Source organism: Ahaetulla prasina, chromosome 2 (genome assembly GCF_028640845.1).
Source record: "Ahaetulla prasina isolate Xishuangbanna chromosome 2, ASM2864084v1, whole genome shotgun sequence".
In the NCBI taxonomy this organism is placed as follows: domain Eukaryota; kingdom Metazoa; phylum Chordata; class Lepidosauria; order Squamata; family Colubridae; genus Ahaetulla; species Ahaetulla prasina.
Genome location: NC_080540.1, coordinates 18,113,260 through 18,224,402, shown reverse-complemented (window position 1 = coordinate 18,224,402; position 111,143 = coordinate 18,113,260). Strand labels below are relative to the sequence as shown.

At 42.8% G+C, this 111,143-nt stretch overlaps 3 protein-coding genes across 8 annotated transcripts; all 3 read left to right on the top strand.

Moving 5' to 3' along the window:
* The first annotated feature begins 14,518 nt into the window (after positions 1–14,518).
* On the top strand, positions 14,519–29,348 carry LOC131191696 (C-type lectin domain family 2 member D-like). The gene is made up of 6 exons (XM_058170109.1): positions 14,519–14,538; positions 14,931–15,051; positions 22,938–23,049; positions 23,609–23,781; positions 24,280–24,377; positions 25,584–29,348. Exons 3-6 carry the CDS (start codon positions 22,941–22,943, stop codon positions 25,690–25,692), a joined length of 489 nt encoding a protein of 162 aa, XP_058026092.1. The 5' UTR covers positions 14,519–14,538; positions 14,931–15,051; positions 22,938–22,940; the 3' UTR covers positions 25,693–29,348.
* Positions 29,349–36,288: 6,940 nt separating this feature from the next.
* LOC131191686 (C-type lectin domain family 2 member D-like) lies at positions 36,289–51,309 on the top strand. Of its 4 annotated transcripts, XM_058170083.1 has the most exons (7): positions 36,289–37,825; positions 37,947–38,059; positions 40,234–40,384; positions 42,220–42,345; positions 45,265–45,452; positions 46,295–46,392; positions 49,540–51,309. In XM_058170083.1, exons 2-7 carry the CDS (start codon positions 38,054–38,056, stop codon positions 49,661–49,663), a joined length of 693 nt encoding a protein of 230 aa, XP_058026066.1. In that variant the 5' UTR covers positions 36,289–37,825; positions 37,947–38,053; the 3' UTR covers positions 49,664–51,309. The 4 variants fall into 4 exon arrangements, with proteins under 4 accessions (XP_058026066.1, XP_058026064.1, XP_058026067.1 ...); XM_058170081.1 differs by lacking the exon at positions 37,947–38,059 and having other exon boundaries at positions 40,281–40,384; XM_058170084.1 differs by lacking the exon at positions 37,947–38,059.
* Positions 51,310–56,640: 5,331 nt separating this feature from the next.
* On the top strand, positions 56,641–108,362 carry LOC131191689 (early activation antigen CD69-like). 3 transcript variants are annotated; one of them, XM_058170096.1, is made up of 7 exons: positions 56,641–56,785; positions 90,675–90,788; positions 96,539–96,631; positions 98,863–99,030; positions 101,880–102,031; positions 103,465–103,562; positions 105,929–108,362. In XM_058170096.1, the coding sequence occupies exons 2-7, from the start codon at positions 90,695–90,697 to the stop codon at positions 106,044–106,046; spliced, it is 723 nt and encodes a 240-aa protein (XP_058026079.1). In that variant the 5' UTR covers positions 56,641–56,785; positions 90,675–90,694; the 3' UTR covers positions 106,047–108,362. The 3 variants fall into 3 exon arrangements, with proteins under 3 accessions (XP_058026079.1, XP_058026081.1, XP_058026080.1); XM_058170097.1 differs by lacking the exon at positions 56,641–56,785 and adding an exon at positions 81,245–81,321; XM_058170098.1 differs by lacking the exon at positions 90,675–90,788 and having other exon boundaries at positions 56,700–56,785.
* Positions 108,363–111,143: the final 2,781 nt, after the last annotated feature.

The window sequence follows — 111,143 nt, the reverse complement described above, 5'->3', positions numbered from 1 at the left end:
CTGGCTCTATAGGCAAAAGGGGAAATCCAAATCTTAGGTGCTTGTCTGAGCTAATTTTGTCAACCTTTTGTTTGTTACTCATCTGAGTTTCTATGTGACCCAGTCTTTCTGAGCGGATTACCAAATCTGCATTTCTAAGAGCTGGCCTCCTCAGTTTCTGCTTGGGCCAGAAGATTCCCTTAAGATTTTTTCACTTCTCTTAGGGGAAATATTTTATCCAGCCTTTTTTAATATTTCCCAAAATATTTCAGTCTTCTGGGGTGGGTGTGGGGGCTTCCCACACAGCAATCTGGGTTCAGATTTTGAAAAGATTTTGAAAAGATTTTGAAAAGATTTTGAAAAGATTTTGAAAAGCAGAGCCCTGAGCTTCAAATCATCGGAGAGATCTGTGTTATCGCCAGGGTGAGTCACCTTAGTTGCCTCCATCCTCCCACCACTTCCTCCTCTCTTACCTACAATGTCCGCCATTACCATCCTCATTGCTCTTTGCTCTTCGCCCACCCTCATCTCCCCACCACTTCCTTCTCTACTACCTCCAACATCCGACATCACTATCAAACCACGCTACCATCATCATCAACATCCTCATCATCGGGGCGTGGCCATGACCGTGGTGGGGTGAGGACCTTTCCTTCACTTCACAGGGCTTATTATTGAAGATTATGAAGATTTACGTGTTTGGAATGCACCGTTATGGACTAAAAAGTTAATAAATCGTGGAGTGAAAGTGTTAACAGCCCAGCAGACTGAATTTAAAACCAGTAGGTCATCTGAAACTGTTTGAATTATGGAGTTTTTACAGCATGGGGGTGACAAGCCGGTCGGCAGACACGAATGAGGAATAAATTGCTGTCTTTTGCTTTTGCTTTTATAAACATCGTGTTCTGTGTTTTACTGCTGAGGCCAAGGTGTGAATATTAAAGACTGAATTTGCTAATGAGAAGAGTTTAATTGAAGATTAAATTGATTTTTTGTGTGGGAAAACTTGACCGGAGCAGCAGGATTTTACTGGGCGTTGCCTTTCAACGGACTATTTTTTTTAAAGAGGAAATTAACAGCTTGTTAATGCATTTTTATGATCACAGATAACAAAGGGAAAGAATTTTTCTCCGGAGTTTAAGTTGGAATGAAGCAGTAAATTTTTTTTTCCTTTGCTGACGAGGAGAAAAAACAGTGCTGATTATTGTTTGAAAGCTGTGAAGTTATCTGTGTTCTCTGTGGAATGACTATGAATTACAAGCTGTTGAGAAATAAATTTTCGAGTGCAAAATAAGCCGCTTCGGCTTCAATTAAAAAATTGCTGTCCCTTGATCTTTATTAAGACCCTCTGCAAAAGTGGTTTGAAATACTAGTTTGAAAACTTTTTTAAATGACTCAACAACCTTCAGAAATGCAGCAAGTTGCTGCGGCTTTAAACAAAATTGGGGAAAAAATAGCAGGATTATTGGAGCGCATGGATAATTTGACATTGGAAATGAAAAAAATGAAACAAGAAATGAATGAAAATTTTGCAAAGCAAACAATGGAAATGACAATTATTAAAGAACTTGAGCAGATTCATGTACATGATGCAAAAGTGGATCGGCAAATTGGTGAAATATTTTACAAAAATGAGCAGCAAGACAAGAGAATTTGTTTCCTGGAAGAAGAAATGAGGAAATACAATTTGGTTATTCGAGGAATTCAAGAAGAAAAGGTAGATAATTTGAAACAGCGGATTTTAAAATGGATTAATGATCTTGACACGCAAATTACGTTTTCAATAACAGATCTGGCAAGTGTTTTTAGAATTGGATATAGAAGGCAAAATGGTTCCAACAGGAATGTGCTTGTCAGGTTTGCAAATCTTAGTGATAAGCTGGAAGTTATGGCCAAGGTGAGAGAGATGGGAGATGCTTTAAAGTTTGAAGGGAAGACTATTCAAGTCTTCCCGGATATATCAAGAGAAGAAAGGGCATGGAGATTTTTTAAAACCAATTACAAAGGTTTTGAGAGATAATGGAATTAAATATAATTGGAGGCCACCACAACAATTGAAATTTTTTTATAAAGGAAGGATGCATACAATTACCCCAGACATAGATGCATTATTATATTTACAGGAGCTTGGACTGATCAAGGAGGAGGATTTAATGGAGATAAAAGATCAAATGCTTAAGATGGGTGGAATACATGTGGAAACATCAACTCCAGAAGAAGAAAAAGGGGCTATTGGGGCAAGACACTAAAGGGTTAAAGAGGAAAGAAATATCACCTGTGTTGGTTGAACAGAAGAAAAGTCATGAGGATACAGTAGGAGAAGAAGCAGATAAGAGTCTTGGAAAATATGAAGCTGAATGCGGAGAGAGCTACCACTTTTTTTTTAAAGAGGAAATTAACAGCTTGTTTATGCATTTTATGATCACAGATAACAAAAGGAAAGAATTTTTCTCCGAAGTTTAAGTTGGAATGGAGCAGTAATTTTTTTTTTCCTTTGTTGTCGAGGAGAAAAAATGGTGCTGATTATTGTTTGAAAGCTGTGAAGTTATCTGTGTTCTCTGTGGAGTGACTATGAATTACAAGCTGTTGAGAAATAAATTTTTGAGTGCAAAATAAGCCGCTTCGGCTTCAATTAAAAAATTGCTGTCCCTTGATCTTCATTAAGACCCTCTGCAAAAGCGGTTTGAAATATTAGTTTGAAAACTTTTTAAAATGACTCAACAACCTTCAGAAATGCAGCAAGTTGCTGCGGCTTTAAACAAAATTGGGGAAAAAATAGCAGGATTATCGGAGCGTATGGATAATTTGACATTTAAACTGACATTGGAAATGAAAAAAATGAAACAAGAAATGAATGAAAATTTTGCAAAGCAAACAGTGGAAATGACAATGATTAAAGATGAAATGGAGCAGATTCATGTACATGAGGCAAAAGTGGATCGGCAAATTGGTGAAATATTTTATAAAATGAGCAGCAAGATAAGAGAATTTGTCTTTGGAAGAAGAGATGAGGAAATATAATTTGGTTATTCGAGGAATTCAAGAAGAAAAGGTAGATAATTTGAAACAGCGGGTTTTGAAATGGATTAATGATTTGGATACGCAAATTACGCTCACAATAGCAGACCTGGCAAGTGTTTTAGAATTGGATATAGAAGGCAAAATGGTTCTAACAGGAATGTGCTTGTCAGGTTCGCAAATCTTGGTGATAAGTTGGAAGTTATGGCCAAGGTGAGAGAGTTGGGAGATGCTTTGAGTTTGAAGGAAGACTATTCAAGTCTTCCCGGATATATCAAGAGAAGAAAGGGCATGGAGATTTTTTAAAACCAATTACAAAAGTTTTGAGAGATAATGGAATTAAATACAATTGAGGCCACCACAACAATTGAAATTTTTTATAAAGGAAGGATGCATACAATTACCCCAGATATAGATGCATTATTATATTTACGGAGCTTGGACTGATTGAGATGGAGGATTTAATGGAGATAAAAGATCAAATGCTTAAGATGGGTGGAATACATGTGGAAACATCAACTCAGAAGAAGAAAAAGGGGCTATTGAGGCAAGACTAAAGGGTTAAAGAGGAAAGAAATATCACCTGTGTGGGTTGAACAGAAGAAAAGTCGTGAGGGTACAGTAGGAGAAGAAGCAGATAAGAGTCTTGGAAAATATGAAGCTGAATGCGGGTCATCGCTATCTTTTTCTTGAGTGATGAATTTAAATAGATAGCCCGAAAGGAGTGACCCGGACATTGGCACGTCCCCTCTCCCCCATTCTCTTTATAGAGGCGAAACCGATGAGGATGTGGGGGAAGAAGATTGTTTGTTTTTTATTGTTTGTTTTGTCTTTTGTCTTTTTTTGGTTTTTTTTATTGTTTTTTTATGTTAAACGTCTGTTATATGGGAGTTTAATGTTGGGTTTTGGGCACAGAAAGGAAGAGGCGGGGATAGGATTGAAAAATTTACAGTTTAAATGGGAGTCATAAAAATAATGTCATGGAATGTAAAGGGTACAGGGAATCAGATCAAAAGAAGAAGATTGGAATTTAAGATTAAAAGAGATTTACCAGATATTTTATTTTTACAAGAAACCCATCAGAAATCTGAAGATTCAAACAGAATGTATATAAAAGGTATGCAAATATATGAAAAAGCATTTGGAACTTCAAAAGCCAGAGGGCCCAAGTTTAATTTTTTATTTGAGATGCTACCGTTAAATTTGACAGAGAAAGATATTGAAGGATATCAGAAAAAATTGGACAAATTTTGCAATGGTGGGAAAAGACCTAGATTAGTGAAGAAAATGTGGTATCAAAATCAAAAGGAAGGTGGATTAGGAATCCCCAAATCATTTAATTATTACTGTGCATATGGTATCCGGATAGTGGTAAAAATACTTAAAGGTGAAGATAATCATTGGAGAGATTTAGAGTTAAGGGATATAGAGAAATTTGGATCAAGGTGGTTTTTAGATAAAGCAAACTCAAAATGTGTAATTAGAAGTTATTGGTTAAAGGGATTAAGTAAAATGTGGAATAAATTTGTTAAAATTTTAATTCCGGATATAATCTTTTTGGGGAAGACAATTGGAAATTGGCCGATTAAAAATAATATAAGACGTAATGAAGAGATTAAAGATGAAAATATAGAAACTATTATAGATTGGTTAAAAGTTTTAGAAAATGAAAGGAGGAATAAAGAAATTATTGAAAAATTAGGGTTAAGGTGGTTTGAAAAAATACAGATAGAAAAATGGACAAAAAAATTAAGGGAAAACTATTCAACAAATAGATGTGAAACTGAATTTGAATATCTAGTATCTCGGATTATGAAAGATGAAATTGGGCTAAAGGGACTCGTTAGCAGGGTTTATAAGATTATAAACTCTGATGAAAAACTACAAAAAGTGATGAGGATAAATTGGAGAAAAGATCTTAATATTGAAATACCAGAGTCAGATTGGAATGTGAATTGGAATAGTAGAATTATGAGAACTTTATCTATAAAGAGCATAATTATAAAGTTGTTTGGAAATGGTATTTGACTCCAGTAAGATTGTCATAAATGGATAAAAAAATTAGTAAAAAATGTTGGAGATGTGATATGGAATTGGGGATTTATGAACATATGTGGTATAAATGTGATAAGTTAAAAAGTTTTGGCAACAATTGGAGAAGATGATATTTGAAATGATGGGGAAAGTAATAACATTGAGAGTGGAAATTATATTATTGTTGGTAATTAAGGAAATAGAATTAACAAAATATGAAAAAGAATTGATTAGAATTATGATTATAATAGGTAGAATTATAATAGCTAGATATTGGAAACTAGATGTGATTTTTAGAATAGAAGAGTGAAATTCTGAAATGTGGAAATTAGCTTTAAATGATAAATTGACATGTGATATTAAAATTAGAAGTGGTGTGTATAAAGAAGATATTTTCTGGAAGATTTGGAAACCATTCGTGGACTATGCGCTTGGAAAATTGGATGCCTCGGTACCTGTACCTTGAGAACGTGGATTTTGGCAATCATGAGGACATATCCGAAGACCCAAATCTTCCTTTTTTATGTATAGCACAAGGGTGGAATAATGTATTTTCTTTTTTGTTTGTTAGAAAAAAGCAATAAAAAAATTAATAAAAAAAAAAACATCCTCATCATCAATATCCCCACGCTACCTCCATCATCAATATCTCCATGAAATCAAACATTACAGCCTTAAAAAACGTTTTATCTTAGAGTAAAACGTGCGAAAGTGAAAAAATTAAAGTAGTGAAAGTATTAGAGAGTTACTACTTCATTGAATTTGATCCATCCTATATCAATCCATTCTCCATCTTTACAACACTGCCATCTTGTGGAAAGATCTATTAACTTTAGTATAATTACAGCAAATTAACTGAAAAAATACTAACAGAATATCAATCATGCCAGGCAGAAATTCCAACAAAAATACAAAACTCTCTCGATCAATAGATGCATCTGCAAATAATGACCAATACGAATCAAATTTATGTCATAACTGTAAAAATCCTATAACGGATAATACACCAGACTTAAATACATTCATAAAATCTCAACAAAATATCACTGAAACTATTCAAGCTAATATAGAAAAAACTATCACTAACTCTATTATACCTAACATTGAAAACACTATCACTAAAAACATTCAATCAAACTTAGAAAAAAAATTACTAGCACACCTAGATGCATAACTTGATGCTCATTTTACAAACCTTGAAAATAAAACTATAGCAAACCTTGAAAATAAAATTATAGCAATAATAAATGGAAACAAAACTGATCAAAAACATCTCCCAACTCAACAAACATTACCTTGTATACAAACTAAACTGCAAACACCTACCAATCAACCAAACAATGTAGAAATACTAGTAAAAGATACATTTGAGAGAGAAAAAAAACGTAAAATTCTATATTATTTGGTCTAGATATTACAAATGAACCAGATATTGATAAAATACATAACATAATTTCAAATTACAAATTATCATCCTTCGACCCTAGTGAAATAACTGAAGTCTCCAGAGATGGACCTGAATTCAAATACAGCGATGGTTCAGTAGCACCTAAATTCTGTAGAATCATATGCAAAAACGAAACCAGCAAAAAGAAATCTCATTTATACTATAAACAGAATTGCCAGAAACAACCTTAGCTACAACAAACTTAGAGCTAGACCAGACTTATCATTCCTACAACGTATTAGATCCCGTGAACTTCATTCAGAGCTCAAACGACGGCAAGAAAATGGAGAAACTAACCTTTACATTGACTACCGTGCTGACTGCATAAAAACAAAATCCTTCAATCAAAACCCTAAAACACACTTTAATCAAAACATTCAACCATCCATCAAACAAGGCAACCATCCATCTATAAATCAAAACACCCATTCACCCATTGATCAACCTACTAACCTTCAATCACCCATACAAAACCTCCAATCATCCAATGATCAACTACTCATTGCTCAACCAACCTTTCTTCTACCACCTGATACAAAAAACCCTCAATCAACTACCAATCAAAACTAGGTATGCACACCCCTTACCTCTTCTACAACAAATACTACAGGTCTCAAATGTAAATTAATAAATGCAAGAAGTATTGTAAACAAATTACCTGAATTTATCCTCTTATTAAACAACGGTACATTTGATATCATATTTGTTTGTGAAACATGGCTGAACTCACAGCTCACTGACTCCATTATTTCAAACAAAGAATATCAAGTCCTTTGATCAGATCGTGAACATCGCAGAGGTGGTGGAGTAGCTATCTTTTACAAAAAATCACTAAACTTAAAAAATATTCAAATTGCACAGAAACTCTCTCTTCCTGAAACTATTATATGTGACCTATCCACCAACACCACACTTAGATTCATACTATGCTACAGAGCCCCTGATTACAACATCGCTCATGCAAATACGTTAACCTCAATACTAACATGGGCTACCTCTTGCCCATATCCTCTTATATTCCTGGGAGACCTAAATCTACCTTCTATAAACTGGATAACAAATGAATGTACAACTGAACCAATTCATACTACACTATACAACGCAGTTACAAACCTAGGTCTTGAGCAACTAGTAACTAACAATACCAGACTCAAAAACTGCCTCGACCTCATCTTTTGCAATAATACTAACACAATTTATGGACTACAAATAAAAGAACCCTTTTCCAACAGTGACCACTGCATGATAGACTTTTGTCTAAACATACACCCTCACATAAATCGTCATAACAATAGTGCTCCAAACTACAATTTTAAAAAAGCTAACTATGACCTTATAAACAATGATCTCTCATTTCTTGACTGGCAAAATCTATTCTCAACCTGTATCACTGCAGAAGACCACTATAAAGTATTTCTTCTTGAAATCAATAAAATCATCAAATTATACGTTCCACAAATCACCACTAAAATAAAAAAAAAGAAACAAATTACCCATATCAATAAAAAAGCTTCAATCCAAAAAAAAATCCCTTTGGAGAAGAAACAAAAAGGGCCATGTAGCAAACTTCAAAAACCGCTACAGAAATATTTGCCACCAAATTAAAACTGAATGTAACATTTACCACACCAAGCAAGAAGAAGACCTTCTACGCACAAATTCCAATCGTGCTTTCTATAATTTTGTGAACAATAAACTTAAAGAAACAAGATCCATCCCACCACTAAAAGAACCTAACAGAAAAGAATGTACGGACGAAACAGTTAAAGCAAACCTCTTTAACACATTCTTCGGCACAGTCTTTGTAAACAGCGATGGCTCATATCTGACATTCTCAATCGTACCAAAAACGATAACAGTGACTTAACTCTTATAGACTTCACAGAAGATAATGTTGAAAAAGCTCTTCGCAACCTGAAACCATCTTTATCAATTGGTCCTGACGGGCTATGTGCATACTTCTTAAAAAAACTTTCAATAAATATAGCAGAACCCCTAAGCTTAATCTTTAATAAAGCTTTCACGACTAGTTCCCTTCCAAAACTCTGGTCTATAGCCACAGTCATCCCTATCTTCAAAAAAGGAGACCCCGGGGAACTTCCGGGTTGGCTCCATTGGCAATGGAAGTGATCTGTTTTATCACCAACCTCTGGATCGTGTTGGACCGCTAAGACAGCGACAATCAGCTGCCCAGTGGTTTGAAATTCCCCCTCTTCGGGCGAAGAAGAGGAGGTGAGTGAAAGAGGCAGAGGTAGAGCTTCCCTAGAACCCCTGGAAGACACCAGGGGGCTCGAAGGGTTAAGCCCCCTCAGAACTTCAAAGCGCTCCAGATCTGAGGCTTTTTTTCTGCTTTGGCAGACCTAATTGTCACGACCAACTGCCGGGACTGATTTTAGCTTAAAGAAGAAAATACTGGACTGAACAGAAACGGGAGAGCTCTAACTATAAAAGCAAGTAATTAAATCAATTCCCTGTTGTTATTTTTTTTTTAAGTTTTGGAGTTGACTTTAAAGCGAAAATGGAGGCTCTTCTTTAATGAGTTAATCAGTTGAAAACGAAAGTGTTACAATTCTCACTGTTTGCTGTTTATTGCTGAAGAACTGCTGGAGATTTTTTAAAACATTGTAACGAGAGGGGGGAAGAGACATTGAGACTGTTTCTTTAAAAGACTTAGAAGATTTATATGTAACATTAAGTTAAAGAGAAATTTTAAGAGATGGCAGCAAAACAATTAAAGACAACTGTAACAAAAACCCCAGGAACATTAACACCGGAAGTTTCTCCAGCACATACAGCAGATACAAAATCATTAAATTTGGAAGCACTTCAGGATAATTTGAAAGATTTTATGAAAGAATCTCTTAATGATGCTATGAATTTGCAAACCTCTCAGATAGAAGATAAGTTTAAATTAATTACAGAAGAAATGTCAGAGATGAAAAAACAGATGTTAGAAATTCAAATTGGAAATAAAGAAGTCAAGGAAGGTTTGGTGTCAGCAGTACAGGGTTTGGCATCAAATGTGATTTTATTGGAGCAGGAAGTAGAAGAAATAAAGAAAGTTAATTTAAAATTGGAAAATAAGACTGAGGTAGCGCAAAGTAAAATGGATAAAGCTGATGATGAAATTGTTTTGGTACAATATAGAGCTATGGAATTTGCTTTAAGAATACGCGGTCTAAAAGAGAATAGACAAGAGAATTAGAAGCAAATTTTTTCTGAGGCCTTTGCGGAGTTTTTGGCAGTTCGGCCAGCAGATGTGGCTTTTTATATTGACAAAATTTATCGTGTGAATTCCTGGATAGCAAGACAAAGAAATCTTCCGAGAGACATTGTCATTTATTTTACTACTAGAAGAGTGAGAAATGAGATTTTACAAGCTTCTTTTAAAGGAGACAAGATTCAAGCGGCTGGCCAAGATATTTTAACACTAAAAGAAATTCCCCCCAAAATGTTGAGAGGTAGGAAGGAATTTGCTTTTTTTGGTGAATGAACTTAAAAAACGTCAGATTGAGTACAGATGGGACATCCCAACTGGTATAATAGTTTACTATGAAGGGAAAGCACATCGTCTTAATACAGTCAATAAAGCACGAGAGTTTTATGCTTATGTGCTTAAAGCTGGAAGTCCACCATCTCCGGATGGTAGGAGAAAGATCATGAAATTAAAGAAAAAGAAGTGATAGTAATGGAAGAAGACCTTTTACAAGTGTTGGATGTGTCTAAGATGGGATCAGAGATTCCAAAAGAGCCAAGGATGACAAGAGCGGCTGTCAAACGCAAGGAACAAGAAGAAAAGGCTCAACAGGCTCAATCTGCTACTACCAAGATGGAAACAGTGGGAGGAGCAAGGCCCAAAGAAAGATATGATTTGCGGCTGGTGCTTCAAAAGTTTCCGATCGCTGATAATGGCAATTAGACTTTTATCTTGGAATGTTAATGGATTAAACTCACCACAAAAGAGAAGAAAGATATTTCATTATTTGAAGCAATTTAAAAATGACATTGTATGCTTACAAGAAACACATATTAGAACATTAGACCAGAAATATTTGATAAATTCAAAATTGGGAATACATTTTGTTGCATCTGCTACAGAAAAGAAGAATGGACTAGTTGTTCATATAAAGAGTAATTTATCTGCAACATTAATTGAAGCGGATAATCAAGGAAGATATATTGCTATTGAACTTTTATTGGAGGGGAGAAAAATACTTTTAATAGGAGTTTATGCACCAAATCAACAACAAGAAAAATTTTATAAGTTTTTACATAAAAGAATAATATCTTGGGATTATAAAACTCATATATTAATGGGTGATTGGAATGGAGTGATGGATATCCAGAAAGATAAAAGAAATCTTAGAAATATTTCCAATCGAGTAAAATTGCCAAAGGCCTTCTTTGATTTGATGGAAGATTTAGAACTGAGAGATGTATGGTGAGAACGCAATGAAAAAGAGAGAGATTTTACATTTTTTTCTGATAGACATCAATCATTTTCTAGGATCGATTTTATTTTAATTACTAATGATTTGTTTTTCAGAGTGAAGAAGACAAAAATTTGTTCTAGAACTTTGTCTGATCATAGCCCGGTTTGGATTGAGCTAGATCGGGAAAAGGAGGCTAGGAGGTCGTGGAGGATGAATGAGAATTTGTTTAAATATGAACAAAATGTAAATGAATGTAAAACTCAAATGAAGGATTTTTTTTCTTTGAATATGGATAAGGGGACACCTATAGAGATAGTTTGGGACACCAGCAAGGCTTATATGAGGGGAATTTTATTAGATATGAATAATAAATATAGAAATAGGTTGCAGAAAAAGCGAAAAGAATTAGAAGAGGAAATTAAAAGGAAGGAGCAGTTATTGGTATGTAATCCAGGAGATAGTAAAATAAAAGAGTCAATAAATATATTAAGAGGTCAATTTAATATGGTAATGGCAGATCAGGTGGCAACTAATTTACAATATGCAAAGCATAATTTGTTTAATAATACTAATAAACCTGGAAGGTGGTTAGCATATTTATTAAGAAAGAAACAGAAACGACGTATAATTGATAAAATAGAATATAGAGGTAAGGAAGTATATCAGCAAAACTTGATTAAAAAAGCTTTTTTAGAATATTATACTAAGTTATATTCTAGAGATGTGATTAATGATAAAGATATAGATAGATATTTACAGCAGTATCTTAGAAATTACAGTAGATCAAAGGGAGGAGTTGAATCAATTAATTTCTTCAGAGGAAATAGTGTTTGCAATTAAGCAGCTTAAAGCGAATAAAGCACCAGGTACAGATGGTTTGACAACTACTTATTATAAAAATTTACAAAATGAGATGATTGTACCACTTAAGGAGTTATTTAACAGAATATAAAGGGGAGGAGTCCCTTGGGAGATAGGGCGGTATATAAATACGATTAAATAAATAAATAAATAAATAAATAAATAAGGAGAAGCTCCTCTCTCATGGAGGACAGCTTTTATTTCATTAATACCTAAAGAAGATTGAGATGGTGTTAAACCAGAGAATTACAGGCCTTAGAGGAATATTACTTAAGACAGTGAATGTCTTTGGTAACTTCTTCGTCCCAGGATATTTCCACGAGTGTAGGGCCTGCTTTTTGGATCAATGAACGCCACTTTGCATGGTCAGCTGTGACTTTATCAGCTGTGCCATGATGCCCTAGGGGCTTCAATACATTTGTTGCGACAAAATTTCCAAGCAGCCTGCACCTGGGCCTGACGCTGGGGTTCATGATTGGTTGAGCACCACCCAAAAATCGGTGGGAGGTATCCAGCATCATCACGAGGAGGAATGGACCAACATTGCTAGGGAATGCCTTTAGTATGCCAATCTAAAAGGCAAATACCACTCATTCATCAGAACCGTAAAGCCTACAAACTTGAAATTTTACATGTATGTTCTTCTTGGCTTCTAGGTGCTTGCTAAGAAAGGATTTTTCAAAATTACCATCAGATCATTAGTAATTCTTATACAGTAAATAACATCCTCTGATACTAAGGAGTTCTACTCCCCCTCCCCACCTGAAAACTGCTAGTTGCCTTATATCCTGTTACCTCAGTTCCAACTGACAGACATTCCACTCCTTCACTCAGGAGCGGCCTGGGGCTCCTTACAGTACTAAACGTTGGTATCTCACCAAAATGTCTATGCCTTCCACCTATGGAACTGCTTCCGGACTCAAGGCGGCGGGAGTGATATTCCCTTATAATTTCAATCACTGACCACCACTTAGCCAACGGATTGTGAACTGAATTTCTCCTGCATAGCGTGATCACATAGTTTCCTTGCGAAGCACGGGTATCCAGCTAGTAGAAAATAATATTTTATTTATTTATTTATTTATTTATTTTGTCACAAGGGTATATATTAGCATAAGCATGAAATAACTATACGACATATAAGCATATATATAGGTATAAGCATGAAATAATTATACAAGTTGGATACAATCAAGGGGAACATTAGGACAGGAACGGTAGGCACGTTGGTGCTCTTATGCACGCCCCTTACAGACCTCTTAGGAATGGAGTGAGGTCAATAGTAGATAGTCTTTGGTTAAAGCTTTGGGGATTTTGGGAAGAGACCACGGACTCAGGTAGTGCATTCCAGGCATTAACAACTCTGTTACTGAAGTCATATTTTCTGCAATCTAGATTAGAGCGGTTCACATTAAGCTTAAATCTATTGTGTGCTCGTGTATTGCTGCGATTGAAGATGAAATTGTCTTCAACAGGAAGAACATTGTAACAAATAATTCTATGAGTTAAGCTCAGGTCATGCCGAAGGCAGCGGACTTCTAAATTTTCTAAGCCCAGGATTTCAAGTCTGGTGGCATAAGGTATTTTGTTGCATTCAGAGGAGTGGAGAACTCTTCTTGTAAAATATTTCTGGACACGCTCAATTGTATTAATGTCCGAAATGAGGTGTGGGTTCCAGACAGGCGGGCTGTAGGATTTTAGTTTTAGAAGAAGTTTGTCATGTACCACTGAGTCAAAAGCTTTACAGAAGTCTATGTAAATTGCATCTATTGCTTTGCCCTGATCAAGATTTGTATTTTTATTTATTTATTTATTTATTTAATCATATTTATATACCGCCCTATCTCCCGAAGGACTCAGGGCGGTTTACAGGCACTTAAAAAACACATAAATACAATATAAAAACAATTAAAAAACAATTAAAAAACTTATTCTAAAAGCCCAATAATTAAAAATATAGAAATAAAACCCAATTTAAAACCCATAAATTTAAAATCTAGTCCATATGTTTTTGCAGTGAAGAAGTTGTAAATTACAGGATAAATTTTTTCTGAAACCAAATTGTTTATTAGAGAGTAGATTGTTTGTTTCTAGGTGGAGGGTGATGGATTGGTTGATGATTGATTCCATTACTTTGCAGGTGACACAGCATAAAGAAATTGGTCTGTAATTTTCAACTAGGCTATGGTCTCCTTTTTTGAAGAAAGGGATGACTGGGGCTAGTGACCATAGTTTGGGAAGGGAGCTGATCCTGAAAGATTTTTCAAAGATGTTGAACTGTGGGATCCTTGAGGCTCGCTGATCTTCTGATATGGTGGTTCTTCTTCTAAATCCCTATTCTTGTTCATAGTAAAAGAAAGAGGAAAAAAAAACACCTTGGTGCACATTCTTACTGGGAAGTAATTTCTCTGCTTGAAGCCATAGCTCTGCCACTGAAGCAAATCTCCGATAGGATTTGTGTGCTTGGTGGTTTTAAGCCACAAAAGTAAAACCAAAGCTTTTTAAAACTATCGACCCAGCCTGGCCCTTTAAATCCTAGTCTGGTCCTTTGCCAAGAAACAGCAGAGAATGGTCAAGGGTTTTTTTCCTTCACCACGAGGGGGAGGGATAAAAAAGGAGCGTTTCAAGCAGCAGCTGATGATATTCAGTTTCTCTTGCTTGGCTCCCTGCCATACAATTGGTAATTGTAGACGTAAGAACAAGAAAGACAAACAGTTAGCACGAAGCCAACAGTACACTCCTGAGCTCCGGAGATCTAGGGAAAAGGTAAGCGGGAATTTGGAGACTGGGTGGGTGGGTGGCCGGCCAAGGGGCTGCGGGGTGGGGGAGGCCGGAGGGAAGGGCACTTCTCTCTGAACTAGGGTCTCCCCCAGCCCTGAGGCACCGCAAGTTCCTCTTTGGCTTCTTCTTCCTTCTCTCTCGGGGAAAAGCTGGAGGAGGGGAAGGGAGGGCAGGAGTTGGCCGAGAACAGACTGGAACTGGGAGTGGTGGAGAAGTAAGAAGAAAAATGGAGACTTTCAAGAGAAGAGGAAAGAAAGAAACTTTCCACTGGGGCTTTACCCTGAGATAAACTGGTTGATTTTCCTATCTAAATCTCCACAAATGTACATAGGAAAGTTTTTTTGTTTTTTGTCGCTTGTCTTTGCTGGGGATGGAAGACTAACAAGGCAAGTTTGCCAGAGACTTAAGCAAAAACCTGGAGCTTCTGCCACGCAGTCCAGCAGTGCAGGGGACGCTCCTTGGGTATGGGACCTCCTGAGCTCTGGAGCTCTTGGAAAGGTAAGGGAGCAACCAGTGGTGGGAGCAATCGGTGGGTGCACGGGGTGGGCTTGCAGATGGCCCAAACAATGGGAAGAGAAACCTGGGGCATTTCAGTGAGTGGGGGGGGGCTTGGCTGGAGCACGTGCAAGCACTAGCCCCCCCAACTCTTGAAGCACCCCCATATTCCACTTCAGGCTCTTCTCTTCTTCCCTCTCTCAGGGAAAAACTGGAGGGGAAGGGAAGAAGGGCAGGAGTTGGTGGAGAACAGACTAGAGTGGGGGCAGTGGTAGAGAAGTAAGAGAAAAATGGAGACTTTCAAGAGAAGAGGAAAGAAAGTGGGGCACCCTGAGAGGAAAGAGGAAAGAAAGTGGGGCACCCTGAGATAAACAGTGGTTGGTTTTCCTATCTAAATAGGAAAGCTGTCTAAAATCTCCTACCCTCAAAACGATGCTATAGAGCACTGCACACCAAGACAACTAGATACAAGAAGAGTTTTTTCCCAGACACCATCATTCTGCTAAACAAATAATTCCTTCAACACTGTCAAACTATTCATGTGGTGTCTGCATTACAATTGCTATTGGTCTTCTCATCATTCCTGTCGCCCATCTCCTCCCACTTGTGACTGCATGCCTGTAACTTTGTTGCTTGTATCCTTGCGATTTATATTGATATTGATTGTTTCTTGGTATGATTTGATTGCTTATTGTACCATATGACTGTCACTGGGTGTTGTGCCTTGTGATTCTGGACGAATGTATCTTGTCTTTTTATGTACACTGAGAGCATATGCACCAAAGACAAATTCCTTGTGTGTCCAATCACACTTGGCCAATAAAGAATTCTAATTCTAATTCATATTAGAATTATACTTCTACATAGAAAAGAAAACAAAGGCAGGGCATAAGAGAGCCATCTACTGGAGAAAGAGAAGTACTATAACACTATAGCTGCAGTATACTTAATGAAAACTAAAGTCTAATACACAGAACAGAAGTGTTCTGTGAATGGCCAGACCTTGACTCTATTGTTAGAAGACGATTGGAAATATTCCAGAACATTCAATAGTGATTTTTTTCTTTCCTTTTGAAGAGTTACAAAAGGAACTAATTTGCAAATAACTAAATCTTACTAAAATTTACTATTGGATTATGGATTGGAAAGACTGGAAGAATTTAGTGGGGAATTGTTTAAAGATACAGAAATGACTGTAGAAGCTACTCAACAATTGGGGGAAAAAGAGGAACATGATATTCAAGAAGTAGAGGAGAAACTAGAAAAAGCAGGGGAAGGGGAGAATAAAAATGAGAAGCAAGAAGTTAGGAACAAAGAGGAGAAGAGACTAATAAGTAAAAGACAAATATATAACATTATAATTTATAGGAGTAGAGAGAGACGAGAGAAAAACGCCTTTAAAAAACAAAAACAAAAGGAAGTTTTGTGGATGGGTGTTCAAAAAACTCAGCAGAAAGAGGCAAAAGGCACCCAGAAGGCAAAGTTTAGTAGACACAAAAAAATTAAAAAGAGATACAAGATTCCAAAAGAGAGAGAGATAAAAGACTAACCAAAAAATCAATAAACAATGGAATTTTACAAAGACTAAGAGATGGTGGATAATGAGAAAATATATTAATAAAACGGAAAAACATTAAAACCCCAATAGGGTTTTATCTACCATTAGTAGATGGTAATTTAAGACTAGATAATTTAACTGATGTACTAATATTAAAAGTGTGTTAAAAGATATTGTGAATTTAAAATATTAAGGATTAGAAATGGTGGGGACCTTGAGATATACTCCCGTGATAGACTGAATATTGTTAATAACTGGTGTTATTTGTAATCCTATAGATTTGGATTGATGTTCCAAATATATATATTTAATGTTATGGTGGAAAAATGAATGATTTTTAAAATATTGAATGACAACATTTACTAAGGAATAATAAACACAGGGTGCGAAGAAATGGTATTAATGATTAAATGAATTAAAGGGAAAATGTAAAAGGAATATGAAATGAGATTAGTATTGTTTGAAGTTGGAAGATTAGAATTCTACATACTATTTGTATTATTATTGTTAACGTTGTCTAAAAAAGACCTGACCCAATCAATGTACTCTCCACAAAACATGTATGTTTATATTGAAAAAGATAAAAAACTTAATAGAAAGAAAAAGGAAAGAAAAAAAAGCCAGGGTCTAGCATCTAGTCAGGAAAGGAAAACGGCTTCCTCAGAAAAACGACGTACTCTGTCACATTTTCTCTCCCCGGTCATACAGGTACAGAAGAAAGAGTGGCGTTGACGAAGGCATCCAGAAGGAGGCAGTAGAGTGGCTGAAAGCATCCGAAATAGTGTTGTGAAAGGTTGCTGCTTCTTGTTGCCTTGTCTTCTCCACCATGAATTTGGATCCAGAGCTCCAGTCCCTGCCGGGAACAAGAGAAAAAATGCATTTTAAGTGGCAGCAGATGAGCGACTGGAAAGTCAGAGATTTTTCTTACTCGGCTGCTTCCCTCCCACAATATCAGCAAGGGCTGATCAGCGAGGGAAAAAAAGGATTAGCCAGGCTTGGAAGATTTTTCTTGCTTGCCTCTTGCCTTTGCTGGAGGAGCTGAAGAAGCTTCTTGGATGAGGAACAAAACATCTTTAAAGAAAAACCGGAACCTCCAGTTGCCTCTTGAAAAAATAAAAAGCGGCTTCCGGTGGCTTCAGTCTTCCCCGGAGGACGCCTGGAAAGGCGCCCTGAACTGAGACCCCGTAAAAAGCCGGCGAAACAGCGAAGAACAGCTGTTTGCCGGCTTTAAAGCTTTCCCTGGGTGAAAGGAAATAGCAAAGAGTGGCTGGAGAGCAGAAGATCTCCCCAGGGGCTCTGCTTTGTTTAGCGGAGCCTTGGAGGGGAGCCTGCCTAATCCAGCCCAGCTCCGGACTCGGCGTGATCCTGCTTTTGGCAGGATGAGAGGAAGATGTCCACCTCTGCTCAATTGATTCCGTTTTGAATACTGGATGCAGACGGGACAAATACAAGTGATCAATCACTAGGGAAGCAAGAAGAGAGCTGACTTCTACTCTTTAAAAAAAAAAGAAAAAAACTTTTTCTCACTTTAAATTAGTGAAGGGAAAAATATGGCGTCTGAGAGGAAGTGGATTGGAGGCTGCTTGTGAGAGAAAGTGAAGTGCGTCTTTGTGGATTCCAGCTGAATTGAAGCTCTCCATAGGAAGCAAGGTGAAAGTTTTTATTTTACAACCTTAATTTGAGACTTCATTTAAATCAGAATGGTTTCTAAGCCACCTAAAGTCTCTATAATGAGGAGGGGGTCTGAATCTAACCTGGAAGATATGTTAAAGGAACAGAACAGAGTTTCTGAAGAAAGATTTAAGGAACTTATGAATAATATTTATGAGGTGAAGGACCAGCTTAGAGAGGAAATTAAAGAGAATAATAAACAAATTAGAGAAGATTTATTGATGGTTTTCAAGGTTTGGCAAAAATTTGGAAGTAATGGAGGATAAAGTGGAAGTAATTAGTCAAGCAAATCAGTATTTGGATAATAAAGTTGAGAACTGCAAAATAAAGTGGATAAAATGAGGATCATGTGGTGGTGTTACAATACAGAGAAGGCTTTGAGAATTAGGGGTCTTCAAGACCAGAAGGAAGAAGATCTTAAAAAGTTATATCAGAAGCCTTAGCTGAAATGTTAGGATTGGACCCTCGAGATGTTGATTTTCAAATTGATAAGGCATATAGGGTTAATTCTTGGGTAGCGAGGCAGAAAAAGCTCCCAAGAGACATTGTAATTTATTTTTGACTACCACAATGAGAAATCAGATTTTGCAAGCTACATACCAAAAGAAATTGCAAATAGCAGAACAGGAGGTGTTGGTTTTGAAAGAGATCCCTGCTAAAATGTTAAAGGATAGAAGGGATTTTAGATTTTTACACAAGAGCTTAAGAAGCATCAGATTCAATATAGATGGGAGGTTCCAATTGGCTTAACAGTATTTTTTCAAGGCAGGAGATATCGAATTGATATTGAGTTGAAAGCAAAAGATTTTCTTTTTAATGTATTGAAAGTGGATGTAGAAACAGTGGATAAAAGTCTTCAAGAGAAACAGAGTGGGGAAGCTGAAACTGCACCTGTGATGTCAGTACCTCAACAACAACCTCAAGAATAAAGAGTGACAAGGGGAGCTATTAGGCGTAAGGAGATAGAGGAACGACTTCAAAGACAGGAACAGGATTCTACTACTGAAGCTGTGGGAGGAGCTAAGCCGAAGAGTGAGAGTCTTCAGCTAATTGCTCAGAAGCTTCAAGAAAAATAAATTTTTGACATGGAATGTTAATGGTTTAAATTCAGCACAGAAAAGAAGAAAAATATTCCATTATTTGAAACAATTTAAAAATGATGTGATATGTTTGCAAGAGACACATATAAAATTATCAGATCAGAAATATTTGATTAATTCGAAATTAGGTAAACATTTTGTTTCTTCTGCTCCGAATAAGAAAAATGGTATAGTTATATATTTGAAGAAAAATATATCAGCTAAATTAATTGAAACGGACATTCAAGGAAGATATATTGCTATTGAATTGATTTTAGAAGGAAAAAAGACACTTGTGATTGGTATTTATGCACCTAATCAACAACAAGAAAATTTTTATAAATTGTTACATGAAAAATTGACTTCTTGGGATTATAAAATGTTTATTATATTAGGAGACTTGAATGGTGTAATGGATATTAAAAAAGACAAAAAAACTTTCTAAGAAAATTCCTACGTATGCAAAATTGCCCAAATCTTGGTTTGAGATGATGGAAGATCTTGAGTTGAGAGACATTTGGGATAGACATCAATCTTTTTCACATATTGGTTTTATATTAATTACTAGTGACCTGCTTTCTAGGGTTAAGAAAACGAAGATATTTCCAAGGTGTTTAACTGATCATAGTCCAGTATGGATGGAATTGCAACAAGAAGAAGGCAGAAGATCATGGAGAATAAATGAGAATTTGTTTAAGTATGAGTATAATGTAAATCAATGTAAAAAACAAATGAAAGAATTTTTTGATTATAATTTGAATAGGGGAACTTCGATAGAAATGGTTTGGGACGTTAGCAAGGCCTTTATGAGAGGTATTTTAATATATATGAACAATAGACAGAGGAGAAAACTACAAAAACAGCGTAGGTATTTAGAAGAGGAAATTCAGAGGAAACAACAATTATTGGTATATAATCCACATGATTTAAAAATTAATGAGGCGATAAAGATATTACAGAGTCAATTTAATATGTTAATGGCAGATCAGGTGGCAACCAATATACAATATGCTAAACATAATACTTTTGTAATGCCAATAAATCAGGAGGTGGTTGGCTTATATGTTAAGGAAAAGACAGAAAGCACGTACTATTGAAAGAATTGAATACAAGGGTAAAGTGAGATTTCAACAGGATAAAATTAAAAAAGCTTTCCTGGAATATTATACAAATCTATACGCTAGAGATACAATATTGAATATGGATATTGATAAATATTTGAAAGAATATAAGGTTAAAGGTTTAACTAATGAACAAAGGGAAGAGTTGAATCGGCCTATAACTTCTGAGGAAATTATTTTGGTGATAAAGCAATTAAAAATAGGGAAATCCCTGGGCACAGATGGACTTACAGCAATATATTATAAAAATTTACAGGATGAGATAGTTGGTCCACTTAAGGAGTTATTTAATCAGATACAGATGGGAGGAGGAGTGCCACCACCATGGAGAACTACTTTTATTTCATTGATACCAAAAGAGGATCAGGATTGTACTAAGCCTGGGAATTATAGACCGATTTCACCCTTGAATAATGATTATAAGATTTTTGCGAAAATAATGGCAAATAGGTTAATGGAAATTGTACAACAAAGGATTCATACTGACCAGTCTGGTTTTATAAAAGGGAGACAAATGAGGAATAATGTTAGGCAGATAGTGAACTTATTGGAATATTTGGAAAAGAAAAATCAGATTCTGGCAGCGTTTCTTTTTTTGGATGCAGAGAAAGCTTTTGATCGTTTGCTTTGGGAATTTTTATTTAAATTAACAGACAAAATGCAATTTGGAAATGGTTTTATACGAATACTTAGGGCAATTTATGGAGAGCAAACAGCTCAAATAATAATTAATGATAGTTTGACAGATAGTTTTTAAATTGCGAAAGGAATGAGGCAGTTTATTTTGTCTTTGGAACCTTTATTGGGTAAGATAAGAGAGTTAAGGGAGATAGAGGGTATTAGAATTAGAAGACATGAATACAAAGTCAGAGCATTTGCAGACGATTTGGTCGTTATGTTGACTCAGCCTATAAATTCAAGTGTATATTTGTTGGAAGTAATTAATCAATATGGAAAGGTCTCAGGGTTTATAGTGAATCAAAATAAAACAAAAGTGATAACCAAAAATATGACTAAGAACCAGAGAGAAAAATTAGAGGAAATAACAGGATTTGAAATTATAAAAAAGGTTAAATATTTAGGAGTTTTTCTTACTTCATCAAATGTAAAATTGTATAAGAATAATTAGAATAGAATAGAATAGAATAGAATTTTTATTGGCCAAGTGTGATTGGACACACAAGGAATTTGTCTTGGTGCATATGCTCTCAGTGTACATAAAAGAAAAGATACGTTCATCAAGGTACAACATTTACAACACAATTGATGGTCAATATATCAATATAAATCATAAGGATTGCCAGCAACAAGTTATAGTCATACAGTCATAAGTGGAAAGAGATTGGTGATGGGAACTATGAAACGATTAATAGTAGTGCAGATTCAGTAAATAGTCTGACAGTGTTGAGGGAATTATTTGTTTAGCAGAGTGATGGCCTTCGGGAAAAAACTGTTCTTGTGTCTAGTTGTTCTGGTGTGCAGTGCTCTATAGCGTCGTTTTGAGGGTAGGAGTTGAAACAGTTTATGTCCAGGATGCGAGGGTCTGTAAATATTTTCACGGCCCTCTTCTTGATTCGTGCAGTATACAGGTCCTCAATGGAAGGCAGGTTGGTAGCAATTATTTTTTCTGCAGTTCTAATTATCCTCTGAAGTCTGTGTTTTTCTTGTTGGGTTGCAGAACCGAACCAGACAGTTATAGAGGTGCAAATGACAGACTCAATAATTCCTCTGTAGAACTGGATCAGCAGCTCCTTGGGCAGTTTGAGCTTACTGAGTTGGCAGAAAGAACATTCTTTGTTGTCCTTTTTTAATGATGTTTTTGATGTTAGCTGTCCATTTGAGATCTTGCGATATGATAGAACCTAGAAATTTGAAGGTTTCTACTGTTGATACTGTGTTGTCAAGTATTGTGAGAGGTGGAAGTATGGAAGGGTTTCTCCTAAAGTCTACCACCATTTCTACGGTTTTGAGTGTGTTCAGTTCCAGATTGTTTTGGTTGCACCACAAGGCTAGTCGTTCGACCTCTTGTCTATATGCGGATTCGTCATTGTCTCGAATGAGACCAATCACTGTTGTGTCATCTGCGAACTTCAATAGCTTAACAGATGGATCATTGGCGATGCAGTCATTGGTATACAGAGAGAAGAGAAGTGGGGAGAGCACACAGCCTTGGGGGGCCCCTGTGCTAATTGTACAGGTATTTGATGTGATCTTGCTTAGCTTCACCTGCTGCTTCCTGTTTGTTAGGAAGCTTGTGATCCACTTACAAGTCTGTTCCGGGTTTTTTGGGTTTTAAAGTTAAAAAACAAAAACCTTTCCAGATTAGAAATATATATAATATTTTATTTAGGGATTACAATTTAAGGAGAACCATCAGTATCCAGATTTCTCTGTACCTTCCTTTGGTGTAGCAGATGAGTGCTGATGAATCTTATTTCTCATCTTTTTTTTCCTGTGCAGCTCATGTCAACTCAATCAAACAAACAGAGATTTTTGCCAGCTCACTGTAAACCTAAAAAGGCAATAATTGTCATTTCTCTCCTCATCTTCGGCACTGCTCTCTTTTTCCTGGGTAAGGAATATGGACCCTAATACTTTTCTCTTGAAAACTTTCTTCTAACGTGACTTCATGAAGCTGAAGGACCTCTGCAGTTAGATCAGAAACATAGAATTGACCTTGCCAGCTCTACTTCATCCAGTCCAGGAAACTTCAGTTCCTATGTTTGGGAGAAATATTGGTGTTTGAGAAATAAAATAAATAAACATGCATTTCTTTATTTAGTGATTTCCTGCCAGAAGCATTAAAAGTGAAGTGGGTGGATCAAATGTGAGACGGATTGACCAAATTAATGGAAAATCCCACAAAAAAAGGCTGAATAAGTGGATTTGCACCTGCTTTCTTGGATTCAAATCCAGCATGCAAATCACTGCTCAGGTTTATTGTCTCTATCAATCTGAGGGTTACAGGACGGATGCCATTACAATTGCAAGAACATGGGGCTTTTTTTAACCAGATTGGGTTTTCTTAGAACTCACTAACATGTTCTAATTCAGTAGGAAGGTCACATCCTATTCATAAGAATAGGACTGGATAAGTTGGTGTCTATTCTTTCCATCTTTCTCTGTTCTAGGAACATTAGTGCCATTAAGGCACCAAGAGGATGCCATTAAATGTCCATCTGATTGGATTGGACATCAGGGACACTGCTACAAACTTTCAGGAGAGGAAAAGAATTGGAAGGAAAGCCAGAATTTCTGTATTTCACATACTGCTTCCCTAGCCAAAATTACACAGGAGGAAATGGTGAGCAACGTAACTGGTTTTGGCCAGCATAAATCAGTTCCTAGAAATAATGTTAATTCATTGATGGTGCATGTTCTTCTACAACATGAAAAAGATAAAAGATTTTCTCCTGATATTAGTAAAACAAATCTCCATAGATGCCTTTCTGAACAAAAGCTTCACGATCCTTTGAATCTTCTTCAGGTTCCAAAATCTGCCAGTTTCACACAGCAAGATCTGTTGACATAGAATCAGGAACCCAAAAATAAAACCGTAGACAATGCCAACAACCATTCTAGGATAATCAGACTTTTACCTTCTACGAAAGGTTTAATATTTACTTTGAAAAAGCATAAGGGTCTGCCATTTTGCCCCTCGCTAAAGGAACTACTAGCTATGCTCATTAGAGTTAGATTACTGTTTTAAAGATAGTTTGTGTCCTTTCAGCCTATGTGTAAATTCAGAAATTCAGCTGGGAATCTAACAATGCAACGTTCTAACATGCACCATTTTTAAAAGGCTATTGTGAAGATGTTCACCAGAGAAAACGTCTTTTGGATCGGCCTCAGGAGAGAACCAGATCAGCCCTGGAAGTGGCTAGATGGAGAAAATTCAACGTGAGTCTTCCTCTTTTCCTTTCAGTGCCAAGAGCTGAAAGTAAAATGCCTCCTTTGAGGCTCTGTGCAGCTCAGGATTGATCTTAAAAAGAGCCTCCCAGCTTCCAGCATTCAGGAGTTGCCCTCTAAAAAGGTTTGGCCCTATTAATGTGGTTAAAAATGTATTACAAGGGATCCTCGACTTATAGCCATTCATTTAAAGTTCAGAGTTACAGTGGAAGTGAAAAAAATGACTTATGATTGATCCTTGCAGTTAAAACCATCATGGCATCCCCATAATCACCTGATGAAAAATTTGGGTGCTTGGCAATCGGCATGTATTTAATTATTTAGAAAAATTATGTGAATCTGGGCAATTTACAGAAATTAAACAAAAATACTAAACCCAATAAACCTCTACATCAAAGATAAAACCAATCAGCTGATGGCTTCTGTATCACCCTGTGGTCCCCATATCTGCTGGCAAAATAGTTACAATCTGCAGACTCCTGGGGTCATGGGGTTGCCATTTGCAACCTTCCCAAGTAGCAAAGTCAGCAAAGAAAGCTGGGTACACTTAAAATCATTTGATTCGTATAAAGCTTCAGTAATTCACTTAACCATGGCAAAAAAAAAAAAAAAGGTTATAAAATTGGGCACAACTTGCTTAACAACTCCTTTGGTTAGCAATGGAAATTCCAGTCCAAATTTTGATTCCAAGTCAAGGACTGCCTGTACAACTGAGATGGGTTTCAGCAGGTTCTGACCAGTTCTGGAGAACCAGTAGCGGACATTTTGAGTAGTTCAGAGAACCGATAGTAAAAATTCTGACTGGCCCCGCCCCCATCTATTCTCTGCCTCCCAAGTCCCAGCTGATTGGAAGGAAATGGAGATTTTACAGTATCCTTCCCCTGCCACGCCAACCAAGCCATGCCATGCCCACCAAGCCACACCCACAGAACCGGCAGTAAAATTTTTTTGAAACTCACCACTGTTGTACAAGTAGCATGGTCAGAATTCCACTTGGAATTGAGTCCAGAATGCTGAGCTGCTGGGATGTAGATTTACTATGTAATCAACACTTCCAAATAGGTGAATTGGGGAACAATCTGCAGAATCATCCTTGAGAAGGCAAGGCTCAGCTAGATGAACTGTAAACTCAGGACCCCTTTGGTGCTGCTAGGTGGGAGATGACTCCCCACTACCTAATTTCTGCCTCTGTTGCAGGTTGGAAGTCATGGGAAATGGAGGCGACTGTGCATATTTGGATGAAGATGTCACAGCCAACTCAGGGAGATGCACCACTGAACACCGCTACATCTGCAAAAAAAATTGATCCAAGCACATTCTATTAGAGAATCATATATTCCCCATCTCCCCTTCCCCTCCCCCCATCCACACTTCAGCTGTATTCTATAACCACTGAACATTGATTGATTGACTGCTATTAACATATTGATTGCTATTAACATATTCTGTGTACTTCTAAGTACACAAAATAATAATAATAATAATAAAAATAAAATAATAAGGGATGTGGTGGCTCAGTGGCTAAGATGCTGAGCTTGTCGATCAGAAGGTCGGCAGTTCAGCGGTTTGAATCCCTAGCGCCATGTAACGGGGTGAGCTCTCATAACTTGTCCCAGCTTCTGCCAACCTACCAGTTTGAAAGCACGTAAAAAATGCAAGTAGAAAAATAGGGACCACCTTTGGTGGGAAGATAACAGCTTTCTGTGCACCTTTGGCATTGAGTCATGCCAGCTACATGGCCACAGAGACGTCTTTGGACAGCGCTGGCTCTTCGGCTTTGAAACAGAGATGAGCACCACCCCCTAGAATTGGGAACGACTAGCACATATGTGCGAGGGGAACCTTTACCGTTACCTTTTTAAGTAACCTCTGGGACTGCCGTAGGAGAGTAAGAGAGAGGATGTAGTGACAACGCAGAAGAACTACTGGTGTTATTTTGAGGAGTTAGGAACATATGTTGATTTCTCTTTCATATTAAGAAAAGTCTAGGAGTTTAGAGCTCAATCTGAGGTGGCCTGCTAGTTTTTCATGCTCGCTTTCTGAAGGAGGAAAAGGAGGGATTTTCATATAGTTTCAAAGTTGAGAAAGTTTCAGACTTCCTATTCACATTCTGAGTCATGTACCAGTCAGTCACAGTCAGGTCTTGTCATCTTCTGACCATAGAAAGGCCATGAAATTACATTGCCAGGTTTTGGTGGAAACAATGGAGTTATAGAGCCATGTGTTGTGGTGGTGCAGTGGTTAGAATGCAATAATACTACATTCTTACTGCATTCTTACTTACACGTCTTACTTACTGCATTCTTACTTACACGTCTGCTTACTGCCTGTAGTTTGGCAGTTCGATTCTCACCGGCTCAAGGTTGACTCAGCCTTCTATCCTTCCAAGGTTGGTAAAATGGGGACCCAGATTGTGGGGGGCAATAGGCTGACTCAGTAAATAGCTTAGAGAGGGCAGTAAGCACTATGAAGCGGTATATAGGTCTAAGTGCTATTGCTATGTGTTGCATGTGGGGAGCGTCTACACAGAACCTCACATTGGATAGTTATTACTCTCTTAGGAAAGGATTGATTGCTTCTCTTGAGGTGACCTAGGTCGAACCAGTAGTTAAAAAAAGCTAATATCTGACGATCAGCTGCGCCGCCCGGTTTAGTTTTGCTAGAAAGCAGGAAATCCTGCTTTCTAGCAAAGCTAAACTGTGCGACACAGCTGATCCCCTCTGCTGTTCTACGTACCTTCCCAAGCCTCCTTTTTGTGTATACTGCGCACTTGAGCGTGTGCAGCACACACCAAAAGGAGGCTTGGGAAGGTAAGTAGAACAGCGGGGGGGGGGGGGGGATCAGCTGTGCCGCACGGTTTAGCTTTGCGAAATCTTTGCGAAATCTTCCTAGCAAAGCTAATGTCAACGTTCCAGAAACGCTGGACAGCTAAACCATGCGACACAGCTGATCGTTGGATTGTAGCATTTTTAAACTACCGGTTCGACCTAGGTCTCCTCAAGAGAAGCAATCAAACTTTTCCTAAGAGACTTAACAGCTATCTAATCTAATCATCAAATGCAGCATGCATTTGGTGTGTGCATGCGTGGCCAGTGAACCAGTCGCAAACCGGTTCAGATTTTACCACTGGAGGGGAGGCTTGAGCCTAGAAGAAAGAAAATTGAAGTTGGAGGCTCTTCTGCTTATGGCAGCAATAAGAGGGAATCAGGAAAGGTAAGAATACTGAGCAGGATGAAAAAAAGTCCCAAATGATGAGCAAGAAAGTTGAATGTGTTTTGAAGGGAAGAGAGAGGAACATTCTTATTGATGATGATAAATATAAGTAAGTCAGAAAGAAAGGACAGGTGGTACCTTCATGTGTTCTAGTTTTTAAACTCTATGTGGATTATAGAAATTTATTGGGTTTCATTTGTCTCAGTATGGCAGACGATGAATAAAAGGGAAAATAAAATATGTTTAAGACAATATGTAACACAACCTCCATGGACTGGCATGGTCTATCTGAGAAATCTTAAAACAGTTTTTGTCTGTGGAAGCAGGTCAAGCAATAAATATACATAAATTTTCTTCTTCCCAACTTTCAGGTTTTGATTTTGGGAAGTTATTGTGGAAATAAATAGTATAAATTCTTCACAGTTGAATTTATCACCTTTAAAGCCCTACATGGGTTATTTGAAGAACTGTCTCTCCCCTGTTCTTTTAACCCAATCCACCATGGCAGGAAGGCAATGCAAGGTCACACGGCTTAGGGATTGTTGCTGGGTGGGGGGGATGGTTTTTTAAAAATGTTTTATGTTATAAGCCGCCCAGAATCACCTATGTGTGAGTTTGGCAACTATATAAATTTGTTCAGTAAATAAGAAATGATTCAGTTGGCAGGTATATTGATCCAGTGGGAAATATCTCTTCAGCTGATTCCCTGTTCATTGTGTTTCATCTGAGAAAATCAAATTCTGCATCTTGGCCTTTACTCAAACAAGACGCGCCCTCACCAAAGCTCAGTAGCTACGCAGCCAAAATAATCTCCAAAAAGAAAAAGGCCGACAAAGGATTTCACCTCCCCTCCATTTTCTCCACTTGCAACTTTCCCTGCCAGCTTCTCTCTGATTTTCTGAGGAAGCTGGCAGAGAAGATTACAATGGCAATCACATGATCACAGGGCATTTGGCAACCCTTGGAAATGCAAGCTGCTGTCATTATTGTGTGTCGGGGCAGAATGTTTTTACAATGGCCATAAGTGACTTTAGATTTATATCAGTGACCATGATCAGATATTAGTCAGAGCAATCATGATCAGATCTTAAGCAGAGCAATCCTTGTCTTTCCTTTCAAAATACAAAAGGTTTGGTTATGGGTTTCCCGTTAACTCTGTTTCTTATGACTATGTTATGTTCCTCTCCTCAAATGTCAAGAATTTATACATCAGTGTTTCCCTGCTTTTAAAACAGAGCTTCTAGCTACTCCAAATGTGACTTTTGAAGTGCTTTACAACTTTGAATTCTGTGATTCAGAATTCTGCTTTCTGAGACTTTAGATGAGAGACGCTGCCAACATAACTATTTGCAAACCATTAACCTGGCAGAGAAATCTCACTGAGATCTCACTAATGTGCCTCTGCAAAATCCTGACTTTGGACTCTTTGGATGGGTCCTCTTTTCTGGGAGATGGAATCATTTAACAAGGGCTACTTTTTTATTTTATTTTAATCTGCTGGGTGAAACCCTTGCCATCTTCTTTGGGAACCCAAGCAGTTGAATTCACTGTCTTAATTCATGTTTGATGTATTGCCAGAGACAAAACTGTTAATATTGTTATGTATTTGAATTTTCGGAGGGAAATTTGGGCGGGAAAAAGCACGTTTCTGATTGTCTGGTGCCTCAGCCAAAAGACTATATAAAGAAGGTTGTTTGCCAGTTGCTTTTGCTGGGTTCTCACAATAAACTTAAGAGCTGTTGTCACCAATGACTGTCTCCTGCCTCCTCATTGCCCGAACTTAACAAATATCTTCACTGACTCTATTAATGTTTTTCTTTACTTTGCTACAGGTACCTTATGGAAGCTGAGAAGATTCTTCTCCTCAGGCTGTTTCACTTTGGATGCTCTTCTTTTATTACTAGAGGCCCATTCACTTTTCTGAACAACCTGTAAATGGGCTGTTCCATAACCTTTGCGCTTGTGTTTTTATTTCCTTCTGCTGTGGCTCATGAGGCTATGTTTAGCTTGGCCTCTTTTGAATAGGGCATCTTTTATAATGTTACAATAAAAATATATAAAACAAGGGAAGTTTGTTATTTATATACACTAAGTATATTATATATTTTATATTTGATCCAAGGCAATTTGTCTTCATTCACTGTGCCCAGAGAAGCCAAAAATTTAGACACTCATGGTTTAGATCAACCAAAGTACCACCAAAGATGGTGGCTTTCTATTTACAAACTTGTCAGGTAAACAAAAGACATACTCTAAAGATACAGTAGAACCTCTGATCATAACCATAATTAGTTTCATAACTTCGGCCGCAACCCGATTTGGCTGTGACCCAAACCTAACCAATATTAATGCAAAATTAATGCAGCGGTCACACGTGGGTCGCTGTTCTTTGTAAACAAACATCAGGAAATTTGGTGCTTACAAAAAACCCTGATTTAGTCATCAGAAGTGTTCCTGACCAGAGGTTCTACTGTAATTTGCCAATAAACACATAGATTTACTCAACATCAAATCAATTTTCCTCCATTTCAATTCTTCTTCTTAATCACTTAATCAAAAGTCAGTTTTCCCAGCGCACAGCCCACCAAGAACCAGAATTTCTACATCAAGCAAATACCTGCAATATTTCCCCTCAATAATAATAATAATAATAATAATAATAATAATAATAATAATAATAATAATAAGAATAATAATAATAATAATAATAATAATAATCATTATCATTATCATTATCATTATTATTATTTATTAGATTTCTATACCGCCCTTCTCCCGAAGGACTCAGGGCGGTGTACAGCCAGAATAAAAACCCAAACAATACAATATACAATTAAAACAAAATTAAAAAACTTATTATACAATTGGCCGAAAACTTTAAAACATTTAAAATTCTAAAAACCCATTAAAATTTATTTATTTATTTATTTATTTATTTATTTATTTATTTATTTATTTATTTATTTATTTATTTATTATTTAAATTTCTATACCGCCCTTCTCCCGAAGGACTCAGGGCGGTTCACAGCCAAATAAAATACACAATAATGTTACAATATAAACACAATTAAAATACAATTAAAAAACTTATTCAATTGGGCCGAAATTAAAAATTTAGAATAAATAATAAAAACCCAATTAAAACCCATAAATTTAAAAAACTAACCCAGTCCTGCGCAGATGAATAAATGCGTTTTAAGCTCGCGACGAAAGGTTCGGAGGTCCGGAAGTTGACGGAGTCCCGGGGGGAGTTCGTTCCAAAGGGCGGGAGCCCCCACAGAGAAGGCCCTTCCCCTGGGCGTCGCCAGACGACACTGACGCACCGACGGCACCCTGAGGAGTCCCTCTCTGTGAGAGCGCACGGGTCGGTGGGAGGTATTCGGTAGCAGTAGGCGGTCCCGTAAATAGCCCGGCCCTATGCCATGGAGCGCTTTGAAGACGTTCACCAAAACCTTGAAGCGCACCCGGAAGGCCACAGGTAGCCAGTGCAGTCTGCGCAGGATAGGTGTCACGCGGGAGCCACGAGGGGCTCCCTCTATCACCCAGCCGCATTCTGGACTAACTGAAGCCTCCGGATGCCCCTCAAGGGGAGCCCCATGTAGAGAGCATTGCAGTAATCCAGACGAGACGTCACGAGGGCGTGAGTGACTGTGCACAAGGCATCCCGGTCTAGAAAGGGGCGCAGCTGGCGCACCAGGCGAACCTGGTGGAAAGCTCTCCTGGAGACGGCCGTCAGGTGGTCTTCAAAAGACAGCCGTTCATCCAGGAGAACGCCCAAGTTGCGCACCCTCTCCATCGGGGCCAATGACTCGCTCCCAACAGTCAGCCGTGGACTCAGCTGACTGTACCGGGATGCCGGCATCCACAGCCACTCCGTCTTGGAGGGATTGAGCTTGAGCCTGTTTCTCCCCATCCAGACCCGTACGGCTTCCAAACACCGGGACAGCACTTCGATAGCTTCATTGGGGTGGCCCGGTGTGGAAAAGTACAGCTGGGTGTCATCAGCGTACAGCTGGTACCTCACACCGAAGCCACTGATGATCTCACCCAGCGGCTTCATATAGATGTTGAACAGAAGGCGAGAGATCGACCCCGCGCCACCCCACAAGTGAGGCGCCGCGGAGCCGACCTCTGCCCCCCCGTCAACACCGTCTGCGACCGGTCGGAGAGATAGGAGGAGAACCACCGATAAACGGTGCCTCTCACTCCCAGTCCCTCCAACCGGCGCAGCAGGATACCATGGTCGATGGTATCAAAAGCCGCTGAGAGGTCTAATAGGACCAGGGCAGAGGAACAACCCCATCCCTGGCCCTCCAGAGATCATCCACCAACGCGACCAAAGCCGTCTCAGTGCTGTAACCGGGCCGGAAGCCGGACTGGAACGGGTCTAGATAGACAGTTTCCTCCAGGTGGAGGGGAAACTGATATGCCACCATACTCTCTACAACCTTCGCCGCGAAGCGAAGGTTGGAGACCGGACGATAATTACCTAAAATAGCCGGGTCCAGGGAAGGCTTCTTGAGGAGGGCCTCACCACCGCCTCTTTCAAGGCGGCGGGAAAGACTCCCTCCAACAAGGAAGCGCCAGAATCGCCTGAGCCAGCCTCGTGTCACCTCCTGAGTGGCCAGCACCAGCCAGGAGGGGCACGGGTCCAGTAAACACGTGGTGGCATTCAGTCTACCCAGCAACCTGTCCATGTCCTCGGGAGCCACAGGGTCAAACTCATCCCAGACAATATCACCAAGACCGCCCTCAGACGCCCCGTCCGAATCGCCACAATTTTGGTCCAGACCGTCCCGAAGCTGAACGATTTTATCGTATAGATAACCGTTAAACTCCTCAGCACGTCCCTGCAACGGGTCATCCCGCTCCCCCTGGTGAAGGAGGGAGCGGGTCACCCGAAACAGGGCAGCTGGGCGGTTATCTGCCGACGCAATGGGGGAGGAGGCGAGCAACGCCTGCTTCCTCAGTGCCACTAGGTAGGTCCTAGTATAGGATCTAACTAGTGTCCGATCAGCCTCTGAGCGGCTGGACCTCCAAGAACTCTCTAGGCGTCTTCTCCGGCGTTTCATCCCCCTCAGCTCCTCGGAGGACCAAGGAGCCGGTTGGGGTCTGCGCCGGGGCAGGGGCCGCAGGGGCACGGCACGGTCTAGCCCCAGCCGCAGCCGGCTCCCGGGCGGCGTCTAGTTCCTCTGCCGTGCCGTGAGCCAGACCCTCAGGAAGTGGCCCAAGCTCCATCCGGAACCTCTCCGGGTCCATCAGGCGCCTGGGACGGTACCAACGTAATGGTTCCGTCTCCCTGCGGTGTTGGGTAGCGGTCAGAAAGTCTAGGCGAAGGAGCGAGTGATCTGACCATGACAAAGGTTCTGTGACTATATCTCTCAAGTCCAGATCCTTCAACCACCGACCAGAGATGAAAATCAGGTCCAGTGTGCCTCCCCCGATGTGAGTGGGGCCATCCACTACTTGAGTCAGGTCCAGGGCCGTCATGGAAGCCATGAACTCCCGAGCTACTGTCGATGACGAGCCGGCAGATGGCAGTTAAAGTCCCCATGACTAAAAGTCTGGGGTCTCCACTGCCACCCCAGCAAGCACCTCCAGGAGCTCGGGCAGGCGGCTGTCACGCAGCAAGGAGCCAGGTACGTGACCAGCAAGCCCATCTGACACCTATGACCCCACCTCACAAAGAGGGATTCACACCCGCAATCTGAGGTACAGTGGTCTCCTCGGCTCTAGACTCTCTTTAATAACAACCGCCACCCCCACCCCTACCCTGGGCCTCGGCTGATGGAATGCATGGAAACCCGTGGGCACATCTCGACCAGGGCACGCCTTCAGTGCCCAACCAGGTCTCCGTAACGCCTATAATATCCGCGGCACCCCCCTGAATCAGATCATGTATTAGGGGGGCCTTATTGGCCACGGACCGTGCGTTGCATAACATCAGACAAGGCCCAGGCTCTGAGGGTCTTGACCATCCGGGAACGGGAGAAGGAGGGGATCGCGCGATCGCCTGCAGACATCGAGCGCCCCCAGAACGATACGGTCCCCCTTCCGCCATATCTGCCCCTCCCACTTACCGTGCAAATGGAACCACCTCACCAAAAGGAACGCAATCCCCCATAACCTCCGAACCCATTACAGAACCGCCACGAGCACGCGCAAGGACTGGCTCCCACCCGCGGGCTACTCCCAATACCCGCCCTAACCTCCCACCCCTCCCCGACGGGTTCTCTCCCCACCACGAATCCCTCCCTCCCAACCCTTAAAATCCCCATTAAAACTCCCCTTAAAAAATCTCTTAAAACAGCTAATTAAAAAGCCCCTAAGCCTCCTATTTTTAGCATGCCACCTCTCGGGGCTCCAAAGCCTGTCCTCAAGGTGGGCCTCGATAGTATGGAGGCCAAACCCGAGAGAGGGGCATCTCGCAGGGCAAGAAGGTCAGCCGCCAGAACGCTCGCATCACCAAGAAAGTCCGGCAGGAGGCCCATCCTGGGCCGGTCAAGATGGTAACAGATGATACAGTGACCACAACCAGTCTGTCAGTCAGTCCTGATGGGAAGCAGTCAATAGTGATCCTCGTGGGGTAGAAAACAAAACCACTCATTCAGTCAGTTCACCACCCCCTATAAATAGTCAGGGGTGGACTAAGGAAGAAGGAGGGGGGGACGGACCGATGGTAGAGATGTTAAACAGGCCGTCCGCCGCCTTGAAGCGCCGAGGCAGGCCGCCGCCACCGCCGCCGCCACCGCCGCCGCCGCCGCCACCAAAAGCGCCCCACCCCCGCCGCATGAGGCCACCGACATCCCCCCCATCTAGGAAGGGACGCCAGTCACTCCACCGACGCCAGCGCCAGACGAAGAAGCCAGGCCGCCACCGCCGCCAGAAAGCCAACAAGGCCGACGGGGGCCCGGTAGGCCCTCCAGATCTCCACTGGGCGCAACTCCTCCGGGGCTCCTCCCCTCGCCCCCGAAGTCGCCCGTCATCCATCTTCCTCCACGACTGAAGCCTCCTCCATCAGGGTGGGGATCTAAGAGGGCCCAAGGTGTCAGAGGCCCCTGCCGCCACCGCCGCCGCCGCCAGAATGCCAAAAAGGGCCGGCAGCAGCCCGGCAAGCTGCAGGCCGCCCAGTAAGCCGCCCGGCTAGCTGCCAGGGCCGCCACTGCTTCCTCCCACGGGCGGGGTCCAAGGGGGCCCTGAACATCAGAGACCCCCTGTCGCCGCCGCCGCCGCCGCCGCCGCCACCAGACCGCCGAAAAGGCCGGCGGCAAGCCGCGGCCGCCCGGCAAGCCGGCAAGCCGCCCGGCAAGCCACCAGGATCACCGCTGCAGCAGGACGCTCCGGGGCTCCTCCCAACGCCCCCCGAAGTCGTCCTGCGCCAAGTCACCCCTCCTCCGGGTGACTGGATGTTCTTCCATCAGGGCGGGGGCCCAAGATGTCACCAAGGCCCCCCCCAGAACCGGACAAGGCCCGAAAAGGCCCACCGCCGCTCCCCCGATCAGCAGGGCGGCGCCATCTTGGACATCATATAATTCATATAAAAATTATATGAATACAAAATTCATATAAAATTTAGAAATATATAATATAAATTTAAAAATACAACAAAATTTAAGCCAGCCCCGCACGAGTAAATAAATACGTTTTCAATGCGCGGCGAAAGGTCCGAAGGTTAGATATTTGGCGTAAACCAGGGGGAAGTTCGTTCCAGAGGGTTATAATGTAACATAAGGCTCACCTCTATCGGAATATTCTAGGTGAAATTCTAGCTTCATTAACCAGGTGTTTTCTTTCTCATATACTCATCTAGTTAACAAGAAAATGATGCTTTAATGGGGCTCGTGGTAGAAAAATGAAGTTCCAATTAATTTGTTAAATCTGCCCTAAAAACATCTATAACCACTGGAAACAAACTTGTAAATTTGCGATAATGGCAAATATCTGTAGCTTGGTGTGTGAATTTGATCCCAGTGAATTTGTTATTTAAGTAGGTGGTGTGTTTCTTCAGTTTGAGAATGTTTGATGATGACGAAGGTGTCATCGATGTAGCATGTCCAGAATGTTGGTTGGATTGTGGGTGAACTATGGATTCGAGTTGTTGCATGACTGCTTCTTCTATTAGGCCTGATATGGGTGATCTCAATGGGGTAGCTTGTATTTGCTTATCTATTTGCTTATAGATTATAGATCTATAAGCAAATACAAGATATCCCAATCGGATCTCCCATATCGGGCCTAATAGCAGAAGAAGTCATGCAACGACTCGAATCCATAGTTCGATGTCAATAGATTCAATAGATTCAATCTGCACAAACACCAACAGAGGGCGCCCTAACATCCCTAACTGGAATGAGCTTCCCCCAGGACTTCGACAACTTCCTGACCTCCGGACCTTTCGCCGCGAGCTTAAAACGTATCTATTCTTCCGAGCAGGACTGGCTTAATAGGGTTTTTAAACATGGATTTTATTGGGGTTTATTTTATATTTTGTATTGTATTTTAAATTTAGGCTTTATTGAATAAGTTTTTTAAATAGTGTTTTTATTGTAATATATTGTATTATTTTATCTGCCTGTTCACCGCCCTGAGTCCTTCGGGAGAAGGGCGGTATAAAAATTATAAAAATTAAATTATTATTATTATTATTATTATTATTATTATTATTATTATTATTATTATTATTATTGACAATGTAACAAAATAACGCCCCCATATTCCTGCCTCCTTTACACAATCTATCACAGCTCTGCTGGGACACCGATTTTTCTCACAGTGGGCAGAAGCAGATGGCCCTCATGTACAGGCAGGAACGTTAACTATTCAATTATTTATACTGTATATTTTTGTAGTCCTCACATTCTTAAAATAAGATTATTGTAATGACATGGTAGAACTGTAGCGGTACTTAGATAACAAATCGGTGGTTTCAAATTACAGTCTTGCAATTGTTTCCAACTGACTTATTACTCCACCTTGAGCGATATTTAAGGAAGGACAATGCAAATATCAGTGGTAAATTTATTCACAAAAAGAAAATGCTTTAGCTTTAAGGTCTCTTTCATTCCTAGTATTGAGCTGTGCATTCTTTAAAATTCTTCCAGTGCTTGGTGTAAAATGCATCAGGAGTTTCATCAGAACTGTGAACAATGATGCGTCTTCCTTAATAGGCTAATTTTGCTTCTTGGAAAGATTTCCAGGAAAAGGTCTCAAGGTCATGTTACACTTGGCAAAATCTCTGCCAGTTTCTATAGTTAAACAAGCAACAGTTGCTTTCTTACCCATTCCAAGTTGAACTGAAAGATTTCTGCATTCTGAGCCTGCAAGAAATTTTTTTAAAATAAGCTTGTGCTAAGGAGTCAAGGAAGAAACAGCCCCACTGCTCCTATGATGGAGACCGCCAGCTATTTCTGCAGCTTAGTTAATTTTCTCACGAAGTGAGGAGCCCCTGAGGCTCCCCAATGCTCATAAACACCCTAATGCCTGACCTGGCCCATCTGAGCTGATTATAGCTCCTCCTCCAATGGGAGATGTTACTGGTGGAAGAACCTGTGGGATTGAGAGTCTCGCACTCCCACTCTGCTCTCCTATGGCTCCCCCCTCCCAAAGGACACAAGACTGGAGTCAGGTCATCCTCGTCCCTTCAGAAGCAGATGGGCCCCACAGATGAAGGGGCAAAGATGGTCTTTTGAATCATCATCAGAGTGACTTGTGCCTCAGCCCATCAACTCACAGGACATAAAAACCCATAGTGTGGCACTAGTTCCATTTAGTTTTCACGCAGACTGTCCCCAGAAGCCTTGAGTCAAAACTGTTAGCCAGAGTCTCAGCTGGGTTCTGTTTTCCTGAAAGGCCAATAGGTCACACTGGAACGAGGGAGGCAACTTTCAGCTGTTTATTTTGGCAAAAATAGAAAGCCGCACACTTGGGACAGAGGTCCAAATCAAGTGCCCGGAATAATAGGTAGTTCAGAACTTTATACAAAATGCTTGTTGCCTCCAACATGTCAATCTATGTGATTTCTTTCGCAAGGTCAGAGTTTATATTTGGTTGATTACATTTGTCCTTTTTGATATAAGATGACATTCGCTGCATTTAGTACAAGACAGTGAAACCTTTATAATGCTATCGTTGCCAGGGATTTTCTGCTGCATGTCTGTACAGGCAGTCCTCGAGTTACGACGACAATGGAGCCCAAAATTTCTGTTGCTAAGTGAAACACTTGTTAGGTGAGTTTGCCCCATTTTACGACTTTTCCTGTCACAGCTGTTAAGTGAATGACTTCATTTATTAAATTAGTAACAGGGTTGTTAAGTGAATCTGGGTTTCCCCATTGACTTTCCTTGTCAGGTGGTCACAAAAGGGGATCCCATGACCCCGGGACACTGCAACCGTCATAAATATGGACCACTTGCCAAGCATCTGAATTTGGATCATGTGACCATGTAGTTGCTGCAATGGTCGTAAGTGTGAAAAGCGGTCATAACTCACTTTTTCCAGCGCTGTTGTAACTTTGAATGGTCACTAAATGAACTGTTGTAAGTCGAGGACTACCTGTAATCTGTGAGTTTTGCAAGGAAGCCAGCAATGAGAGGGGCAGCTTAGACCAGGGGTCTCCAACCTTGGCAACTTTAAGACTTGTGGACTTCAACTCCCAGAGTTCTTCAGCCAGCAAAGCTGGCTGAGGAATTCTGGGAGTTGAAGTCCACAAGTCTTAAAGTTGCCAATGTTGGAGACCCCTGGCTTAGACAGTCTTCATCATTTTATATTCTTACGTTATCTTCAAGCCATCAAAAGGAGCCCCATTGCAACCACCTCTCCTCCCTTCATCGATGTCCAGTGTATTGTCCACTTCCCTGTGCACAGTATGACCACTCTTCTTTGGCCACTCCCAGCGGGATGGACAGGGTAACCTGGTTCCAAAACAGGACTCTGAGTCCCAAAACTGGCTGCACTCTTCCCCTATAGACATAGTCCCCAACTTAACAACCAGAACTGAGTCCAAGTGTGACAGTTGTTAATTGAATTTTGCCCCATTACGACCTTTCTTGCTATGGTTGTTAAGTGAATCACTGCAGTTCAGTGGTGGGATTCAGCCAGTTCGCACCACTTTGGGAGAACTGGTTGTTAACTTTCTGAGCAGTTTGGTGAACTGGTTGTTGGAAGAAATCATTACGGGAGAGAACCGGTTGTTAAATTATTTGAATCCCACCACTGCTGCAGTTGTTAAGTTGGTAACACCGTTGTTAAGTGAATCTGGCTTCCCTACTGACTACCTTGTCAGACGGTGGCAAAAGAGGATCATTTGACACTGCAAACATTGTGAATATTAATCACTTGCCAACCATCCAAATTTTGATCCTGCGACCATGGGGATGCTGCCATGGTCGTGTGAAAAGGGGCCATAACTCACCTTTTTCAGTACTGCTGTAACTTTGACAGGTCACTAAATGAATGGTTATAAGTCAAGGACATTCCCTTATTCATCTTAAGGCTTGAATTCAATTGAGAATCCAAACTGATCTTCAAAAGCGGCCCGCAGGGGGAGAGCCTTCTCTGTGACAGCACCGGCCCTTTGGAACTCCCCGACCTCCGGACCTTCAAACGGGAACTGAAGACTTTATTATTTCATCGAGCGGGACTAGCCTAAGTGTATTTTAATTGTAGATTTTATGTCGGTCTATGACCGTTTTAGTTGATTTGGCCTACTAAATATTTGTTTTTAAATTCTTTTTAAATTTGTTATTTAATGTTGTATTTTAATATGGCTGTAAACCGCCCTGCGTCCTTCGGGAGAAGGGCGGTGTAGAAATTAAATTATAAATAAATAAGAAAGCTAAGAAGGATGAGAACCTATCAGAGAATCTGAAGGGTAGGTTAATTGAAAAAACTTTCCCTATAACAACACCCACAAATACCAATCCTGACACATCACAGGAGAAACACAACCCCTGAATAACTGACTAGAAATCAGGTTCATAAGTTCATAAATTCAGCAGGAAAAAACCTATAGTGGACACCCAGGCAGGAACTTATAATTTTAATGAGTCATTTCTTTATTACCTCAGCTCTCGCCAGACCATTTTATTCCAACAAGACAGCTTTGGTGAACAGTATCCAAAATAACTCGAGCCAAAAAAAGTATTTACGGTCTATCCAAAGCTTCTGTCTGGCAAACCCGTATGGAGAGAGCAAAAAAGTCTTCAGAGACTCATTAGCCAAGGGTATTTATTTCTTTGGTAGGTCAGAAATATAATCCTAAATGAGGATAAATTGGGGAATATGTTTCTACAACACCTCCGTGTGATTTAGGATGCTGTTTCCTCTCTAACCTATGCATTCCTTGGGGATGAAGACTTAACTAACTAAAGTTAGTTAAACTTTAGTTAGTTAAACTAACTAAAGTGTGTTCCCTTCCTCCCAGCCAATCAGCAAGAGGGCTTAATTTACAGGATCTAAATGAACACCTCTATACTTCTTCTTGTAGTGACTTGGTGATTTAGACCATGACTCACTCCGTGACCATCGCTCCAGGAAATCAGTGTTCTCATCATTTCCAGCCAATCAGCAAGAGGAGAAGTGGGGCGGGAGGAAGGCTTAATTCGTAGTAAAACGAGAAAGCCTGTCTTCTTTGCAGAATGAGCGAGCGGTAGATCAAGCTGATACCATGTATTGCCCTTCAAGGCATTCAAGCTGGACTGCGGAAAGCAGCCCCGGCTCTTCCTGCGTTTTCATCGCAGAGAGTTCCAGTGCAGCGGAGACGCCACCTGCTTCATTACCACGGAAAAGTAAGAACACTTTGTGGTTACGTGCTTTTAATTGCTTATGTGTTGTACCTCCCATTATTCGGAACAGAAAACCATTTTGGTGTAATGGTTAAGACCCGAGACATGAAGCCAGCAGTGTCACTCTCTCTCGTCCTTAGTGCATCGTTTCGGAGGCGGGAGGAGGTATTTTATTATATCCCAAAATTAGGGCAGGCCCAGAGGAAGGTATGTCTAATTTAATAAAAAGAGGGACTAGGGGAGAAATGATAGCAGTGTTCCAATATCTCAGGGGTTGCCACAAAGAAGAGGGAGTCGGGCTGTTCTCCAAAGCACCTGAGGGTAGAACAAGAAGCAATGGGTGGAAACTGATCAAAGAAAGAAGCAACTTAGAACTAAGGAGAAATTTCCTGACAGTTAGAACAATTAATAAGTGGAACGACTTGCCTGCAGAAGTTGTGAATGCTCCAACACTGGAAATTTTTAAGAAAATGTTGGATAACCATCTGACTGAGATGGTGTAGGGTTTCCTGCCTGGGCAGGGGGTTGGACTAGAAGGCCTCCAAGGTCCCTTCCAACTCTGTTGTTATATATTATATATTAAGGTGGGCACCTCGCCATTGGGTGGAGACTGAGCCCTCTTCCTGGACCTTGCCAGTTGATTTTTGTTTCATGAGACAGGGAGCCAGGCATTCACACAGTCTGTTGCAGGGGACAGCTATAAAATAAACGTAATGAAATAAAGGAGCAAATGTGACCACAGAGAGAGGGAGTAATTCTAGTAAGTTTTAACAAGTCATTTCCACCAAATGTACATTAAGTTTCAGAATGAGTAAGTCAGCTCTGAAAGTTCAGCAATATAGATTTTAGTATCGATATGTTTAGGCATGTTCCTTATCCTGGGTGCTGCAGAAAGGAGAAGAGGGAAAATGGATTTGTTCCAGGGTCCATAGGTAGGTAGGTAGATAGGAAGGAAGGAAAACGGAGGGAAGGAAGGAAGGAAGGAAGGACAGATAGTAGCCGGGTGCCTACACCTAGAATTTTGCCGGGCCCATTTTCCCACAAAGTCAAGATGGTGTGGAAGAATAGACTGAGGAGGTGGAAGGAGGAGTCTCAAGCTGCTGTTTTGTGATTGGCCACATCATCATGGCAGGCCTTTACTAAAGGTATTTTGCAGCCATTTTGAGAGCGTGCCTGCAACTATAAATTCTAGAGGTATCCACTGTGAAGGCAAATATTCGTGTCCCAAGATAATGTTGCAGGATCCAATCTGGTTCAGTCACCGGGACCAGAGGTTTTGTCTTCTGAGCTTTCGGACTCGTGCTGGAGCCCATCCTCAGGGAAGTTCTTCTTACAGAGAAGGGAGAAGTTCCCTGAGGAGGAGCTTCAGCATAAGTCCGAAGGCTCGGAAAACAAAAATTCTGGTCCCAATGACCGACCCAGATTGGATCCTGCAAGAGATAGACGCTTGTCAATGAAAGTTATCAGCCCATGTGGGCATCCCTCCAAAGACACAGGAGGAGATAATGGGTTCCAGTTCTTTAGGAAAAGATTAAGAGCAAGAATTCCTAAGCAGTTTTGTTTTCTCAATAAAAACATTGGACTGTACCTCAGTTTATTTTCATCAGATTTAGAGTGACATTTCGGTTGACTCAAGAGGAGAACTATTAGGTTTGGAAGAGAAAAAAAAAGCAAAACAAAATACCAAGAAAACCTTAGCAAATTAGAAATGTGTATAATATTTTATTTGGGGATTTCAGCTCAAGGAAAACCAATAGTTTCCAGATTTCCTTTCTAGCTTCCTTTGGTGTAGCAGATGAATGCCGATATATCTTGTTTCTCTTCTTTTTGTCATGCAGCATGTTTCGAGACATTCCAATCGGCTGTTAATAAACACAGAAACATATTAATTGTATCTGTCATTTCCCACATCATCTTCATCATCATCATTTTTATCCTCGTCGTCTGCCTGATTTATTATCAGGGTAAGGAATCCAGATCTTAATATTGCTCCCATGAAAAGTTTCTTTGTGTGACTTCATGAAGCCGAATGACCTCTGCAGTTAGGTCAGAAACATAAGAGTTGGCCTTGTCTCAGATTTTAGTCTATTTTCTCCAGTTCAGAAAACTTCAGTTCCTTTGTTTGGAAAAAAAATCTCTGTGTTTGCTTGAAAGTATCACTGAGACTTGTTTTCTGAGATTTATCCAGAATAAGATTTCCAGAGGGGAAAAAAATTAGCCATTTGGCACGTGAGAAGAGCAGAAATAATGGTTTAAGGCAGAGGTTTCCAGCCGTGGCAACTTTAAGCCTGGTGGACTTCAACTCCCAGAATCCCCCAGCCAGCAAAGCTGGCTAGGGAATTCTGGGAGTTGAAGTCCACCAGGCTTAAAGTTGCCAAGTTTGGAGACCCCTGGTTTAAGGGACTTATTAGGCAAACAGTTTGGGTCTTTTTTGCCAGCAGAGGCAAACATCAACAAGTAAAATAATATTAATAATAAGTAAATAATATTAAGTAAAATAATAAACATCAACAAGTAAAATAAACAAACATGCATTCCTTGGAATAGTGGCAAATAGTTTTTTCCCGAAGGCCATCACTCTGCTAAACAAATAATTCCCTCAACACTGTCAAACTATTTACTAAATCTGCACTACTATTAATCTTCTCCTTGTTCCCACCACTCATCTCCTTCCACTTATGACTGTAACTTTGTTGCTTGTATCCTTACAATTTATACTGATATGGTTTCCTGATTGCTTATTTGTAGCCTATGACTATCGTTAAGTGTTGTATCATTAAGTGTTAAATTTGTACCCTGTGACTATCATTAAGTGTTGTAAGTGTTGTACCTTGATGAAGATATCTTGTCTTTTATGTACACTGAGAGCATATGCACCAAGACAGATTCCTTGTGTGTCCAATCACACGTGGCCAATAAAAAATTCTATTCTATTCTATCTGTAACTCAGATGTAAGATGAGGGTGAAAGTTCATTCTCAGAGCTTGTGGGTTGGTTTCTAAATGTTTCATTACCAGGCTAGGTAACATCTTCAGTGGCATTTAGGAGATGTCAGTGTCAGTGTCCTTCTGTTTATAAGGGCTTCAGGTGTGAGTGTGTCAAGTGTGGGTCTTAGAATTTAGAATTTTATTTTATTGGCCAAGTGTGATTGGACATTGGTCTTGCAATGAGTCTTGGTGTGAGTCTTCTGATGGGTCTTCTGATGAGATTACATCAGGTCAGAGTCATTGGGTGGTGAACTGGTGGGGGGCTTGCGTGGGTTGGTTGAGTGTCTGTTTGCTGGATTTGGGATCATGGCGCTTGACTGCCATTGTGGATCCTGGTTTTAACATCACAGGATCCACAAACACAGGCTGGCAGTCAAATGCCATGATCCCAAATCTTTAATCTCTACTCACACCGGCACCAAACAGCACCAGTTTGATTGGAGCAACACAACAATCATTGGCCAGGCTACCGCCTGCCATGCTCATGAGTTCATCGAAGGCTGGCACTCCACAAGCAATTCCACCAACAGACACATTGACTTACAACCAGCCTACGAACCAGTGATGAAATGTAAAATTTGTTACTACTGGTTCTGTGGGCGTGGCTTGGTGGGGGTGGGTGGGTAATGTGACTGGGTGGGCGTGGCCAACTTTTTTTTCTTTTTACTTTTAAAAGCATTTTTTACAGCCTCTTCAGCCAAAGAGGTTGTAGAAAAAATGCTTTTAAAAGGCTCCTCTGATGATCCCAGCTGAGTTGCCTGATCGTCAGAGGATTTTCTTTGGCCGAAGAAAAAATGCTTTTAAAAGTAAAAAAAAAACCCTCTGATGATCGCGTGGCTCAGCTGGGCATGGGGAGGTGGGCAGGGATTTTTGCTACTGGTTCTCCGAACCACCCGGTGCCATCGCTACTGGATCCAGCGATCCGGTCCGAACCAGGAACATTTCACCCCTGCTACGAACCCTTCAGAATCCAGAACAACTGCACAACCAGAGACTGCACCAACCTTCAACCAACCCACGCAATTCCCTCTCCCAGTTCACCTCCCAATGACCCTCACCTGATGTAACCTCACTGAAGACTCACACCAAGACCCATCAGAGGTGGGTTTCAGCAGATTCTGACCCATTTTGGAGAACCAGTAGCACAAATTTTGAGTAGTTCGGAGAAGCTGTAAATACCACCTCTGACTGGCCCCACCCCCATCTATTCTCTGCCTCCCGAGTCCCAGCTGATCGGGAGGAAATGGAGATTTTACAGTATCCTTCCCCTGCCACGCCCTCCAAGCCACGCCCACAGAACCGGTAGTAAATTTTTTTGAATCCTACCACTGATTCAAATCCAACATGCAAATCGCTACTCTGGTCCACAATCTCTCTTAATCTGAGGATTATAGGATGGAGGTCATTACAACTGCTAGAGCAGGGGTTCCCAATCCTCGGGCTGTGGCCACTATTGGGCTGTGGCCCAGTTCAAAACGGGGCCGCAGAAGCAGCAGTTGAGTGTACGCGCAAAGCTCCACTTGTGCGAGGAGCGTGCAAATGCGAGCAGCTTCATTTGTGCAAGCAGCGGGTGCATGTGCCCACCATTTGGATGAATGGAGCTACGCACAGGCTCACCCACCACTTGTACGGAACATCCCCTCTCCCCACCCACCCCCACTCCGCCAGTCCACAAAGCCAGAAAGCTTGGAGACTGCTGTGGTAGAACATGGGGCTTCTTATCCAGATTACAACTTGTAGTCTGGATAAAAACTGTAGTCTGAATTACAACCTCCTAGTGAATTCTAAACAGAGAACTCACTAGGAGGTTGTAATTCAGCAGGGTGGCCCCATCCTACCTACAAGAACGGAACTAGTTAAATTAACGTCTATTCTTTCCATTTTTCCCTGTTCTAGGAAGATCAGTGCCATCAAATCACCAAAAGGATGCCATAAATTGTCTACCTGTTCCCTGTCCACCTGATTGGATTGCACATCAGGGACACTGCTACAAACTTTCACATGAGGAAAAGAACTGGGAGGAGAGCCAGAACTACTGTATTTTGCATAATGCTTCCCTGGCCAAAATTACACAGGAGGAAAAGGTGAGTAATGTAATTGGTTTTGGTTACCATAAATTATTTCCTAGAAATAATGTTGTTTCATTGATGGTGCATAGAACTTCTACAACAGGGGTGTCAAACTCAAGGCCTGTGGGCCAAATCTGGCCTGTGGGGTGCTTAGATCTGGCCCACTTGGCCACCCTGGGAAATGTAAAATTTGGGTTGGTCCTTTGCTGGGAACAGCAAAGGACCAGCCCACAGTGCCTCTGCCAGTGAAAACGGAGCTCAGGAGGGCAGCATGCAGCCCTCCCAAACTCCATTTTTGCTGGCAGAGGGTTGCAGGAGGCTGTCCCAGCCGCAAATGGAGCTCGCGAGTCTGTTTTCATTGGCAGAGCGCTCCGGCCACCACAGGTGCTCCCGACACGAGTGAGGTCAAGCTGGCCACACCCCCTTGCTCATCCCCCTGAAATCAAACACAACCCTGATGCGGCCCTCAATGAAATTGAGTTTGACACCCTTGTGAATCTACAACATGGAAAAGTTAAGTGACTTCCTCCTGATATCATTAGAATAAAAATAAAAATATCTTCCTTAGGTTCCTTTCTGTCCAAATGGTTCAGGATCCTTTTAAACCTCCTCCTTCCAAAGAATGCCAGTTTCACAAAGCTTGCTGTGTGAAAATTAAAAAAAAAAAATCAAGAAGATCACTCTAAACTTCATTACCTTTTACAGAATGTTGAAAAATTACTTCCCCAAAAGTTAAGAAGATGTAGGCCTCCCATTTTGCCCTTCCCTACAGGAATGTCTAGCTATGTTTTATTAGAATTAGACTATTGTTCAAAAGATATGCAAGGTTCTAACATGCATAACTTTTGTTTTTAAAGGATTTTGTGACGATGCTTACAAGAAACCACGTCTTTTGGATCGGCCTCAAGAGCAAACCAGATCAGCCCTGGAAGTGGCTAGATGGAGAACATTCAACGTGAGTCTTCCTCTTTTCCTTTCAATTGGCAAGAGCTGAAAGTAAAATGCCTCCGTTGAGGCTGTGTGCAGCTCAGGGCTGATCTTAGAAAGAGCCTCCTGGCTTCCAGCATTCAGTAGCTGCCGTCTAAAAAGATTTGGCCCTACTAATGTAACTCAAAAATGCATTACAGGTAATTCTCGACTTACAGCCATTCATTTAGTGACCGTTCAAACTTACATCAGAAGTGAAATAATTGACACACTGTTTGTATTTGTATTGAAGATGTTTTTATGTATGTTTGTCAAAAAAAATCAAAAAAAATCAAAAAAAAAGATTGCATGGAGTTGTAGAGCTATCTAACCATAATAATAGTCTTTTCTCTGGGAGTCAAGGACATTCAGCCTGCATCTGGAGTGGCATGACTGAGCGGCATCTCCACTTGGGACTGTGCATTGATTGGACTATGTGATGAATATGTGGGTGCTTGGCAGGGACTTGAACTTTCACTTGGAAAACCTGGAAGCTTTCAGATTCGGGTTTTCCCAGATGTGCCAATATGACATCTCTAATAAAATAAAAGATTGAAAAAAAGAAAAGGAAAAAAAAAGAAGTGAAATAATTGACTTACGATCAGCCCTTGCAAATACATCCATCATGGCTTCCCCACGATCAAACTTTGGTCAATTGGCAACCGCCATGTATTTATTCATAATTTTTATTTATTTACTGATCTATTTATTTGGAAAATTTATATGGCTGCCCAACTCATACTGAAACTGGGCTGCTTAGAGAAATAAAACCACAATACAAATACAAAACTCAATAAAACCCCAAACCAAAGCAACAACAATCAAACCAACCAGCGGATGGGCTCCAAATCACCTTGTGGGGCCCAGGTCTCCTGGCAAAACTGGGGTCACATGATCACTGTTTGCAACCTTCCCAACAGGTTTCCAACAAGCAAAGTCAATGGGGGAAGCCGAATTCCGCCACATGATTCACTTAACAACGGCGGTGATCCGCTTGTGACAAAAAAGGTCATAAAATCAGGAGCAATGCGCTTAACAATTGCCTTGCTTAGCAATGGAAATTCTAGTCACAATTGTGGTTGTAAATTGAGGACTACCTGTGTAAACACCACGTTCAGAATTCTGCTTAGTCCAGAATGCTTAGTCCAGAATGCTGAGTCCAGAATGCTGAGCTCATTGGAATTATTATTATTATTATTATTGTTTCGATTTCTATACCGCCCTTCTCCCAAAGGACTCAGGGCAGTTTACAGTCAAAGTAAAATCAATTAATACAAAGGAATAACAGAATAACAGAATTGGAAGGAACTTTGGAGATCTTCTAGTCCAACCCCCTGCTCAAGCAGGAAACCCTATAATATTTCAGACAAATGGTGGTCCAGTCTTTTCCTAAAAACCTCCAGTTTTGGAGCATCCCCACAACTTCTGGAGGCAAGTTGTTCCACTGATTAATTGTTCTGTCAGAAGGGGCGTGCATAAGAGCACAAAAGTGCCTACCGTTCCTGTCCTAGTGTTCCCTTTATTATATCAAATTAATATAGCTAATGCATATTCTTTACTTATATATATATATATATTTTCTTCATGGTATGTTTTTTTACTTATGACAATGTTTATGTATAATGTTATGACAAAATTAAATAAATAAATAAATAAAATTTCTCCTTAGTTCTAGGTTGCTTCTCTCCTTGATTAGTTTCCATCCATTGCTTCTTGTCTTGCCTTCTGGTGCTTTGGAAAATAGGCTGACTCCTTTGTGGCAGCCTTTTAGATATTGGAAGAATTCAATCATGTCACTTCTAGCTCTTCTTTTCATTAAACTAGACATACCCAACTCCCACAACTGTTCTTCATATTTATTAGCATCCAGTCCCCTAATCATCCTAAAACGCAGATAAACTGTACAATTAACAGTTCCCAATAGATGAATTCTCATATTTGAGAAGGTAAGACTCAGCTAGTTCAGCAGTCCCCAGATTGTGGGTCACAGCCCACTACCAACCCATGGCTAAATTGCCACCGGGCCATGTGAGTGAGTGTCCAGGGTGCGTGTAGAATGCCCTGGTTCATGACACTCATGTCATGAGCAGTTGCAGCCCCACTTGTGTAAGAACAAGGCTCACGCGAGTGGGGCCACAAAGCGCCTACAATGAGACTTTCATTGTGGGCACTTGTGGCCCCACTTGTGTGAGTCTTGTTGCAGGCAGTTGTAGCCCCAATCATGTGCACGTCATTGCGGGTGCTTGTATCCCCTCGCATGAGTGTCATTGCAGGTGGCTGTGGCCCCACTGATGCGAGCCTCTTTATGGGTGCTTGCCAGGGGTGAAATGCTCCCGGTTCAGACAGGATCGGGCGAGTAGGTAGCAGAGATTGGGGCTGGTTCGCCGAACCGGGAGCAATGGCTGGCTGGCCATGCCCCCAAACCGGTCCATGGCAGGCGGATGTCTGCAGCTGACAACTATAATGAATATGTCCACCTGCCCTCCCGAAGCACCACCGCGGCAAACAAAACAACCCCATTACTCCGTGCCTCTTCCTGAAGCCAAACGCTCCCAGCCATGTGTGCCCTTTCCTCAAATGGGCTGTGCATGGGGCGCTTGGAGAGTGAGCTAGCACTCCAAACCTCTGGCAGCGGTGGGGGCGGCTTCTGAGAAGTCCTGAATCAGCAGCTCCACCTGACCTATTTCCTGAGTCTCGCCGTTCTCCTTGCCCCCCACCCCCACTCCATTCAAGCAGCGGCATTTCTTCTCTGCTTCTCTCCGGATGCTGGTGCGGGCATCATGGATGGATAGCTTGTTGGGGCTGAGGAGGGAAGCCGCTGCTTGAGTGGGGACGTGGGGGCGTGGAGAACAGCGAGACTGAGGGAATAGGTCAGGTGGAGCTGGCTGACTCAGGGCTGCTTGTGTGAGTGTTGCTGCAAATGTGGGTGTGTACGTATGTACGCACGTACACATCCATCCATCTGCCTCTCCCACAAAATCATCCCCTTTCCCTCCCCTTAGCCCACTCTGGGCCCACAACCTGGAAAGATAGGGGAACTCTGAGCTAGATGAACTGTAAACTCGGGACCCCTTTGGTGCTGCTATGTGGGAAATACTCTCCACTGCCTAATTTCTGCTTCTCTGCTGTATTGCAGGTTGGAAGTCATGGGAAATGGAGGAGACTGTGCGTATTTGGATGATGATGCCACCGCCAGCTCAGGGAGATGCACCATTGAACACCGATACATCTGCAAAAAAAATGATCCTAAGAGATCCTGAAAGAGAATCCTATCTCCCCCCGCCCAAGAGTTCACTGGTATTTTAAAGAAGCTGAATATTCCTGATTGCTATTAGGATATTTTGTTCCTTCTGGAATGACTTTCTGTGCTGGCTTAAGAGGTTGGGAGTGAATATAGTGACCATGCAGAAGAAGCACCGGTTTTATTTCGAGGAGTTTATGACATATTTTGATTTCTCTTTCATGCTAAGAAAAGTCTAGAAGTTTAGAGTTCATTCTGAGCTAGCCTGCTTGTTTTTCACTCTTGCCCGCTGAACAAAGGAGAAGAGAGAGGCGGGAGAGATCTTCAGTTAAACTTCAGAACTGAGAAAGTCTCAGACTTTCTATTTCCTTCCGGACTTGTGCGGCAGCCAAGTAAGATCAGGTGGTGCTGTCTCCTGATCATGGCAAGGCCATGAAGTCATAGTGTCAAGTTTTGTTCAAATCTTTGCAGTTGTGTTGCTTGTGGGTAGCTTCTACACAGAACCTAATATTAGTTAGCTATTATTCTTGATGATTGATAACCTGACTGATTCTCTTGAAGAGAATGAGGCAGTCTCAGAGACTGTTTTATTGCAGTTGCTTATCTGTTGCTCGGCATTTCAGTTTGTACCAGCAATTCCACCCTCTGTTTCGCAATAAGAGTTCAACACTGGCTGCAGGAGCCTTTGGAGAGAGAAAGAGGGAGGGGGGAGAGGAGAGGAGAGGAGAGAAAAGAAGAGAAGAGAAGAGAAGAGAAGGAAGGTTGAGTCTAGAGGAAAGAAAATTGAAGTTGGAGGCACTCACCGGGAAGATCAACACGAGAAAGGCCAGAAAGGCCCAACAGAGACTCCACTTCCTTAGGGTCTTGTGAAAAAACAAAGCGGAACAACACCTGATGACCACCTTTTACCGGTCCACAATAGAAAGCGTCTTCACTCAGTGCATTACGGTGTGGTATGCTGCCTTGACAGCCTCGGATAGAAAGACATTACAGAGGGTGGTAAGCATAGCACAAAACATCGTGGGCTGTCCCCTGATACCAGCAGATTACATCACTAGAACTCGCTGCCTTAGAAGAGTGAGGAAAATCCTCAGGGATAACTCACACCCTGGTCAGCACTTCTTTATTCTCCTTCCATCGGGAAGTATAGGCAGCCACACAAACAGGTTGAAGAACAGTTTTTATCCATGGGCTGTCAGACTCCTGAATGAAAAATAACTACAACAACATAGTACGATTGACTCGCGGGGCCAGCACGACATGCAATAAGTTCACATGGTGCAATAGGATTGGGTGATTTTTAGCAGGAATCACTGGGATAGAGGTTGTTTTTTTTTTGTCCTTCACTGTGAGTTGTACTGTGTTGGGGTGGTGGTGCATGAAGGGAGGCTCAGCCAGTCTCGTAGTACACATGTTGTACTCTGACAATAAAGGTTTGAATTGATTTGACCGTCTCTTAAAATGTGACTTTTAGTTGGACTGATGACCCCAAATGGAAATGAAGCGGATCAAGTGGCTAATTTGATAGTATTCTTCACCCTTGGGGAAGAATTCTCAAACCTGATTGGCTGAGCCCTCTGACAGCTCCCTATAAACGGGCAAGCCGTCAGAATGGCTGGCTGCTGGGATTGTACATAGTTGCTGAATAAAGAGCTGTTGTCTGTAGCCTGTCTCCAGTCTCCTCATTCCCTCAATCTAACAGTCCAAGCAAGCATCCCAGGAGGGGAGAGGGGCACTGAGATGGGGGAGAGTCCACTCTCTCTGAACACCATCCATGGGCCCGCCGGCCCATGGAGTCCACAATTGATCAGGTGTCTTATGCTCAGTCACCCAGGTTATGATTGTCCCAAAGGTGTTTTTTTCAAGAGGCAACTGGACTTCCTGGTTTTCTTTGAAGACGTCTGACTTCTCAACCACCTAAGAAACTGCCTCAGTTCAATTCCTAGGAAAGAAAAATCCTTGGCTCCATAGATTTAAAGAAAAGTACTTTTACTAGGAACAAACTGAACGCAAAACGGTTTCAAGCAAGCTCTGAGGCACCAGAGCGGGAAAAGCAAAGTTGAAGATACCATATACAGCCCAGCCACCTTGTAGCTAGGCAACCATAATAGGCCGTAATAGCTCAGGCTGTTAGAAGCCTGTTATTAGAACACAGCAGCCTGCAATTACTGCAGGTTCAAGCCCGGCCCAAGGTTGACTCAGCCTTCCATCCTTTATAAGGTAGGTAAAATGAGGACCCAGATTGTTGGGGGGGCAATAAGTTGACTTTGTAAATATACAAATAGAATGAGACTATTGCCTTACACACTGTAAGCCGCCCTGAGTCTTCGGAGAAGGGCGGGATATAAATGTAAATAAATAAATAAATAAAAAAAACCCCAGAAGCCACTGCATACCAGAGCCAACTGACTTGAAGTTAACTGCAGTTACAAAGCTGCGATGTAAAATTCTCCACAGTTCTCCTCCCACCCACCCCATTTTATGGCAGCAAGTATCAGGCTAGCTGACAGGAACTGTTCTAGATATTTTTGTTATATTTTTGTATAAATATTTTTATATTTTATATATTACATATAAAATATGTGCAGGTAGTCCCCGACCTACAACAGTTTGTTTAATGGCCGTTCAAAATTACTACGGCGCTGAAAAAAGTGACTTACGACCATTTTTCACACTTACGACTGTTGCAGCATCCCCATGATCACAGGATTTACATTCGGATGCTTGGCAACTGACTCACATTTATGACATTGCAGTGCCTTGGGATCATGTGATCTTCTCTTGCAATCTTCTGACAAGCAAAGTCAATGGGAAAATCAGATTCACTTAACAACGGTGTAACTAATTTAACAACTGCGGTGATTCACTTAACAAATGTGGCAAGGAAAGTCGTAAATGGGGCAAAACTCAACAAATTTCTCAACATAAATTTTGGGCTCAATAGTGGTCATAAGTTGAGGACTACATGTGTGCGTATGTGTTATTTTTTTTATATTTCACATTTAGCGCTTCTGTACCAGACAAAAATTCCTTGTGTGTCTAATCACATTTGGCCAAATATTCCTGTTCCATCCAGTCCAGTCCCATCCCATCCCATCCCAGTGTAATTAAGGCATCATGAAATATACAGGTAGCTTTCTGTAATATCCATACAACCTCGCTATGCTCCATTAATTGATCTAAGGCTAGCCTACAGGTAGTCCTCGACTTAGGACCATCATTGAGCCCTGAATTTCTGTTGCTAAGCAAGAGAGTTGTTCATTGAGTTCTGCCCCATTCTACAACCTTTCTTAGAAGTATATTGATAAGATCTCAGCAAGATTTCTCTGCTAGTTTTATGGTTTGCAAACAGTTATGTTGGCAAATTCTTTCATCTGTAGTCTCAAGAAACAGCGTTGCAGGATTCAAAGTTGTAAACTGCTTCAAGATCATATTTGGAATAAGTAGAAGCTCTGCTTCAAAAAGCAGCTAAATACTGCTATGTAGATGCTTGACATTTGAGGAGAGGAACAAATTTTGCTCATGAGAAGCAACAACAATAACGTAATAGAAAACCCATTACCAAGCCTTTTGTTTTTGGAATAGGAAAGACAGTAGCAGCCACAGTTTTTAGAGCCAAAGAACAGGGTTTGGCTCTACAGCAGTGGGCTACAAATCATCTTTAGTAGTTAAGAGTCACAAAATGTTTAGTCAAGTGGCAAATGCTGGTATCTGAGATGAACAGAAATCAAGAATTCCAAGTAAGACACAACTACATTTCTTGATATATCCCCACTGTCAGTCAATCAGTCCTATTGGACCCTTGGCCACTCTACGGACTGTCTTGATTTACATGAAACAGTAAAAATTACATTGAAGCAATTTTGTTTAATCTTTCCCAACGTATTTTGGTATAGCTAATGATGGTACCCCAGCTACGGCTGGTAAAAAGGAGGGACTTATAAAATTAATAGACGATAGTATGATTGCCAATGGCAACTCATGTTCGATGAACTATCACTTCATCATACGTCAAGAAAATTTAGATACATCCCACAGTGTCAACTCATAGGTAAGACTATTCAGGTCTGCAAACAAGGCTCTAAGCCCAGGCCAAAATATTAATTCAGTCTATTCCTTTCTTTCTCAATGAAAAATTCAGAGGAAGGGAAGAGAAGAAAGACAGCAGACTGGAGGGGTGATAGAAAATAGTTCTTGGGGAGAGGCAGAGAAAGTTAGAGACTTTCAAGAGAGAAGGGGGAAAGAAAGAACAGAAATATTGGCCACATTGCTATAACATTAATACCAGGGGTCTCCAACCTTGGCAACCTTAAGACTTGTGGACCAACTCCCAGAATCCCAGCAAAGCTGGCTGAGGAATCCTGGGAGCTGAAGTCCACAAGTCTTAAAGTTGCCAAGGTTGGAGACCCCTGATTTATACCAATGAATTCATTTTTTCCAAGACTATGTTCTGCCCCTCCCCCTTTTTCATCATAACCTAGTTGTGCCTTGTTTGGATTTGACTGGGTTAAAAATCATCAAGCACGTAAAGGTAGGCAGCTTCAAAGGGATGATTTATATGGGTAATCTTCGACTTACAACAGTTCATTTAGTGACCATTCGAAGTTACAACGACACTGCAAAAGGTGACATAGCTGTTTTTTTTTTTATTGAAAGAGTTTTAAAAAACAAAAACATTTTTCCCCCTTTTTCCCCCCTCCCTCCCAAAAAACCCCCTTCCCCCCTCCCTCCCTCCCCCTGGCTTCCCGGGTCAATCACAAGGTATTGTTATACATAAACCAAACATAGAATAAAATTTTCCCTTCCAATCCAAATAACCACATCCAAAGCTTTTCATCTCCCAACCCCCTCCCCATTACATAAAATAACTTTCTAATTATTCAAAGGCAATCTGATATTTCTTAATCTGATATCTATTTTGTAGATAATCAATCCATTTTTTCCATTCAATTAAATATCTTTCCTGCGTATTGTCTTTTAAAAAAGCTGAGATTTTAGCCATCTCAGCCAAATTAGTAACTTTCAGTATCCATTCTTCTATTGTAGGTATCTCTTCTTTCTTCCAGTATTGTCCAATCAACAGTCTTGCTGCTGTTATTAAATTCAGAATCAATTTAGTCTCAATCCCTGTACAATCCGTTATAATTCCCAAAAGGAAAAATTGTGGCAGGAACTTTATCTTCTTCTTCAGTACTTATAGCTGTTTTTCATGTATGACCATTGTAGCATCTCTGAGGTCATATGATCAAATTTCAGATGCTTGGCAACTGACTCATACTTACGACAATTGCAGTGTCGCTTGGACACCTGATCTGCTTTTGCGATCCTCTGTCATGCAAAGTCAACAGAGAAGCCAAATTCACTTAACAACTGTGTTACTAACTTAACCAATGCAGTGTTTCAGTTAACAAATGTGGCAAGAAAGGTGGTAAAATAGGAGAAGACTCACTTAACAAATTTCTCATTTAGCAAAATAAATTTGGGGCTCAATTAACGGTCCTAACTCGAGGACGATACCTGTACTATAAATCAGTGTTTCTCAATCTTGATAACTTTAAGACCTGTGGATTTCTAGTCCCAGAATTCCAACATGGCTGGCTGGGGAATTCTGGGAGTTGAAGCCCACAGGTCTTAAAGCTGCCAAGACTGAGACAACACTGCTATAAATCATTCCATTTGCGCACTTGATGATATTTAAAAGTGCATCCGAAAGTAAAACAACCAGGTCTGTGTGAGCAATCTCGCAGCCTGAGGGCAAGAATCTTCTCAGCTTCCATAAGGTACCTGGAGCACGGCAAACAACAAAATCATATACAGATTCAATGAAGAGATTAGCATTTGTTTCTGGCAATGCATCGAACATGAATTAAGGGAATCATTAAGTATGTAAAGGGAGGCTGCTTCAATGGAATGATTTATAGCAGTGTTGGAAGAAATATCCATCCGGTTCAATTCCAAGCTGGGAGAAAGATACTCAAAACAACATGAAGGCTGATTGAAAAGAGAGGTTTATTGGTGAAGCAGAACCACATGAGATTTTGGGCAGCTGACACAATGGAGTTGAGAGTGGGTGGGTTTTTTTAATACCTTCTTTGGGCTTTGTAATTGAGCTTCCTGTTCCTGTGCAAGAATATGTCCTTTTAATATTCTACTGGTTGTGGTCAGATTCCTATGGGGGTCATGTACGGGTTATGTAGGAATCATAGCTGGCTCTATAGGAAAAAGAGGAACTGCAAATCCTAGGTGTTTGTCTGAGCTAATCGGAGTTTGAACTGCTATGGGGGTGGTGCAATGAAGAGGCTTGTGTTCTGAAAGGATCTTGGGCATTTCCTATTGTGGCTAATGGCTTTCCTCTTTTGTTGGATCTTGGGTGAGGGGCTGCTTTCTAAACCTACCATTCTGCCTTTGCTAGCTGTCTGCAAGGAGTTTCATAATATCCTGTCTTGAATGTATTTCTGCCTGCAGTATTTGCTTTGCTTATGAACAGAGCTATCTAGATAGGCGTCTTCCTCTTTCAATAAGCTCTTTATCTCTTAAGTACTGGCATCCCCTGTAGGCTATTAAGAAAGATTTGGGGGCTGCCTCTAAAAACACATTTCTCCATTTCTCATTTAGGGAAATGTAATATTCTGCCTTTTAAAAAAATATTTCCTAAAACATTTCATGGGGGCGGGGGCGTGGGGGGTGGGGGCTTCCCACAGGTTTCTCAACCTTGGCAACGTTAAGACCTGTGGACTTCAAAAATACTCTCAGCATGGCTGGCTGGGGAATTCTGGGAGTTAAAAGACTCCCTATAGGTCTTAACGTTGCCAAGGTTGAGAAACACTGATTTATAGCTCAAATCTTTTCTTTGAAGCCGCCTCCCTTTACCCGCTTATTTTTTTAAACCCGTCAAGGGTTAAACGGGGCACGCCAAGACTACGGCGAAAAAGGAGGAAGGGAGGGGGTGTGTGGGATAGAAAAGGCAATATAGAGAAAATGAGGACAGTTTTCTCCACCTTTCCCCCCATCTCCTGACATGAGTCAGCCTTACTCCAACATACTTAAGAGGCGGAAGCTGCAACGTTGGATTTTACGCCGGCTGGCTTGAAGGTTAAATATAGTGCAGAGCAGTGAGGGCGGCTGAGCTGGAGCTCCCCAGGTATTTGGGACTTTGTGGGGGACGGACGGACTGTTTTCGCCCTTGGGGACTCCCGGCGTTGGGTGCTTCCCGTAGGGCAGGTGATTTGGCCCAGTTGAGCAAACTTTCTCCTTGTTTGGGGCGGGGAGTGGGGTGTGTGTGGCGGAATCCGAGGATGGCTGCTTTGCGCTGCCACTTTGTAATTTCGGAAAAGTGGACTTCTTATTCGGGAAACGACTCTGCGCGCGTGTACTTTCTAACAAGCCATCCAGGCTAAGCGTTTCTCAGGGGGTCTAGCGGGGTTTTCGGCGGCTAACATTGCTAAAACGGGCCGCCTATTACTCATTTAAAAACGGGTTTTGCAACACGTTTCGCGCGTCCCTCCAAGATGCGTGTCGGCATACTTCTTTAGGGATTCGGGAAATTAGGATAAACAGTGGGTAGTGGAGATAGTCGATGACGTGATTTTTTAAAAAAAAAACACCCGAGTTTTGGTGTATAGAGAAAAAATACATAGAAAATGCGATCTCGTGCATGGGTCTCCACTATGGATTCCCCCCCTCCCCCGCTGAAATTATTAAGACTTGAGAAAGGAACCTGCACTTAATTTCTTGTAAGTCATTCAGGAGACCCGTTTCTCTTGAGTGCAACAATATAGATTTTGGTATGGAACTTTCTGGGCCTGGGCCTTGACCTGCCCCAGTCCAGCGGCTGAAATTGCAGTGATACCAGATGCAAATCTTACACATCAGAAAAGCCTGGCTCGCGCTACTATTGGCTGGATGAATCTCAAAGTGCAACAGGAAAGATGAGCTGCTGGTTGCTGCTTAGAAAGTTGAAACGCATGTTTCCTTTTTTTTTTCCCGTTGTCAAAGTTGCAAAAAAAAAAAAAAAGACTTACAGCCTGTCAAAGTTCCTAAGCAGAGCACTGTTACTCAGACTATGGTTATTATCCCTATCATACATCTTTATGGGGTTGTCACAAAGGAGAGGGGAATTAACCTATTCTCCAAAGGATCTGAAGGCGGGACAAGAAAAAAATGAATGGAAACTAATTTAAGGAAAAATTATTTGCATTTTTTATATTGCACTAAATCAGGGGTCCTCAAACTATAGCCCCTGGGACAGATATTACAATGAACATTTATGTTGCTGTAGTAGAGAGTCTCCCCCTTTGGGGTCTTTTTGTGTGAGTCGGAGGGGGGCAGTAATTCTGACTTGGGGTCTGCTTCAGCCTCCTGGTGTGGGGCTTTGGGTAAAAGGCTGCAGGGAAGTGTTGGTGGCAAAGACCCCGAGGGCCTTTTTCCAGTGGGACTGCATCATGGCCTGGAACTGGCTGACCATTTCAGCCCGCTGAGCCTCCAGCCATCTGCCTTGCACTCCCACAGGTCTTCTCTCTGCTTGGAAAGCCTATGCTCAAAGTCCTCAGTGAGGTGCTTCTGCTGAGCCTCCTTCAGGGTCAGATCCAATTTGAACTGAGCTGTTTTGCCAACTCTTTCTTATGGTGGCTGCTTAGCTCCAACAACTGCTTCCTGTAGGGGGCCTAAGGAGCCCAGGCAGGGAGGCGAGGAATGGCTGAGAGGGGAGAGGCAAGTACAGGCTGATGAGGCACCCCTCCACGTGACATCGAATTGGCCACGCCACCCAGTCACATGACCAACTACCTACGCCCACCCAGCTGGTCATTAGGCAAATCATGTTAGTGGTCCACGGGATTTAAAATTATGAATTTAGTGATCCCTGAGGTCCGAAAGGTTGGGGACCCCTGGACTAGAAGACCTCTAAGGTCCCTTCCAACTCAGTCATTCTGTTATCTATTTCCCTGAGGCACAATTCTTTGGAAATTGGGATTCAGTATTACCATCCTCCATCTCCTTCGGAGAAAAACCCTGTTCCTGTATAATTTGTCCACAAGTTTGCCTGGAGTCCTGGAAATACATATTAAAACATGGTTAGAGAATATTTTCTGGAGAGTTGTAGCACCAAGGCCAAATGTAGGTGGGCTTCCGAGTGCCCAAACATGGATCACACAACCATGCGGGTGTGGTGGGTATGACACCCGTAATTGTAAACAAAATGGTCATAACACAAGGATGACTTGTGTACTCTCTGCATACACTCTAGGCATTCTTTGCTTATCCCTCCCAGAAATGCCTCACCACCTTGCCAGGATAGATGCCCAGAATTATTTACAGTGAGATGGCTGGCATATAAATAAATACCTATTTATTGATTAATATTTAATATATTTAAATGTTTATTGATAAATATCAGTACTTGAGGGAATAGCATTGCTGAAACAGGCTCTGTATTACCGGTGCTAATTTAAAAAATAGCCTTTCAGTCAGGGTGGATTTGATTTAAATCAAGTTGATTTGAATCACGATTCAAATCACTAGTAAAAAGGCTTGATTTAAATCAATACTATTTAAATCAAACCTTTTTGCTAGTGATTTAAATCATGGTTTAAATTAAACCATGGTTTAAATTAAACGGCTCGGCTGAAGAACTGGTCGCCGCCTGGGAAAGGTCGGGGGCTTTGGACCGGGTCGTGCCTTTGCGGCCTCTGACCCGGCGTTGTTCTCAACCGGCTCCTTGGTTTTCTGAGGAGCTGAGAGAGATGAAGCGCTGGAAAAGACGCCTGGAGAGCGACTGGAGGGCCAGCCGTTCTGAATCCGACCGAACACTAGTTAGGTCGCATATTCAGACCTACCTGGTGGCGATAAGAGTGGCAAAATGTGAGTATTTTTCCTCTCTTATCGCATCGGCAGATAACCACCCAGCCGCCTTGTTTAGGGTAACCCGCTCCCTTCTTTCTCAGGGAGCGCGGGAGGACCCCTTGCAAGGACGTGCTGAGGATTTTGGATTATATCTGCACAATAAAATCGCTCGGATCCGGGACGGACTGGACGCAGATTGGGTAGTGCCAGGCGAGATGACGGAGGCGGTTCTTGAAAATGTTGTTTGGGGAGAGTTCGACTCTGAGGACATGGACAGGTTACTAGGGAGGCTGAATGCGACCACATGTTTACTGGACCCGTGTCCCTCCTGGCTGGTACTGGCCACACAGGAGGTTACACGAGGCTGGCTTCAGGGAATTATCAACGCTTCTTTGGTGGAGGGAGTCTTCCCAGCCGCCTTGAAGGAGGCGGTGGTGAGGCCCCTACTTAAGAAGCCCTCCCTGGATCCATCTGTATTAGCTAATTATCGTCCTGTCTCCAACCTTCGCTTTGTGGCGAAGGTTGTTGAGAGTGTGGTGGCATGGCAGCTTCCTCGGTACCTGGAGGAAACTGTCTATCTAGACCCGTGCCAGTCCAGCTTCCGGCCCGGGTACAGCACGGAGACGACTTTGGTCGTGTTGGTTGATGATCTCTGGAGGGCTCGGGACAGGGGTTGTTTCTCTGTCCTGGTCCTACTAGATCTATCAGCGGCTTTTGATACCATCGACCATGGTATCCTTCTGCGGTGGTTGGGGGGGTCTGGGAGTGGGGGGCATCGTTTTTCGGTGGTTCTCCTCCTACGTCTCTGACCGTTCGCAGACTGTCTTGGCAGGAGGGCAGAGATCGACTGCGAGGCACCTCACTTGTGGGGTGCCGCAGGGGTCGGTTCTCTCGCCACTCCTGTTCAACATTTATATGAAGCCGCTGGGGGAGATCATCCATGGTTTCGGGGTGAATTGCCATCTATACGCTGATGATACTCAGCTGTATATTTCCACCCCAAACCACCCCAACGAAGCCGTCGAAGTGATGTCCCGGTGCCTTGAGGCCGTACGGGTCTGGATGGGGAAGAACAGACTCTGACTCAACCCATCCAAAACAGAGTGGCTGTGGATGCCAGCATCCCGGCACAGTCAGCTAGTTCCATCGCTGACTGTGGGGGAGCGAGGCATTGGCCCCCAGGGAGACGGTATGCAACTTAGGCGTTCTCCTGGATGTATGGCTGTCGCTGGAAGAGCACTTGACGGCCGTCGCCAGGGGAGCTTTTTATCAGGTGCGCCTGATATGCCAGTTGCGTCCCTTCCTGGACTGAGATTCGTTATGCATGGTCACTCACGCCCTCGTCACCTCTCGCCTGGACTACTGCAATGCTCTCTATATGGGGCTCCCCTTGAAGAGCACCAGGAGGCTCCAACTGGTCCAGAATGCGGCTGCGTGGGGGATAGAGGGAGCGGCTCTTAGCTCCCATATAACACCTCTCCTGCGCAGGCTGCATTGGTTACCGGTGGTCTTCCGGGTGCAATTCAAGGTGCTGGTTCTCACCTTTAAAGCACTCCATGGCTTGGGACCGGGCTACTTACGGGACCGCCTTCTGCCACCAACAGCCTCCCGTCGACCTGTGCGCTCCCATAGGGAGGGCCTCCTTGGGGTGCCGTTGGCCAAACAATGCCGACTGGTGGCTCCCAGGGGGAGGGCCTTCTCTGTAGGGGCTCCTGCCCTGTTGAATGAGTTACCTGTGGAGCTACGCCAACTCCCCGACCTCTGGACCTTTAAGCGCGAGATTAAGACTCTTTTATTCCATCGAGCAGGGTTGGCCTAATTACAATTTTAATCGAGGTGGTTTTTATTAGGGTCTATTTTTATCTGATTAGTTTTAAATTATGGGGCCAATTTTTGAATTAGATTTTTAAATATTGTTCTTAATTGTGTATTTTTGTAAAATTTTATCTTGACTGTAAACCGCCCTGAGTCTTCGGAGAAGGGTGGTATAAAAGTGTGATAAATAAGGGCCGTGGTAGCTCAGGCTGTAAAGAAGCCTGTTATTAGAACACAGTAGCCTGCAATTACTGCAGGTTCAAGCCCGGCCCAAGGTTGACTCAGTCTTCCATCCTTTATAAGGTAGGTAAAATGAGAACCCAGATTGTTGGGGGGGCAATAAGTTGACTTTGTAAATATACAAATAGAATGAGACTATTGCCTTATACACTGTAAGCTGCCCTGAGTCTTCGGAGAAGGACGGGATATAAATGTAAATAAATAAATAAATAAATAAATAAATAATTCGATTAAAATCATAATTTTTAAAGAGCAACTGTCATCTCTGTCCTGCAGTGGCTCCTCCTCTGATCTGCTGTTGACTCACCAACAGTCCCAATATTGCAGAATATACAGGCTCATGTTACATAACTAAGCTCCATTTCATGCTGAATAAAGTAAATTAGTAATGTATCTTAAATAGAAAACTACCTTTAGATAGATTTTTACTCCAAAAACATTTTATTAAAATAAATTTGATACAAATAAAAAATCTGTTTTAGATTTTAAAAAAAACCGGATTTAAATTTAAAAAATCTGATTTTTTTAATTTAAAAAAAAAACCATTGATTTTTATCCACCCTGCTTTCAGTACTTTTCGCTCCTGTCAAAGTGTGAAACTGTTGCTATACTTCCTTATTTGTACCAATAGCAAAAACCTATGCAAAAGCAGTGTTTAATGGTTGTATTACTGGAATCTATATTTCTCTCAGGGGGTTGGACTAAAAGACCTCCAAGGTCTCTTCCAATTCATAACATAACATAACATAACATAACATAACATAACATAACATAACATAACATAACATAACATAACATAACATAACATAACATAACATAACATAACATAACATAACATAACATAACATAACATAACATAACATAATATAATATAATATAATATAATATAACATATAACATAATATAATATAACATAACATAATATAATATAATATAATATAATATATAATATAATATAATATATAATATAACATAACATAACATAACATAACATAACATAACATAACAACAGAGTTGGAAGGGATCTTGGAGGCCTTCTAGTCCAACCCCCTGCCCAGGCAGGAAACCCTACACCATCTCAGACAGATGGTTATCCAACATTTTCTTAAAAATTTCCAGTGTTGGAGCATTCACAACTTCTGAAGGCAAGTCGTTCCACTTATTAATTGTTCTAACTGTCAGGAAATTTCTCCTTAGTTCTAAGTTGCTTCTTTCTTTGATCAGTTTCCACCCATTGCTTCTTGTTCTACCCTCAGGTGCTTTGGAGAACAGCCCGACTCCCTCTTCTTTGTGACAACCCCTGAGATATTGGAACACTGCTATCATGTCTCCCCTAGTCCTTCTTTTTATTAAACTAGACATACCCAGTTCCTGCAACCGTTCTTCATATGTTTTAGCCTCCAGTCCTCTAATCATCTTTGTTGCTCTTCTCTGCACTTCTCTTCTTCTGTTATTCTGATTACATGTATTTCACATGATGCATATAAGTTAAATGAGCAGGGTGACAATCCATAGCCTTGTCATACCGCTTTCCCAATTTTAATCCAATCAGGTGTTTCATGTCCGGTTCTAACTAATGTACCATGCATGACCTGTGTACAGATTTCTCAGGGGACAAATAAGATGGTATGGTATTCCCATCTCTTTAAAAACTTGCCACTGTTTGTTGTCATCCACACAATCAAAGGTTTTAGCTTGATGATTGAAGCTGAAATAGATGTTTTTCTGGAACTCCCTTGCTCTCTCCATAATCCAGTGAATGTTGGCAATTTGATCTCTAGTTCTTTTGTCTCTTTGAAACCCTGAGTATACTTCTGGTAGTTCTCAGTTCACATACTGCTGAAGCCTAGCTTGTAGGATTTTGAACATAACCTTTCCCAGCGTGTGAATTCAGTACAATTGTAGAGTAATTTGAACATTCTTTGGCATTGCCCTTATTTGGTATTGGAATGTCAGCTGAATTTTTCCAATCCTGTGGCTATTTTTGATTTTCCCAGATTGGGTGGCATATGCTTCCTAAGGCTTACTTGACTTTGGTCTCTAGGATGTCTGTCTCAATCAAGGTCACACCATCAGGATTACTATGGTCATAAAGATCTTTCGTGCATAGTTCTGTATATTCTTGCCACCACTTCTTGATCTCTTCTGCTTCTATTAGCTCCCTACCATTTTTGTCCATCTTTGAATTTCCTTGATATCTCCAATTTTCTTGGAAAATCTCTAATCTTTCCCATTCTATTGTTTCCTCTATTTCTTTGCAATATTGTTCTTTATATCATCATTTCCTTTCACCGTCAGGCATAGCTACAGCTGATTGCCTTTGGCCCAGGCACTTTATTTTTTTGAAGTGACAATGCAGGAAGTGGGTTACTGGAGGGACCTTGCTGAACACATGTTGTGTCATCAGAGAGTGCAGAGCTGGCCCTAGAGCAAAGACCCAGACTGAAGTTGGAGCTTCCCTCAAAACCTAAAGGCGGATGCCAACGGAAGTAGTGCTGCCTTCAAATTCAAGTCCCTGGTTAAGGAAAGTCCCTAAGCTAACTTCAGTTGCGTAATTATGCCTTCATGAAACATGCAGGCAGCTTTCTGTAATATGCATACAACCTCCCCATGCTCCAGTAATAATTAATCTAAGGCTAGTTACAGGTAATCTTTCACTTATGACCACCATTGTGTCCAAAATTCCTGTTGCTAAGTGAGATGGTTGTTAAGTGAATTTTGGCCCATTTTACAACCTTTCTTGCCACAGTTAAGTGAATCACTGCGGGTATTGATTTAGTAACATGGTTGTTAAGTGATTCTCATTTCCCATTGACTTTGCTTGTCAGAAGGTTGCAAATAGTGATCACATGATCCCGGGACACTGCGACAGTCATAAATATGAACCAGTTGCCAACCTTTTACTACCAGGCATATCCATAGCTGAGTGTCCTTTTGGCTTTGGCCCAACTGCTTCACGCTTTCTGGAGCTACGTATAATTCAGCGATGAAATCCACTTACCTTCGCTACTGGTTTGGGAATGGGAGCACACGCGCCTCTTCTGTACATACGCAGAGGGTCAAAAACGGGACGTAATGACATCCCAGCGGATGGGCGGAGCCTCCTGCCACCAGCGCTACTGGTTCGCGTGAGCCAGATAGATCCGGCAGGATTTCACCGCTGGTATAATAGTCCTCTGCTCAAACCCAGCAGCATATTGGATACCTTCTGACCTGAGGGGCTCATCTTCTGGCGTCATATCTTTTTGACTTTTGATACTGTCCAGGAGGTTTTCTTGGAAAAGATACTGGAGTGGGTTGGCATTTCCTTCTCCAGTGGACTGTGTTTTGTTACAACTTTCCACTATGACCTGTCCATCTTGGATGGCCCTGCATGGCTTAGCTTGTAGCTTCAATGAGCTGTACTAGCCCCTTAGTCATAACAAGGCAGTGATCCACGAAAGGATCTTAGCTTTTTAAGATCAGCCAGCTCAGATTCTTGATTCAAACATTGGAAGTTTTTAAAGAGATTGGACAACCATTTATCTGAAATGGTTGGGTTTTCTTGCCTGAGCAGGAGGTTGGACTAGAAAACCTCTAATGCAGGGGTCTCCAACATTGGCAACTTTCTTTCTTTCTTTCTTTCTTTCTTTCTTTCTTTCTTTCTTTCTTTCTTTCTTTCTTTCTTTCTTTCTTTCTTTCTTTCTTTCTTTCTTATTACATTTCTATACCGCACCATCTCCCAGAGGACTCAGGGCGGTTTACAGCCAATGTTAAAATACCCACACCAATACAATATAAATTAATAAATAACAATGTTTAAAAACAATTAAAAGCAAATATTTACTGGCCGAATCACTAAAACGGTCAAAGACCGATTAAAACCCCTTAAAATTTCGCTAAAATATGTCTTAGGCTAGTCCCGCTCGGTGAAATAGTAAAGTCTTCAGTTCACGTTTGAAGGCCCGGAGGTCGGGGAGTTGGCGTAACCCCGGAGGTAGCTCGTTCCATAGGGCTGGTGCTGCCAGAGAGAAAGCCCTCCCCCTGGGGGCCGCCAACCTACATTGTTTGGTCGACGGCACCCTGAGGAGGCCCGCTCTGTGGGAGCGCACAGGTCGTTGGGAGGCAATCAGTGGCAGAAGGCGGTCTCGCAAATACCCCGGTCCTAAGCCATGGAGTGCTTTAAAGGTGGTAACCAGCACCTTGAATTGCACCCGGAAGGCTACTGGCAACCAGTGTAGGCCGCACAGGATGGGTGTTATATGGGAGCAACGCGGTGCCCCCTCTATCACCCGCGCGGCCGCATTCTGGACTAGCTGGAGCCTCCTGGTGCTCTTCAAGGGGAGCCCCATGTAGAGAGCATTGCAATAGTCCAGGCGGGAAGTGACGAGGGCGTGAGTTTAAAGCTTTAAGAGCTTTAAAGCTTTGCTGGCTGAGGAAGTCTGGAAGTCTTAAAGTTGCCAAGGTTGGAGACCCCTGCTCTAAGGTCCCTTCCAACTCTGTCATTCTCTTATCTATTCTACCATGTTTCCCCTGTCTTATATTTTTTTTAAAGCCTGAAATAAGCGCTTGGCCTTATTTTCAGGGAAGTCTTATTATTTTGGGGCACCTGGAACAAGACGGGGCTCCTCTTGCTGTCTTACCTAATTTCCAGCTCTCTCTATCGAACCCTAACCAGAGGAAATGGTGGGGACCGCCTGCGCATGTGTTTTAATATTTTCAGGGAGGGCTTTATTTTCGGGGGTGGGTGGGTATTTTAGCGCATGCGCTCAAAAACCCTTTTGGGCTTATTATCCGGGGAGGTCTTATTTTCTGGGAAACAGGGTAGCTAACTTCAGTTCTTGTGTAGTTAAGCCTTCATGAAACAGGCAGGCACTTTTCTGTAATAGGCATACAACCTCCCTATGCGCCACTAATAATTGATCTAAAGCTAGCTTACAGGTAGTCCTCGATTTATGACCATTGAGCCCAAAATTTCTGTTACTAAGTGAGACAGTTGTTAAATGAGTTCTGCTCCATCGTATGGCCTGCCTTGCCACAGTTAAGTGAATCACTGCAGGTGTTGAGTCAGTAATACGGTTGTTAAGTGAATCAGGATTCCCCATTGACTTTGCTTATGAGAAGTTTTCAAAAGGGGGATTGTGTGACCCTTGGATACTGCAACCGTCATAAGTATGAACCAGTTGCCAAGCATCCAAATTTTGATAACATGACCATGGGGATTCTGCAATGGTCATAAGTGTAAAACAAAATGGTCATAAGTCATTTTTTCAGTTCTGTTTTAACTTCCAACGGTCACTAAATGAATGGTTATAATTTGAGGACTGTATTTTGCAGCACTATTTTTCAGAGAAAGGATTTCAAACTGAATCAGATTATGACTCTGTATGATGTCATTAAGAAAGACTTGAAAAGTTACAAATTTATAACAAATGCAGACAAATGATGACTGTCTTTCATTTTTCATAGTTTACTTTCTGTAATTGTATGGTAGGACCAATTGCCCTACGTGTTCTATAGCAGTGGTCTCCAACCTTGGCAACTTTACGACTTGTGGACTTCAACTCCCAGAATTCCTCAGCCAGCATGCGCTGGCTGAGGAATTCTGGGAATTGAAGTCCACAAGTCGTAAAGTTGCCAGGGTTGGAGACCACTGTTCTATAGTTATGCCTAAATGACCATGTAATTTCTTGTGGTGATAGTTGGTGGATTCCTCCTGTCCATAGCCAAGAAAAAGTACAAAGTCCTTGTCAGGACAGCAGTAGAGTTTTAAAACCATGAATGGGGGAAGTCCACTACAATTCATCAGATAACCTGATGCTTTCAGTGTTATATGTCAAAATACAGACAATATTTTTTTTTAAGTGTAAATACCATTATCTTTGGCTACTTGCCTTATGTACCATATTTTTTGGAGTATAAGACACACTTTTTCCCCCCTTAAAAGAGGGTGAAAATTTGGGTGCATCTTATACACTGAATGTAGCCCCGCCCACACTTGGAGGTGGAAATAGGCAATGGCAATCCCTGAAGCCTGAAACAGCTGATCTTCGGGAGGCCGATCCAAGCGACAATCAGCTGCTTGTGCTAATCAGGCTGTGCTGAAGCTGAAACGGGCTGTTTGCTGCAAGGAGGCAAATTGCTGGGAGGCAGAGGCAGATTTTTTTTTTCTTGTTTTCCTCCCCAAAATAGATAGGTCGTCTTATAGTCCGGAGCATTTTATACTCCGAAAAATACAGTTAGTTTGTGTTGGAAGAAATATCCATCTGGTTCAGTTCCAAGCTGGGAGAAAGACACTGAAAACAAAGAGACTGATTGGAAAGAAAGTTTAATGATGAATGATGAACAGAACCAACAGCAGTCCTGGGTCAGCTGACCAATTGGTTTGATGAGTACATACGGATTTTTATAAGTTTCAGAGATGCTGCTGGGGGTGGATGGGTTGTGCGATGTCTGAAATGCACTTAGGAGATTGTACAATGTAGTGAGCTCTGTGTCTTCTGCTAAATGGTAGTGGGTTAATCTATTATGTCCTAAAGGGACATGCCCTGTTCTTTTTAATCCCATCACCCTGAAGCTGAAGGTCTTTTGTGGAACAACTTGCCTCCAGAAGTTGTGAATGCTCCAACACTGGAAATTTTTAAGATGTTGGATAACCATTTGTCTGAAGTGGTGTAGGGTTTCCTGCCTGGGCAGGGGGTTGGACTAGAAGGCCTCCAAGGTCCCTTCCAACTCTGCTGCTGCTGCTGCTGCTGCTGTTGTTGTTGTTGTTATTATTATTATTATTATTATTTAAGCTGGCCCAGTCTTTCTTAATGGGCACAAAATATCCGCTGGGGAGGGGCTATTAAGAAAGACTGAGCATGTTTCTTCATTCCTCCCTTTGGGGAAATATAATATTCTGCTTTTTTAATATTTCCCAAAATATTTCATTCTTTGAAATTCTCCCACATTTGTTTTTAATATCCCAAACTGCTTTGTAATTAGTTGAATAAATATAAGTATGACAAACACTACTTGTGTATTTGGGCAAACACACAAATAGAATGAGGCATTGGCATGTTACTGCATAATAGTGAAATCAAATGCAATAATGTGATTTACCCACCTGTCAGTACTTAAGAGAACAGGAAAAAAGAGAACATCCCTTACCTCCTGCAAAGAGGAAATTAATGTTATTTTATGAGCCAGCATTTTTAATTGCATGCTGCTGGAAACAAATTTGTTCCTTAGGCTGCCCCATCCACTCCCATTTGAAACTAAAAGAATGTAAAAGAAGCAACAGCAGCAAAAGTCCCACAGACCTCAAGGCTGCTTGAAAGTAATAATTCTACAAAGTTTTTTTTTTTAAAAAGCAAAAGTTCCAAGAATCTTCTATGAAACTGTCAAATCTCCACCTGTCACAAATCTTTGGTTAGTCAGCAAAACCTGGAATGGATCCTCCCAGGTTGTATTTGAAATCCTGCAATTATTATTAAAATAATAATAATAATAATAATAATAATGATGATGATGATGATGATGATGATGATGATGATGATGATAATGATGATGATGTAATTTTTATACCGCCCTTCTCCCGAAGGACTCAGGGCGGTTCACAGCCAGATCAAATCAACAACAAGGAGGAACAATACAGATAAAAACACTAATAAAAAACTTATTAAATTTGGCCCATAATTTAAAATACATAAAAACCCTAAAACCCCATTTAAAATTAGAGATAATAAAACTAATTCCATGCCAGTCCTGCGCCAGCCGACATTGTTTGACTGACGGCACCCTGAGGAGGCCCTCCCTGTGGGAACGCATGGGTCTGTGGGAGGCAAACGGTGGCAGAAGGCGATCCCGTAAATACCCCGGTCCTAAGCCATGGAGCGCTTTAAAGGTGGTAACCAATACCTTGAAGTGCAACCGGAAGACCACAGGCAGCCAGTGCAGCTTGCGCAGGAGAGGTGTTATATGGGAGCCATGAGTGGCTGTCTCTATCACCTGCGCAGCCGCATTCTGGACCAACTGGAGCCTCCGGGTGCTCTTCAAGGGGAGCCCCATGTAGAGAGCATTGCAGTAGTCCACGCGAGAAGTGACAAGAGCATGAGTGACTGTGCATAGGGAATCCCGGTCTAGAAAGGGGCGCAACTGGCGAATCAGGCGTACCTGATAAAAAGCTCTCCTGGAGATGGTTGTCAGATGTTCTTCAAAGGACAACCGTCCATCCAGGAGAACGCCCAAGTTGCGCACCCTCTCCAGCGGGGCCAGTGACTCGCCCCCAGCAGTCAGCCGCAGCTGGCTGTACTGGGATGCCAGCATCCACAGCCACTCCGTCTTGGAGGGGTTGAGCTTGAGTCTGTTTCTCCCCATCCAGACCCACACAGCCTCCAAACACCGGGACAGCACTTCGACCGCTTCGTTGGGGTGGTCTGGGGTGGAAATGTATAGCTGAGTATCATCAGCATAAAGTTGGTAACTCACCCCAAAACCACTGATGATCTCACCCAGCGGCTTCATATAGATGTTGAACAGGAGAGGCAAGAGAACCGACCCCTGCAGCACCCCAAACATGAGGTGCCTCGCAGTCGATCTCTGCCCCCCTGCCAACACCGTCTGCGACCGGTCGGAGAGATAGGAGAACCACCAAAAAACGGTGCCTCCCACTCCCAAACTCCCCAGCCGGCGCAGCAGGATACCATGGTCGATGGTATCAAAAGCCGCTGAGAGATCTAAAAGGACCAGGGCAGAGGAATAACCTCTGTCCCTAGCCCTCCAGAGATCATCAACCAACGCGACCAAAGCTATCTCTGTGCTATACCCAGGTCGAAAGCCGGACTGGAACGGGTCCAGATAGACTGTTTCATCCAGGTACTGGGGTAACTGACGTTCCACCACACTCTCAACAACCTTTGCAACGAAGTGAAGGTTGGAGACGGGACAATAGTTTCCCAAAACAGCTGGGTCCAGGGAAGGCTTCTTGAGGAGGGGCCTCACCACCGCCTCTTTCAAGGCGGTAGGAACAACACCCTCCAACAGAGAAGCGTTAATAATCCCCTGGAGCCAGCCTCGTGTAACCTCCTGTGTGGCCAGCACCAACCAGGAGGGGCACGGGTCCAATAAACATGTGGTGGCATTCAGCCTTCCCAGCAACCTGTCCACGTCCTCAGGAGCCACAGTATCAAACTCATCCCAGATGTTCTCAACAAGACTTGTCTTTGTCATCTCACCTGGATCTACCCAATTTTGGTCCAATCCGTCCCGGTGCTGAGCGATTTTATCGTGCAGATACTTACTAAAATCCTCGGCCCGCCCGTGTAACGGGTCATCCCGAACCTCCTGATGCAGGAGAGAACGGGTCACCCGAAACAAGGCGGCCGGGAGGTTATCTGCCGATGCAATCAGGGAGGAAACATAAATACGCTTAGCCTCCCTCAATGCCACTAGGTAGGTCTAAATAAATGACCTAACTAGTGTTCGGTCAGCTTCCGAACGGCTGGACCTCCAAACGCTCTCTAGGCGTCTTTTCCGGTGCTTCATCTCCCTCAGCTGCTCAGAGAACCAAGGAGCCGGGTGAGTTCTGTGCGGGGTCAGAGACCGCAAAGGCACAACACGGTCCAAAGCTCTGGCCGCGGCCCGTTCCCAGGCCGCGACTAGCTCCTCAGCCGAGCCGTGGGCCAGATCTTCAGGGAACGGCCCAAGTGTCAAGCTACCTCCGACAGTAAAAAGGAAAGAATTCACCTTGACTTCATTTGGAATGAAAACAAGTACTTTTACTTTTACAGTCTGGATTGCAGCCAAGCAAAGCTGGAACTGAGACAAAATATAGCTAACATATCACATCCCCCCAATTGTCCCTCCTCCTCCAGGAGGTCAGGCTGGTCTGGTCCAATGCCAACTCCTTCACGGCCCCTCGTGGTAATCTTCTTCCACAGGTCTCTGGATGTCAGTCAACTTAGGAATGCAGTGTCGGTTAGAAAAGCGCGCGCTGATAAAACACAGTAGTTAATTATCCCTCCCCCTGTTATGTCAGCCGACACCCTTAATAGGCTCCTTTCCTTCACCCTGGACGGAGGTATGATACATCTCATTTCCTTAACAGTTTATAATACAGAAATAAACAGTTTACATTCTATCTACTGATATAATCATTCAAAAGCATATGAAGACTGGAGTGGAGGCTGACATTCGGCCCTCCTGCAACAAGGACGTCAGTCCTAGAAAGAAAAAAGAGAAGTTAGGGTTTATCAGGATATTTTTTATAGAATTGTGCTATCTTTTCCGAAGCACGAACATCTTCTTTGTTCACCCATTCAGCTTGGGATAACGGAAGTGTTTCCAGGAAATAAGATATTGAATTTTATTTCTATGTTTTCTTGAGTCTAAAATTTCTTTTATTTCAAAGTGTTGTTCTCGCTCTGTGAGAATTGGTGTAGGAGGGGGTGTATGGTTAGGAGGGAAAGAAGACGTGTGTTCAGGTTTCAGCAAACCCACATGGAAAACGGGGTGGATTCTTCTAAGTGTTTTTGGTAATTGTAGTTGTACCGTCACGGGTTGATGATTTTACTATGGGGAAAGGTCCCACATATTTGGGTCCAAGTTTCTTAGATTTCTGAGTGGTTTGAAGATATTTGGTGGAAAGATAAACCTTATCGCCCACTTGATATTTGTTCTCAGGGGACCTTTTTTTATCTGCTTGTTTTTTATGCACGGTGGCGTCGTCGATCGCCTTGCAGTCATTTTCCATGTGCTTTGTATTTGATCTATCCATTCTGACAAAGAGGAAACAGTAGTTTCTTCCTTTGGGAGTTCTGAGATAGGAACAAAATCTTGACCTGAAGCTATTTTAAAGGAGTAAATCCAGTGCTACTATGAATTGAGTTGTTGTAGGCAACTTCAGCAAAAGGCAAGAGATCTGCCCAATTGTCTTGCTGGTAGTTAACATAACATCGCAGATATTGTTCTAGTACAGTTTGAGCGTTCACAGCTTCCATTAGTTTGAGGATGATGGGAAGAGCTTAATCCTTGGCGGAACCAATGAGTCGTAAAATTCTTTCCAAAATTGAGAAGTGAATTGAACTCCTCGATCTGAAATGATGCGATCAGGAACTCCGTGAAGTCTATAAATGTGCTGTACAAACAACTTTGCTAGAGTCTTTGAGGAGGGTATTTTCGAACATGGAATAAAATGGACTTGTTTGGAGAAAAGGTCAGTCACAACCCATATAACAGTATTGCCTGAACTTTCAGGTAATTCCACTATGAAATCCATGGATATTTCTTTCCATGGGGTTCCTGGTCTGGCTACTGTTTGAAGTAGTCCAGGAGGTTTTCCGGAGGTCTTTTGGATGATGCACAAATAGGGCAACTTGCTACATATGCTTGAATGTCTTTTTTAAGACTTGGCCACCAAAACTGTCTTTTAAGAAGATGCAAAGTTTTCACAAATCCAAAATGCCCTGCCATTTTGGCATCATGGCATCGTTGTAGGATGGTTTCTCTGAGTGATAGAGGAACATATAGTTTTGTTTCAATCCAAGCTAGTCCATCACGGAGTGTGCATTCATGGAATGAGTTAAGTACCAGTCATCGGTGTTTAAAGCTTCTTTAAACGACTTGGTTAGTTCATCTGGGAGTGAGGGGTCAGCTTTGGAGTGGCTTCTAGTTATTGCTGGGGCTGCTAACTGTTGCAGGAAGTATTGGTTGAACCACCTCGGGCGAGTGCAATTGTATTGGGGTAAGCGTGAGAGAGCATCTGCTAAGAAGTTTTTCCCCAGGAATATAATGTAAAGTAAAATTAAAGCGGTTAAAATATTGAGCCCAGCGGCTTGTTTACGTGAAAGTTTTCTAGGAGTCTTTAGAGCTTCTAGATTTTTGTGATCAGTCCAAACTTCAAAAGGATGATTTGAACCTTCTAAGAATTGTCTCCATGTCCGTAGAGCCCAATGAACTGCAAATGCTTCCTTTTCCCAAATAGCCCATCGCCTTTCAGTTTCAGTCAATTTTCGAGAAGTGAAAGCACAGGGTTGTAAATTACCATCAGCATTGTTTTGGAGCAGGACGGCTCCGACTGCTACATCACTTGCATCAGCTTGTATTACAAAAGGAACATCCATGTCAGGGTGCTTTAAAATAGGTTCAGCGGCAAAGAGTCGTGTTAATTTTTCAAATGCAGCCTGACATTCCATTGTCCATTCGAGAGGTAATGATGGTTTGGGTTTCGTGTCTCCTTTAGTTTTTAAGAGGTTAGTGATTGGTAAAGCAATTTGAGCAAAGGAGGGGATGAATTGACGATAGAAATTTGCGAATCCTAAAAAACTTTGGAGTTGCTTGCGTGTGCGTGGGGGGGCCCATTCCAAGACAGCTTTCACTTTTTCTGGATCCATTTCTAACCCATCAGCGAAATCGATACCCTAAGTAGTCTATTTTGGTTTGATGGAAATCACATTTGGATAGCTTGCAATATAGTTCTGCAGATAATAACTTTTTGAGTACAGCTCTTACTAGTTTAATATGTTCTTCCATTGTTTCTGTATAGATAAGTATGTCGTCAAGGTAGACAAGAACTCCTTTGAATAAATGCTGATGGAGTATTTCATTTATTAGTTGCATAAAAACTGCGGGCGCCCCCTGCAGTCCAAATGGCAGTACTCGAAACTGGAAACATCCTAGTGGACAGTTGAAAGCGGTTTTCCATTCATCCCCCTCTTTTATACGAACTCTGTAGTAGGCTTCTCGCAGGTCCAGTTTGGTGAAGAATTTTCCTTTCGCTAAATGTGCTAACATATCTTTCATGAGTGGCATGGGATATATGTTTTGGTACACCGCGTTTAGGTTCCTATAGTCAACTATAAGACGAAAGGAGCCATCTTTCTTTCCCGGAACATCACTGGCGCCGCCACACGAGGCCTAGCCGGTTGGATAAAGCCCGCTCTAGGTTTTGTCTATGAATTTACGTAGCTCTCCCAATTCCTTTTGGGTCATGGGATAAGCTTTTGGCTTTGGAAGCTTTACCCCCGGAAGGATGTCTATGGCACAGTCAATAGGCCTATGGGGAGGAAGTACGTCTGATGCTTTCTCACTAAAGACTTCTCGTAAGTCCCAGTATTCCTTGGGTATTCTTTCTTCCCCGTCTATACGTTCAATCATTGCCCCCAACTTATCCTGGTGCAAGGTCACGGTAGGTTCCTTCTTGGGTTTCCCCTTTTCCCCTTTTAAGGCTTTGGAACGGAAACGTAGGACTCCCGTTCTCCAGTTAATATGGGGGTTCCATTTCATAACCATGACAAGCCTAACAACAGGGGTTGGTCCATTCCTGGGGCTACTATGAAGTTCAGAATTTCGGTGGTCTCCTATTATCATTTCTATGGGTTCCGTTACGAAATGGGCGGGCCTCCCCCTGCCACAGAGCCATCTAACTGGGCAAAAGCTATGGGCCTACTTAAGGTTCTCAACCTTAGTTCCATTTTTTCTACTAGTTCGGGACTGACCATACATCTAGTGCATCCAGAATCGAGTAGTGCTAGCAGTTCCCCCTTATTACCCGAAGAGGGTACATGTAGATTAACTGGAATGTCCAAGGGGCCCCGTGCCCAACTCACCAGAAGGTCTTCATCGGACTCTGACGTGGTTTTGCTGTCGTCAGTATCGGTCGACACTTCGCCATCCTCCTTGATGGGCGTGCCCTTCTTGGCAACGCCCTCCCCCACTTTTGCTGGTTTCCGCGCCTTAGCCGCTGGCTTCACTGGCTCCTTTTCACCACCAGAGGTCGCGCTTGGTATCAACTTAACTCCACAGTCGGCTGCTCGGTGGCCTTCTTTCCCACATCTGTAGCACGCAGACGAACGTGGTCTTCCTCCCTCCAATCTAGGGACGTCCCTATAGGTTCCTTCTGGAAAACGGCCAAGGGATGGCCCTCCAATGCGCTGTCTTCTGCCGCGGTCCTTCACTAACTCGATTTCCATCTCTGCTGCCAATGTCAGCCTCCACTCCAGTCTTCATATGCTTTTGAATGATTATATCAGTAGATAGAATGTAAACTGTTTATTTCTGTATTATAAACTGTTAAGGAAATGAGATGTATCATACCTCCGTCCAGGGTGAAGGAAAGGAGCCTATTAAGGGTGTCGGCTGACATAACAGGGGGAGGGATAATTAACTACTGTGTTTTATCAGCGCGCGCTTTTCTAACCGACACTGCATTCCTAAGTTGACTGACATCCAGAGACCTGTGGAAGAAGATTACCACGAGGGGCCGTGAAGGAGTTGGCATTGGACCAGACCAGCCTGACCTCCTGGAGGAGGAGGGACAATTGGGGGGATGTGATATGTTAGCTATATTTTGTCTCAGTTCCAGCTTTGCTTGGCTGCAATCCAGACTGTAAAAGTAAAAGTACTTGTTTTCATTCCAAATGAAGTCAAGGTGAATTCTTTCCTTTTTACTGTCGGAGGTAGCTTGACATTAAGCTGGAACACACATCATGTCTACCAACCAGGATTGCAATTGCAATACCGGGGGGGGAGAAAACCCAAATGTGATGGAAGGCCTGCTGCCGGCTGAGCTGGGGGAGGCGTCCAGAGGAATTTTTGCTGACACTTTTAACCCTGAGCTGGAAAATTGCAGAGATCGGTGGATTGAGCAATTAAGGCTGGAAGAGGAGAAGTGGAAGCCAAGTGCCGAAAAGTTTCAGTCTGGAGTAACAAAGAGGAAAAAAAAGGGCACGGTGAGACTATCGGATTGGCAAGAAGAGAGAGAGTTAACAGACAACCGCCAGTTGGAGCAAGCATTTCGTCTTTTCCGTGAGGTGAAAGAAAGACAAACAGCTCGTCAAAGGTATGAATCCCCTATTCGGTCCTCCAGGTGGGAGGGAGAAGAGGAGGAAGAGAATACAAAGGGGCCAGCTAAAGGTGAATTCCAGGGTGGTGAGATTTCTGAAGAGCCAGGGCTGGAAAATCTCTCCCCAGAGGAAGCTGAATTGGATGAGGGTTGGCGCCACCTGCTGACCAAGCAAGGTCGCGCAGGGGAAGGAAAAAGCCAAAAATTCCCCCCCTATCAGAGAAATTTGATGGAAATGTGAAGGAGTTGGGACTGTTCCTGGCGAAAGTGAATGACCACATGATAGACTGGGGGGAAGATTACTGGTCACAGGCAGCACAAGTGAGAGCTGTGACTCATAATTTGACCGGAAGAGCAGCTGCGTGGTATGTGTCGTTACATACAAACCACTCCCCCTTACTGCAGAACTACGAGCATTTTATGACTGCACTGAGGCGGAGGTTTGAGGACCCCCTGGCAGAGCAAAAGGCCAAAGGTCGGATGAAAACCATCAGGCAAGGGAGGAGGCCGGTGGCTGATTATAACCAGGAGTTCAGTGATGAACTGTGTCGAGCACGAGCCTCTCCAACTACGCTGTATGGCTGGTACACCATACACCATACTCCATCAGGAACCTATCCGGGTCCATCAGGCACCTGGGACGGAACCAACACATTGGTTCCGTCTCCCTGCGGTATTGAGTAGCGGTCCGAAAATCCAGACGGAGGGAATGATCTGACCATGACAATGGTTCAATAACTAAATTTCCTAGTTCCAGATCATTCAACCACTGTCCAGAGACAAAAATCAGATCCAGTGTGCCTCCCTCGATGTGAGTAGGGCCGTTAACTAATTGGGTCAGGTCCATGGCCGTCATGGAGGCCATGAACTCCTGAGCTGTCATCGATGTCACACCGGTTGATGGCAAGTTGAAATCCCCCATGACCATAAGTCTAGGGGTATCAACCGCCATCCCGGCTAACACCTCTAACAGCTTGGGCAGGGCTGTTGTCATACAGCAAGGAGCCAGGTACGTGATCAACAAGCCCACCTGCCTCCTACGACCCCACTTCACAAAGAGGGATTCACAACCGGCCATCTGAGGTACAGTGGCCTCCCTCGGCTCCAGACTCTCCTTAATAACGACCGCCACCTCCCCACCCCTACCTTGGGCCCTCGGCTGATGAAATGCATGGAAACCCAGCAGGCACATTTCTACAAGGGGAACACCCCCTTCTGTGCCCAGCCAGGTCTCCGAAATGCCCATAAGGTCCACGCCCCCCCCCTGTATAAGATCACAAATCAGGGGGGCTTTATTTACCACGGACCTTGCATTGCACAGCATCAGCCAGAGGTCCAAGCTTTGAGGATTCTGGCCACTCGGGGAACAGAAGTCAGAGGGCCCGGAGCGCGCAATCGCTTTCAAAAAGCGAGCGCGCACCCCCTTAACATATGGCCCCCCACTTCTGCCCTATCTGCCCCTTCCACTTACCATGCCGATGGAACAGCCCTCGTAGACAGGAACGTAATTCTCCCCTATTTCCTCCGAACCTGCTGGAATACAGCCATGAGCATCCGCGAGAACTGGCACCCTTCCTGCCGGTTTCCCCCAACACCCGTCTTTACCCTCTCCTCCCTTAAAAACCTCTTATTTAAAAACCCCCAAAGGTTCTTCTTGGACGCATGCCACCTCTCTGGGTCCCAAGACCCATCATTGAGGTAGGCCCTCGATAACGTGGAGGGCCATTCCTGCGAGATGGAGGAATCCCGCAGGCTAAGAAGTTCAGTCAGAGAGTATCTCATCAAATGAAATCGGCAAATGAGTGAGCATTCCAAACCGGCATTGATGTTAAAAAAGTCCAGTGCAGTTGACTAATTGGGCTCTGTCATATGATGAAATTGGGACAGTCGCTCTTCCGTGGTAGATTGTTAACACCATCAATATCTCTGTATTCTCACCATCAATATTCTCAATATTCTTAATATTCTCCATATTCTCACACCCCCCACCCCCCACCCCAAACCAACACATGTGGGGGGGGGGGAGGAGTCAGGATCAAGTAGGCCCTAGGGAATAATCAATCCCCCATTTAGGGCCCTCCAGGTTTTACAATAATCCTGAGGATGGTCCTGAACTGTCCAGATAAAAACGGATCCAAAGGTCCAAAAAACACATTCCTGGAGGAAAGGAGGGAGAGGGGAGGGGCAACCGCCGCCGCCGCCGCCGCCATCGAGGAAGCTCCACCACCGCCGCGGCCGTCTTCCTCGCTGCCGCGGCGGCACCCCCCCCCATACACCCAAAGCTCCTCCGTGGAGGACCTTGCTGGAGGGTCGCTGGGGGTTGTTGATTCCGGCGCTATTTCCACCATCTTCCATCGCTGCACACCGCAACGCCATGAAAGTCCCGAGAACCCTTGTCATCGTTGGGGAAAATACCGCAGGGAAGGAAGGATGCCCGGACGCCGCCCTGCCCCATGCCTCAAAATAGCCGTCGCCATTTCGCCGCTCACCCCCCCGGCTCCGTCCTCGGCAGCCGCGAGTTTCCAGGGTCCAAAAAAACCCTCCCGCGGCTGCCGGGAAGATCTTCTCACCGGGCCAGGGGGTGCAGGCGACTAAGGTGGCAGCTGAGGCACTCCATCGGCTGGGACGCCTTCACTCTGCCTTTCCACACTCTCACCGAGCTGCCATCTTGGGCATGCGCAGAACCCAGAAACTTCTTACTGCTGGAATGTATGTAGAATAGAATAGAATAGAATAGAATTTTATTGGCCAAGTGTGATTGGACACACAAGGAATTTGTCTTGGTGCATATGCTCTCAGTGTACATAAAAGAAAAGATACCTTCATCAAGGTACAACATTTACAACACAATTGATGATCAATATATCAATATAAATCATAAGTATCTGGTTACTCAGAAGAATTGAAACCCAACTGCCTTCCAGAGCTTTTATGCTGCTAAAAACTGACATTAGTTCATTTCCCTCCAACCAAGGATTGCACTGAGATGGCAGGAGATGATGTGATGGTCCTGGAAATTTCAGGAATAAGCCTGGCTGTAATAAGGAAAACTCACACTTGAAACATTTTTTTTAAAAAAGGCAGATAATAAAAATGCCTTAACTTACTTCTAATATGCACTCAATATACACAAATGCCCCCCAACCCCCCCCCCTGCAAAACTCACCCCAGAATCAACGTTGCTAGAGCCTGCATTCACCAGAGAGAGAAATCCAGCTTTTAAAGGGACAGGCACAGGGGTGAAATCCAGCAGGTTCTGGAGAACAGGTAGAAGAAATTTTGAGCTGTTCGGAGGACCAGTAGCGGAAATTTTGAGTCATTCGACGAACCAGCAAATACCACCTCTGGCTGGCCCCAGAGTGGGGTGGGAATGGAGATTTTGCAATGTCCTTTCCCAGGAGTGGGGTGGGAATGGAGATTTTGCAGTATCTTCCCCCTGCCATGCCCACCAAGCCACACCACGCCTATCAAGCCATGGCCATGGAACTGGTAGTAAAAGAATTTGGATTTCACCACTGGACAGGCATAAGTTTAGAAGCTTCTTTTCAAAATAGTTTCTCAATTTTACATGCATACCCAAATCTCTACAAATACCAACAAATGGATGATGCCTTAATATTTAAAGTTTATTTTTTATTTTTTTCCAAACATATTAATCTGTGAACAATGTGGCATCTGAGCGTCATACTTTTTTAATACAAATAAATAGTATTCATCATAGTTTCATTTAACAAGCTTATATAATCCTTGTAACACATATACTGCACGTATACTGCACGAATCAAGAAGAGAGCCGTGAAAATATTTGCAGATTCCTCGCATCCTGGACATAAACTGTTTCAACTCCTACCCTCAAAACGACGCTATAGAGCACTGCACACCAGAACAACTAGACACAAGAACAGTTTTTTCCCGAAGGCCATCACTCTGCTAAACAAATAATTCCCTCAACACTGTCAGACTATTTACTGAATCTGCACTACTATTAATCGTTTCATAGTTCCCATCACCAATCTCTTTCCACTTATGACTGTATGACTATAACTTGTTGCTGGCAATCCTTATGATTTATATTGATATATTGATCATCAATTGTGTTGTAAATGTTGTACCTTGATGAACGTATCTTTTCTTTTATGTACACTGAGAGCATATGCACCAAGACAAATTCCTTGTGTGTCCAATCACACTTGGCCAATAAAATTCTATTCTATTCTATTCTATTTTATTAAATTATAATCTTCCATTATTTAATCATTCAATATTTCAATGTGTCATTTGTATGCCAATAACCCTATTCTAAGTATCATACCTTTTAATACAAATAGAATATTATTCATATTTATTACTTTTAACAAGCTTATATAATTCTAATAATACAAACATTTATTCTATATTAAAAATCTTCCATTATTTCCTTGTTCAATTTATAATCCATGATTTAGTTATTCAAAATTTCAATGTTATTTTTATGTCAAATCACCAGATTCTGCACGTCATACATTTTTATTTGTTACATTTAGTAAACAAACACCTATTCAAATTGAATTATAATCTTTCATTATTTAATCAATAGTTCGATATACTTTTATGCCAGTCACCATATTAAGTATACTTAGTAATACCATCATTCAAATTCTAATTTCTCATCTTATTATTACTTCTCATTATATAAAAATGTGTATTTTATTACACATAAAATAACACACTATCACAGCCCTGCAGGAACTCCTTTTCTGGACAAAGCTGAGGCGGCGGAGACATAGAGGGCACTTTTCCCTCTTTTGTGTGTGTGTGTGTGTGTGTATCTCCTCTGATCCGCTGTTCCGCCCCTTTAGAAGATTTTTAGTCCCGCCCCGCCCCTTTAAGAAGACTTTTAGTTCCATCTTGCCCCTTTAAGAACCCTTGTAGTCTCGTCCCCTTTAGAGGGCTTGCAGTCCAACAGCTTCATATAGGATTTTTCGCCTGGTAACTGGAAGGTTAGTTGATGCGGCGCAGAGCAGTGAGGGCGGCTGGGCTGGAGATTGCGAAATATTCGGGGCTTTGGGGGAGCTGCTTCGCGCCCTTGTTTCCCAGTATTGGGAAGTACTTTGGCCCCGTTGTGAGAAATTTACCTGGTGTTCGGCTCCGGAATGGGGAGAGAGCGGATGGTTGCGCCTTTCGGAGAAGTAGGATTATTGGAGAAAGGACTCTACTGCCTGTTTTCTAGTAAGCCGTTCAGGTTAAATAGAATAGAATAGAATAGAATTTTTATTGGCCAAGTGTGATTGGACACACAAGGAATTTGTCTTGGTGCATATGCTCTCAGTGTACATAAAAGAAAAGATACGTTCATCAAGGTACAATGTTTCTGGCTGCGTATAGCAGGATTTGGGTGGATAGCATTGCTGAAACGGGCCATACATTAGTAATGAAAAAGTGGCCTTGCCACTCTTTTCACATGTCCATCGAAAAAGCGTTGGCGTAGTTGTCCATTAGGTTTCAAGAGATTAGGACAAACTTTGGATAGTGGAGATAGTCGGTGAGTTACTGAAGTGAATAATAAACGTATAAAAAGTTTTGGTGCATAGAGAAAAATTACACGGAATTCATGAACTCGTGCCTGGGTCTCCGCTATAGGTCCCCCCCCCCGCTAAAATTATTACGACTCGGGGAAAGAAATCTCGACCTAATTTCCTGTAGGCATTGCACATATTTCAAGATGTGTTTCTCTGTTGTGTATCCATAGATGTTTATGTATTGCTTTAGGGAAAGCTTTTTAAGTACTCGGTTCGGCCTTCAGAGTCATTTATAAACTCATTGATTAGTTTCTTGTTTTTAAGTCACTAAATCTTGCCTAACTCCATAACCCCATGTAAACCATTGGAGAACTCTTGCCTTTATATATAAAGATTTATATCTCCGCCCCTTGCTTCTCTCATTCGCCTCGGGGAAGCCGGCAGTTCGGTGGGTGGGGCGATCGTAGAGGCTGTGGGATGGGCAGCATTAGAATGCAAGATTTTTTTTTAAAGTGCCGCGGCTACTCCGCAAGTTTTTTTTTTTATTTAAAGGGGCTGCGTTTTCCGAGCAAAAGTGGCTCCAGAGCTGTAGTTCTGCACGTTCATGCAGAGGGAGACGGGCCCGAGTTATAAAAAGGTGTCAGAGGGGGCAGACATGCCAGAGCAGGGCTCCCCAAACTTGGCAGCTTTAAGAGTTATTGACTTCACCTCCCAGAATTCTCCAATCCTGGGAATTGAAGTCCACAAGTGTTAAAGTGTTAAAGCTGCCAAATTTGGAGACCTCTGTCAGAATGTATTGAGGACGACTAGGAACAGAGGGAGCTATGCTGGCTGGAGAATTCTGGGAATTGAAGTCCACAAGTGTTAAAGCCACCAAGTTTGGAGACCTCTGTGAATGTGTTGAGGGCGACTAGGAACAGAGGGAGTTTATTCATTTATTTATTATTTGTATTTTTATACCGCCCTTCTCCGAGGGACTCAGGGCGGAAGTCCACAAGTGTTAAAGTCGCCTCGTTTGAAGATCTCTGTCAGAGTGTGCTGAGGGCGACTAGGAATGGAGGGAGGAATGCGCCCCTAGGTGGCGCTGCAGAGACATTTTGGCTCGCAACTCAACCAGCTCCAACTAAACCAAAGGGGGGGAGGGGGAGGAGGAGCAAGCCCTGCATGGCTTCTGCTGTTGGAGGGGGGGGAGCAGCCCACCACACAGTGCCAGAATCCGCACCCCCTTTTTGGAGTTTTGCCCCATTTTACAACCTTTCTTGCCATGGTTGTTAAGCAAATCACTGCAGTTAAGTTGTATTTAGTGAATCTGGCTTCCTCGTTAACTTCACCTCCTTGACTAGTCTCCTGACTGGGTGGCTCAGTGGCTAAGACACTGAGCTTGTCGGTCAGAAAGGTTGGCAGTTCTGCAGGCAGTTTTAATCCCTAGTACAGGTCTCCTGCGTGCGCAGGAAGTTGCACTAGATGACCTCCAAGGTCCCTTCCAACTCTGTTACTGTTAAAACTTTGCTTGTCAGAAGGTTGCAAAAGGAGATCACCTGACCCCAGGACACTGCAACCATCATAAGTAGGAGCCAGTGGCCATTTTTTTTATCACCAGACACATCCACATCTGAGCGTCATTTTGGTTTTGGCTAAGTCTTCACTGTTTCTGGAGCTACGTGTAATTGCCCTCGGCTCAAACCCAGTAGCATGAGGGGACCTGAGCATGACCTCAGGGGCTCATCTTCCAGTGTCATAAATTTAGACTTGATACTGCCCATGGGGTTTTCTGAGCAAAGATACTGGAGTGGGTTGCCATTTCCTTCTCCAGTGGACTGTTTTGTCAGAACTCTCTGCTATGACCTGTCCATCGGGATGAAATGCTCCCAGTTTGGACCGGATCACCCGATCCGGTAGTGATGGCAACGGGTGGTTTGGAGAATTGGTAGCAAAAATCCCTGCCCCCCCCACCTCCGCCCCAGCTGAGCTGCGCAATCATCAGAGGTTTTTTTTTTTTTTTGGAAAGCATTTTTTCTTTGGCCAAAAGAAAAAAAAAGCCTCTGATGATCATGCGCCTCAGCTGGGATCGTCAGAACCCTTTAAAAGCATTTTTTCTACAACCTCTTCGGCAGAAGAGGTTGTAAAAAAAATGGTTCTGGCATCAGGCAACTCAGCTGGGATCATCAGAATCTTTGAAAAGCTTTTTTTCTTCTGGCAATCCCAGCTGAGTTGCCTGATCATCACAGGCTTTTAAAAACATTTTTTTTACAACTTCTTCCGCCGAAGAGGTTGTAGAAAAAATGCTTTTAAAAGTTAAAAAAAAATGGCCATGCCCACCCAGTCACATTATCCCCCACCAAGCCACGCCCACAGAACCGGTAGTAACAAATTTTACATTTCATCCCTGCTGTCCGTCTTGGGTGGCCCTGCATGGGCATAGAAGCGATTTAGAAGAAGGAGAAATTTCCTGACAGTTAGAACAATTACCGTATATACTCGAGTATAAGCCGATCCGAATATAAGCCGAGGCACCTAATTTTACCACAAAAACTGGGAAAAACTATTGACTCGAGTATAAGCCGAGGGTGGGAAATGAGGCAGCTACTGGTCAATGTAAAAAATAAAGATAGAGCCAAGTAAAATAACATGAATATTTATTTGAACGAAAAACAATAAAAGTGCAAAAGGGGGAAGGAGGATTCCCAGCTTTAGAAAATTTAGAACTACGCCGCCTTTGGTATGACCTGAGCATAGCTCATAAAATTATCTGCTACAATGTACTTCCTATCAATGACTACTTCAGCTTCAACCACAACAATACACGAGAACACAATAGATTCAAACTTAAAAGTGAACCTCTCCAATCTAGATTGCAGAAAATGTGACTTCAGTAACAGAGTTGTTAATGCCTGGAATGTGCTACCTGACTCTGGTCTCTTCCCAAAATCCCCAAAGCCTTAACCAAAGACTATCTAGTATTGACCTCACCCCATTCCTAAGAGGTCTGTAAGGCGTGCATAAGAGCACCAGCGTGCCTACCGTCCCTGTCCTAATGTTCCCTTTAGTTGTATTCCTTTTATGTATTCAATTCATGCTTATATTTATATAATTATTTAATATGTATTTGACAAAATAAAATGAATGAATGAATGAATAGAATAGAATAGAATAGAATTTTTATTGGCTAAGTGTGATTGGACACACAAGGAATGAATGAATGAATGAATGAGTGAGTGAGTTACTTCAACAACATTGTCTCACAGAAATTGACAATACAACTGCAAGCATGAAAATGAGTCCTCCTTTAGCTTCCAAGGGACCAGGGTGCCTCTGAAGGTCAGTGCTCTAAGCACTAAGAACCCAGCACAAATCTAAGCCTGTATGCACACCAATAGTGAAAATACCCTGCACAGTGTCTCTTGGCAGAAGGTTAATTTTCATAGACGTTGGGGTGGCTCTTTTTTTTTTTTGGCAGGGCAATAAGGATCTCTAATATCATTAAACCCAAGTGTGAGGAAAAGACAGCAGCTAAAATGTTAAGGCCAGTTGTGTGACCTTCTCCAATACAGTTGGCCTGGCTGTTTGCCAAAACTTAAAACACCCTCCCATCCCCCTCCTGCTAAAGCTTCTTTCTTAAAACAATTGTGGTCTTTGCCTTTCATGTCGCTCAACCTTTCACCTGCCAGGTTCCTAGCCCTTCACCCTTGACCCACTGCTGTGTTTGCTTAGCATTGTGCCAATCGACTTTAGAAGTCTGTGTGTGTGTGTGTGTGTGTGTGTGTGTGTGTGTGAGAGAGAGAGAGAGAGAGGAGGAGGAGGAGTGCAAAAGGGGAAGGAGGATTCCCAGCTCTAAACAAAGGAAATCCCGGAATGCCAGCCGAAAGGCGGTGCTGCGTTCCTCCTCCCTTGCTCAAAAGCCCCAATAACCTTCACCAGCAAGGCAGACCCCCACGGGAAGGAAGGGGCAGGCTGACTCACGAGCATCTGGCTGAAGAGCAGCTGCTCCAGGTCGCCCAGCACGGTGAAGCACGGAGGAGAAGAAAGAATGAAAGAAGGGAGGAACGGCCCTCCTTTCTCTCTCTCTCTCTTCCAGCGCATGAAGAGAAAGGACTAGAGCACACAGGCGCGCACACACGCCCAGCTTCTGAAGCACGGAGGAGAAGAAAGAATGAAAGAAGGAGAAATTTCCTGACAGTGAGAACAATTACCGTATATACTCGAGTATAAGCCGATCCGAATATAAGCGAGGCACCTAATTTTACCACAAAACTGGGAAAAACTATTGACTCGAGTATAAGCCGAGGTGGGAAATGAGGCAGCTACTGGTCAATGTAAAAATAAAGATAGAGCCAAGTAAAATAACATGAATATTTATTTGAGCGAAAAACAATAAAAGTGCAAAAGGGGAAGGAGGATTCCCAGCTTTAGAAAATTTAGAACTACGCCTTTGGTATGACCTGAGCATAGCTCATAAAATTATCTGCTACAATGTACTTCCTATCAATGACTACTTCAGCTTCAACCACAACAATACGAGAACACAATAGATTCAAACTTAAAGTGAACCTCTCCAATCTAGATTGCAGAAAATGTGACTTCAGTAACAGAGTTGTTAATGCCTGGAATGTGCTACCTGACTCTGGTCTCTTCCCAAAATCCCCAAAGCCTTAACCAAAGACTATCTAGTATTAACCTCACCCCATTCCTAAGAGGTCTGTAAGGCGTGCATAAGATCACCAGCGTGCCTACCGTCCCTGTCCTAATGTTCCCTTTAGTTGTATTCCTTTTATGTATTCAATTCATGCTTATATTTATATAATTATTTAATATGTATTTGACAAAATAAAATGAATGAATGAATGAATAGAATAGAATAGAATAGAATTTTTATTGGCTAAGTGTGATTGGACACACAAGGAATGAATGAATGAATGAATGAGTGAGTGAGTTACTTCAACAACATTGTCTCACAGAAATTGACAATACAACTGCAAGCATGAAAATGAGTCCTCCTTTAGCTTCCAAGGGACCAGGGTGCCTCTGAAGGTCAGTGCTCTAAGCACTAAGAACCCAGCACAAATCTAAGCCTGTATGCACACCAATAGTGAAAATACCCTGCACAGTGTCTCTTGGCAGTGAAGGTTAATTTTCATAGACGTTGGGGTGGCTCTTTTTTTTTTTTTTTTGGCAGGGCAATAAGGATCTCTAATATCATTAAACCCAAGTGTGAGGAAAAAGACAGCAGCTAAAATGTTAAGGCCAGTTGTGTGACCTTCTCCAATACAGTTGGCCTGGCTGTTTGCCAAAACTTAAAACACCCTCCCATCCCCCCTCCCTGCTAAAGCTTCTTTCTTAAAACAATTGTGGTCTTTGCCTTTCATGTCGCTCAACCTTTCACCTGCCAGGTTCCTAGCCCTTCACCCTTGACCCACTGCTGTGTTTGCTTAGCATTGTGCCAATCGACTTTAGAAGTCTGTGTGTGTGTGTGTGTGTGTGTGTGTGTGTGTGTGAGAGAGAGAGAGAGAGGGAGGGAGGGAGGGAGTGCAAAAGGGGGAAGGAGGATTCCCAGCTCTAAACAAAGGGAAATCCCGGAATGCCAGCCGAAGGCGGTGCTCGCGTTCCTCCTCCCTTGCTCAAAAGCCCCAATAACCTTCACCAGCAAGGCAGACCCCCACGGGAAGGAAGGGGACGGGCTGACTCACCGAGCATCTGGCTGAAGAGCAGCTGCTCCAGGTCGCCCAGCACGGTGAAGCACGGAGGGAGAAGAAAGAATGAAAGAAGGGGAGGAACGGCCCCTCCTTTCTCTCTCTCTCTCTCTTCCAGCGCATGAAGAGAAAGGGACTAGAGCACACAGGCGCGCACACACGCCCAGCTTCTGAAGCACGGAGGAGAAGAAAGAATGAAAGAAGGAGGAACGGCCCTCCTTTCTCTCTCTCTCTCTTCCAACGGAAAACGCTCTTTCGCTTGCGGGGAGAGGAGGGAGGAGGAGGAGGTTGGCTTGCTTATTCAACCCTTCCGGCTAGCCATCCAGCCCTTCCCAGGAGAAGGCGAGGAGTTTTGGGTGAGCGACCTTTTGCTAGAAAGCGGAGCGGCTGCCCCAACACCACCAGTTGGGGCGGAGCCGGGTGAGCTGCAGTAACTCCCGCCAGGCTATGCATTGGCGCTGGGAAGCCCTGGCGGTGCAGTCCTTCTCGGCTGAGGAGGAGGTTTCCCGACCGCGAACTCGCCGCCGCGAGCCACCCCAAAGGCCAGAAGAAAGGTCATTCCATCGAGTAATGGAGCGAAGGCTCCTTCCTCTCCCGCCTTACCCATGCTGTGCGAGCCCGGCTGGGCTGCAACCCTGCCGCCGCCGCTCCTTCCTCAGCCTCCGGGCTCGCGCTCAGCAGCCGCCAAGCTCAGGCGGACTCGGCAGCTCCCCATCAGCACTCGCCGCAGGCGCGATTCGGGCAGGAGGAGTCGGTCTCGCTCCGTGGCCGTGGCCGTGGCGGCGGCGGCGGCGGCGGCGGCGGCGGCGGCGGCGCCACCGCCACAGAGCGAGACCGACTCCTCCTGCCCGAATCGCGCCGTGCAGTGCTGATGGGGAGCTGCCTTACCCATGCTATGCGAGCCCGGCTGGGCTGCAACCCCGCCGCCGCGAGCCACCCCAAAGGCCAGAAGAAAGGTCATTCCATCGAGTAATGGAGCCAAGGCTCCTTCCTCTCCCGCCTTACCCATGCTGTGCGAGCCCGGCTGGGCTGCAACCTGCCGCCGCCGCTCCTTCCTCAGCCTCCCGGGGCTCGCGCTCAGCAGCCGCCAAGCTCAGGCGGACTCGGCAGCTCCCCATCAGCACTCGCCGCAGGCGCGATTCGGGCAGGAGGAGTCGGTCTCGCTCCGTGGCCGTGGCGGCGGCGGCGGCGCGGCGGCGGCGGCGGCGGCGGCGGCGCCACCGCCACAGAGCGAGACCGACTCCTCCTGCCCGAATCGCGCCGTGCAGTGCTGATGGGGAGCTGCCTTACCCATGCTATGCGAGCCCGGCTGGGCTGCAACCCCGCCGCCGCCGCTCCTTCCTCAGCCTCCGGGCTCGCGCTCTAGCAGCCGCCAAGCTCAGGCGGACTCGGCAGCTCCCCATCAGCACTCGCCGCAGGCGCGATTCGGGCAGGAGGAGTCGGTCTCGCTCCGTGGCCGTGGCGGCGGCGCGGCGGCGCGGCGGCGGCGGCGGCGGCGGCGCGGCGGCGGCGCGCCACCGCCACAGAGCGAGACCGACTCCTCCTGCCCGAATCGCGCCGTGCAGTGCTGATGGGGAGCTGCCTTACCCATGCTGTGCGAGCCCGGCTGGGCTGCAACCCCGCCGCCGCTCCTTCCTCAGCCTCCGGGCTCGCTCTAGCAGCCGCCAAGCTCAGGCGGACTCGGCAGCTCCCCATCAGCACTCGCCGCAGGCGCGATTCGGGCAGGAGGAGTGGGTCCCGCCCCGTGGCCGTGGCGGCGGCGGAGGCGGCGGAGGCGGCAGCGGAGGCGCCACCGCCACAGAGCGGGCCCGACTCCTCCTGCCCGAAACGCGCCGGGGGAGGGGTGGTGGGGAGGTGCCGAGGCCGGCCTGGGCTTGGCGGGTGCTAGAGCGCGGGCCCCGGGAGGCGGAGGAAGGAGCGGCGGCGGCGGGGTTGCAGCCCAGCCGGCTCGCACAGCATGGGTAAGGCGGGAGAGGAAGAGCCTTCGCTCCATTACTCCGATGGAATGACCTTTTCTTCTGGCCTTTGGGGTGGCTCTCGCGGCGAGCTCGCGCGTCGGGAAACCTCCTCCTCAGCCGAGAAGGCTGGCGGCTCCCCTGCCCAGCCCTCTCACTGCACCACCAGGGCTTCCCCGCGCCAATGCACAGTCCGCCAAGTTTGCGCCGTCCGCCCACCAGACACGGGAATGGGGGCCGGCCTGGGGGCGACAAATCCCGCGAGACCTCGGCGGGCCCGCTCCCCGTCCCTCCCATGGGAGTCCGTTCGGTACCCCCTCCTGTGCGGGGTTCCCGAAGACGTAGACTCGAGTATAAGCCGAGGGGACGTTTTTCAGCACAAAAAACGTGCTGAAAAACTCGGCTTATACTCGAGTATATACGGTAATCAGTGGAACAACTTATCTCCAAAAATTGTGCTCCATCACTGGAAGTTTTCAATAAGAGATTGGACAACCATTTGTCTGACATGGTGTAGGATTTCCTACCTGAGCAGGGGGTTGGACTATAAGACCTCCAAGGTCCCTTCCAACTCTGTTATTCTGTTATGCACAGCTTAGCTCATAGCTTCAGTGAGCTGCACAAACCCCTTCACCACGACAAGGCAGTGATGCATGACGGGGTCTCAGCTTTTCAAAATAGCCAACTCAGATTCTCGATTCAATTCAACCTTTTTGACAGAAAGTTTAAAACAGAATGTTGATTTTTATCCCTCTTGTTAAAAAGTTGTCCAATTTATTCATGGCGCTAAAAGCTTTGCATGACAAATTATTTTGTACTGCGCACTTCTTAAAAGGCTGTGTCCTATATCTAAACAGAGGTTCCTTGAAATTAGTAGTGTTTTTTTTTAAATTTCATTTTGTCACAACAGTATACACAAACATTGTCATAAATAAAAAAAATATCATGAAGAATATATATATATATATATATATATATATATATATATATAAGTAAAGAATATGCATCAGCTATATTAATTTGATATAATGAAGCGAACAATAGGACAGGAACTTAGGAATGGGGTGAGGTCAATAGTAGACAGTTTTTGGTTGAAGATTTTGGGATTTTGAGTAGAGACTATGGAGTTGTTTGCCATCTTCTGTAAGCTTCTTGACCTTCCTTCTGTTGATAGCCCCATTTGTGATTCCAGGTCATACAAATCCAGGAACAATGGCAAGTGGTAAACATGATGAGCAGGCCCATCCTAACAAGGGATATGATCGCCCTAGCAATGGATATAATCGTGTACAGGAAGAAGAAAGAGGTAATAATAACATCAAATTCTGAAAGCCAATCTCCCAAAATGATGGATTGAAATGTCCAAGCCATAGCAATCCAAAACACTGTTCCCAATTGGATTTCCAAAAATTCCTGATGAATTTTTATCATATATGATTTTTTTATTGGTTTTCAAAAATAAAATGCAAAGAAAATATAAATAGTTGAAAAGAAACATAAGAAGACGGGGAGAGAAGAAAAGAAATATAGTGTAAAGTGGGGGGAAAGGAAAGGAAAAGGCACCAACTTCCAACTCTTTAACACAGTAGAAGATAACAGTACAACCTTTGCTTTTACACGAAAGTATGTACAAGCCATTTCTATAATAAGCCTAACTAGTTAACAAAAACAAAATCAAAGTTTCATATTTTTTTTCATTGAAAGCAAAAAATCCGGCAGCAATTTCAGAATAGAAACAAGGTTAAATATATTCTCTTCTTTGGATTAAAGAATCAATTTGACCATCTCTGCTTCTCTTTGGTGTGGGGAATAATATATGTTTCTAATAACTCATTAATCTATCATAATTTATATTAAAAGCCTCTATATTATTTCAATTTTTTTTAACCCTAAAGGGGGAAAACCCCTTTTTTGGTTTTGATATTTTACTAACTTTAAAAAGTACTCAAGTATTTTATATAAAGGAGAGAAAAAAGAAGACCCGTCATTTTAAACCCAAAACACAATACTACGTTAGAGCTTTCATTCAATTATATATCTATATCACACCAATTAACTCCAATTAGCTCATTGAATTTGAATCTCTCCCTTGAGTTTATCCTCATGGAATGGATCTTTTTCTTCTCTTATTTTCAAATTTAGTCAATTTTACAAACTTTGGGAATCATTCAGCATTGTGTAAAAAGACAGAGGACGTTCATTTACAAATTCATTTTGTACATACAAAACTAACTGAAAGCTTTCTTTCAATATTGAACTTGTAAAAGTCCATCCTAACTAATTACCGTATATACTCGAGTATAAGCCGATCCGAATATAAGCCGAGGCACCTAATTTTACCACAAAAACTGGGAAAAACTATTGACTCGAGTATAAGCCGAGGGTGGGAAATGAGGCAGCTACTGGTCAATGTAAAAAATAAAGATAGAGCCAAGTAAAATAACATGAATATTTATTTGAACGAAAAACAATAAAAGTGCAAAAGGGGGAAGGAGGATTCCCAGCTTTAGAAAATTTAGAACTACGCCGCCTTTGGTATGACCTGAGCATAGCTCATAAAATTATCTGCTACAATGTACTTCCTATCAATGACTACTTCAGCTTCAACCACAACAATACACGAGAACACAATAGATTCAAACTTAAAAGTGAACCTCTCCAATCTAGATTGCAGAAAATGTGACTTCAGTAACAGAGTTGTTAATGCCTGGAATGTGCTACCTGACTCTGGTCTCTTCCCAAAATCCCCAAAGCCTTAACCAAAGACTATCTAGTATTGACCTCACCCCATTCCTAAGAGGTCTGTAAGGGGCGTGCATAAGAGCACCAGCGTGCCTACCGTCCCTGTCCTAATGTTCCCTTTAGTTGTATTCCTTTTATGTATTCAATTCATGCTTATATTTATATAATTATTTAATATGTATTTGACAAAATAAAATGAATGAATGAATGAATAGAATAGAATAGAATAGAATTTTTATTGGCTAAGTGTGATTGGACACACAAGGAATGAATGAATGAATGAATGAGTGAGTGAGTTACTTCAACAACATTGTCTCACAGAAATTGACAATACAACTGCAAGCATGAAAATGAGTCCTCCTTTAGCTTCCAAGGGACCAGGGTGCCTCTGAAGGTCAGTGCTCTAAGCACTAAGAACCCAGCACAAATCTAAGCCTGTATGCACACCAATAGTGAAAATACCCTGCACAGTGTCTCTTGGCAGAGAAGGTTAATTTTCATAGACGTTGGGGTGGCTCTTTTTTTTTTTTGGCAGGGCAATAAGGATCTCTAATATCATTAAACCCAAGTGTGAGGAAAAGACAGCAGCTAAAATGTTAAGGCCAGTTGTGTGACCTTCTCCAATACAGTTGGCCTGGCTGTTTGCCAAAACTTAAAACACCCTCCCATCCCCCTCCTGCTAAAGCTTCTTTCTTAAAACAATTGTGGTCTTTGCCTTTCATGTCGCTCAACCTTTCACCTGCCAGGTTCCTAGCCCTTCACCCTTGACCCACTGCTGTGTTTGCTTAGCATTGTGCCAATCGACTTTAGAAGTCTGTGTGTGTGTGTGTGTGTGTGAGAGAGAGAGAGAGAGAGAGGGAGGGAGGAGGGAGTGCAAAGGGGAAGGAGGATTCCCAGCTCTAAACAAAGGAAATCCCGGAATGCCAGCCGAAGGCGGTGCTCGCGTTCCTCCTCCCTTGCTCAAAAGCCCCAATAACCTTCACCAGCAAGGCAGACCCCCACGGGAAGGAAGGGGACGGGCTGACTCACCGAGCATCTGGCTGAAGAGCAGCTGCTCCAGGTCGCCCAGCACGGTGAAGCACGGAGGGAGAAGAAAGAATGAAAGAAGGGGAGGAACGGCCTCCTTTCTCTCTCTCTCTCTTCCAGCGCATGAAGAGAAAGGGACTAGAGCACACAGGCGCGCACACACACGCCCAGCTTCTGAAGCACGGAGGGAGAAGAAAGAATGAAAGAAGGGGAGGAACGGCCCCTCCTTTCTCTCTCTCTCTTCCAGCGCCGCCGAACAGAAGGGGACTAGGGCGCGCACACACACGCCCAGCTTCTGAAGCACGGAGGGAGAAGAAAGAATGAAAGAAGGGGAGGAACGGCCCCTCCTTTCTCTCTCTCTCTCTCTTCCAACGGGAAAACGCTCTTTCGCTTGCGGGGGAGAGGAGGGAGGGAGGGAGGGAGGTTGGCTTGCTTATTCAACCCTTCCCGGCTAGCCATCCAGCCCTTCCCAGGAGAAGGCGAGGAGTTTTGGGCGAGCGACCTTTTTGCTAGAAAGCGGAGCGGCTGCCCCAACACCACCAGTTGGGGCGGGAGCCGGGTGAGCTGCAGTAACTCCCGCCAGGCTATGCATTGGCGCGGGGAAGCCCTGGCGGTGCAGTCCTTCTTGGCTGAGGAGGAGGTTTCCCGACGCGAACTTCGCCGCCGCCGAGAGCCACCCAAAGGCCAGAAGAAAGGTCATTCCATCGGAGTAATGGGCGAAGGCTCCTTCCTCTCCGCCTTACCCATGCTGTGCGAGCCCGGCTGGGCTGCAACCCTGCCGCCGCCGCTCCTTCCTCAGCCTCCCGGGCTCGCGCTCTAGCAGCCGCCAAGCTCAGGCGGACTCGGCAGCTCCCCATCAGCACTGCACGGCGTGATTCGGGCAGGAGGTCGGTCTCGCTCCGTGGCCGTGGCGGCGGCGGCGGCGGCGGCGGCGCCACCGCCACAGAGCGAGACCGACTCCTCCTGCCCGAATCGCGCCGTGCGAGTGCTGATGGGGAGCTGCCTTACCCATGCTGTGCGAGCCGGCTGGGCTGCAACCCGCGCCGCCGCCGCTCCTTCCTCAGCCTCCGGGGCTCGCGCTCTAGCAGCCGCCAAGCTCAGGCGGACTCGGCAGCTCCCCATCAGCACTGCACGGCGTGATTCGGGCAGGAGGAGTCGGTCTCGCTCCGTGGCCGTGGCGGCGGCGGCGGCGGCGGCGGCGCCACCGCCACAGAGCGAGACCGACTCCTCCTGCCCGAATCGCGCCGTGCGAGTGCTGATGGGGAGCTGCCTTACCCATGCTGTGCGAGCCGGCTGGGCTGCAACCCGCGCCGCCGCTCCTTCCTCAGCCTCCCGGGGCTCGCGCTCTAGCAGCCGCCAAGCTCAGGCGGACTCGGCAGCTCCCCATCAGCACTCGCGGCGCGATTCGGGCAGGAGGAGTCGGTCTCGCTCCGTGGCCGTGGCGGCGGCGGCGGCGGCGGCGGCGGCGGCGCCACCGCCACAGAGCGAGCCCGACTCCTCCTGCCCGAATCGCGCCGTGCGAGTGCTGATGGGGAGCTGCGAGTCCGGCCTGAGCTTGGCGGCTGCTGAGCGCGAGCCCGGGAGGCTGAGGAAGGAGCGGCGGCGGCGGGGTTGCAGCCCAGCCGGGCTCGCACAGCATGGGTAAGGAGAGGAAGGAGCCTTCGCTCCATTACTCGATGGAATGACCTTTCTTCTGGCCTTTGGGTGGCTCTCGCGGCGAGCTCGCGGTCGGGAAACCCTCCTCCTCAGCCGAGAAGGCTGGCGGCTCCCCTGCCCAGCCCTCTCACTGCACCACCAGGGCTTCCCCGCGCCAATGCACAGTCCGCCAAGTTTGCGCCGTCCGCCCACCAGACACGGGAATGGGGGCCGGCCTGGGGGCGACAAATCCCGCGAGACCTCGGCGGGCCCGCTCCCCGTCCCTCCCATGGGAGTCCGGTCGGTACCCCCTCCTGTGCGGGGTTCCCGAAGGCGTAGACTCGAGTATAAGCCGAGGGGACGTTTTTCAGCACAAAAAACGTGCTGAAAAACTCGGCTTATACTCGAGTATATACGGTAAGTCATTGAATTTAAATTCAGAGCCCAAACTTTGATTAAAGGACTGTCTGCAGTGGCTGTAATAGTTAAAGATTGTAATTTGAGGATTACCTGTGTAGTTTCAGCTTACACTCCTTTACATAAAGAAATAGCAGAACCTGAAGGGATAACATTGCAGAAAAGGGCTATGCATTACTAATTTTAAAAAATGGCTTGGTAACACTTTTCATAACATTGGTCAAAGAGTGAAAGTGTTGGAATAATATCTTCATTTGTAGCACTAGCAAAAGCTTCAGCCATTGCAGTGGATATTAGTTGTATTAGCAGAAACTGTATTTTTCCCAGTTTTCCTTTAAATATGGACAGGTGACATGCATAGTAGTTACTACTAATAATATATGTTCTGCTATTTTATCTCTAAGGGTCTGAGGAGAAGATTTTAGGAGAATAGACCAACTGAATAGAGGAGACAGCATATGAATCACTGAAGTGAATGAAAAAGAAATAAGTGTTGACGTATAGAGAAAAAATTGCACAAATATTATGGTCTCCTAACTGAGTCTCTGCTGTTGTTCTTTTCTGCTGAACTTATAACTTGGGAAAGGATTCTGAATCTAATTATAACTTGGGAAAGGAATCTGAATCAGTGGTGAAATCCACATTTTTTTACTACTGGTTCTGTGGGCGTGGCTTGGTGGGCATGGTGTGGCTTGGTGGGTGTGGCAGGGGAAGAATACTGCAAAATCTCCATTCCCATCCCACTCAGGACAGCCGGAGGTGGTATTTGCCATTTCTCCAAACTACTCAAAATGACTGCTACTGGTTCTCCAGAATCTGCTAGATTTCACCCGTGATCCGAATCTAAAAAGACACATGTTTTTGTGTGTTGCGCATGGATTGGTATCTGTGGGTGTTGCTAAATGGAAAGCTTTTCAATTATTCATTCTAGATTTTAGTGTCTCTGTTAGGCTCTGTCACCCTTCTTAGCTTTTGAAGACCAGCCAAGATCAACAGATTCTCAAATGATTCAACCCTTTTAACAGAATGTAGATAATAGAAGCTTGATTTTTTTTGCTTCTTAATAAAAAGTTGCTCAATTTATTAACTGCCATAAAAAACCTTTGCATGACACATTATTTTCTGCTGTATATTTTTTAAAAGGCTGCGTCTTATATCTAAACATTAGCAATAATTTCCCATCTTCTGTAAGCATCCTGACCTTCCTTCTTGTGACAATCCCGTTTCTAATTCCAGATCATATAAATGTAGAAATGCTGAATATAGATGAGCAAGATCCACAATGCGCGTCTCCCAGTGGAAATGCAGGAGGACAAGAGGAAGAACCAGGTAGTAATAACAGTATCGAGATCTGGAAGCCTTTCACCCAAATGAGGGATTGAACTGTCCACCAGAGCATAAAGAGCAATACAAAAGATACTTTGTCCCCAACTGGATTTTTAAAAACTCCTGCTGAATTTTAATCTCTCACGAGAAAGAGAGCAGGCATTTAGAGTCAGTTACAGGAGACAGCCAGAATAGAGCAGAACAGAACAGAACAAAACAGAATTTTTAGAATAGAATTTTTTTTTATTGGCCAAGCGTCATTGGACACACAAGGAATTTGTCTTGGTGCATATGCTCTCAGTGTGCATAAAAGAAAAGATACGTTCATCAAGAATTCTAAGGTACAACACTTAATGATAGTCATAGGGTACAAATAAGCAATCAGGAACCAATCAACATCAATATAAATCATAAGGATACAAGCAACAAAGTTACAGTCATACAGTTTTAAGTGGGAGGAGAAGGAAAGAAGGGAGGGAGTAAAGGAAGGGAGGGAGGAAGAAAGGAAGGCATAAAGGGAAGGAAAGGGAGGGAGGGAGACAGAAGGAGAATAGAATAGCAGAGCAGAGCAGAGCATAGCATAGCAGAGCAGAGCAGAGCAGAGCAGAGCATAGAATAGAATTTTTTATTGGCCAAATGTGATTGGACACACAAGGAATTTGTCTTGGTGCATATGCTCTCAGTGTACATAAAAAGACAAGATACCTTCATCAAGAATTCTAAGGTACAACACTTAATGATAGTCATAGTGTACATAGGGTAAATGTAATAAAATAAAGGAGCAAATATGACTACAGAGAAAGGGACTAGTCTTAGTAAGCAGTAACAAGTCATTGACATAAAGTATATAGTACGTGACAGGATGAGAGAGCGGAAAGTCAGCTTCAAACATACAAGAATATAGATTTTTAGTATGGATCTGCCTGGATATCTTCCTTGTCCAGGATGCTGTAGGAAGGAGAAGAAAAATGGATTTGTTCCTAGGACCATTTGTAGTTTTATTTCAAGCAATTAAACGGCCAGTTTTACCACACCTTTATGCAGACTTTGTGTAGTTTCTCTGCAACGCCATCAATTTATTTATTCATTTGTTTTATCCATTCATTTCTTCATTAATTCATTCCCTTTCTATAGCCACTCTATTCAATCAAGTGACTCTGGGTGGCTAACAGTTCTAAAATGATGGAATGATTAAAATAATTAAAAACAATAAAACACTAAAAACATCCAGAAAATAAATACAAACAGCAGCTGGAATAATTAATCAACGGTAAAGCCAAGGGATGGGGCCAGTGGTGGGCTGCAACTGGTTTAACAACTGGTACGTTGAATGCGCGCCTAGGGTGCTTGTGCACAGTGCTAAAATTGGAGCTTTTTGAAGCCCAGCTGCTTACCTTCTAACTCAGCCCGGTAAGTAGAACAACAGAGGCACGGGAATCAGCTGTGATGCGCGATTCAGATGAGCTAGAAACAAGGAAATAAAGGACAGGATAGGGCGGGAGCGGGAAGGCACTGATTGTCGGAACTACCAGTTCACCCGAACCGGTCCGAACTGGCAGCAGCCCACCACTGAATAGGGCCCTTACCCCAGTCCGAGTTTCAGACCCAGGCCAAGTTTTTAATGCCTTGTAACAGGCCAACAGGGTTGAGGCCATTCTAATCTCCAAGGGAGAATAGCCCACAAGGCAAAGGCTACAATAGAAAAAGCCCACTTTCTAGTTCCTGCCAATCAACACTCTTTGACTGATGGGATCTGCACCAGACCCAATTTTGTTTCATATTTCAATCTTCTTTTAACTGAACCAGATGAAATTCAGCATAATCTGGAGAATCACATTTATTTACAAGAAGGCCTCCAGATCCATCATGGACAACAAGGAGATCCTGCAAGTCTTCTTAGAAAGGGGAGGAAGAAAGGATAAAGATAAGATAAAATACAATAAGATAAGATGATAAGATGGCAAGAACTCCTAAGCAATTATATTTGCTCAGTTAGAACATGGTAGTTCAATTTATTTTCATCAGAATCAGACTGACATTTTGATTGATGCAAGAGGATAACTTTTGGCTTTGGAAATAAAAGGCAAAAAGCAAGAAAATCTTAGCAACTTAGAAATGTGTATAATATTTTATTTAGGGATTTCTGCTCACCAGTATCCAGATCTCTTTCTACCTTCCTTTGATGTAGCAGATGAGTGCTGATGAATCTTGTTTTTCTCTCTTTTTCTGTGCAGAACAGGCATGTTCGTCAGCTTGCTCTAAATACAGAAATGCAATAATAGTCACTTCTTACATCATCCTTGGGACCATCATTGTTATCCTTGCGATCATCATTGTTATCCTTGCTACCCGTCTCGCGTCAAGCACCATGGAAAATCAGAAGATCCAGGCAGTCCAAACCGGTATAAAAATTTACTACAAGCTTAAGCTCTCTACAAGAATCTGAACTACTAATGGCCAAAGCCTATAAGAGTCAAAAGCATTCAAAGTGGGCTGGACTTAGATACCTTGTGGGTGCGAAGGGATTCAAGCAGGGGTGAAATGCTCCCGGTTCGGACCAGCTCGCCCGATCCGGTAGCGATGGCGGTTGGTGGTTCGGAGAACTGGTAGCAAAAATCCCTGGCCCCACCCCCTGCCTCTGCTGAGCCGCGCCATCATCAGAGGGTTTTTGTTTTTTTTTACTTTTAAAAGCAGTTTTTCTTCAGCCGAAAACATGCCTTTAAAAGTAAAAAAAAAGCCTTTGAAGATCCTGTGGCTTAGCTGGGATCAGCAGAACCTTTAAACTCTTTTTTTAACAACCTCTTCTGCCGAAGAAGTTGTAAATAAAAAAGTTTTAAAAGGCTCCTCTGGCGATCCCAGCCGAGTTCCTCATCACCAGAACCTTAAAAAACATGTTTTCTACAAGCTCTTCAGTCAAAGAGCTTGTTAAAGCAATTATTTTAAGAGGTGGGCAGCGATGAGGGAACTTCAGCTGGGATCGTCAGAGGAGCTTTTAAAATCTTTTTTTCCTCTAGCGATTCCAAATGAGTTTCCTGATCATCACAGGCTTTTAAAATCATTTTTAACAGCCTCTTACAATAGCCTCACCCATGCCCACCCAATCCCCCCTCCCCACTTACTTTATTGCTGCTCCTTTCGGGCTGGCAAAGCCATGCTTTACATCAGTTGCATCAGCTAGCAACTGAATCTGCCTGCCTGCAATCCGTCTCGGTGAGCAACTCAATCTGCCTGGTTTGCTGGCTGAGGAATTCTGGGAATTGAAGTCCACAAACGTCAAAGTTACTAAGGTTGGAGACCCCTGATCTAAAAAATATAAATAAAATAAAATAATAAAATATTTGTGCAGCTTTCTGAGAATTGGTGTGTTTCTGTAGTGTTTCACTCTAACTACACAAACACACAAAATCTCACAAAGCTGTATGTGGCATTTTGTGTGTGTGTGTGAGTGAGAGAGTCAGCTGTGTTGTGTTGTGTGTGTGTAAAGTGTGAAAGTTGGTTTTTGAGCTTTTTGTGGCTGTGTGAGGTTTCTGCTTGTTGCAGGGGCCATTTTGGGTGAAGTGCAGCTGCTTTTGCATTGTGTGTGAGTCAGTTGTGTTTTTTGTGTGTGTAAAGTGTGAAAGTTGGTTTTTGGTACCTCTTATTGTTTTGTGTACTTTGTTTATTATTTTTATTATTTATTGTTATTGGCCACACCCACCCAGTCATCTGACCACCAAGCCACACCCACCAATTAAGCCACGCCCACAGAACCGGTAGGGAAAATTTTTAGATTTCATCCTGGATTCAAGACTGTGTTTGACCCCTCCCCTCGGCCTCAGCCTGCTACATTTCCTATATCTCATGACCAAGGTAAGAAATCTAGTCCCTAATTCTGTTCCCATGAAAAGCTTCTCCATGACTTCATGAAGCTGAATGACCTCTGCAGATGGGTTAGAAACATAGAATTGGCCTTGCCCTGCTTTTTAGTCGCTGCAATCTTCTTAATCTGGTCCAGGAAAACATCCGTTCCTTTGTTTGGAAAAAGTCTCAGTGTTTGCTTGAAAGTATCACTGAATCTTATTTTGTGAGATTAATCCAGGATGAGATAGCCAGAAGGAAAAAAACAAAACTCATTTGGCACTAGTGAGAAGAACAGAAATAGTGGTTTAAGGCAGGGGTCTCCAACATTGATCCCTTTAAGACTTGTGGACTTCAACTCCCAGAGTCCAAAGTTGGAGACCCCTGGTTTAAGGGGCTTAGCTTAGCAGGAAAATGAATTGGAAATAGCGAACATTTGGGTCTTTTTTGCCAAGTGACTGTAATAGTAGAGGCAAATCTCAAAAAATAAAATATGTAAACATGCATTTCTTTTTTTAGTGATTTCCTGCCAAAAGCAATAATTGTGAAAAAGATGGACCCAATGTCAAATAGGTTGACCAAATCAGTGGAAAATCTCACAAAGAGATTCATGGCTGAATAAGTGGATTTACATGTGGTTCCTTGGATTCAAATCCACCATGCAAATCACTGTTCAGTCCACAATCTCTATTAATCTGAGGATTATAGAATGGAAGTTGTTACCAAAGCTAGAACATGGGTCTCCTTATCCGGATTGGGTTTTGTTAGAAATCAGTAACGGGTTCTAATATAGCAGGATGATCCTATCGTATTTATAAAAGCAAGACTGGATAAGTTAGTTTCTATTCTTTCCACCTCTTTTTGTTCTAGGAACACCAATGCCATTAAACTGCCAAAAAGATGCCATACAATATCTACCTCATATTTATTTATTTATTTATTTATTTATTTATTTATTTATTTATTTATTTATTTATTTATTTAGTCACAACAGTATATGCAAACATCGACATAAAACAACAACACATCATAAAAGAAAAGAACATATAAATGAGCAAAAGTATGTATCAACTAAATTAATTAGATATAATAAAAGGGAACAATAGGACAGGAACAGTAGGCACTTTTGTGCTCTTATGCACGCCCCTTATAGTCCTCTTAGGAATGGGGTGAGGTCAATAGTAGACAGTTTTTGGTTGAAGTTTTTGGGATTTTGAGTTGAGACTATAGAGTCAGGTAGTGTATTCCAGGTGTTAACAACTCTGTTACAGAAGTCATATTTTCTGCAATCAAGTTTGAAGCGGTTGACATTAAGTTTGAATCTATTGTTTGCTCTTGTAATATTGCGATTGAATCTGAAGTAGTCTTTTACAAGAAGGATATTGCAATAGATGATTTTGTGTGTTGAACACAGGTCATGTCGGAGTATATATATGTCCATATGACTGGATTGGATATCAAGGACACTGCTACAAATTGATAAAAGAGGATAAAACCTGGTTGGAGAGCCAGAACTCCTGTATTTTGCATAATGCTTCTCTGGCCAAAATAACAGAGGAGAAAATGGTGAGTACAGGTAATCCTCGGGTTACGAGCATTCGCTCGGGTTACCGAACGTTCGAAGTTACGTGATAAGCGAACAAGTCCCAAAGCTACAAATCTTGCAGCACCATGGCAGCTGTTCGCCCTTACGAACAAATGCAGAGGCTCTGCATCATTCATCCTGCATGTTGCTGGCTGAAATGGAGCTTTTGAAGGGCGGATCCACCCCTCAAAAGCCCCATTCGGACGTTCAGAGGCCTTGCTTGGCACGTTGCTTTCTGAAATGGAGGGCCAAATGGAGGGAGGGCCGGATCTGCCCCCCAGAAGCTTCATTTCGGCCTGCAACAGGCTGGGGGAGGCCTGCGGAGGGCCGAATGTAGCATAGGCTGGGCAGGATCCACCCTCCGGAAGCTCCATTTTGGCCTGCAATGGGCCCAGGAGGCCTGCAGAGGCCCAAACAGAACTGCAGAGGAGCACACGCGGCTGAGAGGCTGGAGAGGAGACTGCTTGCTAGATCTTCGCAAGGTAAGTGACCTGATGCAGCAGGTTATGTGGGGAGAAGCAATTGTGGGGAGCATGAGGTTGGGAAGGCCTTGGGTGGTCTTAGGCAGATGGCCTGTTCCATCATAGGCCTCCCATGGTCTTCCCCACCCTGAAATACCTCAGGTGCACTTAATGAGGCTCGCATTCGATTAGCGAACACATGGGCGAAAGGAGGGAGTGATCCCTTTCAAGATATGAGATTCACTCCCACGAATCCTTGGGTTACGAATAGGATGGGCAGGCTCCGTTACATTCATAACTTGAGGACTACCTGTAATGTAACTGGTTTTGTTCAGGATAAATCAGTTCCTAGAATAATGTTGCATCATTGATGGTGCCTGCTCTTTTACAATGTGAAAAAGTTAAAGGATTTTCTCCTAATAGTAACAAAAATAAAATCTCCTTAATGCCTTTCTGAACAAAAGCTTCAGGAGCCTCTTAAACCTCCTCCAGGTTCCAAAGATTGCTGGCTTCACAAAGCAAACTGTTGACAATAGAAAATTTAAAAATCAAAAATATTGCTCTAAACATCATTAAAATAAGTCAGCCATATCTGCTTGTTTTATTTTTTCCTGCATAGAAACTTGGAAACATCTAATAATCATCATCAAATGCTTAAAGATGTGAATCTCAGAGGCAGAGATAGAATCAGGAGGCTAAAATAAAATGGTAAACATTGCTAGATCCATTCTAAGAAAAATCAGGATTTTTTTTTACCTTCTACAAAAAGTTTAAAAATTACTACAAAAAGGTTAACAAGGGTCTCTCGTTTTGCCTCTCACTAAAGGAACTACTAGCTGTGTTTTATTAGGGTTCAAAAGACAATTTTAGTCTTTTCAGCCTATATGTAAGCTCGGAAATTCAGCAGGGAATCTGACAATGCAATGTTTTTAACGTGTACCATTTTTTTAAAGGTTATTATGAAGATGTTGACAAGAGACCATGTCTTTTGGATCGGCCTCAGGAGAGACACAGGTCAGACCTGGAAGTGGCCAGATGGAGAAAATGCAACGTGAGTCCTTTCCTTTTTTCCTTTCAGTGGCAAGAGCTGAAAGCTAAATGCCTCCACTGAGGATCTCCCCAGCTCAGGACTGATCCTAGGAAGAGCCTCCTGACTGCCAGCATTTTGGCGTTGCCTTCTAAAAAGATTTGACCCTGCTACGTGAATTTATTATTTTTATTTTATTTATTTATTCAGATTGAGAATTAAGGATAGAAGAAGCTTCAGGACACTTTGGGAAGGCCAGAGTATCGTTCAGGGGTATCAAACTCAAGGCCCGTGGCCTGTTTTCGGCCTCCATGGCCTCAAGCAGCACTCTGCTGGCCAAAAATGGGCCACACAGAGGCCTTGTGGGGCTTCCATGTGGCCTGTTTTTGGCCGCAGAGTGCTTCTGGAGGCTGAGGAGGCCAAAAACAGGCCTCGCGGGGCTTCCGCGCAGCCCATTTTTAGCCGGCAGAGTGCTGCGGGAGGACTAGATTGGACTGGATTACAATTATGTGGCCTCAAGTAAGTGCCAGATCTGGAGGGAAAACAAGCAACATCCTATGTTAATACTACAGTTTAATGCCAGATTTTCCATACTGTAGGTCCATTTAATCTGCAATCAACAATCTATAATTGACAAGCCATTTCTATTTATTATCCTAGAAATTTACCTTTGCTGTTAGGTCTTGTATTATCATGTTATTTATGCTATTTTTATTATTAGTTGAATAATAAAAATAAAATAGTATAAATAGCTTTTCTGCCTGGAAAATCAATTTGCTATTAAACAATGGGATATAAATTTAGAAATAAAAAGTTTAGTGGAGTATGAAGAATAAGTAATAAATGTTTGCCTGTAATATCTGGTAGAAAAGATAAGAAAATGATTATAGTAAAAAAACTGTGGAAAGAAAGAAGAGAAGAAAAAAATCAGTGGTGAAATGTAAAATTTGTTACATTTCTGTGGGCATGGCTTGGTGGGGTGGTAGTAATATGACTGGGTGGCAAACTTTTTTTTTGTATTTTTAAAGGCATTTTTTTTTAACAACCTCTTCGGCCGAAGAGGTTGTAGAAAAAAATGCTTTTAAAAGGTTCCTCTGATGATCCCAGGTGAGTTGACTGATCGTCAGAGGCTTTTCTTTCCTTTTAAAAGCATTTTAAATGCTTTTAAATGTCAAACACAACCCTGATGCGGCCCTCAATGAAATCAAGTTTATCACCCCTGGTATAGTGCATAAATAAGAGTTTCCAACCCTACTGTCTCTCAGTTCACTGTTGGGTTTACTGCTTCAACTGAGCCTTGATACCTGTTGTATCAAGGTACCTGTAATGCCCTTTTCTTAGACTTTAGCCACCTTGAAAAAGATAAGAGTTTAAAAGGCAGGTGGTCCAAGGACTTTTCTGGTTCACCCAGCTCTCTTGGGCATTGAAATTATACTTTCCCAAGCAACAGGGCAACAAGTGTGTTGCCCACTCATGTTACACATTGGAGAACTCAATTCTGTAAGAACAATGGAAATATGGAACAAATAGGAAAGATACAGCAATAGATTTCCCATCATCCTGCAGTTCTACCATATTAATTCAAATTGCCCTGGGTCGTAATAGCCATATTGTCAGCTCTCCCGTAACATTTTCCCTCCAAACTTTCCCTTGAATGATGACTCTGCCCATTCAAGGTTAAACCAAGGCAGTTATGGGAATTAGTTACATTGATTCGGTAGGAATTTGGTGTATTTTCAGTACATTAGGGTTAGGCAGGCATGGTGCCAAATTGGTACATTTGTTATGTGAACTAAGAGTTAACAAAAGAATTTAGTAGGCCACTCAGAATGGGTGAGTTGGGCACCTATACAAATTTGTTTAATAAATAAAATCAGAACTGAGGAAGCATCTTGGATGAGAAGTGAAACATCTTCAAGGAGGAAATGAAGGAAAGTCCAGTTGCCTTTGAAAAAAACATCTGTGGGGCAACCATGACCTGCGTGATTGAGAATCTCTATAGAGAGTGAATTTAATTTACACAGGAAGTAAAATTGGGCAAGAAGCCGTAAGGAACGGCACATAGTATCCAGGTCCTGTCCTAATATCCACAAGTCAATCTGTGGGATAGACAACCTCTTGAATAACTTTGAGAGCTGCTACTATTTACAGTAGATAGTAAACTACCTTGGAGTTTCCCAGCGTGGTGCCTTCTGATTAGGTTGCGCTGCAACTTCTATTATTCTCAGTCTTTGTGCCCAAAGGTAGGAAATATGGTGGCTATGGTCCAGTCCAGCATTTCTAGAGGGCACCAGGCCAGGCAAGGTTCAGTTCGATGCAAATTCAGGACCCCTTTGGTAACTCTTATCTGGGAGATTCTCTCCACCACCTAATTTCTGCTTCTGTTACAGGATGAAAATCATGGGGAATGGAGGAGATTGTGCTCTTTTGGATAAGGATGTCGCCGCCATGTCAATGAGATGCAGCAGTAAGCACTACTACCTGTGCCAAAAAAACCATTACTCCTAAGAGACCCTGAAAGAGAACTGGAAGTATAGCTAGTTCTTGACTTACGACAGCTCATTTAGTGACTATTCAAAGTTACAACCACACTGAAGAAAGTGACTTACCATTTTTCAGACTTACAATTATCACAAGATTAAAATTCAGATGCTGGGCAAGATCCTGTGATCACCTTCTGTGGCCTTCTGACAGAAGCCACAGATGCACATCAACTGTGTTGCTGACTTAACAACTGCAGTGATTCCCTTAACAAGTGTGGCAAGAAAGTTCGTAAAATGGGACCAAACTCACTTAACAATTGACTCGCTTGGCTGCAGAAATGTTGGACTCAATTGTAGTTGTCAGTTGATTGCCTCAGAGTTTTCTTTTGTTGTGGGGTGTTACTTGGAATCCTGACACCTGTACTATCTAAGGGACTGCCGCTGTGTGGATTGGCCAAAGGCAATCCAAACAGGCCACACCTCTTAGAGGAGGGTGTGGCCAGCGTCGCGACGAGATGGTCGCAAACTCCAGGAGCTCCGAGTGGAGCGCCAAAATCCTCATCGATATGGGGGTCCATAATGGACCATACCTGTCCTGAAGGGACAGCGAAGAAAGAAGGAACCGCCGGAGCGAACAGGGAAGTTGCAAATTCCCTGCAGCACCGGCCTTTAGCCTTCGACCCAGTGATGAGGACCGCAGCCATTTCAAGCTGCAGAAGTAGGGATGGCCACATAAGATTGTGCTGGAGAGTTGACGCAGTGAATTATACAAGATATTGAAGCCGGGTGAGTGAACACCAACTCACGATGAGGCACCTTAAAATCGATATCTGCAACAAATTTTAAAAAAACCTTGGAATAGCGGCTAAATTGACAAGGATTGTTATTATAATAGAATAAAAGAAACAGAAGCAACACCCGAAGAGCTGACAAGAATTTGACATTTGAAATTGAAGTCCAGATCCCTCAAACAAAAAGGGAAAAATAGAATCTTTAATTAAAGCTGGAATTTGGACAATTTGGAAGTTTTTAATAACTGATTAAAGATCATTAAAAAGGGAAAAAAGGAAAAAAAACCCAAGGACTTTGAAGGAATATCGACTTTGAAGGAATTCGACTTTGAAGGAATATCTCTGACTTCCCTTTTCCTTTATGGTTTGGAATTAAGTAAACTTTGAAATTAAAACTGTGGATTTTAAATGGGACTAGTTGGACTAATCAGGAAAAAGTAAAAATTTGTAACAAAACAAGGCGTGGTTTTTAACTAAAGGAAACAAAATGGACACTTTGTTAATTGTGGATTGGATTTGTGGACTGCAAAGTGACACCTAAAAGCGGAAGAGGAAATTACAAGCACTTTGGTCATTGTTGAAAACCTTCTATGGTTGTGATAAGACCGGTGAGAATTTTAAGGGAGGTCTCTATCAACAAGCAGTTTACAAGAACAAGAGGTACAGCTTCAAAGAACAACGAAGAGAACAATTGAAAAAAAAAGAAATACACAAATGGTTTTTCAAGCAAGAAATATAAGAAATAATTGGAAAATAAGTTTTAGAAAAAGCAAGAGCAGTTTTTAGAATTGACAGTGAATAAAGAATTTATGAGGTTAAAAAATAAATCTTAAAGGATTATTTAGTGGTAATAGAGAGAAATAAAGAAGGGGGGAAGAGGGAAAAAGGAGAATAAATAGAAAAATAGGATAAACTAAGAAAGCATGGAATTTTAAGGGAAAATAAAAATGGAATTGAAATAGATTAAGATTAAAACTTCTAAGAGATGAGAACATATAAGTATAAGCATGAAATTTTTTGAAATAAGAGAAATGTTTGTTCCTTTTCATGTATTGTTTTTTTTTGAAATTAAGAATAATAACTTTAAAATTTTCAGTGATGAAGAAACAATTGAAAATGATGTGATGGAGATGGGCAGAATTGTTAGAAACTTAAGATACATTGATTATAAAGCAAGGAACTTTAAAGAAAGTAAAAAGGGAATCAATATAGATTAAGACTGAAATATCAAAGAGATGAGAGTTAATGTTTAAGAGATCTTTTGAAACAATGAATGTTAGCCTGTATCATCTTTTCTTTTTTGTTGTTTTTCTTTTTCTTTTTCTATGATTAAGAATAATGATTTTAAAAATGTCTATTAAAATGTAACGAGACTATGGATGTTGATGCTATAAAGATTGAAAAGAAAGAAATTAGTAAATGGGAATATAGAGTTCTAATACAGATGGAAGAGACAAGAAAGGGGGTTAAAAAGTGGGGGGGATAGACTTGATTAAAGAGTTAAATTCAGGACAGTGGGTTAGACTAGAATTTCATTGTTATATTAGAGACATGCAAATAGTGAAATTAAAAAGGGGGGAAGGGAAATATATTAATAAAATATATAAGAGGGTGGGGGAAAACTCAGTTGGATTTGATTATGTACTTGGCTGATGTTTTGTTCAAAAAATATATTGTATGTGGTTTTTAAAAATAAAAAAAATTCTCAAAAAAAAAAGAAAAAGAAAAAAACAAATTCTGCTTCTTGGCCTTTACTCTAGCATAAATACATCCTAACAAAACTCTATTGCTAATCAGCAGAAATAAAAAATGACAAAATTCTTACCTGAAGTCTTCGGGGGCCACAAAGAAGATTGGTTTAATGTCTACATCCTTTCAAGATGGAGGGCATCAAATGATACTTTGGTCTTTGGGCTGCAAAGGAAATGTGAGCTCTTTTTCGCCATCTGAAGTGTGAAACCACAAGGAAATAGAAGGGTTCTTACACTGATGAGAATCCTGCATACCAACCATACCAGATATGAAGGGTTAGCAGACTGTCTATTTAACGAAGGGCTTTCCTTTTTTAGCCTTCCAATGTGGCATCTCCATTGGTCTTGAATATCCAGGGTATCTGTCCAGCCTCACAGAAAAACAACATAGATTTCAGGAAAATCTCTCTAATGGTGTAAACACAGAATCCTGGAGACTGTAAGAGGAATTTCCTCAATTTTAGAGAATTAATCATTTAATTAATTTTGGAATGATTTGAAATGCTGCTACCCAGGTTTTCTGCCCTTTCAAAGCTGAAGAGCCAGTGCTGTTCGAAGACGTCTCTGTGGTCATGTGGCCAACATGACTAAACGCCAAAGGCATTACCTTCCCACCAAAGTTGGTTCCTATTTTTCTATTTGCATTTTTTTACATGCTTTCAAACTGCTAGGTTGGCAGAAGCTGGGACAAGTAACAGGAGGTCACCCCCATTATCTGGCACTAGGGATTCGAACCGCTGAACTGCTGACCTTTTGATTGACAAGCTCAGCGTCTTAGCCACTGAGCCAGCATGTCCCTTGCTTAAAGCTGCCAAATAATCTTATCTCTTGTTTATCTGTGTTACCTCTTCCCAGCCAAGAAAACAAACACAAGAATCATTGAACAAAGCAACCCAAGAGTTCTCAGGGCACAAACGACCAGGCTCAAATTATATTTTATGTATCATCACCCCTTCACCGCCATATTTGACGGTTGATATAAGATGTTTGTGCTGATACGTTTGGTTTTTGCCAAATGTGTTACTCTGCATTATAGCCAGACATCCCCACTTTGGGTCTCATCTGTTCAAAGGACAGTGTTCCAAAAGTCTTGTGAGTTGATGTGAAAACCGGGCTCTCTAGAGGAGGTTCTAATGCTGAGAAAAGGAATCAATTGGCAGCATATTTTATATATGTTATTTTATTTTATAGCAACCTAGGTCACATGGTCCCAAAGGTGCTTTTTTGCAAAAGGCAACTGGACTTTCTTGTTTTTTTTTCCCTTTGAAAATGTTTTGCTTCTCATACAAAGAAGCTTCTTCAGTTCTAACTTCTTTCAGATAGAATTGAAGAAGCTTCTTGGATGAGAAGTGAACTGTTTTCAAAAGAAACCCAAGAAAGCCTTTTGCAAAAAGCACCTTTGGGACAACCACGACCTGGTTGTGATGATTGAGAATCTCCATAGACATTTAGACCAGCTGGCCTGAAGCCTGAGAAGAAGAATTTCATATCATTCAAACCTGCTCTGCTCTAATGGCATCACTATAAATGAGGGTTGAAAATGCCATTTGTGGTTTCCAAAATTTAGTAGATATGTATCCCAAGCTACCATTGCTCTGCTAAACAAATAATTCCCTCAACACTGTCAAACTATTTACTAAATCTGCACTACTATTAATCTTTTCATTGTTCCCATCACCCATCTCCTTCCACTTATGACTGTAACTTTGTTGCTTGTATCCTTATGATTTATATTGATATTGTTTCCTGATTGCTTATTTGTAGCCTATGACTATCATTAAGTGTTAAATTTGTACCTTATGAATATCATTAAGCATTGTACCTTATGATTCTTGATGAATGTATCTTGTATTTTTATGTACACTGAGAGCATATGCACCAAGACAAATTCCCTGTGTGTCCAATCATACTTGGCCAATAAAAAATTCTATTCCATTGAAGAGACTAAATGAAATCTGTGATAGTTTCTTGGCCAGATGGGTGGGACTTGACTTAGATAAGACTTTGGCAGCATTCAGACAATCAGATTGGTTTATTGGTTAACACAGCCAGTTAGAAAGCGGGAGGCCATGAGTTTAAGTCCCACCTTAATCATGAATACCATCTGGGCGACTTTGGGCCAGTCACTCATTCCAACCTACCTCACAGGGTTGCTGTGGGGAAAATAGGAGAAGGAAGGTGTGTTGGCTATGTTCGTCGATGTAATTGTTATTTGTCATTTTTTTAAAATTTACATTTATATCCCGCCCTTCTCCGAAGACTCAGGGCGGCTTACAGTGTATAAGGCAATAGTCTATTTGTATATTTACAAAGTCAACTTATTGCCCCCCCAACAATCTGGGTCCTCATTTTACCTACCTTATAAAGGATGGAAGGCTGAGTCAACCTTGGGCCGGGCTTGAACCTGCAGTAATTGCAGGCTGCTGTGTTTTAATAACAGGCTTCTTACAGCCTGAGCTATCCCGGCCCTTATGGGAATTGGAATTGGAATTGGACTATTCTTTATTGGCCAAGTTTGATTGGCCACACAAGGCATTTGTCTCTGGTGCGTAAGCTTTCAGTTACGTACAAATTACAAAG

What these genes read in the sequence shown, in the direction of transcription:
- LOC131191696 (XM_058170109.1), top strand. Translation starts at nt 22,941, where the DNA reads ATGTCAACTCAATCAAACAAACAGAGATTTTTGCCAGCTCACTGTAAA. An exon ending in CACTGCTCTCTTTTTCCTGG is followed by an intron (nt 23,050 to 23,608) that starts GTAAGGAATATG and finishes TCTCTGTTCTAG; the next exon opens with GAACATTAGTGCCATTAAGG. An exon ending in AAATTACACAGGAGGAAATG is followed by an intron (nt 23,782 to 24,279) that starts GTGAGCAACGTA and finishes CATTTTTAAAAG; the next exon opens with GCTATTGTGAAGATGTTCAC.
- LOC131191686 (XM_058170081.1), top strand. Translation starts at nt 37,719, where the DNA reads ATGCTATCGTTGCCAGGGATTTTCTGCTGCATGTCTGTACAGGCAGTC. An exon ending in CTAAGTGAAACACTTGTTAG is followed by an intron (nt 37,826 to 40,280) that starts GTGAGTTTGCCC and finishes TTGCCCTTCAAG; the next exon opens with GCATTCAAGCTGGACTGCGG. An exon ending in CTGCCTGATTTATTATCAGG is followed by an intron (nt 42,346 to 45,264) that starts GTAAGGAATCCA and finishes TCCCTGTTCTAG; the next exon opens with GAAGATCAGTGCCATCAAAT.
- LOC131191689 (XM_058170096.1), top strand. Translation starts at nt 90,695, where the DNA reads ATGGCAAGTGGTAAACATGATGAGCAGGCCCATCCTAACAAGGGATAT. An exon ending in GATCCAGGCAGTCCAAACCG is followed by an intron (nt 99,031 to 101,879) that starts GTATAAAAATTT and finishes TGTTGAACACAG; the next exon opens with GTCATGTCGGAGTATATATA. An exon ending in CCAGATGGAGAAAATGCAAC is followed by an intron (nt 103,563 to 105,928) that starts GTGAGTCCTTTC and finishes CTTCTGTTACAG; the next exon opens with GATGAAAATCATGGGGAATG.